Source organism: Schistocerca gregaria, chromosome 4 (genome assembly GCF_023897955.1).
Source record: "Schistocerca gregaria isolate iqSchGreg1 chromosome 4, iqSchGreg1.2, whole genome shotgun sequence".
NCBI lineage: Eukaryota > Metazoa > Arthropoda > Insecta > Orthoptera > Acrididae > Schistocerca > Schistocerca gregaria.
Genome location: NC_064923.1, coordinates 196,249,778 through 196,393,956, shown reverse-complemented (window position 1 = coordinate 196,393,956; position 144,179 = coordinate 196,249,778). Strand labels below are relative to the sequence as shown.

The following is a 144,179-nucleotide window of genomic DNA, read 5'->3' as shown; positions in this document are numbered from 1 at the left end:
TTAAATGGGAAAGCCACATTTTAAGGAAGGCTTTTGCTGTTTCTGTTGATATATCACAGATTGGTGTTGCCTCCACCCAAGGCGTCTATCTGTCTGAAGATGTAGATATATAACAATATCTTTCTGATGGCAAAAGCAGACTCATGAAGTCTATATGCATGTGAGAGAAATGGCCTGTTGTCTCAGGAATGTCTCTTACTGGCTTGAATGCACGCTGCCAACTTGGCACTGTTGACGTGCTATGCACACTCTTTGCCACTGGTGAAAAATCTTTTTTGTACTTAGCCATAAAAATTTCTCCATCAACAGTTGAATGGTGGCATTTACATTAGGATGGGCAAGGTTGTGAACACTGTCAAAAACTGATCTTTGTAGCATTCTGGGCATGAATGATCTAGGTGAGTGTCTAGACATTACCAAGTGAGGTCATTTGCATCTAGCAATTTCACTTGTTTGAGCTGAAGAGCTGTTGAACCATCGTGCAGGCATTTTTGCAACTGCTTGTCTGTAGCTTGTGCAGCCCCAAGTTGACTGTAATTCATTTTGAAAGAGATTGCGCTGACTCGTCATTTTATTTATTCTGTCAAACACTGACTTGAGGTGTTCCTCATGTAATTCAGCTACCATAAATGACTTACAGGTAGACAAAACATAGATCAAAGCCCTTTGTTACTTAATGGTACAACAACTGAGTTAGAAAACTGCTGCGGAAGCAAAGGGAACTTCACAGCAAACAAAGACATAGCCAAAGCCTTGCAGAAAAACAAAAATTACGCAAAGCGAAGTGTAGTGTGAGGGGGCTATGCGAGAGGCGTTCAATGAATTTGGAAGTAAAGTTCTATGTACTGACTTGGCAGAAAATCCTAAGAAAATTTGGTCTTATGTCAAAGCGGTAGGTGGATCAAAACAAAGTGTCCAGACACTCTGTGACCAAAATGGTACTGAAACAGAGGATGACAGACTAAAGGCCGAAATACTAAATGTCTTTTTCCAAAGCTGTTTCACAGAGGAAGACAGCACTGTAGTTCCTTCTCTAGATTGTCGCGTAGATGACAAAATGGTAGATATCAAAATAGACGACAGAGGGATAGAGAATCAATTAAAATCGCTCAAAAGAGGAAAGGCCGCTGGACCTGATGAGATACCAGTTCGATTTTACACAGAGTACACGAAGGACCTTGGCCCCGCTTCTTGCAGCGGTGTACCATAGGTCTCTAGAAGAGCGTAGCATTCCAAAAGATTGGAAAAGGGCACAGGTTATCCCCGTTTTCAAGAAGGGATGTCAAACAGATGTGCAGTACTATAGACCTATATCTCTAACATCGATCAGTTGTAGAATTTTGGAACACGTATTATGTTTGAGTATAATGACTATTCTGGAGACGAGAAATCTACTCTGTAGGAATCAGCATGGATTTTGAAAAAGATGATCGTGTGAAACCCAGCTCATGCTATTCATCCACGAGACTCAGAGGGTCATAGACACGGGTTCCCAGGTAGATGCCGTGTTTCCTGACTTCCGCAAGGTGTTCGATACAGTTCCCCACAGTCGTTGAATGAACAAAGTAAGAGCATATGGACTATCAGATCAATTGTGTGATTGGATTGAAGAGTTCCTAGATAACGCAGCATGCCATTCTCAATGGAGAGAAGTCTTCCGAAGTAAGAGTGATTTCAGGTGTGCCGCAGGGGAGTGTCGTAGGACTGTTGCCATTTACAATATACATAAATGACCTTGTTGATGACATTGGAAGTTCATTGAGGCTTTTTGCGTATGATGCTGTGGTATATTGAGAGGTTGTAACAATGGAAAATTGTACTGAAATGCAGGAGGCTCTGCAGTGAATTGGCGCATGGTGCAGGAAATGGCAATTGAATCTCAATGTAGACAAGTGTAATGTGCTGTGAATACATATAAAGAACAATTCCTTATCATTTAGCTATTGGGGCATTGTCCGTACGTTTAGACTGTGGTAATTCCACAGCACCTCTAGGTGTGATTCTTTTTAGCTAGGTGTAATGGTGATGCCCACGGGCTGTCAGATCTTCGTATGATTCCCACCTGTAATATCTCTTCAGATTCTTTTGTAGCTCCTGAAAAATGGTCGGGTGCTAGTCGCTGTGCCCATCGATAGACTGCTTATCATCTTCATGTGGTGTAACATGGTATACAATACTTTCCGTAATTGACCGACCATCTCGTGTCTGGCTTATGAACAAACCAAACTACTGGGTGAGGCGATGGAATTTATTAGCTACCTCGCCAATATGACAGGTGCGATAAGCAATCACATTATGAGAATCAAAACTCCAACCCAGCAGCAGTAGCAGCACTACTACCAGTTCCTACAATGGCAACAGTACACCAACTATTACCATGAGTAAAAGTATCATTGTTAACAATACTAAAATTAAATTTACAGCCCAAAAATACAAAACTTCCCATCAAGACAACCACTCTAGTGCCACTTTTCATTTCTTTGTTTATAACTGACTTGATGACAGTAGCATGATGATGCACATGTTGACAATGCCCCTGGTGCAGCTTGGCTCAGTAGCTCCATTCAATGCAGTTGTCTGTGCAGCAGCAGAGTGATTCACTTCCCCAAAGGAGAAGCTACTGAACCATGCCACACTATGGGTGTCATCGACGTGCATGTTATTGCACTACTGTCAGTAATAAACATAGAAATGATGAATGGCATTGGAGTGGGTGTTACAAAGAATAAATTGTAAAGTGCTGCTTCTGCCTCCATTGTTGATGGCCCTTCCCGATTTGTGGATTGTAGTTTACATTTTAGTATTGTTAACAATGATACTTTTAGTCATGATGACAGTTGGTTTACTGTAGCCATTGTAAGAACTGACAGTGGTGCTCCTGCTGCTGCTGAATTGGAGAGTTTTGATTCTCATATGATTATTACTATTCTCATAATATGACTATTACTATTCTGATAAGGCCATGACCCTCTCCCCTGCCTATTGTAACAGTTACTACTTCATTGTTACTAATAATTTGTGCCATACTTAGTTTTATCTCCAGTCCTTAGTGAGTATGAACCTCCACTTGAACTACCTACTGAAACTCAGGACTAATGTCACATTAAATGCGTCATAAGTTGTAATGGGTGAGTTGTTACCTGCTGTAAGGTGGAGAGTTGCACCCATTGGTGCAGTTTTACTTTCCGTGATGGCAGTGCACTTAAGCCCGAATCAATAAGATACCAGCTTTCTGCCTTCTTGTCTTTCACATACAAATGGCGCGATCATGTGAGCTTTACTGTGTGTGGATGTGGTCAATTTGCCACAAATAACTGGATAAATCTGGAGTGCTAGATCTTAACAACTCCCAATTGTCACTGCAGGTGTCTACAGAAGTAGTGACAACTGCTTCATCTACACTTTGGCACTGTTGTGGAACTATGCAGCCTGCTGCAGCTACTGTCCATTTGTGAGTGAGAAGGAAGATGTGCATCTCATGACCTGATCTCAAAAATGCTTATGGTACCAACATATCCTGTGATTTTGTCCCCCATGTACCTTCTGGGTGTCTGTATGATTCTGCTGGGTTGATGTATACCCCTGTTTATTATATTTCCTTGTGCAGTGCCACCAATTGTTTCTGTATTGTGTCCCTCTTGTATTCCAGATTACAGAGCTGCTCACTGATATTTGTCTGTTGCTTGTGCCATATAGCTACTGCTGTGTCATCCAAACAAGAAACAGCCAGGGAAAAAGCACCACAGGCACAAAGATGAGCGGGTGCCAGTGCCATAGAGACTCACCACTTGTTTGAGTTCTGCCATCGCCACAGGTGGCGCTGAGGATGAAGATTTCGACTTTGCCTTGGCCAATTACTGCAGAGTACAATTTGCCAATGACCATATGACAACGGACAGAAGCCTACTTGGAAGATAGAAGCACAGCTTTGGCCCACTCAGCTATAGACCATCGTCCGGGGCTGACTTAGACAGGAAATGTCATTTGTTGTAAATTGCATTTCCTATGTACTGCAAAGTTTACCTACAGTTATTTGCACTTAGCCATTGAGAGTCATTTTGTGTTGTATTACAGGCAGTGTTGCAGACTTAATTATTCAACAAGTCACAAAGATAAATAAAGTTATTAACTCATTTGTTTCACTTTGTTACTAATTTGTAGAACCTTCATTTTTCTACCTTGTTACCTGACCATAGGGCATAACTGTATAATCGTGGCATGTAGAAATTGTCTTACAGGTGTGTGTTCAGCACCAGAAGCCATTTCATGAGCTCACAAACTTGGACTACTGTAACAACAGTGGCAACGCGGCCTCCACAGCAGCAACAACGAGGGGTTTACAAAAGCTACGGTCTACACAGTGATGATGTTGGTAGCTACTTGTATTATTGCTGAGGTACTTGCCTGTCCCACTGTACCACACACATTTTCTGCTACTGCCAAAACAGAATTAATATCATTCTTCCTGCACCTCGCCACTGCCATTTCACAGAAAGTGATAGCTGCAATAGCCATACATGTCGCAATATTCGATCTGACATTTCTTCCTCTTCCACCAGAACTCAGATGACATTCTTTGCTCGAACTAAAGCATTTGTTGCATTCATTGGTCCAACGACTTTCACACGTTAGACCAAAGTATCTACTTAATGCCCAGTAAGCAAACTGTGTCATATTTAACATCAGTTGGTATAAATTTATATCATTTTGCACTGCAATTTCATTTTGCAGATCCCTAATCTAAAGTCTTCTTGTAGGCATAAAAGCTGTTCTTGTCTGGCTTCACTTAACATCGGTATGCGTAGTCACTGTTCCACTCAATAGATTCTTTACAGTCTCTGCTTTTTCACGTAATTTTGGAGTCACCACTTTATAGCCTGCTTCTATCATTTCAGCCAAAAATCTCGTAATTAGATTCTCAGTTGACAACCTACAGTAACAATGAACTGTTAAAAAACTCGAACTGAGAATAAACCCAAAAACAAAGAAAACCCGGCTGGTCAGCCAAAGAATAATTCATGTGTTCTCAATCACCGTTTGAATAGAGCACTTTCCAAATAATTAATTCCTGACATACACTGTTCCCACAGTATCTCAAACTACATCAATTAAACACTTTTTGGGTATTTATTTCAATAATACAGTAATTAAAATAGTTATATAAGAATCATAGTATTCATTCACCAAAAATGGTGCACTCTCTGTATTCCATTTCTCTTCGAAAGAGAATAGTCAACTATAAAATCAATTGTGTGAGAGTTATCAACTTTTCTATTTATGGGAAACCTATCTTTTTAAATCTTCTCACTTTCAATTAGAATAAGACAATACTTGTGGAAATGTCCAGACATAAAAGTTTGCATCTCTCTCTCTCTCTCTCTCTCTCTCTCTCTCTCTCTCTCTCTCTGTGTGTGTGTGTGTGTGTGTGTGTGTGTGTGTGTGTGTGTGTGTTTTATTTTAGATATGCAAACACTTGGTGTGAGGTCCAACTTAAAATGAACAGATTCATAACAAAAAAATTTATAAGACCTAAAGATGACAGCAAAGTCCAGTTGTTTTAAATAATGAAATATTTATGCGATCTTGGCTTTAGAATGTTTTTAGCAACTTCAATGGATTGCTCCTTCTGTCTTCTCAAAATGGGAAAATTGTCTCATGTTAACTAGAACAGTGATGGGGCAGAGAGATGTAATACATAACTGAATAAGACGGTAGCAGATCAAGGTGTATGTTCAGTATCAATGTTAAAGAACAGGTGTAGGGAGACTTGAAGAAGAAATTTAACATTAAAAATGAAGACAGTTATTATTTGATAATCACAATCTTCTCCAAACTTAATGAAACAATTTTTTGGAGGACTGTGTGTGTGTGTGTGTGTGTGTGTGTGTGTGTGTGTGTGTGTGTGTGTGTGTGAGGGGGGGGGGGGGGGATTTGTCATTTGACTGTAAATTATTCTTCTTCTATTTGACACTGTTATTATTTCAGCTTTATAGTTGTTCTCAAGTGCAAACTGAAGTCTCACAAAATGTGAGACTTGCCTAAATGATGTGTGAAATAAATAAATAGCAACTTACAGTCGAAAGGTGGAAATTTATTTCGAAAATTGCTGCATGACGGAAGTCCCACACAAAGGAAAAAATCATGACTGAAAACTAATAGTACTGGTGGCAACACTTCTAGAGAAAGTTATAGCCACTAAGTAACAAAACTACTCTACACTGGACTTCGGTCCGTTAATTTATTATTTTCATGAAGTGAGGTTCTGAGAGTTAATTTTTTATTTGTGATATGTAGGTTTTTGGTCAGTATATTTATACATTTCAGAGGCTAGGTATAACATCTTTCATATATGAGTGTGGTTTTGTCTGTTTAAGCCAGTTTTGTAATAATACAGATTTACATAAAATTTTATTTGTCTAAATTTTATTCATGTACTTATAAGACGAATGCAAAAATTCATTTTGCAACATCATATACTTAATCTGAACTTTTTCGTTGTTAGGTTGAAGTTGATGGTGTATTAAATATCAACTGTGTTCTTAATATAGAAGTTACAATGTGAAGAAATGAGATTTTTTATTTTATTTTCTTTTTATTCCCTCCCCCTGTTCAACAGTAGATATAATGGTCAGGTGGTTCAAATGGCTCTGAGCACTATGGGCTTAACATCTGAGGTCACCAGTCCCCTACAACTTAGAACTACTGAAACTTAACTAACCTAAGGACATCACACACATCCATGCCCGAGGTAGGATTCAAACCTGTGACCGTAGCGGTCAGGCGGTTCCAAACTGAAGCACCAAGAACCGCTCGGCCACAGCGGCCGACGGTCAGACATAACTGTGAGATAATGTGCATTAATCATCTATAGTACACAAATAGAAGGCTTCCATGGTAAGCATTCTGTTAGCCCTTGATGTATCTCCAAAGAAAGGTTACAGCAGATATCCATGTCTAAATTACACATTTTCTTTAAATTATGAGATATTAATTAGATAAGATTCATATTTCGTTCCATAGATGCGAAAATTTGATGATTCTTGTGGGTGTGGGACATGTCAGAAAGTATAACATAAAAACCATAAATATTTGAATATAACAGTTCTGCCCTGATCATTTGTCAGGAGATTGTCAAAATAGGTGAATACATTGCAGTAAGCTGGAACTACTAATATTTACAGAATTAGTACACTGCCAGAATAAAACATTGTTATGCATTTAATAAATTTATCATACACAAAAATACCTAATCTTGACTGTTGTGACCAAGTGCTGTCAAAACTGAAGTCTAACAGACATTTTTAGTTAAGCTAGTCTAACAGTCTCTGTTAAGATATTCACCATAGAGTAGAAGGAATGCTTATCAAAAAGTCTTTCAAACGCTGTTTGAACTGTGCTTCATCTGAAACCAAGTTTCAGAGCTAACTTCGCGAATTATGTTTCACCTGAAATTTCAGATATGGCTCTCCTGTAACAAATTTCACTGGCACAACTGGAATTAACTGTGCTCCTCGAGACACAGAGATGTGACACTGGCCTTACAATGTGCACAGTTGATCCTCTGAAAATCTTGGGAGGGCAAGTAGGCTGATATATTTTGAGTATGTACATTCAATAATGTCCTATGGAATAATGTTCTGGGGTAACTCAACTTCGAGAAAGATAGTCTTCATCGCACAAATAACATGCAGGGAGAATAATATGTGGTGCTCCCCCTCAATCATCTTGTAGACATCTGTTTAAGAAGTCAGGCATTCTGACTACTGCTTCACAGTATATTTATTCCCTCATGAGTTAGTTGCAAACAATCCACTGAAGTTCAAAAGAAACAATGAGGTACATAATTACAATACCAGAAGGAAAAATGACATTCATTACTCCACATTAAGTTTGTCTTTAGGACTAAAAGGAGTGCGCAAGGTGCAACAAAAATTTTTGATAGCTTACCTAGTGATATAAAATCTCCGATAGGCAGCAAAGGAAAATTTAAAGTGAGAAAGTTTCCTCTTGACATCTCCTCATATCAAAGAATTTCTATTTGTGTTATGAGTAAAAGGTGGTGAGTAGGAATTACTAACAAACATCTGTATATCTTTTTTTTTCTTTTCAGAAAAAACGTAGCCATGTATACAAATTAATTTGTGATGTGAATGTAAAATGACTCGTTCTACATCACTACGATGTATCGTGCAAAATGATCCATGGGACATGTAACTAACTATGTAACTGAAAAATGCTATGTCTAAAGGAAGAAGACAACATCCGTGAGACATGCAACTGGTCAGCTGTAATTTTCCTGTAGGTCACCATTTTCACTATGCTTTGTTTAACCATCATAGGTCTCAGCGACTACAGTACAATACTGATGCCACTAGTGTGTTTATTTCCTGCACACACTGTCTTGACTAGTCATTCTTCTGGGATATTAAATAGATCAGGCAACTACAGCAATTGTAAATGATGATGTAGTTGGAACAGTCATGTGTGTGTATCACTGGATGCTAAAAATCACCTGTGAAACATGCAACTGGTGTGCTCTAAAGCTTTTGTACCTCTCCTTGAATTAGATTTGGCTGAAAATTTGAAACAGATTACTAACTATTGTACTTCATAGAAGTCACAGCAGTTTCAACATAATCTCGAGAGGTTCTTGATACTAATTACAATGCACAATGGGGCCACCATTATCTGCCCTTGCACAAATTCCCTTAAGTCTTAAATTTTCAACATTCTTAACACGTGGGGGTAAGGATGATTAGGTTTTTATGTCTCAACAACATTAGGGCCTTTAAAGGTGGAGCTTGAATTTGATGGAAAGATGATTCATATGATTTTGTGTTTATTTTGAATACAGTCAGAGAGAGTCCCTTTAGTCAGCCATAGTGCCAGTAGTGTCAGTGTCGTCGTAACTGCCATCTGCATCACATTTGCTGTGCAGCGAGCTACATTAATTTAAGTATTAACTGTATTTTTCATACTTGTCACTTCTTCTTCCGTGTGGTTTTGCTTTTAGGAAACTGTAATTGTCGAGTGCTAGTAATAGTGTTCCATAGATTTCGTGTTTGTTTTGAATACAGTCAGAGAGAGACCCTTTAGTCAGCCATAGTGCCAGTAGTGCTAGTGTTTGCTTTAAATACAGTCCAGAGACAGGTAGTGCTATTTTCATTGTTTTCTACAAGAAGTGTCTAGTAACCGCAGTTTAGTAAACTATCAGCTGCCTTTAGTGAATTAGCAGTCTAGTTAAAAGTTGATTAACTCTCTACAGTAAATTGGTTTCTTAGGATGGATAGGATGTGTGACTGCTGTGTACGGACGCAGGAGGAGCTGGCCACTATTTGCAAACAGCTGAACGTGTTGATGGCCGCGGTCAGCCGTCTTCAGGCTGCTGCCTCGGATTGTAGCAGCAGTGGGGAGTCTGGTGCGTCGCATGGTGCACCCCAGGTGTTACATGCTTCACCCACTGTCCCTGCTGTTGAGACATCTTCGCGGGTACCGGGCGCAGTGGGGCCACCCTCTCCCCAAGGGGAGTGGCGGGTTCAGCGGCGTTCGCGGCGCACGAGGCGGAGGGTCAATGTGGAGGCTGGCCGTGTGGCATCGCCCGCTCTGCCTGTGGACATGTGGCTGCTCCTTCAGCAAGGTCCGAGCAGCCACACGGAGGGAGGGGCTTATTAGTTATTGGGAGCTCCAACGTTAGGCGGATTATGGAGCCCCGTAGGGAAATAGCGGAAAGGTCAGGGAAGAAGGCCAGTGTTCACTCTGTCTGCTTGCCGGGGGGTCTCACCCGAGATGTGGAGGAGGCCTTGCCGGCGGTGATGGAGAGCACTGGTGCACCCGACTGCAAACTTTTGCTCATGTCGGCACCAATGACTCCTGCCGTCTGGGTTCAGAGGTCATCCTTAGTTCATATAGGCGGTTGGCGGAGTTGGTGAAGGCGGAAAGCCTCGCTCGCGGGGTGGAATCTGAGCTAACTATTTGTAGTATCGTTCCCAGAACTGATCACAGTCCTCTGGTTTGGAGCCGAGTGGAAGACTTAAACCAGATGCTCAGACGATTCTGCGGAGATCTGGAGTGCAAATTTCTCGACCTCCGCTATCAGGTGGAGAAATGTAGGGTCCCCCTGAATAGGTCAGGCGTGCACTACATGCAGGAAGCGGCTACAAGGGTAGCGGAGTTCGTGTGGAGTACACGTGTGAGTTTTTTAGGTTAGAGAATTCCCTCCCAAGGCCCAACAAGACGCCTCCTGAGACGCAGCAAGGTAGGAGTAGGCAAAATGCAACAGGGAATAACAATATTAATGTGCTAATAGTAAACTGCAGGAGGGTCTATACAAAGGTCCCAGAACGGCTCTCATTAATAAACGGTCACAATGACCACATAGTACTAGGGACAGAAAGTTGGCTGAAACCAGATGTAAACAGTAATGAAATTCTAAACTCAGATTGGAATGTGTACCGCAGACACAGGCTGTACAGTGAAGGGGGAGGCATGTTTATAGCGATAAGAAGTGCAATAGTATCGAAGGAAATTGATGGAGATCCGAAATGTGAAATAATTTGGGTGAAGGTCACAGTTAAAGCAGGGTCAGACATGGTAATTGGATGTCTCTATAGGCCCCCTGGCTCAGCAGCTGTTGAGGCTGAGCACCTGAAGGATAATTTCGAGTAGATTTCCCCACCATGTTATAGTTCTGGGTGGAGATTTTAATTTGTCAGATATAGACTGGGAGAATCAAACATTCATAATGGGTGGCAGGGACAAAGAATCCAGTGAAATATTTTTAAGTGCTTTATCTGAAAACTACCTTGAGCAGTTAAACAGAGAACCGATTCGTGGCGATAACATAATAGACCTTCTGGTGACAAACAGACCCGAACTATTTGAAACAGTTAACACAGAACAGGGAATCAGCGATCATAAAGTGGTTACTGCTTCAATGATTTCAGCTGTAAATAGAAATATTAAAAAAGGGAGGAAGTTTTTCTGTTTAGCAAAAGTGACAAAAACCAGATTTCAGAGTACCGGATGGCTCAACACAAAAGTTTTGTCTCAATTACAGATAGTGTTGATGATCAGTGGATGAAGTTCGAAACAATCACACAATATGCGTTAGATGAGTATGTGCCAAGCAAGATCGAAAGAGGTGGAAAAGAGCCACCGTGGTACAACAACTGAGTTAGAAAACTGCTGCGGAAGCAAAGGGAACTTCACAGCAAACATAGATATAGCCAAAGCCTTGCAGGAAAACAAAAATTACACAAAGCGAAGTGTAGTGTGATGGGGCTATGTGAGAGGCATTCAATGAATTTGAAAGTAAAGTTCTATGTACTGACTTGGCAGAAAATCCTAAGAAAATTTGGTCTTATGTCAAAGCGGTAGGTGGATCAAAACAGTGTCCAGACACTCTGTGACCAAAATGGTACTGAAACAGAGGATGACAGACTAAAGGCCGAAATACTAAATGTCTTTTTCCAAAGCTGTTTCACAGAGGAAGACGGCACTGTAATTCCTTCTCTAGATTGTCGCATAGATGACAAAATGGTAGATATCGAAATAGACGACAGAGGGATAGAGAATCAATTAAAATCGCTCAAAAGAGGAAAGGCCGCTGGACCTGATGAGATACCAGTTCGATTTTACACAGAGTACACGAAGGACCTTGGCCCCGCTTCTTGCAGCGGTGTACCATAGGTCTCTAGAAGAGCGTAGCATTCCAAAGGATTGGAAAAGGGCACAGGTTATCCCCGTTTTCAAGAAGGGACGTAAAACAGATGTGCAGTTCTATAGACCTATATCTCTAACGTCGATCAGTTGTAGAATTTTGGAACACGTATTATGTTCGAGTATAATGACTTTTCTGGAGACTATAAATCTACTCTGTGGGAATCAGCATGGGTTTCGAAAAAGACAATCGTGTGAAACCCAGCTCATGCTATTCATCCACGAGACTCAGAGGGCCATAGACACGGGTTCCCAGGTAGATGCCGTGTTTCCTGACTTCCGCAAGGTGTTCGATACAGTTCCCCACAGTCGTTGAATGAACAAAGTAAGAGCATATGGACTATCAGATCAATTGTGTGATTGGATTGAAGAGTTCCTAGATAACGCAGCATGCCATTCTCAATGGAGAGAAGTCTTCTGAAGTAAGAGTGATTTCAGGTGTGCCGCAGGGGAGTGTCGTAGGACTGTTGCCATTTACAATATACATAAATGACCTTGTTGATGACATTGGAAGTTCATTGAGGCTTTTTGCAGATGATGCTGTGGAATATTGAGAGGTTGTAACAATCGAAAATTGTACTGAAATGCAGGAGGCTCTGCAGTGAATTGGCGCATGGTGCAGGAAATGGCAATTGAATCTCAATGTAGACAAGTGTAATGTGCTGTGAATACATAGAAAGAACAATCCCTTATCATTTAGCTACAATATAGCAGGTCAGCAACTGGAAGCAGTTAATTCCATAAAATAATCTGGGAGTACGCATTAGGAGTGATTTAAAATGTAATGATCATATAAAGTTGATCATCGGTAAAGCAGATGCAGGACTGAGATTCATTGGAACAATCCTAAGGAAATGCAACCCGAAAACAGAGGAAGTAGGTTACAGTACGCTTGTTTGCCCACTGCTTGAATACTGCTCAGCAGTGTGGGATCCATACCAGATAGGGTTGATAGAAGAGATAGAGAAGATCCAACGGAGAGCAGCGCGCTTTGTTACAGGATCATTTTGTAATCGCGAAAGCGTTACGGAGATTATAGATAAACTCCAATGGAAGACTCTGCAAGAGAGACGCTCATTAGCTCAGTATAGGCTTTTGTTGAGGTTTTGAAAACATACCTTCACTGAGGAGTCAAGCAGTATATTGCTCCCTCCTACGTGTATCTCGCGAAGAGACCATGAGGATAAAATCAGAGAGATTAGAGCCTACACGGAGGCATACCGACAATCCTTTTTTCCACGAACAATGCGAGAGTGGAATAGAAGGGAGAACCAATAGAGGTACTCAAGGCACCCTCTGCCACACACCGTCACGTGGCTTGCGGAGTATGGATGTAGATGTAGATATGTCATGAGCATTATTCACAATCTTGAAGTTAAAGTCATAAGCAAAAGACAGTAAAATTACGAAATATATGTTTGGACAAAATATGTAAATCAAAACTTAGCTGATAACCTGGAAATTTGCCATAAATGACATATAATATTAAAAGAAAACCTTTTTCCACCTTGTCTAAGATGTTTTGACAAACAAATATATGCTGGAAACAGCTTCTAGAGGTAATTACTTGCTGTTAGCTATTAGGATCCAGAAGTATGGTCTTGCAGTCTCATAATTTCATGAGTATATATAACACACACTAACTATAAAACGATGTGTATTATGTACAATCTTTTGAGTTAATAAAGTTACATTTTCTGCTGTGTTTAAAAAGATAAAGAAGGCTGTTCTTTTATTCCAAATAACCACATCAAATTCTCATTGTGGGTGTGGAGTGTAGTTTTAAGGTTGCCCTTGTACTAAGTGATTAAATCTCAGTGAAAAGTCTCAATGTGTTGTCTTTAGAGTCACCACAAAAAACGTAGCATCAGCTATCATTTACGTGAACATTCTACTTTTTCCTGTATTTAACACAAGATGATATCAGGTTCCATGCAAACTAAATACCACGTTGGGAAGCTCACTGGGTGAGAGTTGGAAGTTATCAGAACAAGCATATTTAGAATATGTTCCACTCTTGATTGTTTGTGCGGTACCAGCACTGATCCAAAGAAGATGCCAAGGAAAAATCGAGTTTCATTTATAACATCTGATCAGTTAACCCCCTGCGAGTCCGGGGGTTAGAATAGGCCTGAGGTATTCCTACCTGTCAGAGAACATGACTAAAAGGAGTTTCACATGTTTTGGTCTTTATGTGACGGTCCCCTGTAGGGTTAGACCACCAGTCTTCAAAACTTTCCCGAAGAGCAAGCAAATTGGGGAAAGGCTCCTTACAAGGTGGATTGTGTCTGTTGTGCATTGAGATCTTTAGCCCACTTTCTCGTCATCGCATTGCAGTCCTGCCCTTTCTCCATCTATTGGACGAGTGTACCTTCCTGGGTGCGTTTTCTACCATGCACTGTCGATTTCTGCGTCAGTGATGAACATGGACTTATTTGCACCTGATATCCAGCACGGTAGCCAGTCCGTTGTGGTGGGGCCGCCATGTACCCTGTTGGTTGTATCCCTCTGACCACATAGGGGCCCCCTGCAGGTTCGGGGGTTAGAATAGGCCCGCGGTATTCCTGCCTGTCGTAAGAGGCGACTAAAAGGAGTCTCAAACTTTTCGGCCTTACATGATGGTCCCCTGTTGGGTTTGACCTCCATCTCTCAAAATTTTCCAAAGAGCGAGCTGATTGGGGAAGGGCGCCTTACTTGGTGCATTGTGTCCATCTTGCGATCAGACCTTTCGCCAGCTTATACACCGTTGAACTGCAGTCCTGTCCACTCTCCATCTCTTGGGCATGACTCTTTTTCTGCGTGCAGATAACACCTTGCACTGTGCAGTGCCTCTTTCTGCACCGACGGCGACCATGGACCACATGTTACCTAACATCCAGCACGGTAGCCAGTCCGTTGTGGTGGGGCCGCCATGTACCCTGTTGGTTGTAGCCCCCTGACAACACAGGGAACGCTCTACTGATGCCTGCGCCGTTAACTCCCCACGTATGCCAAGGAGTAGATGCCTATCCTCCTGGGGTATCGGGACCACATGTTACCTAACATCCAGCACGGTAGCCAGTCCGTTGTGGTGGGGCTGCCATGTACCCTGTTGGTTGTAGCCCCCTGACAACACAGGGAACGCTCTACTGATGCCTGCGCCGTTAACTCCCCACGTATGCCAAGGAGTAGATGCCTATCCTCCTGGGGTATCGGGACTCCCGGCAACGGCCATCCAGCCAGGTGGCTCTTGCCGTGGCTGGGTGGCGCCCGTGGGGAGGGTCCTTGGTCGAAGTAGGTGGCATCAGGGCGGATGACCCACAATGAAGCGTGGTACATCGTCTCTCGCTGGTGGCCAGCCGCCAGCAGTCTCTAAGCGTTCTCGGGCTCAGTTTAATACTCAGAAGTACGATCCGAAAACGGTCCCCTCCCTGGCCACACCGTGGGAGGAACGTAAGTCTCAGGATGGCAGTAGCAGTTATTCGCCCCGCTTCTTAGTTTGTACGAGGGTTGATGGGGAGTCTTTTCTCTCCACAAAGCCTCAGTTCTTCGTCGAGCATTTAGAGGACAAGTTTGGGGAGGTGAAGGGCTTGTCAAAAATGCGCTCTGGGTCAGTCCTGATACAAACGGCATCCTCTGCCCAGTCACGACGGTTACTCGCTTGTGACAAGTTGGGGGATGTTGCCGTTACGATCACACCCCATAAGAGTTTAAATATGGTCCAGGGAGTTATTTACCATAGGGATCTTCTTTTGCAGTCTGATGAAGAGCTGCGCGCCAATTTAGAGCGCCGAGGTGTACATTTCGTCCGGCGAGTGCATCGGGGTCCGAAGGAAAATCAGATTGCTACCGGTGCCTTCATCTTGGCCTTTGAAGGGGATACATTACCGGAAAAAGTCAAGGTGATGGTCTACCGATGTGACGTTAAGCTCTATATCCCTCCCCCGATGCGGTGCTTTAAGTGCTGGAAGTTCGGCCATATGTCTTCTCGCTGCACTTCCAGCCTCACATGTCGAGATTGTGGACGCCCATCACATCCCAATACTCCATGTGCCCCGTCTCCCATCTGTGTCAACTGCGGGGAGCACCATTCACCTTGCTCGCCAGACTGCCGAATTTTCCAGAAAGAGCGTAAAATCATGGAATACAAAACCCTGGACCGACTAACCTATACTGAGGCCAAGAGGAAATAAGACCGACTCCATCCTATGAGAATGACATCTTCCTACGCTGCTGTTACAACACCTGTGCTAGCCCCGTCTGTTTGTCCAGTTGTGGCTGGATCGACGAGTAGTAAAACTCCTCCTGCCCCCTCGCCAGTGGGGGGCTCTACCCACTGGGTTGCTCCTGCGCCACCTACCTCAGGAGCAACACCATCCCACCCATCGGGGACGTCCGTCCCCACTTCTAAGCCAGAGAAGTGTCCAACGTCTTCGGCTTCTCACACTCACAAGGGGTCCCTTGGGTCCCTCCCTTCCCAGGTTTCCGCCAGCGAGAAGCCTGACGACCGACAATGGCGTAAGTGCCCGCAATCAGCTGGTTGTAGGGCTTCACGATCCTCCTCCGTCCCGGAGACTGAATCGGTGAAGCCCTCCCAGCTGGTGCGACCCAAGGAACGGCGTGAGAAACCCAAGAAGAGCTCTCAGCCCAAGGAATTCTCGGTGGCAGCCATCCCACCGCAACCTTCCAGCTCTGCGTCTGAGGATGCGGTGGAGATTCTGGCGTCCGCTGAGGACCTCGATCTCGCCGGTCCCTCAGACGCCATGGAAAGCACTATCACAGGTGCTAAATCGGAGGCAGCAGGTGACCCAGTGGCGTAATCTCCCTTCCCAGTCCCGTCAAGCCTTTCTCAGCCATGGACAACACCATCCTCCAGTGGAACTGCAGCGGTTTCTTCCACCATCTAGCTGAGCTCTGCCAACTTATCAGCCTTCACCCTTTCCTCTGCATTGCTCTGCAGGAAACTTGGTTTCCGGCAATGCGAACCACTGCCCTCCGTGGCTATCGGGGTTATTATAAGAACCGGGCAGCTTATGAAAGGGTGTCTGATGGCGTCTGCATCTATGTCCTGAACTCTCTTCACAGCGAGTCTGTACCTCTCCACACACCTTTAGAGGCTGTTGCTGTTTGGGTGTGGACGCCACAGGCTGTTACCGTCTGCAGTCTTTACCTTCCACTGGATGGTGATGTCGCGCAGCATGTCCTGGCTGCTCTGATAGCCCAATTGCCTCCACCTTTCCTGTTACTGGGCGACTTTAACGCCCATAACCATCTGTGGGGTGGGTCAGTGGCAACAGGTCGAAGAGCCATCGTTGAGCATTTATTGGCGCAGCTCGATCTCTCGATCTTAAATGATGGTGCCTTCACACACTTCAGTGTGGCGCATGGCACATACTCCGAGTCCAATGGAGAGTGCATGACGACCTTTGTGGTAGTGACCACTTTCCGATCTTTATGTCACTGCCACAGCGTCAGTCTTCTGGGCGCCCTAGCAGATGGGCTATGAATCAGGCTGACTGGGACTTGTTCTCCTCCACTGCCGCTATTGAGCCTCTCTCTAACGATGCCATTGATGCAGTGGTTCAATCGGCCACCACCGGCATCGTTACTGCCGCCGAATCTGCCATTCCCCGTTCTTCTGGGTCTCTTCGGCGGCGGACTGTGCCTTGGTGGTCGCCTGAGATTGCTGAAGCGATTAAAGCTCGCCGGCGGGCGCTCCAGCGTCACAAGCGACATCCCTCAATTGACCACCTTATCGCCTTCAAACGATTGCGTGCGCAAGCCCGCTGCATTATCCGCCAACGCAAGCAGGAGTGCTGGGAGCGGTATGTGTCCACCATTGGCCTCCATGTCACTCCATCGCAGGTCTGGGCCAAGATTCGCCGCCTCTATGGCTATCGGACCCCTGTCAGTGTCCCTGCGCTCTCACTGAATGGAGCAGTTTGTACTGACTCCGACGTCATTGCAAACCACTTGGCAGAGCACTTTGCTATGAATTCCGCTTCTGCCAACTACCCCTTGGGCTTCTGCTCCATTAAGGAGCGGATAGAACGTCGGAGTCTTTCTTTTTGCACTTACCATCCTGAATTGTACAATGTTCCATTCAGTGAGTGGGAATTTCGAAGTGCCCTCGCCGCTTGTCCTGATACCGCTCCTGGGGCAGATAGCATCCACTCTCAGATGCTGAAACACCTTTCAGTGGACTGCCAGCGACGCCTCCTCGATCTTTACAACCGCATTTGGGTCGAGGGTGAGTTTCCGTCGCAATGGCTGGAAAGTCTTGTTGTCCCCATTCTGAAACCAGGGAAAAACCCTTTGGAGGTGGACAGCTACCGTCCCATTAGCCTCACCAACGTTCTTTGCAAGTTGCTTGAACGGATGGTGAGCCGGCGCTTGAATTGGGTACTGGAGTCTCGAGGCCTTCTGGCTCCGTCTCAGGGTGGGTTCTGTAAAGGCCGCTCCGCCGCCGACAATCTGGTGAGCCTGGAGTCGGCCATCCGTACTGCCTTTGCCCGCCGTCAGCATCTGGTTGCTGTCTTTTTCGACATGCGGAAGGCGTATGATACGACATGGCGTCATCACATCCTTTCTACGCTTCATGGATGGGGTCTTCGGGGCCCTCTGCCGATCTATATCCGCAATTTTCTGTCGTATCGTACCTTCGGCGTGCACGTCGCGGCCTCATATAGTTCCTCCCAAGTCCAGGAGAACGGTGTGCTACAGGGTTCTGTTCTCAGTGTGTGTCTGTTTGTAATAGCTATTAACAGGCTCGCTGCGGCCGTGGGAAATACTGTCTCCGCTTCCCTGTATGCTGACGACTTCTGCCTTTACTACAGCTCTATTGGCATTGCAGCTGCTGAACGTCAGCTACAGGGCGCAATCCACAAGGCGCAGTCTTGGGCTGTAGCGCATGGTTTTCAGTTTTCCACAGCCAAGACCTGCGTTATGCATTTCTGCCGGCGACGCACTGTTCACCCGGAGCCGCGGCTTTATCTTGACGGCGAGCTTCTAAAAGTGGTGGAGTCACATAGGTTTTTGGGGATGGTTTTTGATGCCCGGTTGACTTGGCTGCCTCATATTCGGCAGCTTAAACAGGCGTGTTGGCGGCATCTAAATGCTATGCGATGCCTGAGCCACACCAGGTGGGGCACCGACCGATCTACTCTCCTACGGCTTTACCAGGCGTTAATCCAGTCCCGTCTGGACTACGGGAATCTGGCTTATGGCTCAGCATCCCCATCTGCGTTGCGGGTGCTGGACCCAATCCTCCACAGCGGGATATGCCTTGCCACTGGTGCCTTCCGAACCAGCCCTGTGGACAGCGTACTTGTGGAGGCAGGTGTCCCTCCACTGCGGTTACGACGCCAACAATTACTGGCTGCTTATCCTGCCCATGTTTTTAGCTTGCCCAGGCATCCAAATTATCGTGTCCTCTTCCCGCAGTCAGTCGTCCATCTGCCAGAACGTCGGCCCCGGTTGGGTTGTCCGATCACCGTACGTGTCAAACAGCTTCTTTCCTGGCTTGGGTGTTTCCCTGTTCCACCTCCTTTCCGGGCTCCTCTGCGCACACCCCGTGGTGTGTGCCTCGCCCTTGCCTTCGGCTCGACTTGGCACATGGCCCGAAGGACTCAGTCCCTCCGGAGGCCTTCTGACGCCGCTTTTATTCCATCCTGGCCACGTATCAGGGCTCTGGCGTTGTCTACACCGACGGTTCGATGGTTGCTGGTCTAGTCGGTTATGCACTAACTCTAGGGTCCATTCTGAACAACGTTCGTTGCTGGCTGGCTGCATTGTTTATACTGCTGAGCTGGTCGCCATCTTTCATGCCCTAGAGTATATCCGCTCCTGCTCAGGTGAGTCCTCTGTTATCTGTAGCGATTCCCTGAGCGGTTTACGAGCTCTCGACCAGTGTTTCCCTCGTTCTCGTCTGGTGATGGCTATCCAGGAGTCCCTGCATACTCTCGCCCGTAACGGCAGGTCTGTGGTCTTTGTTTGGACTCCAGGCCATGTTGGTATACCCGGCAATGAAACTGTTGACCACCTGGCGAAAGAGGCCACCAGTGCGCCATCTCTGGAGATTGGCCTCCTGGCGGCTGATTTGCGGGCTGTCTTACTCCGCAAAGTTCTCTCGTTTTGGGATGCTGAATGGCGCGGTCTGACCACCCCTAACAAACTCCGTGCCGTCAAGGACACAATGACTGTGTGGCGGTCATCCATGCGAGCGAACCGCAGGGACTCAGTCGTCCTTTGTCGGCTCTACATTGGCCACACTCGACTCATGCACAGTTATTTACTGCGTCGTGAGGATCCCCCTCTTTGTCATTGTGGGGCGTCCTTGACGGTGGTCCATATTCTGTCGGAGTGCGCCCTTTTAACCGTGCTCAGGCAGAATTTTGCAATGCCTGACACGCTCTCTGCTCTTTTATCAGATGACTCTACCATGGTGGACTTGGTTTTGTGTTTTATTCGGGCAGGGGGGTTTTATCCTTTAATCTGAGTTTTTTAGTGTTGATTCTGGCTTTTAGCCTCTGATTGTAAACTGAGTTTTTAAAGTGTTCTTGGTGGTTGGCTTTTCCTCTTTTTCTCTACAGTCAGCCAACCACCGTCACACTGTGTGTTTTAATTTGTTTTGTCTGGTCTCTGTCAGAGTATTTCATGTCCTGTTTCGTCTGCTGCCTTTCCTGTTCGTTTTTTATTCTCTTCGGGTGGTTTTAGTTTTTATGGAACAAGGGACCGATGACCATAGTAGTCTGGTCCCTTTAATCCCACAAACCAACCAACCAGCCAACCACATAGGGATTGCTCTGCTGATGCCTGCACTGTTAACTCCCCTTGTATGTCAAGAGGTAGATGCCCATCCCCTGAGGCATCAGGACTCCTGGCAATGGCCATCTTTCCAGGTGCTCTTTGCTGCAGCTGGGTGGCGCCTGTGGGGAGGGCCCCTGGTCAGAGTGGGTGGCATCAAGGCAGATGACATGTAATGAAGCGTAGTCCATCATCTCTTGCTGGTGGTGAAACACCAGCAGTCTCTAAGCGATCACGAGCTCAATTCAATGCACAGAAGTACAACCCCAAATCGTTCCCCTCCCTGGCCACACAATGGGATGAATGTCAGGCTAAGGATGGCAGCGGATTGTATTCACCCTTGTACTTTGTATGTTCGAGGGCTGATGGGGAATCTTTCATGATGATGAAGCCTCAGTTTTTTGTTGAGCATTTAGAGAACAAATTCAGGGAGATGGAGGGCTTGTCCAAAATGAGATCTGGGTCAGTCTTTATCAAAACATCATCCTCTGCCCTATCACAGGAGTTACTCACTTGTGACAAACTGGGGGATGTTTCTGTAACCATCACGCCCCATAAGAGCTTAAATATGGTCCAGGGTATCATAGTTCACAGAGACCTTCTTCTGCAGTCTTGCGATAAGCTGCGCAGCAATTTAGAGCAGTGAGGTGTAGATTTCATTTGGCGTGTCCACCAGGGTCAGAAGGATAATCAGGTTGCCAATGGTGCCTTCATCTTGGCCTTTGAGGGTGATACATTGCCCAAGAAAGTCAAGGTGATGGTCTACCAGTGTGATGTAAAGCCCTATATCCCTCCCCTGATGCGGTGCTTTAAGTGCTGGAAGTTTGGCCATATGTCTTCCCACTGTACTTCCAGTGTCACATGCCGAGATTGTGGATGCCCATCACATCCCAATATTCCATGTGTCCCGCCTCCCATCTGTGTCGACTGCGGAGAGCACCATTCACCTTGCTCGTCTGACTGCAGGATTCTCCAGAAAAAAAGGAAAATCATGAAATACAGGAATACAAGCCCTGAACAGACTGACCTACACTGAGGCTAAGAGAACATTTGAATGCGTGCATCCTGTGCATATGACATCGTCTTAAGCCGCCGCTGCGACAGTTCTGGCACCAACAGCTCCGCCAGCCCAGTCACCTCTCAGAGCTAGAAGACTACAGCTGCCCCCTTGATGATCAGGGGCATTTCCCTCCCTGTTTCTCCTGCACCAGCTACTTTGGGAGCAACACCCCCCCCCCCCCCCCTCCCCCCACAGCAACCACCGGGGACATCAGTCCCCACTTCTATGCCGGAGAAGCATAAATCTTCTTCGGCTTCTCTTGCTAGGAAGGGGTCCCTTGGGTCATTCCCTTCCCAGGTTTCTTCTAGTGGGAAAGACGACACCTGCCAGTGGCTGAAGAGCCCAAGAGCAGCTGGTCGGTAGGGCTTCATGTTCATCCTCAGTCCCAGAGACTGAGCCAGTGGAGTCCTCCTAGCCAGGGAAACCCAAGGAACAGTGAGAGAAATCCAAAAAGAAAACTCCTAAGACCAAGGAAATTGCGATGGCACCCACACCACTGCTACCTACATGCTCTGTGGCTGAGGATGGGGTGGAGATTTTGGTGTCCACTGAGGACCTAGACAGACCCTCAGACAACAGAAGAAGGAGTGTTGAGAGAGATACGTCTCCACCATTGGGTGCCACGTCACCTTCCCAAGTCTGGGCAAAGGTCAAACGTCTTTTCAGGTACCAGGTCCCAACAGCTTCCCCCCAGTGTTACCATAAATGGCGAGTTATGTACGATGCAAACGCGATTGCCGAGCACTTTGCTCGAGCCTCTGTGTCAGAGAATTACCCCCCAGCCTTTTGCACACTCAAACGGCGGCTGGAAGGGAACGTTCTCCCATTCACTACATGCTGCAGTGAATCCTATAATGCCCCATTTACAGAATGGGAGCTCCTCAGTGCCCTTGCACATTGCCCCAACAGAGCTCCTGGGCCTGACCACATACACAGCCAGATGATTAAACATCTCTCATTGGACTACAAGCAACATCTTCTCATCATCTTCAAACAGCTCTGGTGCGATGGCATCTTTCCATTGCAGTGGCGGGAGAGCACCATCATTCCGGTGCTCAAACCTGGTAAAAACCCGCTCTATGTGGATAGCTATCGGCCCATCAGCCTCACCAATGTTCTTTGTAAGCTGCTGGTTATGGTATGTCGGCGGTTGGGTTGGATCCTCGTCACGTGGTTTGCTGGCTCCATGTCAGGGCGGCTTCCGTCAGGGTCGCTCTACCACTGATAATCTTGTGTCCATCGAGTCTGCCACCCAACAGCCTTTTCCAGACGGCAACACCTGATTGCCATCATTTTTAATTTACATAAAACATACAACACGACTTGGTGACATCATATCCTTGCTACATTGTTTGAGTGGGGTCTCCGGGGACCACTATCAATTTTTATCCAAAACTTCCCGTCATTCTGTACTTTCTGTGTCCAAGTTGGTGACTACCATAGTTCCATCCATATCCAGGAGAATGGAGTCCTGCAGGGCTCTGTATTGAATGTCTCACTCTTTTAGTGACCATTAATGGTCTAGCAGCAGCACCTTCTCTGTATGCAGACGACTTCTGCATTTCGTACTGCTGCTTCAGTACTGTTGTTGCTGAGCGGTGCCTCCAGGGAGCCATCCACAAGGTGCAGTCATGGGCTCCAGCCCACAGCTTCCAGTTTTCAGATGCAAAGTCGTTGGCCATGAACTTCTGTCAGTGTCGTACCATTCATCCGAAACCCGCACTTTACCTTAATGATGATCCACTCACTGTAGTGGAGACATATCAGTTCCTAGGACTGGTTTTCGACACTCGATTGACTTGGCTCCCTCATCTTCGTCAGCTTAACTGTCGCATTACCAAGCGGGGTATTCTGACTACCCCTAGGTTGATTTTTTCCCTGTAATAATGTTATCTGAAGAGCCACATGCTTGTGGTTTCAAGACTTTGCACTAAAACAATTGACGTTGAATTGACATTCACGACTGTCTAATTTTTTTGGCTTTATCATTGTTATTCAAGTCATTTATTGGTGGGATTTTGAGACTACCCTGCTTGGTATGAAACGTCTTATTTTCTTATTTGTAGGAAAAGAAGATTTTGGGAAATATATGTGTCATTTATCTTCTTTGTTGAGTTTTTCCACAGATCCAATGTTTGTTATTATTGCTGGTTACTATTGTTGAGTTGAATTTGACATTCACTGTTGAGCTGACATTACACGAGTCAGTATTTCATCTTCAAGTAAGGATGTCCAAAGGACTTTATAGCGAAGAGGTCATGGAAATTCTATACAATTCTGTCAGTGACAATGAAAAGGTATGGGACATTGATAATGAACTGAATGAATATATGGAACCTCTTGACAAAGACCATATCATAGCATCAGATGAAGATTAGATTAGATTAGATGAAGCTGATGACAAAATATCAGAAGACACTGCACATTCACTTGAACAAGTAGAAGAAGAAGAAGAGGATGATGAAGAAGAAGAAGGAGAAGAAGACACTGGAGATTTGTTTGTAGAAGTGGACTACAATTTTCTAGTGAACCACCAAAAGGTGGACAACGTCGACGTCGCAACATTTTGAACGTAACACCTGGCCCAGTGAATGATGGAAAACAATCAAAACAATAACAGAGTCCTTTTTATTATTTATCTCACCGGAAATCATAAGCATCATTGTAGAAGAAACGAACAGGGAAGCCAAACGAGTTATTTCTTTGTGGAATGCAGCTCGTTCTTCAAACAAAACGACATGGAGAGATATATATGCAACTGAAGTGTACGCTGTATTAACAATTCTAATAGGAGCTGGTCGAACTCAAGGACATCGCACAAGTGCTTCCGATCTGTGGGGAGGTAATGTTGCCTTTCGGCAACAAGTCTTTTCTGCTGCCACGTCGAGAAACCGTTTTTTGTCTATACTGAAATTCTTGTGATTTGACAACAGACACACAAGAGCACAGAGGACTGAAGAAACCAAGAAAGATCTACAAGCCATCTGGGTAGTGTTCGACAAATTCAATCTAACTTGTGCAAGAACTTGTATCCTTACGAATCCATGACTATTGATAACGATTAGCAATGTACCGAGGAAACTGCCCTTTTAGGGTTTATATGAAGAGCAAGCCTGGCAGGTAAGTGATTAAAATTTGGGTTCGTGCTGATGTGAAGACATCTTACTTACTACGATTCCAAATTTACTCAGGAATGGTGGACGATACTCGGGAAGTGAATCAAGGACAGAGAGTTGTTTTGGATCTGATGGAACCATTTCTGAAAAACAGTCATGGTGTAGCAACTGATAACTTTTTAAATCGGTTTTCCACTGGCTGCTGAATCTCTAAAACGAAACACGACATTGGTTGGTACCTTGCATTCCAATAAGAAAGAGATTCCAAAGGAATTCTTGCCAAACAGAAAGAGAGAAGTTCACTCTTCAACATTTGGTTTCACAAACGACTTGACCCTAGTTTCCTATGTTCCAAAGAAGAGAAAGGCAGTAATACTACTCTCTACTCAGCACAAACCCAAAATCATACTGCACTACAACAAAACCAAAGGTGCTATAGATAATGGGGACAAAATGACAAGAGAATACAGTTGTGTTAGAGGAACGAGGCGGTGACCACGAAGAATCGTCATGGAAATGATAGATATTGCAGCACTGAATGCACATGTTCTGTACACTCAAAGATTTTTTGAATGTCAGAAGAATAACCGAAGCCGACGTAAACTCTTCACGACTGAACTGACATTTGGACTCAGGAAAGGCAACATGGAAGAAACAGCAAAAGATACCAACGGTCTCCATAAAGAAGTACAAGATGCACTGAAAGCTTGTGGTATTGCAATTCCTACAGCAATTATCCAGACCCAGTGTTCCAAGTTACCAACGCTGCAAGAGAAACGAAGATCGGAAAACAAGATTCTGTTGCGTAACGTGCAAGAAACCTATTTATAATAGACACAGAGAAGAAACTTACTGTGAAGTGCATGCAGTGCAAAAATGTTCTTGACTGAAAAGTTGAAAAAAGTCTTGTGTTATTTTACTGCAGTGACTGTTGAGGTACATAGATTATTAATTTTCTGTTCGTTGAGTACTGAATTTAGTGAAAAATATAAAAAAATTTTGTACTTTGTATCTGTGACCTGATTAAATACTTCTAATAACCTGAAAAGCTGTTTCTCAATACTAAATAAACCCATTCAATGGAAGTAACGAAATCTGAGAAGAAATATTACAATAAAACACAAAACTGTTTTGGGGTAGCCCAAACACCCCGCTTGGTGAAACAGAGATGTGGAAAAGCTTGGTAATGGGAGGGTTAAGCAGAAGTACTGACAGCACCTCAATGCCCTCCACTGCCTGAGCAACACCAATTGGGGTGCAGATCGCTGTACGCTGCTGCAGCTCTACAGAGCCCTTGTCCAATCCTGAATTGACTATGAGAGTGTGGTTTATGGTTTGGCAGCACCTTCAGCATTGCACTTACTCGACCCTGTGCACCACTGTGGGGTTCAATTAGCGACAGGAGCTTTTAGGACGAGTGTGGTGACCAGCGTACTGGTGGAGGCCAGTGTCCCTTCACTGCAGATCAGACATGCGCAACTGCTCGCCAGTTACACAGCACACATTCATAGTTCCCCTGAGCATCTGAATTACCATCTCCTTTTCCTGCCTGCGGCAGTCCATCTACCACATCGGCATCCCAGAGGGGGGTAATGATTATGGTTTGTGTGCAGTCCCTTTTCTCCGAACTAGAGTCCTTCCCTTTACCACCTCTACTTTCGATCTGTTCATGTATGCCTCCATGGTGTACGCCTCGGCTGCAGCTACATCTGGACTTTTTGCATGGTTCTAAGGACTCATTAACCCCACTGTCACTTCCACTCGATCCTTGATGTGTCCCGGGGCTCTGAAGTGGTTTACACCTACGGCTCAGTGGCTGATGGTCACGTAGGCTTCGCTTATGTTCATGGAGGAAATATTGAGCAGCACTCCTTGTCAGTTGGCAGCGGTGTTTTCACTGCAGAGCTGGCGGCCATATCTCGTGCTCTTGAGTACATCCGCTCATCCCCTGGCGAGTCATTGCTCCTGTGTATTGACTCATTGAGCAGCCTACAAACTATCGACCAGTGCTACCCTCGCCACCCTCTGGTAGCGTCCATTCAGGAGTCTGTCTATGTCCTGGAACAATCCTGTTGTTCAGTGGTGTTTGTGTGAACCCCAGGACATACCGGAATCCCCAGCAATGAACTTGCCATTAGGCTGGCCAAACAGGCGAAGCAAAAACAGCTTCTGGAGATAGGCATCTCTGAAGCTGATCTGCATTGTCATACCGCAGGGTTTTCCAGCTTTGAGAGATGGAATGGCGTAACAGCACGCACAACAAACAGCATGTCATTAAGGAGACTATGAATGTGTGGAAGTCTTCCATGCAAGCCTCTCACAGGGAATCAGTCGTCCTCTGCCGGCTCCGCATTGGCCATACGTGGCTAACGTATGGTTACCAACTCCATTGCAAGGACCCACCTCATTGTCGTTGTGGCTCCCAAATGACAGTTGTCCTCCTCTTGCTGGACTGCACCCTTTTAGCCGCTCTGCTGCAGACTTTTAACTTTCCCAGCACTCTGTCTTCGATGTTGGGCATCAATGCCTCCACAGCAGCTTTAGTTTTATGTTTTATCTGTGAGAGTGGTTTTTATAGGTTTAAGCATATGTCCTTTGTCCCTGTGTGTCGTCCACCCTAGTACTTTTAGGGTGGGGGTTTTAATGTGTTACAGAGTGGCTGGCTTTCCCTTTTTATTCTCGTGGTTGGGCAGCCACTGTATTTTGCTTTCATGTTTTACTCTCTTCTGTTTCTAGCGTCTCTCTGTTGTTTTCTTATACTCTTTTGTTCCTTTTAGTGCTCGTTGCCTTCCCTTCGTTCTTGTGGCTTTTCCTTTCTTTTCGTTTTGTGTAATATGTTTCGTCCGTTTTATTCTCACACTTGTGGCATTGTTTCATTGGGAACAAGGCACCGATGACCTCATAGTTTGGTCCCTTCTCCTGCCTTTAAATCAACCAACCATCTGATCAGTTATGTGCAGATGCAAATTGCACATGTACAGCTAATGAGGTCTGGGAGAAACTCAAACAAGCTTATGATGCCAGTGGTTTAAGCAGACAACTAGCAATACTAAAGGAACCTTATTATCACTACTTTGAAAAGCGTTGAAGATTATGCATACAAAATCATGTCACCCACTCATGAATTACGAAATATTAAATTAGATGACAGTGACAAGAGGCTGGGAAGACTGACATATGTTGGTTTGCCTGAAGTATACAAACTGATGATAATGGGAATTGGAAGCTTGAGAATAAAAATCAATGCAGACCTTACAAAAACAAAGATTTGCAAGATGTGAAAGAATCTCAAGTGCCAGCATTCATGTGAAAAAGGCATGTTCAAGGAAAACAGGTGCACAAGTAAAATACAGTGAAAGGCAATAAGAAGCTGCAATTTTTCAATTGCAGCAAATAAGGCCACACTGCCAGACAGTGTGATGTAACAAATTAATAGATAATACATAAATATGAAAAAGATTAAACTTATGTCTCAGATTTTACAGCTCCTTGATGTGACTGGATGTATGATGTGCAATGCCCACCGATACCTACTGTAACTGTTACCAGTAAGACAAAACTTCACATAGAAAGTCTGGAAAATGTCAGTCTGATAGTGAATAGTGATGAAAATAAAAGAATTCAGGTAAGATATTTATAATATGTACAAAAATGTGCTACTAATCTTTTGTCAATTAATAAAATGCTCAAAAACAGATGCCAAGTAAATTTTTGGCATGTTGGCTGTGATATGTACTACAGGGGGGAGACGTTTGTGTGTTCAGTAACACCAATAAATACTGTCTGTGAACTGAACACACACAAAAATGAGCAATAATCTAAAGTGTCCTTACAATTTAAATTCTGTTGTCCTGTGACTTAGTTTGGCTCCTGCTGGTCATAAAGAATTTGCAACATGGAACGACATATCTCAAGCTAAGCAAACCAGACTGTGATCCGATAATGCTGATTCGAGAGCTCCACAACCATTACAGTTGATTAACATTAAAGTGGTCCCGTGGACACTGCATCACTGGAAGATGCTTTCCCAGAAATGTGCATCTGCATTTGCTACAAGATGCACTCAGTATATTAGGAGATTTCAACACTTACAAAAACCTAATGGAAAATGATCTAGAGAAAGAAACAAGAAACGTTCTCTCCAACAATGCTATGGAATACATATTGCAACAAAGATTTTGAAACCTTTTTGATCAAAAATGGTATTAAGCAACAGACAACTACTCTCTAGTCTCCTTAGCAAAATGGGCTTGCTGAATGTATAAACAGAACATTGACGGAAAGAGCAAAGTGTATGATATTTGATGTTAGTTTATCTAAACAATTCTGGGCAGAGGAAGCAGCTATAGCTGCTTGTATCAGTAAAAGCAAAAGAAGGGAAGACGCCACTAGATGGATATTCAGGCAGGAAACCTTTTTTTATCAGAAGTTAAGACTTTAATTCCTAAGGAGCTACCCCTGAATTCTGGCCCAGAGAGGCAACTAGGAATAAACCAGTTGCTTTGCTGTCCTGTGGCAGTGGCGTCATAAGCCTGAGATGTGGAGGTCATTGGGCCTACGATGTGGAGGTGATTGGGTAAGTAAACCATTCTCCTGAATGTTATTGATTTTCTTGTCCTTGAAACCGCTACTTTTCAATCAAGTGGCTCTTTGACTGACATTGTTAGGCTGAGTGCACTCCTTTCCAGTCCTGTCCTCAAGGAAATATCCCTGCCAGTACCAGAAATCGAACCAAGATCCTCTGCGTAGCAACCAGACACAGTGATCACCGAACTACTGATTCATAAAGGAAAATGCCAAATATAGGACTCCAAGTCCAGAAATCTTGTATTTGTCAGCTATTGTGAATCTATCAAAGGGCACCGTTTGATTGATCTTGACACATACACTATTAAGAGTGGAATTGTAGTATTTTTAGTCATCTACAGGAATTAAACAGAAGAAATCAAAAGAGAATATAGAAGAAACACAGAATGTGTAATTCCACGGATGATAGTTTTACCACAAGTTTCAGTGATGATGTTGAATTTCAATCAGATGATGATGATTCCTGCATACCTGATAGTAGAATATTTACAGATACTCCAATACTAGGTTATAGCTTACAGAAGAGACCTACAAAAAGAGATTATTCTGTGCAGAGAGAAAGACGTGAATGATGTCAGTTTGTTTTACCAGTTCCGTGTCAGAATGGTTCTCAGACTGCTGAAGGTGCTTAATCATCAATGCAATTTGATCCGTGAAAGAAAGTGATGGATGAAGAATAGGTCTGCTTGATGAACAATAAAACATGCGTCATTGGTAGCTCTTACACAAGAAAAAAGGGTTTTACCTTGTAAGAAGGTATTTAAAAAGAAAGAAAAATGAGGAGGAGGAATTAATGTGGAATAAGGCAAGATGTGTTCAAAGAAAAGCTGCTGATTATGAAGAAGACTGCTCACCATTGTGAGGTTTTTTATCTACTTGCTTTGGCTGCTAAAAACAATCTTGAGGTGTATAACATGGATACAGCTAAGTGCATTTCTGCATTGGGACAATGACATTGAAGTTTTCATCAGAACCAAGGATATACTCATGAGAATGCAGGTATGTTTTTTACATAAGTTTCTGTATCATTTGAAGCAGGTTAAAACTGAAGATGAAAACTGAAGAAACTGCAAAAATGTGAGAAATTAAGGAGATGGGACCTGGATAAACTGAAAGAACCAGAGGTTGTACAGAGTTTCAGGGAGAGCATAAGGGAACAACTGACAGGAATAGGGGAAAGAAATACAGTAGAAGAAGAATGGGTAGCTCTGAGGGATGTAGTAGTGAAGGCAGCAGAGGATAAAGTAGGTACAAAGACGAGGGCTGCTAGAAATCCTTGGGTAACAGAAGAAATATTGAATTTAATTGATGAAAGGAGAAAATATAAAAGTGCAGTAAATGAAGCAGGCAAAAAGGAATACAGACGTCTCAAAAATGAGATTGACAGGAAGTGCAAAATGGCTAAACAGGGATGGCTAGAGGACAAATGTAAGGATGTAGAAGCTTATCTCACTAGGAGTAAGATAGATACTGCCTACAGGAAAATTAAAGAGACCTTTGGAGAGAAGAGAACCACGTGTATGAATATCAAGAGCTCAGATGGCAGCCCAGTTCTAAGCAAAGAAGGGAAGGCAGAAAGGTGGAAGGAGTATATAGAAGGCTTATACAAGGGCGATGTACTTGAGGACAATATTATGGAAATAGAAGAGGATGTAGATGAAGACGAAATGGGAGATACGATACTGCGTGAAGAGTTTGACAGAGCACTGAAAGACCTGAGTCGAAACAAGGCCCCCGGAGTAGACAACATTCCATTAGAACTACTGACGGCCTTGGGAGAGCCAGTCATGACAAAACTCTACCAGCTGGTGAGCAAGATGTATGAGACAGGCGAAATACCCTCAGACTTCAAGAAGAATATAATAATTCCAATCCCAAAGAAAGCAGGTGCTGACAGATGTGAAAATTACCGAAGTATCAGTTTAATAAGCCACGGCTGCAAAATACTAACGCGAATTCTTTACAGACGAATGGAAAAACTGGTAGATGCAGACCTCGGGGAGGATCAGTTTGGATTCTGTCGAAATGTTGGAACACGTGAGGCAATACTGACCTTACGACTTATCTTAGAAGAAAGATTAAGAAAAGGCAAACCTACGTTTCTAGCATTTGTAGACTTAGAGAAAGCTTTTGACAATGTTGACTGGAATACTCTTTTTCAAATTCTAAAGGTGGCAGGGGTAAAATACAGGGAGCGAAAGGCTATTTATAATTTGAACAGAAACCAGATGGCAGTAATAAGAGTCGAGGGGCATGAAAGGGAAGCAGTGGTTGGGAAAGGAGTGAGACAGGGTTGTAGCCTCTCCCCGATGTTATTCAATCTGTATATTGAGCAAGCAGTAAAGGAAACAAAAGAAAAATTCGGAGTAGGTATTAAAATTCATGGAGACGAAGTAAAAACTTTGAGGTTCGCCGATGACATTGTAATTCTGTCAGAGACGGCAAAGGACTTGGAAGAGCAGTTGAACGGAATGGACAGTGTCTTGAAAGGAGGATATAAGATGAACATTAACAAAAGCAAAACGAGTATAATGGAATGTAGTCAAATTAAATCGGGTGATGCTAAGGGAATTAGATTAGGAAATGAGACACTTAAAGTAGTAAAGGAGTTTTGCTATTTAGGAAGTAAAATAACTGATGATGGTCGAAGTAGAGAGGATATAAAATGTAGACTGGCAATGGCAAGGAAAGCGTTTCTGAAGAAGAGAAATTTGTTAACATCGAATATAGATTTATGTATCAGGAAGTCGTTTCTGAAAGTATTTGTTCGGAGTGTAGCCATGTATGGAAGTGAAACATGGACGATAACTAGTTTGGACAAGAAGAGAATAGAAGCTTTCGAAATGTGGTGCTACAGAAGAATACTGAAGATAAGGTGGATAGATCACGTAACTAATGAGGAGGTATTGAATAGGACTGGGGAGAAGAGAAGTTTGTGGCACAACTTGACTAGAAGAAGGGATCGGTTGGTAGGACATGTTTTGAGGCATCAAGGGATCACAAATTTAGCATTGGAGGGCAGCGTGGAGGGTAAAAATCGTAGAGGGAGACCGAGAGATGAGTACACTAAGCAGATTCAGAAGGATGTAGGTTGCAGTAGGTACTGGGAGATGAAGCAGCTTGCACAGGATAGAGTAGCATGGAGAGCTGCATCAAACCAGTCTCAGGACTGAAGACAACAACAACAACAACATCATTTGAAGCAGGTTAGCTGATAATGGAATCTGAAATTGAATAAAATAATGTTTGAAATAGGACTAAGAAGGGTTAAGAATTTATCCCTGTATATATTACTCTGTTGATAAATTGAAAATGTTATTTCTTACAGCAAAACAAATTAAAATCAAGAAAATCTGAAAGATAAATTGTGTCTGAAAGTTATTGGTGAAGTGACATAATATATTGAAATGAGCATAACCAGAAATTATGAAGGAAGTGTGATTGAGCTAGACATAAGAAGTATATTGCTGCAAGCTGTAGTGCACGCAGTGTGGCGTAACTGTTGGCATTGCTGGCTGGCAATTCAAGTCTAGCCACCAGCAATTATTTGTTATGTAGTATTTACCATTTCTAGAACATTCTCAAAATTTCTTCTTCGAATATTCTGGAATATATGATGTTTGTATGAATAGCAGCCCTCTTCATCCAGGAGTTCAGTTCTGTTCTGGTCGTATGTTGGTGTCTAATAAAAGTGCTTCCAGTGCTAACAGTTGCACTTGACTGATGACCTTGCTTTCGGATTTGGACTTGAGTGTAATTATGAAGTGACAAAATCAGTGAAGTATTGGAGATCCTGATTTTTGGAATATGCAAGTATAAATGAAAAGTTGAGGCCCTTCTCTAGAGTTTACTACACGCAGATATTTACAAGATTCGTGAAATATTTCATGGTTAAAACACAATGCAATCCATAATTCAAATTTGTTTTACATGCTGTTTCTCGCAATATTACTGAAAAACTTATAAGTTATCCACGAAATACCATCCATTAGCTTCTGAGACACTGAAATTAAGATGGCAGCTGCATGATTTACTGCTGTCAGCCAATCACAGGAGCATAGGACACATGATATAGCTAGCCAATTACAGTAAGCACAGCAGACATGATCTAGTCAGCCAATTAGAACATGACTATTTCATAACGCACACAAAAATATAGGTACAATATAGAAATAAAAAGAACTATGGCTTCATGTATAATTTGGGCTGTTTGAAAAATTGGCAGCTTATTTTTTTCAGAGCTGTGGTTCGACTGTGATGAAAGTCTTAAATTGCTGTGTATGAAGCAATGACACTCCTATTCTTGTTTGCAGGAAATATTGGGCTGTTTTATTCTGAATATGTTGCAGTTTGCTAATTATGATTTGTAAGGGTATGATGCAACTTGTACATACAAACACAACTTAAATTGTTGAGAGCGAAGCAGTGACATTGATATTCTTTGTTGTTGTAACAGATTGATCTGTAGCATAGCCAGAGGTGTGGGTTAGGTTGCAAGGTAACAGTTTGGTAGTTCTTAGACCAAAGATTGGTCGTGGTGACAGATCAATCTTGAGCGCAATCCTAGGTCTTGGTTACTTCGGAAGATACCAGTTTGTTTGTGAGTTGATGAAACCTACAATCATGAAAGCGAAAAACCTGGTTGTGGTGACATAGTTGTTTATAGGATGCGGTGCTGCTGTGAAATGTGTAGTCTTGCTTGACATGAATAATAAAATTATAACCTAGATTACAATTGTGCTGCTTCACAATTTTTTTTTTTTTTTTTTTTTTCTTTTAAGCAGAGTTGTAGCTTATTGTGACTAGCTTGCAGCAAATCTCTGGTGGTCTCTTGGGATGAGTCAAATGAAATGTTATCATCCAACCAGTGTTCAAGTGCTGTGACATATTATAAAATTTGGGCCCATTCAGAGGCAAGTATCACCTGCTTAGCCATAATTCAGTCTTCAACACGGATTGCCGCAAGTGCTTTCTAGGTGAATTAGCTTTTCATAAATTAATGAAAGTAGCCTTATGGTTGGCAGAGCACAATGTGCTACCACAAGCAATGGAATGCTCCAGGTGCCATATGCAGGTAATTTTTTACCCAACAAGGATTCTTTCTGTTGCTAGCGCCAATGGATGGTGCTGAAGGGTAGCCGCATGGTCAGTGTGTAGTGCACATTTTAGTGTAATGTCTGGATCAGTATTTGGTTTGGTGATTTGCATATGATGCCTGGAAAATCTCTGATTTCTGTACTATGTGGGAGTCCATGTGTTATCTGATGACAGTGAGACGTGTCACAAATTTCAACATGTCTACATGTGTAGTGACTAACTGATCTTCCTTCTATATTTATTGAGTGGGTGATAAACAATTCACAACATCAGAGGGACCAAGAGTCATTGTTGAAATAGACTAGGTGAAATTTGGGAAAAAGGACACACAAGGAAGGCCATGAAATTGTAGAAAATTGGGTGCAACATTTCGCAGATTACCTAGCTGAGTATATCTTCTGTTGAACACTTCTGAAAAGAAATATTTCACCACTTGTTTGTTGATGTGGCAGTACTGTGATCAAGTAATTATTTCCAAGAATGCTGCAAGCATGACGAGTGACTACAATTCTGTGCTTTTTGAGGAAACTGACCTCAACACTAAAGATATGTTGCGCACCAATTTGATTGGTACTGTGCACTTTGTATATTACTTTGAAAATTACTTTTGGTAAGTTCCATGCTTGATTTTTTTCCCATTGTTTGTGTATTCACATAGTGAAAATTTGATTGGCCGATTACAAACCATGTAATGTGCTTTGATTCGCTGAGGAGATCACGTCTTGTGCTCAGATTGTCTAACAAAAGAATGTCACACAGCAAAATCTTGATTTCACAGTTTCCGGCACTATCATGCCATATTTGGTAGTTTGTATTTATCCCTGCATATTCCAAAAATGACAGAAGAGACAACACACCCTACAGACAAGCAATACAAAGTTTGCCATATCTCACACAAGTGACAAGACTGAATATTTTATGTATTGTAAACAAGTCAGTACTACAATGATCCACAGAATCTACACTGGCTGGGTGTAAAGTGAGTTCTTAGGTATCTTCAGGTAAAAAAGGATCTGCAACTATGTTTTGCCAAAGAAAACTCCACAGAAATAACTGGTTATTGTGACAAGGGACTAGGCCAGTGTCCCAACAGATAGGAGGCCCTGTCTGGATAAATTTCTCAATTCCAAAAAGGTAGCAGTGCACAGAATTTATGGAAATAGTGAATTATATAACTTTCTACGGTGGAGGTGATATACATGCTAAGGTGTCAGTAGCTCATGATGCTCTGTAGCTTCAGCATGCTCTGTACCTTCAGCAGCTACACACTGAAATATAAATTAAAATAATTATCTTTATCAATCACTTTTATTTTCTGCCATAATATATATTGAGAGCTTACATCCTTATCTTCAGGTGGATCAGTGGATTATTATTACATTTTTGTATTCTGGATGTAGCCAGAGGTTTGTTTTGTTTTGTTTTGTGTCTGAATGCCATCCAATAATTTAAATGTATATTTACAGTGTACCTCAGGTTTTTTTCTGCTGGAACAATTCAATTCAATTCAATTTTTATTATCACATAACATGCCTTATACAGTCAAAGATTGTGACATAGGTGACTTGTCAGTTTTACACAATAAACTAATAATATATATGGTGTATCATCTTCAATGAGGTATTTTAATTACAATTATAATCTTCTACACTATAGTAACATTTGTCTTTCAGATATTTTTCCAGGTCTCTTTTGGTACCTTTTACATTTGGGTCATCCATATCTTTCCATATTTTATTTACAAATTTTATGCCCATATAGTATGGGGTTTCTCATATGATTTTAAATGGTGGGTAGGTAACATGTAGCTCGTTCTATATCTAGTATCATATTGATGCAAGAAGAAGTTGCCCTCAAAAAGTTGTGGGTTTCTTTTCGTGAAAGTGAGAGTTTCGTAGATGTATATGCTTGGAATGCTCATTAGATCTAGTTTTACAAATAAAGGTTTGCAATGTTGCTTTGGTTTTGCTCCCACCATTGCTTGGATGATTCTTTTTTGTAGTCTAAAAGCTCTAAGTAAATTTATTTTTTCAGACCCCCAGAAAATTATACCATACCTAATGACTGAAACAAAATATGCATTATATACAGTTTTTCTTACAGCTAAATCAGTAATACTATACAAGATATTCATAATATATACAAGGCTATTCAGTCGACCCAGTATGTTGTCCACATGGTGACTCCATAACAGCTTTTTATTGACTAACACGCCAAGGAATTTGACACAGTCTGCTGTCTAATTTTTTGTCCATATATCTTATTTCACTTATAGACTGTGCAGATTGTTGTGGTAAAATGAACAATTTCTGTTTTTGTAAAATTTAATGTCAAGTTATTGTTTTTGACCCATGCCTCCACTTCCCCAAGTATTTTTTCAATATGACAAATTAGGTCTACCTCATTTTTACAACAGACTACAGCTGTTGAGTCATATGCATAGAGGATAGTATCAGACTGGACCTGACATGACATATCATTAATATGTTACAGAAAAAGCAGTGGCCCTAATATTGAACCTTGTGGAACACCTAATTGAGTGGTGTGTGTGTGTTTTTTTTTTTTTTTTTTTTTTTTTTTTTTTTTTTTTTTTTTTTTTTTTTTTTTCCCCCCAGCCAGAGAGAAATTTCTTGCGTTTGATGTTAATAAGTACTCTTTGTTTTCTGTTTGCCAAGTATGATGACATCCAGCTAAGAGATTTGCCTTGAAAACCAAAGCGTGCCAATTTTTGGGGAAGCAAGTCATGATTTACTGTGTCGAAGGCTTTGGACATGTCACAAAAGATGCCTGACACATACATTCTATCATCAAGACATCTGTTGATTTTTGTGACTAATTCATTTATTGCATGGATTGTGCTGCGGCCTTTTCTGAAACCATATTGATTGCCTAAGATAATTCTGTTAGATGAATTGTGATTTTCAATTTGATCAAATGCAGCTCTTTCAAATATTTTTGAGAAAATTGGTAACAGTGAGATTGGCCTATAGTTGCCCAATTCATTTTGTTTGCTTTTTTTATGTATGGGCCGAACTTCTGCATATTTTAATTGATCTGGAAAACATCCCTCATCAAAAGATTGGTTGATTATGAAATACAGTGGATATGCAATACTGAGATGGACTATTTTTATTATTTCAGTGGGGACCTCATCCCACCCTGCAGATTTTGAATTTTTTAGGGACATTATGATTTTGATGACATCTGAGATCGAAACATGAGAAAACTTAAAACATGGGCAATTGCTATCTGTCATATTAGGCTTTGTTTTTGGTGGTGAACAGTCACCAAATTTGTTACAGTTTATGAAAAAGTCATTGAATGATTCACAAATGTCACTGGGTTCTGTAACAGCTCTACCATTTATCACTATTTTAGAAGGGCATTTTCTCTCTGCCAACTTCACTTCTTATACGAGGTGCATTCAAGTTCTAAGGCCTCCGATTTTTTTTCTCCGGACTGGAAAGAGATAGAAACATGCGCATTGTTTTAAAATGAGGCCACATTCATTGTCAATATGTCCCAGGCATGGCAGCACCGTAAGGCAGATGGAATTTTATCGCCAGTGGCGAGAATGAGAACTGTTTAAATACTTAAAATGGCGATGTTTTCCTTACTTGAACAGCGTGCAATCATTCGTTTTCTGAATTTGCGTGGTGTGAAACCAATTGAAATTCATCGACAGTTGAAGGAGACATGTGGTGATGGAGTTATTGATGTGTCGAAAGTGCGTTCGTGGGTGCGACAGTTTAATGAAGGCAGAACATCGTGTGACAGCAAACCGAAACAACCTTGCGCTTGCACACGACATGATCGAGAAAGTGGAGAGAATTGTTTTGGGGGATCGCCGAATGACTGTTGAACAGATCGCCTCCAGAGTTGGCATTTCTGTGGGTTCTGTGCACACAATCCTGCATGACGACCTGAAAATGCGAAAAGTGTCATCCAGGTGGTTGCCATGAATGCTGATGGACGACCACATGGCTGCCCGTGTGGCATGTTGCCAAGCAATGTTGACATGCAACAAAATCATGAATGGGACTTTCTTTTTGTCGGTTGTGACAATGGATGAGACGAGGATGCCATTTTTCAATCCAGAAACAAAGCGCCAGTCAGCTCAATGGAAGCACCGCCACCAAAAAAATTTCGGGTAACCGCTAGTGCTGAAAAAATGATGGTGTCCATGTTCTGGGACAGCGAGGACGTAATCCTTACCCATTGCGTTCCAAAGGGCACTACGGTAACAGGTGCATCCTACGAAAATGTTTTGAAGAACAAATTCCTTCCTGCACTGCAACAAAAATGTTCAGGAAGGGCTGCGCGTGTGTTGTTTCTCCTAGGCAACGCACCCACACATCGAGCTAACGTTACGCAACAGTTTCTTCGTGATAACAACTTTGAAGTGATTCCTCATGCTCCCTACTCACCTGACCTGGCTCCTAGTGACTTTTGCCTTTTTCCAACATTGAAAGACACACTCCGTGGCCGCACATTCACCAGCCGTGCTGCTATTGCCCAGCGATTTTCCAGTGGTCAAAACAGACTCCTAAAGAAGCCTTCGCCGCTGCCAAGGCTCTGAGCACTATGCGACTTAACTTCTGAGGTCATCAGTCGCCTAGAACTTAGAACTAATTAAACCTAACTAACCTAAGGACATCACACACATCCATGCCCGAGGCAGGATTCGAACCTGCGACCGTGCCGGTCGCGCGATTCCGGACTGAGCGCCTTAACCGCGAGACCACCGCGGCCGGCCGCTGCCAAGGAATCGTGGCGTCAGTGTTGTGAAAAATGTGTATGTCTGCAGGGCGATTACACTGAGAAGTAACGCCAGTTTCATCGATTTCGGGTGAGTAGTTAATTAGAAAAAAAATCGGAGGCCTTAGAACTTGAATGCACATTGTAACAGACCAAACAGCTTTTGATTTGTTTTTCAAAATGAAGTTCAAAACAGACAATTGGGAATCACAGAAACAAAAATGTAATGTTATGTATTAATAGCCATTGTAAAATTTTATGAGAGAAAATAAAATTATTTAACAAAGATAATTGTTTTAATTTCTCTTTTGTAATATAAACAGTCAGAATTTCAAAATCACAGCCCAACATCACAGACAAATTCTTTACATTGTTCCTTTAGTCAGTCTGTCAGACACCATGTCACATCCTTTGACAAACACAAATTTGATATATGACTTTGTAACAGTTACACTGAACTCTGTCATTCAGGACAATTGAAAAAACACAATGGAGCTGGCATCTAAAAACTGAGGGCGAAATAACAGTTAGCCCTCTGCACTTTAGAGAGAATGTTACACAGTCACAAATCAAATTTGCGTTCATCGAAGAATGTGATGTGGTGGCTGACAGACTGACTGAAGGAACAATGTACAGACATCGTCTTTATTGTGCCTGTAAGGATGTTACATATTAGAATGCAATCATTGTACTCCAATTAAAATTACTTTGTGATTGCTGGTGCACAGCCAGCCACAGTTCACAAGTTGCTGCATGTACCTACAAAACAGGCAACAAAGGGAGCATGCGGTGCTCAAGAAAGGACTATGACTGACATTTGTGGCAGGAACCACCTGCCAGCCAATCACACAGCCAGCTAGTCTCACAGTAATTTTATCAGAATATGTATGCTCCCACAGTCTCATCAAATTGTGGAGGTAGATATGAATATTCATTGACTGGGAGATTATGTTCACTGTGATGTGTAATCTTTGGAGTAGTTAATTTCCTTCAGTTGTGATGGCTGCTGATGCTATTATCTCAGTTAGCACCAATATAATAAATTTTGTTTTTATAACACTAGCTTATGAAAATCATATCAGAAACTGTTATTCTCTATTTTGGTTACCCAGACATGTTTTACCACTCATGTACCATCTTCTTTAGGTTTCTTTTAATTTATGTAGCAATATTATACAATCTCAAATACAATCATTTCAGGCCTAAACTAGTGATACCAAAACAGCTGCATATTTATTAGTTTAGCATACCACGATAATATTCAAAGGCACAAAATAAGCAGAGACTGTATTAAATTGCAACCCACAAATAAAGTTGGACAGGCACAGACACACGTGGGGGGGGGGGGGGGGGGGGTTTGGATGGCTGGATAGAGAGAGAGAGAGAGAGAGAGAGAGAGAGAGAGAGAGAGAGAGAGAGAGAGAGAGAGAGAGAGAGAGAGAGAGAGAGAGGGGGGTTGTTTATTTTGCTTTGCAGGAAGAGGACTTACTAAACACAACATTTAGCTTCTGGAAAGCCAAATGTAAATTTTACTCTTATGTACAGGCACAGAAAACCACCAGTGTTCACAAGGACTATGTTCTGAATGAAAAGCCTGGAGCATTTGTAAAAACTAAAAAAGATTGTAAAAGAAGATACAAACAGTGAAACTACAAATGTTTGACTTTCTTGTTCATATTAAAGAAGAATTACTTTGAGAAGACTATAAAATTATGAGACAAAATTCCTGGCTAGTACCTACCTCTAAGGACCACCACACACGTTCTGGTATACTTGTCAGGTAAAACTGTACAGGTAAACAGGAACGTGTGTGCCAGCTGTTGCAGGCCAAACTGTATAGGTGTATCGACCTGCGCAGGTGACCAGAGAAGAATCAAAATTCAATTCATTCTACCTGCACGGGCGTGTCGACTTGAGCGTGTGTGTCACTCCAGCACCCTTGTACAAGTTTTTGATTAGCTGGGGAGCCCCCTGAGTAGACAGCATCAGTTGTCTTTGTATTTACGTGTACAACAGTGTTAACTAGTGACTACATGCGCAGTAGTGCTCATCTCTTGTGATCAACATGTCAAATCGATAATGGAGCCCAGTGATAGAAGAGTTTATTGAAACATATAGATTGGAACCTTGCCTGTGGCAGGTGAAATGTAAAGAGTACCACAACATGCAGTTTATGAAAGACTTGTAATTAAATTAAAGTAGTCAGAATCCGATGCTACAAAGCAATCTGTAGTTTAAAAAATAAATAATTTAAGAAGTAATGTACATAAAGAGAAGAAGAAATGGGAGATGTCACTGAAATCTGGAGCTTCAACAGACAACGTCTACATATCAAAATTGTGGTACTTAGATTTGTTCAATTTTCTTGGCAATCGAGATACTCCTGGTACATCTCTGTCAAACCTGGATGACGAGGGTGGATGTGAGACTGATGAAGTAAGTACTCAGACTATTTATAATTCTCATATAATTTAATTAAACTACATTTTGTACTTACAAATAGAAAGTTTATATTTGGAGTCAACATTTTTTATTAATTAATACAAAATATTTTGAACTGTATGAATTAATAACTCACTAAGACCAAACTACTTCTTTTAGTCTATTTTTTTGTTTTGATGACTCCTATTGTCTTGCCATGGAACTTTGCCTTCATTCATGAAGTTTGAAGTGAACTCATTTTTAAGATGTTTAGCAGCAGACGTAATGTTCCTGTGGTTCAGATGTTTCAGTGTGGTCATATATGATTCTGAGATACCCAAACCTGTAATGGCAGTAGTTCCATCACACGTCTCCTAATAGGTACTATTTGGAGGTGCATTAAAGCTAGGATGTTGTTACATCAAAAAATTATGCAATGCACATGTTGCCATCACCACTTTTATTACATTCTCTGGTTCCAAATTGATTTGAGTATGGAATATATGAAATCTGGATGCATTTATTCCAAAACAATTTTCAACAGTGTGTCTTCCTCTCAAAATGTGGTATTTGTAAATTTCTTTACTAGCTGAATCTAGTTGCACTTGTCGAAAAGGCTTCATAATATTAAGTGTTAGAGGAAATGCGTCATCAGCCACAAAAATGTAAGGAACGTTTTCAAAATTTTCTGTAACACTGCATGGCTTAGGAAGTTTGAACTCATTACTCTCTAACTTTTCATAAAATGTGGTATTCTGAGGAATGCCTCCACCAGTAACGCGTCCATTAGTTCCAAAATCCACTAACAGGAACCGATAGTTACCTTCTACTATTGCAAGAAGTACCATACTGTGCCTGGCTTTGTAGCTGAAGTAAAAATATCTGGAATTTGCTGGGGAAACTACGTCTATGTATATACCATTCACGGCACCAAGACAATGTGGGAAAGTCCATCTGTCTTCAAATGCTTTAGAATAATAACTTTCCATTTCTCAGCAGTCAGGAAACTGAAACAACAGCAAATTAATAGTATTTTTTCACACTGTGAATGTATAGCAATGATGACTGCAACAGGCTTTATAAATTTCCTTTTACAAGCAAAATAAAAATAACATTTAAAATAGCACAAAACCAATGCTTGTTTAAAAAGCTGGGTTATGAAGAAAATATGAAATAGAATTTTGAAATACTACAGTAAAACTATTTGTTTAATATATTTTTAAATTAGTTTTGTGTTATTTTTATCTTATTTTTAATTATATTCTTGATGTAAACAATAAAGCTAGGGTAAATGACTTTTAGGGTCTAATAATATGCTTCCTTCAGAATAACATTGAGAATGCTGTCCCACAAACACCCAACATTGAAGAATCCTCAGAGAAAAATAAGTGTCCTCAAAATTCCAAAACACTCCCAGATCACAACCTAATTTGCCCCTTGATGACAGGTATGATCAATTGGGAAAATCTATTGCAATGAGAATGAGGACAATGAAAAATACTAGCATTTGATTGTTAAAAAAAGAATCATTGACCTCCTGCATGGCCTGCCGCTGTGGCCGAGCAGCTCTAGGCGCTTCAGTCACGAACTGTGCGACTGCTACGGTCGCAGGTTCGAATCCTGCCTCGGGCATGGATATGTGTGATGTCCTTAGGTTAGTTAGGTTTAAGTAGTTCTAAGTTCTAGGGGACTGATGATCTCAGATATTAAGTCCCACAGCGCTCAGGGCCATTTGAACCTCCTGTATGAAGCTGAAATGGGAATGCTTAAAGTGCAAATGAGTTCATACACCTCTGAATATCAAAGCAGTCCCAGCTCGAGTCCTAAAGCAGCTGCTTCATATGATCACTTTACTCAGCAAACAGTGCCTGTTGGATTTGTAACCTATGAAGAACTTCCACTTCCACTCTCACCTTGTACTTTCTTAGCTACCTTTAATAATATTTGATTTTTGAGGCACTTTTAATTTTTCTATGGCCTTAATTGATGAATACTACCAAATTTTCAATTGGTTTTCTAATTTCATGTGTTGTTAATTATTATGCCTCAGTTAAAATTTTGTCTTTGAATAGTAAAAAAGAGTTCTAAGAATAAAAAAAAGTGTGTATTTATTATACATACATACCAGATACACTCCTTTCATTATATTGTAGATGGTGTCATATGTCTCTGGAATTATTTTGCCAAGAGCAAGGGGTGGTATTACAGCAAAATATTTGAGACATTCGTACCATCTATCCATTGCAAGAAACCTCAGAGTAGCTGTCAGTCTTTCATGGGCAGAAATAGAAGTTTTCATACCTGTATTTTTCATTTGTATTAAAGGAGTCACAAGCGACAATATTTTTTGGTAGCATCTTCATTCGTCCGCAAATAATTACAGTAATCTAAACATAATTATTTTACTAATCTCATATGAGTGTATTCATTTCTCTTTGTCTGCCATTCTGTACACCACATTTTTTGTTTTTGCTTCTTTTTACACTTCATGGCCACTAACAAACTGACTAACACGATTGTGCCATCTTCTTGCCTGCTCCCCATTTCTCAATTGACTGAGTTAAAATCATCCAGTTTACCATAGCATGTGTGTGCCCCACCCTGTACAGATATATATTTCCTGTGAAGGTTTACCTGACAGGTAATACTGGAATGTGTGGCAGGCCTAGGAGAGATGTCAGTACTGTCAATACACACAAGTAAAAGCACATAGACTACCCTTGTTTTGGTGCTAATAGTTCTCTCCTAAAGAAAAAGACATGTCTATATTGGGGAAGGTTAGGTCACTCTGACACCAGGATGAGAAGGACCCACCTGCTGTGCCCAACCTTGATTGTGTTACTTCTTCTTCAGTTATTTTCTTGCTTTCATATGCTATATCTCATCATCTTCTGCACTGAGATCTTAAGGTGTGCCGTCCTCCTTTACAATGGGCTTTTTCTCTACACCATCTCTGAATAGCATGTTGTTGCGAAAAAAGCAGAAGTGAATCATAAATTTACAATTTGTAAAAAATTACAAAGCGTAATACATACTACAGAGCAAAATTAAAATTTCTCCAATAAAGTATACAAAACTGCCTTCTTGAGGACACTGCTATTTTGAATGGGTAACAAGTTTGTACTATAAGTAACAGAGTATTAACTAGTTTCTGCCAGAACTTAGCTCTAATTGCCACTTCTTAACTGTGTAGTCTGAAGTACTGCTTGGAAATTATGAATTCTATCTGTCATAAGTTTCATGAACACTGTGCCTGCAATATTTACTCTCAACAAACAGGAATTAACTCCCATTATGGGATTTGGATCCATTTTGAAGATACTACAAGCAATGTAAGGAACTAAAATAAATGAAGATTACATGTAGTTTAAATGTGTATTTACTATGGAAATGATTCTCAAATATATAATTTAAAGCTAACAATAGGTTAGCTTGGTTACACAGTGCCTGTGTTCACAATCAGTATTTATCAGTAGTTCTACTTATTTTTTAGATGTTTCACTTTGAAATTGTAACAAAAAATTAATAAATATGGCTTCTGGAGAAAAACTAAAAAGTGAGCCATTGTAAGCTACGAAATCCACAGTATCACTTGTAATGCATGTTGTCATATGTGAACCCTTATTTTATTTTGCTGTGTCAACAAAAAGATCCAAAGGTAATTTAAATTAATCGATGGGGGCCAAAACAGTGTAAGATTCCACAGAATGCTACACACTTCACCCAAAATAAGTCTAATTTTCGTACAGCTTTGGATAGTGTTTAAATAATGAGGGAAATATACTCATCACAAATCCATAGTAATAACTAATATCCACAATAACAATGAAATGATACACTTCAAAATTATGTTAAAAGTTACAATGGTAATACATTATGTGTTTTCAAATAGAAACATAAAGACATCTCTTCAAGCAATTAACTTCATTAATAAATTAATATTTTATAGACAACAACATAAACAGAAAATAGAACATCAAAAGTAAGCTTACAATACTCCGGCTAATTCACACAAAGATAGGAAGTTTAATACTAAAATGAAATAAACATTATTAGATACAGAAAATAGCCATTTAAAGTGGAACAAAATTTGACAAATTATACATACAATCTTCACACGATACCCAGAACTACACCAATATCTCCATCAATAAGAATTTTCAAAATGTCACATGCTATGCTACAATGCAACGTTTTGAGATTCCATACAATCAATGCAAGCTGCCTAAATGCTGACATATAATTTTACACAAGCATGTGGGCAGTAGATACTGAATAATTTTAGGAAAAAATGGGCACAAAATAGCAAACATTCCCAAGAGAGCCACCATGTGTTTACCAGTGTTACGGGCTGAAATTAATATCATTGACATCAGGTAAGTACATGTTGTACTGCACCTAATCCTCCACATCCAACAAAAGACATTTCAAATTTAAGTCTTAGTCCAGCACATGGTTCAATCTGTCACAAATGCTCAGTACAGCAATTACTCCTTTAATGAGTAAGATATTCCACTACAGAACTGCTACGGAATTAGCCTTGAGAAACACAAAATGAAATTTAAAATATAATACAAAAAATGAATTTGAAAAGCATACTTGAAACTAAAAATAAAAGGTTTATTTTCGAGTTTCTTACTGTTACACAAAATCACTCTTGTTTTGCTTAAACATTCTTTCACAAAATGATGAAACAAATCAGCTCACGGACAAATAAAATAACAGCCACAAGCTTGTAATGCTTCTTAAACAGAAACTGAAGTGCAACAATCTAAGTACCAACAAACACAATATTTAATTCCTACGTAAGTTAAACATTGTACTTAAGATCTGTTACTTATCATGAATGCACACACATATGCAATTAAAAATATCTGAAAATATGTATATTCTTGTGTTAAGGACATGAAGAATTTGCAGTGACTGGATATCACAGCATAAGAGGCAGCAACATGCACTGCCTTTCATCTCAGGAAGTCACATTTCCACAGCTGAGGAGAGGAAGGAAAAAAAAAAATGGGTATTCTAAAGATTTAACGGAGTTTCATTTTTACAGATATGATATACTTAATGTTCTAGTGCAACCCCACATTTCAAACATAAATTAGGTAGCACTGTACAGGGGCATCTACACTCTGACTGAAAAATGACCCACTCAAATATAAACTTAGTAAAAAATGTGAATAACATAATTCAGTTTCAAGTGTGATACAGCTTAATGAACAACAGCAGTGAAAACTCTAGGAGCACATGAAATGACTACCTCTCTTACTGCAACAGAACAGCTTCTAGAACATGTCTTCTGAAGGAAATAGTGTATTACGGAAAATATCGACCTATGAGTTAGTACTCTTGTTGTTGACTGAAGTATAAAAGGAACACATGGGATGAAATAAGTCAAGACTAACAAACACTCACACTCTGTGTGTAATATAACTGAAATGATGCCCCATTTTGTACGAAAATTACAGAAGATAGCATTTATGGTTCTATAAGTGTCCATATTCTGTAACCATACAATTTTATTATCTGAAACATCAAACAAAATCGAGAAAAGGCAACCACTCACTTGCAGCTGATTGATGTTTGACACAATTAACTGCTCATAAAATTGCACCATGTGCTTGCAGCTGCCTTTCCTCATTTCCACAATTCGAAATACTGCTATTCTTTAATATCACGTGTTGATGCTGACACTAGGACAGCGCATCCAAATATTCAAATGAATTATGTGCATGACAAATGTTTTAATGTTAATGACATTACCAATGAAATGAGTATTACTAAATAAACAAAGAACTTATGAGATTCTAATATGATAAAAAAGCAAAAAGCAATGACAAAATACTGACAAAACTATGATAAAATAAGACTACTGGCAAGTCTTCTGTGTGTACTAAGTTACACTCAATTAGGCACTTATGGGAAGAACAAGAATGTGCGCATTTCTTTCGACATCCAGTTTTAAAATATAATACGTGATATTACTGTCTTTACTAGTAAACCGTTTGTACATGGAAGTCTAAAAAAGAAAAATATGATCCTTCTTTATCATAAGATTTGATTAGTCTCTTGATACAACATAGGTAAATTGATATGTAAATATAAACGCATCCTCAAAAACAAGGCACTTCATATAGAAACTATGAAAAGTGTATGGTGGAAGGCATATCAACTTTCTATATTGGAGAACTCACCTTCTGAGATCTAAAAATACATGGCAGTGTTTGCAATAAAAATTCTAAAATGCTAAGCAAAATTAGGTAGTTTGTTTCATAAATGTGCTATCAATGGCATACACCTATGGTACAATAAGGCACTATTATCAGACTAGTGATAAACATCACTGACAAGCAGCACCAATAAAGAAGCCGCTTTCTGCAATTATGCTTAGGAAACCTTATGTTTATGTAAAATAAGAAACTGCACTCACTTCTTATATCTCTATCCTCTGTGTCAAATTTGAATAAAAATTAACCCCCCCCCCCCCCCATGTATACACATACAATATTGTGTGTATCAGCCCTTAGCTATTCAGTCCTACTCAAAATTTCTTTGTGATATACTGTGGCACCTTGTTACAATAGAACTGCTGCAAAATAAAAGTCATCTGCATTGCAGCTGTATATCCACTTCCAAATTTGGTGAATATTACATTACCTAGAGCTATGTCATAATTCTGTATTGTCTTCTTGAGTAACTAAAGAACTAAAGTAATTTTGTGACAATTTTTGCTAACATGGTTGTTGTCAATGTATGTTAGATGCTATGCCTTATCAGCACAACCCAGCAACAATGACTGACACAGAAAAGAATCTGCCACTGTTCACAAAGTAATTCTGAATAGGGTGTACACTTGAACATGTGCTGTAAAACAGACAATGTGCCAATTATCGTTTCATTTTATCAAGAATAGGCAAAACCATATCAAAGGTTGGCCTCTTCCCTGGATCTTCATTCATACATATTCTAATCAATTTAGCTAGATGTGATGAAATTCCTGGTGGGATACTGATACGCAAACCTTCCAAAGCAATCTGAAACAAAGTAAAAATAAAATTCTACATTATTGCTCAAAACAAACTTTTGAAATTAGCCTTAATATCTTGGTTATCATTGTGCAAATAAGAGATAAAACACGTGAACCACAACAAAGTGTAAAAACAAAATAATATCTGTAAAACTGTAGTATGTAGCTTTGATTAACATGTACTATTACTTGCAGATCATATCCACTGAAAAACCAATTTCAAATAATGTAACCAAAAATACATGACAGAAAAGAATAATATAAGACTACAGTAGAACTCATCAACAAAGTAAATCCTTAACTGTGTATGCTGGTGTAGGGGCAAAGAGGAAAATGAATTACAAAATTCAGTCAGCACTTTCAGTAGCTATCACTATGTACTGGATATGTGAGAATTATTGTAATACGAAACCTTCTCAATTGTTTTGAACTGTAATAGCCTAGAACAAAATAGTCTATGAGGCAAATTGATAGGTAAAAAGAATGTGAAATGATCCTGAACAAAACATGGGTATGTGAGCAAAGGACCAAGAGAGACAACATTATACTAAAAAGGCAGTACGTGAACCAACACCTGTCAACACTTAGAAATGCTGCAACAACAGGTGAACCTTTTTTAACAAGTCTGTGATGATGTGTAATCACTTCAGGGAAAACATTATGTTCTGCTGGGTTTTTGAGTTTGATATGGTTACGGCGACTAAAATATGACAAGTCTACTCTCATGTCAAGGCGTATTGGAGAGATTCATAGCAAGCTGTCAAAGCCTGCACACTCCTGGCCCATACATTTGTTCTGATAAGCAGTTGCTCCATTCATGTGTAGCTGTCAGTTAACTCAGTTCAAGGGTTCAAAACCTGACAAGTATGAGTAGAAATGCTGGATGACTGTCAGTACACATTCCAAATATATACTAAATGTTTTCCCATGCATTGGTAAATATGAAACTCGTCCTAGTAGTGAACATCTTAATGAATTTGTAGTGAATAAAGTAATAGGTAAAGATCTAAATAAAGGAGGGAATGTTAATTCCGACAACTTCTTCACCTCACTTCACTAGCATGACATCTGGAAAAAACCAAACAAGCTTGCTTGCTTGGTACAACGAACAAAATCAGAATTGAAGTGCCTGAGTGCATGAAGAAATCTCGCAAGGTCCTATGTGTAACTTTCAAGAATGCTGATACGATCCACATAGTGTATCAAAGAAATTCACGAAAGAAGTTAATAATTCTGTTCTCTGCATCCAGATTTACAAACTGGGACTGTCATGAGGTCAGAGCCTGACACAGTGTCACTGTAGAATGAAACTAAGTGAGGAGTAGATATTATTGCCCATATGACCGGCAAGTACTCAATGAAATTGTGTGAAGACAATGGTTTGTTGATGTTTTTTTAATATTCTAGATATTGCAAGCATGAATGCTTGAGTAATCTACAAACCAATAAGAAACCTTCTTACGCTCATAGTGGAAACTGCCGAAGATTACACAGAAATGAGATGTAGGAGGAAGTCATTGTCAATGCCAGGTGCAAAAATCTCACAAAGAAAGGTTCATATGAGCGAGCAACATGTGACAAACCAGTTGGCAAGGAATGTGTTGTTACTGTTTTCTATGGCTGTGCATACTGCAAAGCTCAGTCTACAGAGGACAGTGATCGATAGGTACCTAAAAACAATATATTTACGCAAATAGCTGCAATTTTTACCTTTAGATAATGTTTATCAAGGTGTAGACCTATATTAGACTATGACAACATATTGATTGTAAATCATCTGTTCATGCTTACTTGTAAAAAATATCAATTTGTACTGAAGACTTTTTTACTTGGTTGTATTTCTTTAATTTCTCATTTACTCACAGTATTACAAAACATATTCAAGTCTCTGCATATTTGAGTTGACTTGAACACAAATTGTGAAAATATTCAATTCTTATTTTTTATTACTCTTATTATTATTATTTTATTACTACTACTACTCCTCCTGCTGCTAACACTACTATTAATTTTTTTTTTTTTGGTAAAAGATTAATACATTGTCTCCAAGACAGAAGTCAGCTGTATTGCCCAACTCTATTGCTGTAATACCGTCAGACACAATGGTCCACTGCTTTCTATTAGGTTGGTGGTTTATTTGAAAGCACATTAGATTTGTTTTACTACGGTTTAAAGCTTAGTCAAGTACATTGGAAGTAATTTTTCAGAACATGTAAGAACCCAGAACAATTCTGTGCCAGATGATTCCTCAGGTCCTCAGCAAACAACAATCTGCATAGTTTAGTAATTCGCTATTGTGCACAATGGGTAGATCATTTATGTATAATATGAGTAATTGAATCCACAGAACTGATCATTGGTGTACACCATACTTTACAAGAGCTCAAATAGAGCTGTACTTATTAAATGTGTTAGCTTTTTATTGCTTGATTTTTAGAAGCATATGTCAGTTATCTAGGTATGACTAAGAGACTTTAAGTTGTTTCTCTACGCTGTTAATGTTCCAGTTTAATAAGTAGCAGTTCATATGAATATGAAAAATCTAAAAACAAATGTGCCACTCTTTATCTGTTCTCTAATTTCATTAATATTCTATGTATAAGATCACATATGAAAGATAATGTAGATGAACCTTTCCTAAACATGTTGTACCGGTTGTTCATACATTTTTGTATTTCCTGCTCTGCCGACCACAAGAGGGAATTATCACCTGCGGGGAAGGTTCGGAACATTGAACCCTGAGGTTGGTGTGGCGCATGCAGTGAAGGGCGAGTGAGGCATGTGGGTCTCAGCAGTGATATGCACAGAACAGGAGGTTGTGGGTAGCAAACTGGAGAGCTGTTTCTGAAAGCCAAGAGTCGACACTGTTGGACGCTGGTGCTTCGACTGCGTGTGTCTGACGAAATTTTGTGCAGGAGAGCACAAGAGTGGACAGCACAATTTGTGGCAATTGTCTAAAAAATGTGGGGAATATCATGTGTTCAGCAGCAGTCATTCATAAGGTACGATATTATGACTGCACTCTGCTTCTTAATTGGTGTGTACTGCGACAGAATCACTCATCGAATGGGGGATGCTGACTGAAGTTATAGTTTGAATTTGGTTAGTCTTGTCAGTTTGACTTGTCAACTGTATTTAAACTTACTTCATCATATTGTTTTTAATATTCTGTGAGCTGCTACAGTGATTCAGACATTGTGCTTACACTGTGTTTTACCTTCAACATGAACTGCTAGAATGTCATTTCACTTTAGCTAACGCATGCATCCTTTGATCATACAGTAACATAAACATTCGATTGGCCAACACTGAATTACTACGAGTGAACGAGGTATTTGGCAAAGAAGTAAAGCCCCCTAAGGTAGTTTTAGCTTAACTATAATATGATTCATTTTGTAAATTTTTAATGTGACTGAATTTACTTGATATGTAATTAATGTATTACATCAGTTGTGAGTATCAGAAGTTGCTCCTTATCATGGTTAAAGTTATGATTGTTTGATATTAACAAGTGCTCTGATACACATTTGATTTAACATTATTTGGATTTGTTTTGAATTAAGATATACACTAAGGGGGCCACACCCTTTGGAAGGTTAGAATCTGTTTAAATAGGTTAATGTAGAACCCATGTCCAAGTAGCAGAAACATCTATAAATCCAATAGTGTTCTACCAGATACAACAGCTTTGGGATTTGGTACGCGTTCTCTTCATAAAGCTTCTACTATTTAAAAAAATAATAATAATTCTTTGATAAAATTGCTTTTGGGTCAAAATAGTCTGTTTGTATTCACAGAAAACTTTATGAAGCCAAAGAGTTTTTCTGCACAGTAAATAAAATACAGCTCGGTGATGTTCTTAAATAAATGTGTAAATTTTGTATAAGTGCAGCCTGTGTGTGAATTGGGCCAGCTCCTTATCACCTGCCTTGTGTTCCCTTTTGATGTCAAATTGATTTATAGTAGGGTAACACTGTGAATTTTAATTCAAACTGAAAGCTGTGTAAACTTTCACTGAATGGGTGAACTAGAGTGGGAATGAGTTAGTGTTCACATCTTTTAAAATAATGGAGACTTTTCATCTCATCCACTAGAGATTCTATTCTGCATTTGTTTATCACACACACACACACACACACACACACACACACACACATACTGTTCAAATAGGCCTTGAAGCCCCAATTGTACCGACCAGCTGCCATGTCATCCTCAGCCCTTAAGCGTAACCGGATGTGGATATGGATGGGAGCATGTGGTCAACACACTGCTCTTCCAGCTGTTGTAAAGTTTTTGTGACTGATGTGCAACTACTTCGCAATCAAGTAGCTCCTCGATTGTCATTTTATGTGTAAACACTGTTTTTTTGTACCTGAAAAGGAGTTCTATAGCAAACATAATCGAAGTTCATACTGATCTACCAGAATTTATAAAATGGCACTACAAATGTTGCCCTCCATATGTATATCTACAATATTCCCACTTTACAGTGGCTACTCAGACTTGGAAAAAATGCTCCAAGAATTCCAGGTGTGAGGATGAAGATGGTGTCAAGAAGCTCTTGATAAATTAACGGTGAGCCAGGCAGTGCAGGTGCATACCACATGATGACTTTTTTTTCCTTTTAGCTGAGCAATATACCACTCAGAAGCAGTTTTTAAACACCAATAATTTATGTAGAATGATATTCACATAGTTAACACAATTTGAGATATTAAGTATTTTAAATTTTGTGATTTATAAAACAGAATAAAATTCAATTTCAATGCCAGGTTAAAAATGCAGATTGCCCTGAAGTTTTATGAAATTCCCTGAGATTTGCCAGATTTTTCCAAGTAAAATTCCCTGAGAATTCCCACATTCCCACTCAGCACTTTCACTCTTTGAGCGTTGCCAGTGCTAAGCTTTGGTTTTCTGCTGAGTCTCTCACTTGCACAGTTTCCTACAGATATGCTAATGTTCTTTGAATTTATTACTTTTTGTTCTTGTGCAGTTTCTTTTGTACACACAGGATGAATCATCTAAAACTTGCACCGCGATAATGGAAAGTGCTACTGATATGCAGTTGCAGTTGTCACAGAATGGATTATTAGTTGGGGTTCTAATTGTTAGCCAATTAACAGATTGTAATAATACTTTGAAAGTGTATTTTTTGTGCCTATTGCCCTTAACAAACCAAAAGTAGGCTAAATTAGAGTGTGAGTGGTGCCTATTGCAGGAGTCTAGTGGGAGTCATTTATGAAATTTCATATTTAAAATGTTCCCACACTGACACTTGCACAATACCTGTGGTAGTACACACACACACACACACACACACACACACACACACACACACACACACACACACACACACAGTTGTGTGGATTCTGACAAGTAATGTGGCAACTGACCATCACAGGTTGTGTTCAAAATGACCACCGACAGTGGCTAAATACACTTCGAGTCTGGTATGAAACGACTGCTGCACAAGTGCTAGCATTTTGGTGGAGCTGTCCGAGCAAGCTTCAGTGGCATGTCATTGCATATGGCGTTATTTGTATGTCTTTGTAGACAGTGTCTCTTAGCTTTCCCCACCGAAAAAAGCCTACAGGCATCAAATCTAGGGAACATGCATGCCAAGGTACAGGTCCTCTGTATCCAATCCAATGATTTGGAAACAATTTGTGAGGACATGCTTTAGTACCTCGTGCACTATGTGCTGGACATCCATGAAGCTGGCACCATAGATGCCTCTTAGTCTGCAGAGGAAAATCTTCTAGCATCCGTAGAAGATGGTCTGTTAATAGGCTCCAATACTTATGCGTGTTCAGTGTCCTGACTTTGAAAAACGAGCCTTTGAGCTGATGGTTCACTATCTCACATTGCATGCTTACACTCCATTAATGCTCACGTTCCACTTGACGAAACCAACAGACCAATAATGCATCATTTGGTGATGATTGGTAAATGTGGCTTCATCATTAAACAAGATATTTGTAACATTTAGAAAGTCCTGTCTTAACACCCACGTGCAGACGTTAACATGATTCTCATAATCATTTCCATGCAGCTCTTGATGGGCTTCATGTCTATCTTGGCCACAATAATGCGTTCACTACGCTGTTTGTAGTAGCTTACCAGCACTCCTATTTTTTTTATTCACGAAAGAAGTAAGTACAAAAATGTTCAGGGAAATTTAGGAATACATAAATACGGGTCACTGAGGAATGATACAAACAGGAAGTGCTTGAAAGATAAGAAGAAATGGCTGCATGAAAAAAGTGAAGAAATTGAAAAAGAAATGATTGTTGCAAGGACTGACTCAGCACACAGGAAAGTCAAAACATCCTTCAGTGAAATTAAAAGCAAGGGTGCTACCATTAAAAGTACAATGGGAATTCCACAGTTAAATGCAGAGGAGAGAGCGAATAAGTGGAAAGAGTACATTAAAGGCCTCTATGAGGGGAAGATTTGTCCGATGTGATAGAAGAAGAAACAGAAGTCAATTTAGAAGAGATAGGGGATCCAGTACTGGAATCACAATCTAAAAGAACTCTGGAGGACTTAAGATCAAATAATACAGGTGGGATAGATAACATTCTAGCAGCATTTCTAAAATCATTGGGGGGAGTGGCAACAAAATGACTATTCACATTAGTGAGTAAAGTATGAATGTGGCAACATACCATCTGACTTTCAGAAAAATATCATCCACACAATTCCGAAGACTGCAAGAGCTGACAAATGTTAGAATTATCACACAATCAGCTTAAAAGTTCATGCATCCAAGTTACTGACAGGAATAATATACAAAAGAATGGAAAAGAACATTGAGGATGTGTTAGATGATGATCAGTTTGGTTTTAGGAAAGGTAAAGGCACCAGAGAGGCAATTCTGATATTGTGGTTGACAATGGAGGCAAGGCTAAAGAAAAATCAAGGCAAGTTCATAGGATTCACTGACCTGGAAAAAGCTTTCGACAATGTAAAATGGTGGAAGATGTTCCAAACTCTGAGAAAAACAGGGGTAAGCAATTTGTGCAGGAGCCAAGAGGGAATAATGAAGAGTGGACAACCAAGAATGAAGTGCTCAAATTAAAAAGGTTGTAAAGCAAGGGTGTAGTCCTTCGCTGTTACTGTTCGATCTGTACATCAAAGAAGCAATGATGTAAATAAAGAAAAGTTTAGGAGTGGGGTTAAAATTCAAGGTGGAAGGATATCAATGATACAATTCATTGATGACATTGTTATCCTGATTGAAAGTGAAGAACTGCATGATCCGCTGAATGGAGTGAACAGTCTATTGAGTACAGAATATGGATTGAGAGCAAATCGAACAAGGATGAAAGTAATGACAAGTAGCAAAAATGAGAACAGCGAGAAACTTAACATTGGGATTGATGTCCATGAAGTAGATGACCGAAGGAATTCCACTACCTAGGCAGCAAAATAACCAATCCTGAATGGAGCAAGGAAGACATCAAAAGCAGACTAGCACTGGCTAAAGGGGCATTCCTGGCCAAGAGAAGTCTACTAGTATCAAACATAGGAAATAATTTGAAGAAGAAATTTTGGGAATGTACGTTCGGAGCACAGCACTGCATGGTAGTGAAACATGGACTGTGGGAAAACTGGAACAGATGAGAATCGAAGTATTTGAGATGTAGTGCTACAGACTTATGTTGAAAATTATGTGGACTGATAAGGTAAGGAATGAGGAAGGTTCTGTGCAGAATCAGAGGAAAGGAATACGAGGAAAACACTGACACGGAGGAGGGATAGGGTGATAGGACATCTGTTAAGACATCAGGAAAGGACTTCCATTGTACTACAGGGAGCTGTAGAGGGCAAAAGCTGTGCAGGAAGACAGAGATTGGAACATCATCCAGCAAATAATTGAGGACATAGGTTGCAACTTCTACTGTGAGATGAAGAGGTTGGCACAGGAGAGGAATTCATGGCAAGTAGCATCAAACTAGTGAGAAGAAGGACATTATTCTGTTCCAGAATCCATTTGAGTGTAAACTTGGTGACATACTAGTTGAGATACAGTCGGAGCTTATTGATTTGCTATCAAAGGACTTGTTGAGAAGAACAGAGATGGAAAACTGAATTTTACCACTGCTTATGTGATGCTGAGTTTCCAAAACAGAAGAAATTTGCTGTTGTTATGGCATCAGTATTCAAGAGCAACTTATGTCTGTGAGCAAATATTTGAAAAAAAAAAGAAGAAGAATGTAAAGTCAGCACACAGAATGAGATTGAGTGACGAACATTTGAAAGGAACTCTCTTGATTGGATGCAGCAAAACTGAACAAAACAATTGAAGATATCTTGAGAGCCACAGGTTGGTTTCACAAATCTCACTAACAGTTTCCTACTGCTTAGATTGATAAGATTCGGAAATGTGCACACTAGGTCTGGTGTAACTATTTTTTGTTAACTTCACATTCTTTACTGACTTTTCTGTAAGGAAATATGTTGGTTGTTCTTGTCTTTTGTGCAATCCCTACCACTCACTCATTGATAACACAGAATGCTGAACTTAGTTTCTTGTCTTTTTTCATGGAACTTTTGTTCTGGCCTGTAAGTACTGTACTGAATAATGATGCGACTCTCACTTGTCATTTTGTCAATTATCCAACTCACCGTGAAGAAAGTTTGGTTATCTCTGAGTTAGAGTAACAACTCTTTTCAATATGCTACACTAGAAGGAAATAGTGAACTACAATTCTCAATTTTTTGCTTCACAAAATAAATGATAATATTTAAGAATTTCCCTTTTTGTGTAGTCATGTTTCGTCTATGGTATTAACTAAAAATAGTAACTTTTGAATATAAACAACTTCCTCTTCATTTTGGATGCTGCCTTTAAAATGACACACCAATTGGTGATTTTACATGTGACTGCTTTACAAGGCCTACAAACTTCAAAATTCTGACAATGGGTACGTAATTAGCATATTGGAGCTCAACACTCTATTTAAGGAAAAAAAGTTTGGTTCCCTGAGATACATTAAAAAGGGATTTTACTACGCAATGTTATTTTTTTCTCCATGAGCTGTAACTCCCCTAACACATTTATCTTTAGTTTCCTTTAAACTTGCTCTATATACAGATTAGATAACATGGGGGGGGGGGGGGGCCTTAAGACCACAAAACTAACTCACTCCTTTCTCTACTGCAGCCAATCTTTCATGCCCTTTAAATCTTATAACTACAGCATGGATTTTGTACAAGTTTTAGATAATCTTTCACACTCTGTATTTTATCCCAAGTACCTCCAGAAAATCAATTAGTGCATTCCAGTCAATAGCTTCAAAACCTATTTCTAAATCTACAAATGTTATAAATACGGATATGGGGTCTGCTTTTCTTCAACATATCTTAGAGGATAAATCTAATGATCATCACTGCCTCATGTATACCAACATTTCTACAGAATGCAAATTGATCCTCCCCCATGTCGGCTTCTTCTAGAGTTAATTTATGTTAGTATTTTGCCATACGACTTACTAACAGTACAATGAATGGCATATTCCTATCATATTCTGTGTAAGACCACAAGCCTCTGTCTTCATGTTAATACAGTGCCAAATTTAATGGTTAACCCCAACCCAAAGATAACCACACCCAAGGTCGCACTGAAGATGCTGCAACATGCCAGAAACAGCAAAGTGGACAAATTCATTCAGCGGATATCCAAATTTGGCCCCTGGCCCCACTGTAAGACATCTGGGGTATCATCTGTACTAGGCGGTGACAAATTGTTTCTACTTCCACAGGTGTTATAACAAGCTGTCTCTCAACAACAACAACGACAACAAATGAGTTCACCAACCTACAACCTCTTCCATAGGCTGCAGTAACATGAATTCTTCAGCTCTTCATAGTTGCTATGGGCTAACGCCACAACATTTTGTTCATTCCTCCTAGCAGCAATAGACACCTACACCTGCCTACAATCTCCACTCTACGCCACTACATGGGCTCCTGCCCCTGGCAATGCAGCAATCTCCTCCACACTGTCTTTGCTCCATGTCATTCTTCATGGGTGGCGGACCCAGCAAATCAGGAAACACTGTCCCTGGAAATTTTGCAGCCTGTACTGTCTCCAGCCATGATGAACACTGAGATGTCACACTGCCCTGAGTCGTACTCTCAAGGTTCCCCAACACTGTCATCACCACAAGACAAATCGGTTCAGGATAGAAGGGATGTAATATCTGGTGGCAATACCCACAGCAAAGAGATCAAGAATGATAGCAATGAGGCTGTAAGCTGTGTTCTAAGTGTGCTGTAGTATCCCAGGAGGGTGATTACAGAGGCCAATCCAATCATCTCCAGAATGGCTTAAGACGCTACATGGGGTAATGAAGCAGCAGAGACACCTTTATGGTATCCTATGTCAAGAATTACTAATGTTGATGATAGACCTATTATGAAAACTTTGGCTGTGGACTTGTATTGTGTCTGGTTTTTTATCTGTCTTTACGTGCTATTCTGTTAATGAAAGCAACACAGGTGCAAGATTGGTTTTGTAAAGCATATTCATGTCAATTACATGCTTCCACAAATAAGAAGCAATTATTTTCATTTTAATAAAAAGTATTCGTGGTTCAGAACACATACACAGCATCTGCAACTACAAGTACAGACAGAAAAATCTAATCTCAAGAAGAACAAGCTATGATGTTTTATGTTTGAAGAAAACATTAAATTACTGGAGAGCCAAACAGAATTCTCTCTTTTCCCTTGAAAGTTATGCCTCCAAAATAGCTATGATCAGTAACATAACATTTTGTCACAAAACAAAATCATACGATCCAGTACTTGGCAATTCTGCATTGCGTTATTTGAAGGAAGTTAGTAACATTCGCCAGAACCATCTTACCTTCATACCCACTTCCATTGGTGAGTAATCGGCAAATGGCACTTCCCGAGTTGCTAACTCCCACAGTAAAATTGCATAGCTCCACATATCACAAGCCTCCCAGTTTCTTTCACTTGGTTTCTTCTGCAGTGCTGAAAAATGCAATGTGTTTTTAACATACAGGGATAGCTGTTACAAATTCTAAAAAAAAAAAAAAAAACACCCTTAAAACTTAACCCTTTAATTGCTCTGGACGTGTTAATGCGCGCACCTTTGTACGTGTCCGTGTGTGCTCTAAACGTGTTTACGCGTGCCACCAGTCCTTCTACCTGGTACTCTGAACGTGTCTACGCGTAAACATGTTCGTTTGGAGTACCAGGTAGAAGGACTGGTAGCACACGTAAGCACGTTCAGATCACACAGGGACAGGTACAAAGGCGCACACGTTAACACGTCCAGGGCAATTAAAGGGTTAATAAAGCATTTGAAACTTAGCCTTTTTACAAGAAGTGCAGGGAGAACATTGTACTGTACACTATCAGTAAAGGAGCATTCTAACAATGTAAACTGTGCTAGAAAAAATGATAATTACAAATAATTGAACAATCTGCTGTTCTGCTGTAGCAGAGCCACAACAGGACCCCTGAGCAACAAGAAGAAATGAGATAGATGGATAGAGGAAGAGAGAGATTGAGATTTGATGAGTTCTGTTGTGTCACAGTCTTCATTCAATCAGAAAATTAGTTTCAAGCAGCTCTCCATACTGGTCTATTCTGTGCAAGACTCTTCATCTCTGCATAATTATCACAATCTACACACATTTGAACCTGCTTACTATATCCAATCCCTGGCCTCCCTCTACAATTTTTACCCCACACTTTCTATAGTCAAAGAGATGCCTCAGGATGTGATTTCTCATGTGGTTATACAATGACGTTTATGCAGGTGATCTATCCCTTGTAAAATAATAATAATAATAATAATAATAATAATAATAATAATAATAATGAACACTTCCAGAAACCAAATCAAAAATTAAATTCATAGATGAAATTTCAGAATCATTCTTAGTCAAAACAGGAGTAAACAGTTTTAGACAAAGTAATGAAAGAATGGAAAATGGAAATAAGAAACCAAAACTTTTGGAAGCCAATCAAACTTGGAAGAGGTCAAGGAAAATTGAATGTTCCATACTTAGTGTTTGCAGATGACTTGGTGATTCTAACTGACAGTGAAGACACAGCAATAAAACAAATCGTGACCCCTCAAAGAATGTGCAGAGAAGCTTGGCCTGAAGATCTCCTTTGAGAAGACTGAATTCATGTGTTAAGTTAGATATTCCAAAACAAATTATGGTGAAATCAACAGTCAAACACTTTAAGTACCTCAGTCAAATTATTGAACCAACAGGATTTGAAAAAATGGCACAAAAAACAGATTGCAGAAAATCAAGAAAGTGTCTGAATTTGTATAACAAAAAATGCTTGTCAAAGGGCACTAAAATCAGATACTACAACACAATAATCAAACTGACAGTTGAATATGCAAGTGAAACACTCTCATTGAATTGAAAACTAGATTTACAAGAAATTAAGAAAGTTGTTGTTGTTGTTGTTGTTGTGGTCTTCAGTCCTGACTGGTTTGATGCAGCTCTCCATGCTACTCTATCCTGTGCAAGCGTCTTCATCTCCCAGTACCTACTGCAGCCTACATCCTTCTGAATTTGCTGAGTGTATTCATCTCTTGGTCTCTCTCTACGATTTTTACCCTCCACACTGCCCTCCAGTACTAAATCGGTGATCCCTTGATGCCTCAGAACATGTCCTACCAACTGATCCCTTATTCTAGTCAAGTTGTGCCACAAACTCCTCTTCTCTCCAAATCTATTCAATACTTCCTCATTAGTTATGTGATCTACCCATCTAATTTTCAGCATTCTTCTGTAGCACCACATTTCGAAAGCTTCTATTCTCTTCTTGTCAAAACTATTTATCGTCCACATCGAAGTAGGAAGGATATAACACATAGACTGGCAATGGCAAGGAAAGCGTTTCTAAAGAACAGAAATTTGTTAACATCGAGTATTCATTTAAGTGGACGGAAGAAAGAAAGAAGGACTTTGGGGAGAAAATGAAGAAATGCTGGGAAAATAAGAACCCTAAGAAAGATTGAAAATTACCTGTTTATCGTTCTCCAATGGGGACAATCACTAATAATAATAATAATAATAACAACAATAATAACCTCTCTCTCTCTCTCTCGAAAGAAACTTCCACATGGGAAAAATATATTAAAAACAAAGATTCCTAGACTTACCAAGCGGGAAAGCACCGGTAGACAGGCACAATAAAATAACACACAAACACACACACACACAAAATTTCTAGCTTTCGCAACCAACGATTGCTTCTTCAGGAAAGAGGGAAGGAGAGGGAAAGACGAAAGGGTGTGGGTTTTAAGGGAGAGGGTCAGGAGTCATTCCAATCCCGGGAGCGGAAAGACTTCCCTTAGGGGGAAAAAAGGACAGGTGTACACTCGCACACACACACATATCCATCCGCACATACACAGACACCAAATATAATATATTTTTCCCATGTGGAAGTTTCTTTATATAATATATATATATATGTGAAAGAGAGAGAAAAGTAGCAACCCGCTTGGGCATCGCAAGGATAGTACTGAGCACTTACAGCAGGATAACCGGCCTTACTTAGCAGTAATTTGATTTACAAGGCACTGCATAGAGTTATGATTAAAATTCAGAGAACAACATTAGATAAAAGAATGGTTTTGGTTCCATCTCTGGAGTAAACTTCCAATTATCAATTTTGCTTCTGAGCATTTCTGAAGAAGAGAAATTTGTTAACATCACATATAGATTTAAAAGTCAGGAAGTCGTTTCTGAAAGTATTTGTATGGAGTGTAGCCATGTATGGACGCCCCACTAAATCAATAACAGACCATACTATTGAAGCTGTGAAGAAAATTGTTTTTGGAAAATCATTGAACTACTGTAAGAAAGTTGCTGACGGTGCTGGCATATCGATTGGCTCGTGTCATGCAAGTTCTTCAGATGTTTTGGGCATGAGATGTGTGTCAGCGAAGTTTATTCGGAAACTTCTCGATTTTGATCAGAAAAACCGTCGATGAGCACCACTCAGCAGCTCTTGAATGACGTCAATGATGATCCTGGTTTGCTCAAAAGCATCATAACTGATGACGAAACATGGGTTTATGGTCACGACATTGAAGCCAGAGCCTATTCGTTCCAATGGAAGCATCCTGAAGAGCCAAGATGCTGAAGTTTTGTTCACTGTTTTTTTCAATTGTCATTGTGTAGTGCATCACAAATTTTTGCCTCAAGGTCGTACGGTTAATAAAGAGTATTACCTTGACGTTATGCGCCGTATGCGAGAAGCAATATGCAAAAATGTCTGGAATTGTGGAAAAACCATTCATGGCTTTTGCATAACGAAATGTATCTGCTCATTCATCATTACTTGTGAGAGATTTTTTGGCAAAAAAAAAACCCACAATCATGTCTCAGCCACCATATTCACCAGATTAGATTAGTTTTTAGTTCCATAGATCCGTGTTGAGGAGATCCTCGTGGATGTGGAACATGTCACCATTTTTTATTTTTATTTTTAAGCTGAAATAACAATACTAATAGTATAAATATATGCAACACATCATTTGTTTCTATTAAAAAATTCGTCAATGGAGTAGAAAGAGGTGGCCACTAGTAAGTCTTTCAGGCTCCTTTTAAACTGATCTTTATTTGTAACTAAATTTTTTATGTTTGCTGGCAAATTATTGAAGATGAGTGTTCCTGAGTAGTGGATCCCTTTTTGAACTAAAGTAAGTGCTTTTAAATCCTTGTGCAGATCATTTTTGTTCCTGGTATTGTACGTATGAACTGAGCTGTTTGTTGGAAAAAGAGATATATTATTTAGGACAAATTTCATTAAGGAGTAAATATACTGAGAGACAGTAGTTAGTATACCCAGTTCTTTGAAGAGGTTTCTACAAGACGTCCGTGAGTTTACTCCACAAATAATACGTATTACACGCTTTTGGACTCTGAAAACTTTTGTTTGACTTGAAGAGTTACCCTAAAATATTATACCATATGACATTATGGAATGAAAGTAGGCAAAGTATGCAAGCTTTTTCACTTTTATGTCTCCTATGTCTGCTAACACTCAAATTGCAAATACAGATTTGTTAAGGCGTTTCTGCAGTTCTCTGGTGAGCTCCTCCCAGCTGAATTTATTATCAAGTTGTAATCCCAGGAATTTAAGACTGTCAACCTCTTTTATCTGCTGTTCTTCGTACTTTGTGCATATGCTGGGTGGAAACCTCTTACAGGCTCTGAATTGCATATAGTGAGTCTTTTCGAAGTTTAATGTCAGTGAGTTGGCTTTAAACCATTTATTAATATCCATGAAAATATCATTAGAAGATCTTTCTAGAACTACACTCGACATACTATTTATTGCAATACTTTTGTCATCTGCAAACAAAACGAACTCTGTTTCTGGTAGTGTAACTGATGAGAGATCATTAATGTACACAAGAAAAAGCAATGGCCCTAAGATGGATCCTTGTGGGACACCACATGTAATTTCTTCCAATTCTGATGATGACTTAATTCACTAGTCCCTTGCACTGATACCCTTTGTTTCCTGTTAGCGAGGTATGACTTGAACCATTTTGCAGCACTGCCCGTGACACCATAGAATATCTGGAACTAGCCTTTACAAATAGCTTCAGGTACACGAATATGTCACTCACATCACCAAAAGACATAACTTCCATAATAAAATCTTTAAAAACAACTGAGTCTGTCTGCCAATCTCTATTAAAACTCTTTTTCTATCCCCCTTCCCTATCCTAAAAAAAAGCATCCCTCTGACACCTGTGACCACTGGTATTTTACCACTTGTGACAGTGTCCCGCCTTAAGTTTTCTGCAATCAAGCCAGACAGTTTTCCCTTCCCTTTTCTATTGAGGTGAAGGCCATGCCTAGTGTAGCCCCTCCTATCAATAGCATCCACAGGAATCAAACCAATATGAAACCCTATATCCATCCTAAGCAGCCACTCCAACTCCAAGTTCACCCTCCCTACAGAAGAGTTCAAATGAGGCCGATCATCGCGTCTCAACACAGACACAAATCCCACACTTGTATGCTTCGTTGCTGATGCTATCTTCACCAGGTCACTCTCTATGGAATATTCAGAGTCTCTGTCAATGCTGTTTCCCAGACCACCCACTATAACCACGCATCCTCCTTCGTGAAATCCTTGCATAGAGAACTTATATCCTCTGTTACCTGACCCAGATCTGCACTAGGCTTGAAAAAGTTTGTGACCTGGTACTGTGGACCTAGATTTTCCTGCAGTAGATGGCCAACACCTCTACAATGGGAACTACCTAACAACAGAACTTTCTTTCTCTTTACAAATTTCCCTACCTTTTTCAAGTCCTTGAAAGCTTGTTGTGCCCTTTCTACAGCTTCAGTTACATGAGGCTCATCCGATTCTGACTGAGGCAACAGGTCAAATCTATTTTCAAGATTTATCACAAAGCTGTCTGATGCTCTCCTTTGCCTGTTCCCCCTATTGCCTGTTGCCACTTCCCACCTTTGTTCACCCGTCTCCCTCTTTAACTTGTCCAGATCCTCCCTTGCCTTGTCTAGGTCAACTTGAAGAGCTGCAATTTTCCCTTCCTGTTCCAGTATTTTCCTATCTCTACTGCAAATTCTACAATACCACTGGTGAGCCTCATTTATGTCCCCATTTCCCACGCCACTACATTCGTCCCAATGAAAGAAACTACAACACCCATCACACCATACCCCGGAACTAACGATCCTACGGCATGTCACACACTTCTCACTCATGACAAAAACAGAAATCGTATAAACTGATTTAAGTACTGGCTAATACGTAAACAAAGGACCCTAGAAACTATTCAGTCAGATATAAATAGGTTGAAAGCGTAATGAATAAAAAACACTGGTGATTACATATAAGTTTAAGTCACTGTTTACCTATGATACGCGCGCGTGAACTTAAGCTTAAAGTCTGTGCTATAGGCGCGAGAAGGAAAATAAACTTCTTACCCCGTTTAATCTTATTTAACACTTCACCAACAATTCCACTAATATAACAACACTTATAATATATTTATACCAACTGGAAACGTTTACCTATAAGTTTAATTCACTGCTTACTTACGATTCGCGCGCGTGAAATTAGGCCTAGGATTCGTGCTACAGGTGCGAGAAGAAAAATACGCTTCTTACACCGTTTAATCTTATTTTATACTTCACTAACACTTCCACTAATTTAACAACACTTATATTATATTTATAACACCTGTATACATTTAAAAATAGCTTAATAACAACGCTTTTTATAATTATTTAGTGCAGCAAATACTCGAAGAGTCCGCGTCGGCGCAGTGTTGCCAACTCCTGCCAGATTTGGCCCTTTGCGGCTTTTTCCTACTCCCAAAATTGAAGACACCTAATAAAGGATGAAGATTTCCTACAATTGAGGAAATAAAATCTGCATCGCTGGAAGTACTCAAGGCTGTACCAAAAACTGCTTATGAGAAGTGTTTTGAGGATTGGAAGAAGCGTTGGCGTAAGTGTATTGTATCTGAGGGGGATTACTTTGAAGGGGACAAAATGAATATTGATGAATAAATAAATATTTTTTCATAAAAAATAAAGTATACTGATGAATGTCCTTAGTATATTGCTCAACAAATGAGCTTCAGACCTAGTTCTCCGCATGTGATCTAAATAGATTTTGTGAAACTGAAAGAAGACAGACACACATCAGCAATGATTTAGAGAACATCCTTCTTGTGAAACACAACTGGCTTTTTACACACACAAAGTGCTAAGTGCTACTGACCAGGGATTTCAAATTTATTCTGTATTTCTAGACTTCCAGCACACTTTTGACACTGTATCATATACTCAACTTGTGATGAAATTGTATGCTTACAGAAAATCATCTCAGCTATGTGACTGGATTTGTGATTTCCTGTCAGAGAGGTCAGAAGTTTGTAGTAAGTGATGGAAAGTCATTGAGTGAAACAGAAGTGATTTCTCGCATTCCCCAAGCGTGCGTTATAGGCCCTCTGCTCTTCCTTATCTACACTCCTGGAAATTGAAATAAGAACACCGTGAATTCATTGTCCGAGGAAGGGGAAAATTTATTGACACATTCCTGGGGTCAGATACATCACATGATCACACTGACAGAACCACAGGCACATAGACACAGGCAACAGAGCATGCACAATGTCGGCACTAGTACAGTGTATATCCACCTTTCGCAGCAATGCAGGCTGCTATTCTCCCATGGAGACGATCGTAGAGATGCTGGATGTAGTCCTGTGGAACGGCTTGCCATGCCATTTCCACCTAGCGCCTCAGTTGGACCAGCGTTCGTGCTGGACGTGCAGACCGCGTGAGACGACGCTTCATCCAGTCCCAAACATGCTCAATGGGGGACAGATCCAGAGATCTTGCTGGCCAGGGTAGTTGACTTACACCTTCTAGAGCACGTTGGGTGGCACGGGATACCTGCGGACGTGCATTGTCCTGTTGGAACAGCAAGTTCCCTTGCCGGTCTAGGAATGGTAGAACGATGGGTTCGATGACGGTTTGGATGTACCGTGCACTATTCAATGTCCCCTCGGCGATCACCAGAGGTGTACGGCCAGTGTAGGAGATCGCTCCCCACACCATGATGCCGGGTGTTGGCCCTGTGTGCCTCGGTCGTATGCAGTCCTGATTGTGGCGCTCACCTGCACGGCGCCAAACACGCATACGACCATCATTGGCACCAAGGCAGAAGCGACTCTCATCGCTGAAGACGACACGTCTCCATTCGTCCCTCCATTCACGCCTGTCGCGACACCACTGGAGGCGGGCTGCACGATGTTGGGGTGTGAGCGGAAGACGGCCTAACGGTGTGCGGACCGTAGCCCAGCTTCATGGAGACGGTTGCGAATGGTCCTCGCCGATACCCCAGGAGCAACAGTGTCCCTAATTTGCTGGGAAGTGGCGGTGCGGTCCCCTACGGCACTGCGTAGGATCCTACGGTCTTGGCGTGCATCCGTGCGTCGCTGAGGTCCGGTCCCAGGTCGACGGGCACGTGCACCTTCCGCCGACCACTGGCGACAACATCGATGTACTGTGGAGACCTCACGCCCCACGTGTTGAGCAATTCGGCGGTATGTCCACCCGGCCTCCCGCATGCCCACTATACACCCTCGCTCAAAGTCCGTCAACTGCACATACAGTTCACGTCCACGCTGTCGCGGCATGCTACCAGTGTTAAAGACTGCGATGGAGCTCCGTATGCCACGGCAAACTGACTGACACTGACGGCGGCGGTGCACAAATGCTGCGCAGCTAGCGCCATTCGACGGCCAACACCGCGGTTCCTGGTGTGTCCGCTGTGCCGTGCGTGTGATCATTGCTTGTACAGCCCTCTCGCAGTGTCCGCAGCAAGTATGGTGGGTCTGACACACCGGTGTCAATGTGTTCTTTTTTCCATTTCCAGAAGTGTATATAAATGATTTAGAAGACAATCTGATCAGCCATCTTAGGTTGTTTGCAGATGATGTTGTTGGTTATCATCTAGGAAAGTTATCAGAAGATTAAAACAAACTGCAAAACCATTTTGAAAAGTTGTCTGTATTGTGCAAAAACTGCCAATTGACCCCAAATAATTAAAAGTGTGAGGTCACCCGCATGAGTGCTAAAAGGAATCTGCTAAATTTTGGTTACACAATAAATCATCAGATCTAAAGGCTGTACATTAAATTAAATATTAGGAATTACAATTGTGAACAACTTTAATTGGAAAGAACACATAGAAAATGCTGTGGGGAAGGCAACCCAATGACTGAGTTTTATTGGCACAACACTTAGAAAATGCAACATATCTACTAAAGATACTGCCTACATTACGTTTGTCTGTCCTCTATTGGAGTACTGCTACATGGTCTGGGGTCTTTGCCAGATAGGATTACCGGAGTACATAAGGAAAGTTGAAAGAAGATAAGCACGTTTTGTATTATCGCAAAACAGGGTAGAGAGTGTCACTAACATGATACAGGATTTGGGATGGATATCATTAAAACAAAAGGCATTTCTTGTTGTGGTGGAATCTTCTCACAAAATTTCAATCACTAACTTTCTCCTCTGAATGCATAAATATTTTGTTGGTGCTGACCTACATATGGATAAACGATCATCATCATAAACGAAGGGAAATCAGAGCTCGAACAGAAAGATACCGGTGTTTGCTTTTTCTGTGCTCTATTAGAGATTAGAATAATAGAGAATTATTGTGAAGGTGGTTCGATGAACCCTCTGCCAGGCAGTTAAAGTGTGATTTGCAAAGTATCCATGTAGATGTAGATGAACAGCTGACTGAAACTTTCTTTTGGGAAGCTGAGGATGGGGGATTTAATTCCAAGATCTGTACAAAAACACATTTAAACATACAAAACTATTCTTAGGTTTTGGGACTGTAATTCCTTTCTCTGGGAGAGAAGAGGGATACCGTATTTACTCGATTCTAAGCCGCACTTTTTTTCCGGTTTTTGTAATCCAAAAAACCACTTGCAGCTTAGAATCGAGTGCAAAGCAAGCGGAAGTTCTGAAAAATGTTGGTAGGTGCTTCCACAACTAACTTCTTCCGTCGAATACATGTAGTGTTACACAGGGATGCTTTGTAGGCACAAAGATGAATAGTGGCGCCAAAACCTCTGTGTCAGTAAATAAATTTTTTTTTTTAAAAAAAAAGGTGCAAGACGAGCTTTTTTTCTCCGCCCTGAGTTTCGACCACGGCATTTTCGTACATTATCCAACGAAGTAAATACAAATTCCGTATTGTTCATCTTTGTATGTAGCAGCATTTCAATGTACTATGAAAATCTGACTGGCAAGACTGTTTGGGATGTTTGTCAATATGGCCAACTCTACGTTCTGAATTTTTTCCTACCTGTGAGAAGAGATGGTTGCTAATAGGAACTTTCATGAATTGTGAACCATATGCAGTATTCTCCTCACCATAAGAATAATACGAATTTAAACATTTTGCCATGTATTGTTTCATGTTTGCTGCTATCTCATTTAATTCCTGTCTGTCTAATAAACTATGAAGCTAGAGTGAGAAAACAGCAAACGCAGAAGAATATACGTATCATGTCATGTTTATATTCATATTATTCTTATGCCTAATAGTGAAACAGTCAGAAATGAAGGACGGCAATTGACTAGATTTTTAAATCTAAGCTGACTCTAATTTCTGTGCAGAATGTAATGTACTAAATAGGTGCCTGCAAAGATTTGCAAATGGAGAAAAATTTTCATACGGACGGAGCACCTGATGCATAGCAATGGCTACCTGGTAAAGCTTAACTGTTAAGCTTACGACTCGAACCAAACTACTGTAGCTGTATCGTCATTCATTCGACCTAAATTGTGTCTCATATTACAATGGACCAACTTTGTTTTGATTTGGAGGTGCGGCATAAAACTTCTCTCTTTCCTCGAATTTCGAGTCTCAAATTTCAGGTGCAGCTTAGATTCGGGAAAATTTTTTTTCCTCGATTTCGAGTCTCATTTTTCAGGTGCGGCTTAGATTCGAGTGCGGCTTAGACTCAAGTAAATATGGTATGTTGGGGAAGGCCAGAAAAGCGGAGCACATCAGACTCGAGGTCAAGAGAGAACCACTTGTGGTGATGTAGGTCCTTATCAACCTACATAAATTTATTATTTCATTACATTTGGCTGATTTATTAGAAGTGTGGAGACTGTTTCCTGGAAAGTTTTTTATGCTTATTCATACTGTCAACTCAAGACAGTGGGAGAGGGAGGGGGTGGATATGAAGGTGGTGACAAGGTGTATGGAGGGGCTGGCTGTGAGGAAGGAGGGGGGGGGGGGGGAGAAGAAGTAGTTTGAAACACCTGCAAAAACGACTTGTCAGTGAAGTGAAATGCATATTGACAATCACTAGCTTCTCATGACGCTCATACCCATCATTACCTTTGCAGAATTTCTGTTTTTGAACTACACCATACTACAACTTGAATTTTCATCTCCACTTATCTTCTACACACACCATCTTCTCGATGTAGCACACCAGTAGAGTAATGAAGTGATCTCTTATAGTCCAGAAGAAGAGTTAAGATGATTAATTCATCAACTTTGGGGAAAATATATTGAAAATTATCCAACTCCCTCTGCGCTATGGAGAGACAGTATGTAAAAAATAATAAACATACCTTCAGGAGACATCCAAGCTGGGTAGTAAACTCTACCCTTTTCTTGAAATGAGAACTTCGCATCAGCCATATTAATTCGTGCAGTCAGATCATCATCTATCTGTAAATGTAAGAGAATGTAACTGCATTACTCCTTTATAAATATATACATAATATAGAACAAACATTTTCAGATAATAACCATATTTAAGCCATGATTTCAAATATGTACTATTGATAAAGATTTGGTAAGTCTACATAGGAAACAAAAAGGTGAGTTTTTCTGAGATTATAAGCTACCTTTGACCTGTGAGGTGATGAAAACAGGTAGAATGCCTGCAAAAATTATTTGTCAGTGAAGTGAAATGCATACTGACAATCACTAGCTTCTCATGACACTCATACCCATCATTACCTTTGGAGAATTTATGTTTTTGAACTGTATTTTCATAAAAGTAAAGCTGCTCTTACGGTCCATAGATTTACAACCCTTAATTTGTCTAAAACATCCTTTTCTTCCTCTTTCACACTTACTTAATTTATTTTAATGTCAAGCAATGCCAGCATGGAGGATGTGGATCATATCTGAGGTTTGTTTTGAAATTTTTATGTTTAAGCATTGTGTTTGATGCCTAATTTGAAAATTAATATTTTCTAATTGGCTGAAATCAATTAAGCTTAGCTAATGCAACAGATATTATCCATTTGTAAACCTGAACACAATTGTTTGTTCGTCTCTCCAACAATAAAATGAAAATTTGACAACCTAAATCATTCTTACAAGTTGGCTCTATAGCTTCCATACTTTTCTAACAAATTAAATCATTTTAAATAGGACTGTGGTGGTCTGTATTGATATTTTAAACACTTCTCAGAAAAGTACCAAATAAATGTAACGCAGAAATGCTGGGTGTGACTCATGTGATGCATGTTGTTTCAATGAACAAAGTATTCATAGTTTTAATTTAAATATAACAGAACTAATGACTTAATTTTAAGCATTACATTTAAAATATGAATTACTTGTGTAGAATCTCTATTAATACTTGAAATATTTTCTTACCTCGTCTTTTTACTATAACTGCCCATCCTATTATAATACAGTATGACTTTTCTTGGGAATGCAATCTTCAAACTATGGGTAATATTTTAAATTGTGTAATTCGTTGTTTCAGAGGAGGCTGAAGAAGCCCTCCAATGGCTGAGAAATCTCCAATGGACTATTTGACTGTACTGTGTATATTTGACCTCTTTAATAGACCTTTTCAAACTTATGTCTTACACATTCACGATGTTTTGTGCTTTTCAGTTCATATGTGCTACCAGTTTGTAGCGTGTACGGTGTGTTTTGCTATCTATTTCATTTTTTTTCCTAATATGATATTCCCCATCACTACTCTGTTTCTTACTCTCACTTTTAATCAGTTTCTTCATCTGAACTATTATATTTTGACCATTTGTTTCCCCATTTTTAAATTTTCTCAAATGTTATGACGGGGGAATGTGTAACAAATACAGTGTTTATTAGGAATAAGGCAACAAGTGGGAACACAACTGCACTATATGTCTGTCTGATGAGGTAGAAGTGACGAATTTTAAACAAGACAGATTTACTTACCACTCTCCTTTCAGAGTATTTATTCTCTTTTTGCCCTTTTATCTTTGCTCCACTGTCAGTAATTGGAAAAATGGAAAGAGTTATCACAATGATTTTTTTTTTTTTAAAAAAGGCTCACTTACCATAACATGACGACTATTCAGATGGTACTGAGGGATAATACGTTCCAAGCTGTGCAGAAATGCCATTCCTCGTGCAACATCCAAGGCAAATCGAATTGCTTGTGCTGTATCCACTACTATACCAGTACCTTCATGAAGAAGTGTATACAGGGATCCCCAAGGCATATACTGACTAATAACAACCAAGTTTGGTGGGGAATTGCAACAACCAACTACTGGTAGTACATTTGGATGGGAGAATATCCTATAAGAAAAACAAAAGTTCTGTAAATAAATAACAGAGTGTAACTAATACTTTACAACACTAAATACTTGTCCCAAGGCATGTAGAAACTTCCAACTTTTTTCAAGCATTATATTCATACCGTAATTTTGGAAACTCTTCATTGAAATCCCTCGAAATTCGAGATGTACATTCTCGAATAGCTAGAATTTTTGCCACAATTTCATTCTTCTGCCAGCGGCCACGCCAAGTCTCTCCAGATGGTGAAGTTGCTATTTTTGTATGCAGTGCCAAGTCTGCAATATTGATGCCCTTGTGACGAGATAGAGTAGCATCTCCTGTTGGTAAAAGTTAGTGTCAGTACCAATGTTAAAGATGAAACACAAGTATTGCTACATGAGAACATGAACACTGGTCACTATAAATAAAAGATACTGTGAAATGAACAATACAGGTTATGTAATCTTGAGAGTGAAAAATGCAGCACAAAGGAATGTTAGTATAGAATGAAATACACACATCAAAAACAGTTTTGCATCCTCCTAGTTCCCAGTACTCCTGAAGGTAGACATTGACTGTGGATATTGTACCACAGACGCAGCCCCTTTGACCATTCAGAGATTTCACTAAACTGCCCAAAGATGTAAACAACCATACATGAGCAGCACCTATTAGACGGAGGGGGTCTCACAGCAGAACGGTTCCAATCATTCCACCAGGAAGGAGATACATGGCTCGTGTTGTCTGTAGTTCAACCATGGCTGGACGGTATATACCGCAGTTCGATCGTGTCCTCATTGGTACTTTGTGCCAGGAAGGGCTTTCAACAAGGGAAGTGTCCAGGAGCCTCGAAGTGAACCAAAGTGATGTTGTTCAGACATGGAGGAGATACAGAGACAGGAACTGTCAATGACATGCCTCACTCAGGCCGCCCAATGGCTATTACTGCTGTGAGGGTTGGGTTGTTTCAGGGAGGAGACCAGACAGTGAGGTCATCGGTCTCATCGGATTAGGGAAGGACAGGGAAGGAAGTCGGCCGTGCCCTTTGAATGGAACCATCCCGGCATTTGCCTGAAGCAATTTAGGGAAATCACGGAAAACCTAAATCAGGATGGCCAGACGTGGGATTGAACTGTCGTCCTCCTGAATGTGAGTTCAGTGTGCTAGCCACTGCGCCACCTCGCTCGGTATTATTGCAGTGAATCACCCGCTACGTACAAATTATGGCTTGGAAGAACCCTAACAGCAACGCCACCATGTTGAACAATGCTTTTCGTGCAGCCATAGGACGTCATGTTACGACCCAAACAGTGTGCAATCAGCTGCACAATGCAACTTTACTCTCAATGTCCATGGTGAGGTCCATCTTTGCAACCACAATACCATGCAGCACGTTACAGATGGGCCCAACAACATGCCAAATGAACCGCTCAGGATAGCATCACGTTCTCTTCACCGATTAGTGCCGCATATGCCTTCAATGTTGGAGACGTGATTCGAGGCAACCCGGTCAAGCTGAGTGCCTTAGACACACTGTTCAGCGAGTACAGCAAGGTGGATGTTCCCTGCTGTTTTGGGGTGGCATTATGTGGGGCTGATGTATGCCGCTGGTGGTCATGGAAGGTGCCGTAACGGCTGTACGATGCGTGAATGCCATCCTCCGACCGATAGTGCAACCGTATCGGTAGCATACTGACGAGGCATTCGTCTTCATGGACGACGATTCGCGCCCCCATTGTGTGCTTCTTGTGAATGACTTCCTTCAGGACAATGACATCGCTCAACTAGAGTGGCCAGCATGTTTTACAAACACAAACCCTATCAAACATGCCTGTGATAGATTGAAGAGGGCTGTTTATGAACGACATACCCATCAACCACTCCAAAGGATCTACTTTGAATCACCGTTGAGGAGTGGGACAATCTGGACCAACAGTGCTTTGATGAACTTATGGATAGTATGCCATGATGAATACAGGCATGCATCATTGCAAGAAGACATGCTACTGGTTATTAGAGGTACCAGTGTGTACAGCATTCTGGACCACCACTTCTGAAGGTCTTGCTGAATGGTGGTACAACATGCAATGTGTGGTTTTCATGAGCAATAAAAAGGGCAGAAATAATGTTTACTTTGATCTCTATTCCAGTTTTCTGTACAGGTTCTGGAACTCTGGGAACCGAGGTGATGCAAAACTTTTTTTATGTGTGTATATTTTGAAGTAAAATAAAGTTTCTCTTCTGGTGCCCTAGTATCACTCAATATGGGTGTCAGTAGGTAAGAAAACATTGCTTTTTAAAAGATCTGACAAGTCATTTTGATTATATCACTGCATAAAGTACAGTGCACAACACACTATAAACATGACACAGGGCACACACATATATATATGGTGAATACGGAAGAACAGCAAATAAAAGGAAACGAAAAACATTATCAAAACACAACAATGTTGTACAGTGCTCAAGGCACTATCAACACACCACACATACATTAATACAGAACATATAAGAGCTATTGCTATTTTGTCGAAAACTGACATTCTGAGCCCATGGCTGAGTATAAAATAGAGGCTGATTCTTACGGAGGAGACAACAGCAACCAGCCACTTCTTACAATGTTATTTATTTATTTAAATAGCGCCGTTACCAGTTTAAAAGTGAAATGTTGTTCTTCAGACGGCTAGTTCACGTTAAGACACATTTTACATTAGCTTTCACTCTTTGTTTTCCCAAATGATGGAATTTACTCGGGTGGTGGTGTCCTACAACTAAAACAAGATGTGAGACTATGTCTTTTTAGCTGCATGAGGCCCAATTACAGTTAGAAAGACATTGTCTCGCACCTTGTTTTGGTTGTAGGATGCTACCACCTCAAGGAAATTTCATCACTTGGGAAAACAAAGAGTGAAAGCTTACGCAAAATGTATCTTAACATGAACTAGTAGTCTGAAGATGAGTCTTTCAGTTCGAAGCCGGTAATGGCACTATTTAAACAAAGAAATGGTATTGCTGTTGTCTTCCCTGTAAGAGTCAACCTATATAAGAACTACTACTACAAAAAGAAACACACACACACACACACACACACACACACACACACACACACACACACACACACTTGAAAATAGAAGACTTCTTTAAAAGCTTGAACTACCAACTTCTAGACCTTGACACAGTATTTCTTCTATCCGCAACATGCCCTACACATATTTCTGAAATATAGGGCACATTCTGACTAAATGTAACAGATTTGACAATCACTTGTAACATTTAATGCACGCCAAATTTCATTGAAATCTACTTACTACTTCTCGTCTTCAGTCCAAGCCAGCTTTGATCTTTGAAATTTATCTTCTTGAGGTCTTGGTTATTTTCCAAGGCCAAATCTGGAGCAAATGAAATATTCTAATGATAATACACTGGTTAATTTTTTTAAACACGAATTTCTTTACACCATGTAAACAACTTGAAAAAATATGTGTTAAGTTTTTAATAAGATGGTAAATCTCATTCTAACAACAATCATCAAGAAGAAAGAAGTTTTCAGCAGAAAAAAACTGCATATCAAAATTACAGTTTCCCAGTAATCACAAATAAATAATGTAAATACCCACACCCTGTCATCAGATTGCCATATTGTGTACCATGATTCATCACTTCACACAATGTTTTTCCACTGTTCAATCGTCCGATGTATACTCTCCTTAGACCAAGTGAGGCGTTGTTCGGCATTTACCAGGTTGAGGTGTGGCTTATGAGCAGCCACTTGACCATGAAATCCAAGTTTTCTCACCTGCCGCCTAACTGACATAGTACTTGCAGTGGATCCTGATGCAGTTTGGAATTCCTGTGTGATAGTCAGGATAGATGTCTGCCCAGTACACATTATGACCCTCTTCAACTGTCGGCAGTGTCTGTTAATCAACATATGAGGTCAGCCTGTACACTTTTTTGCTGTATGTGTCCCTTCATGTTTCCACTTCACTATCACATTGGACACAGTGTACCTAGGGATGTTTAGGAGTGTGGAAATCTCCATACAGACATATGACAGCCAATCACCTGACCAAGTTCAAAGTCCCCGAGTTCCGTGGAGCACCCCATTCTGCTCTCTCACCATGTCTAATGATTACTGAGGCCGCTGATATGGAGTACCTCTAGTAGGTGGCAGCACAATGCACTTAATATGAAAAACTTATGTTTTTGGGGGTGTCCAGATAGTTTTGCTCACATAGTGTATGTCAAAACAAAGGGTGTTTGACAGTTGCCATGGTCAGCACATTCTCCAGATCGCTTAACTATTATAAGTATCTGTTATAAGTTGCCTAGAGACTGGAATGTCACCACTTGCCAACCAAATTATCTGCTGGACTCTGACACGGAGCTGAAGCAGCCTGGAATGATTTACCCTTATCTACCATCCAAGCATAATCTGACTAAATGACCAGCCAGATTAGGTAGGTGCCACAAGAGGTGGCTGTTCTGTGTGTTACATTTTGCATCGCATATGCCCCAAATCATCTACAAGCTTAAAAATTTAAAAATGTAGATTTTCTACTGTACTGTATATATTTGTGGCATTCCGGCCTGAGACACTGGAGTTGGTGGTCATGTGTGCATGCAATGTGCTTGCTTGTGTGTATGACTGACGTGTCTCTCTTTTACTGATGAAGGCTGTGGCTGAAAGCTTTATGTAAGTGTCTTTTAACTGTGTCTGGCTGCAACTTAATGTGTCTTCCTTACCGTGAGTAACAATCTGTCTTCTGCTACTTTGTTTATAATGGAAGTGGCCAGTTAGGCAAGTTAAACCTTCCATAGTGCACATATAACATCACTAAAATGATTAGTAAAAGCTTACCATAAACAGAAAAAACCACATCCACTAATGAATGTGTACCATCACTGGCACAGCTTAGTGGACATGTACAGTAACAGATTATTAATGGTTCATCCAACAATGGTACCAGGCATGAATGTGTCATCAGTTGGTTAGTGTAATGTTATACAGCAGTGCAGCTACAGTGGAATTAGTGAAGTTTTACAAACATCTTAGAGTTGAAGGGGAAACCTCAGATATAATTGTGTTTTCATGGACAGATAACAGTACAAGTCACTTATCAGCAAGGTTAAATCACTAAAATCTGGACGAAAGAGGGACTGCAACAACTACAAGTTTTTGAAGAGACATGAGAGTTTGAGTTGAATGGAATAACGAAATTAATACAACTTGTTACTGAAGAAAGTGAAATTAAGTACTATGTTTATGATGAAGAACTGTACGATATTCTGCAGGATGCTCATGTAATGACTCATCATGGAGGATGTAACTGAATGATAAAATGGTTAAAATCAAAATACTGTAATATAACATTTAGAGATGTCTTGATTTATCTTGGCTTATGTGAGCCTTATTTACAAAAACCAAAATGTCACAAGAAAGGAACAATAGTGAAGCCCATGCTGTTTAAAGAATTAAACTCCAAGTGTCAAGTTAATCTCATTGACTTACAATCACAACCAGATGGAGACAATAAACTCATAATTTATCAGGATATCTTACCAAATTCATTGTCCTCAGGCCACTAAAGTCCAAACAGCTGATGAGGTATGCGATAACATTATTGACATTTTTACATTGTTAGGTACCTCTCAGTGTTGCAGGCAGACAGTGGTTGAGAGATTGTTAACAAAATAATGAGCAGCCCAAATTTAACATTGTGCATTGTAAACCTTGACACAGCTAGAGCCACTGCAGTGTAGAGCGAGCAACTCAAGACCTAGAAGATACGCTGACTACATGGATATAAGAACACAACAGTGCAGAGGGGAGCCATGCACTAAGGTTTGTACAGTTAACGAAGAACAGTGCTGTATGTACATTTTGGAATTAAAGGTCCTCATACAGAGTGATGTTTTAATGCCTTCAGAACATGGTTTGTCTTCATCAAGTTTACCTCCTGAAACACTGGCAGACAGTCACTCTGAAGGCGACTTTGAAAACATAATTAATCAAGTGAAAGTTAGCAGTGAGAAAGGAACTGAAAAGTTGCAGGATAATGAACATAGTAAATTAAAGATCACAGTAATTCTCCAGTGCAAGACGAAAACACACCAACAGGAACAGCAGTTAAGAATAGAGGGAAGCATGTTCCAGACAACAATGAATACTGCCCGACTAGTTTAGACAAGTCAACTCATCCTATTTTTAAAAAAAAGTACAAAGGAGGCATACAGGTGCTTCTGCAATACACAAATTTTATATAATATGACTACATTTTCAAATTGTAGCTCAAAATATACAACTTTTGAAATATGTCTATGTTTTGTTACTGCAACCATAGTGCACAGTCCTATCTCTTGGCAACATAGGTATACATTCATTAGTAATGATAATACTGTGCCTGGTGAATGTGTTTTGTTTGGCAAAACTGGGCTCAATAATCCACTTTCACAAAAAGGATATGTAAGCGCACACCTTCACCAGTGATGGAACACCTTCCCTGAAACATCCACTTCCACTCTAACACAACCACATGATAAGTAAACTTCCATTATCTGCTATCCTTCCTGATGCTGCAATGTTAATGGTTGGTGATATGTTTAGCCAACCTTCACTTGCCAATTATTGTTTTCTCAATTATGGAACCCAAAATGCACATAAATCTATTATGCTGCTGTTGTAACCACACATCAATAGCTTCAACTGCTGCTTCACATTTTTTTTACCACTAGAACAGATACAAATTGTTTTGGAGATTTATATTTTTAAAGATTCAAATTATTCTCCAGCTTAACATACAACCCGAATACAATTTTTCTGTAATCATAAGTATGCTTTATTGCTTCTATCAGGGTGTGCTAAAACTAATGCCTTTCTATGTGTAAACTCTTGAAGACTTTTAAATAAAACAAATGCTGTTAACATTCGACATCTTTTTTGACCATGTCTACATATTTATTTTTCGACATAGTCACCCTGGACACAAACACATTTCTCCAAATGAAAACCAGTTTGTTGATAGTACCACCGTAGAATGTTTGACTTTGTTGACTTACCCCTCACCCCTGCTCACACTGTTTCACTGCTATCAACATGAAGTCCTCGATGTTCTTTAAGTTTTGGAAACAGATGAAAATCGGATGGGGCCAAGTTGGGCTGTGTGGAAGATAACCAATGACAGTGACTAAATGTGATGGATTGCTGCAAATGTTGTAACACTTGCGTGTGGTCTGGCATTGTCATGCTAAAGGAGAGGGTGCTCTACATGTCGACCAACTCTTCGAATCTGAAGTTTGTTTACAGCAAACTACTTTTCATGCACTGACATTGTTACATTACATACCGCCATATTATGCACTACACTTCAGAGCCCTCTAGTGAGAGTGACTACAAATATGTCTGTGAAAGACGCTACAAACATGTCAAAATGAAGAATAAAGATGTAGAATATTAATAACAGTTGTTTCATTTGAAAAGTTTCAAACGGTTTTCACATAAAATATTTGAAGGCATTACTTTTCAGCACACCCTTATATCTTCTTATCAAGTGGAACTGCTACATATTTTCATATTAATGTTGTGATCTCCCCATATATAACATTTGTAACCAGATAGATAAAAAATCTACTCCCCAAGTGGTTGCAAGAGAACACACATATAAAAATGTTTTATTCATTCAAACTTTTGGATTCCATGGCTCCTTCTTCCAGCAAAAGACTGAAGGGGAAGGAAGAGGAGTGAAGGGAAAGGGACTGGAGAAGTTTAGGAAAAGGAGTAGAGTTAGGAAAAGTCACCCAGAACCCACGTCAGGAGAGATTACCAGACGAGATGAGAAGCAAAGACTGATTGTTGGGGACTGCACCAGATGAAATCTGAAAACCTGAGAACTTAAAGGTGGCAGACAGGGTAATATGCTAGGCAGAGATTACTGCTAAAACACTGGGCATGGGTTAAAGAGGAGTGAAAAGAAGTTAATAGTAATGAGAACCTAAGTAATTATATGTAAAAGAGGTGGGAGGGGGTCAGTGAAGCACAGAAATCAGAAAATGAAAGGTTTAGAAAACTAAAATTCAGTGAAGAAAGGATTAGTTACTGTGAAGAAATGCTGAGACAGAAGAAATTAATGTACATTAAGGCCAGGTGGGTGGCGAGAAGCAAGAAAAAGCTGTAGCGCTAGTTCCCATCTGCGGTGTTCTGAGAAACCAGTGTCTGGGAGAGGTATCCAGATGGCGCGTGTGGTGAGACAGGTGCTGAGGTTACAAGTGACTGTCTTGTTGTAGAGCATGCTCTGCAACTGAATATTGTGTGTTGCTGGTATGCACCCTCTGCCTATGCCCATTTAGTCTAACTGATAACTTGGTGGTAGTCATGCCGATGTAAGAGGCCAAACAGTATTTATACAATAGATGGTATACGACGTATTGTTTCACAAGTGACTCTCCCTCTGATCGTGTATGTTTTGCCAGTTGCAGGGCTGGTATAGGTGGTAGTTGGAGGATGTTTAAGGCAAGTCTTGTAGCAGGGACAGTCAAAGGGGAAGGAGACATAGAATAGGGAGATGGGCGCAGAAGGAGCATAGGCTCTGACAAGGACATTTTGGAGATTGGGAGAGTGACAAGAAGGCATTCCAGGTGTGATGGGCAAGCTCTCAGACAGAAGGGGTCTCGTTTCAGGGCATGATTTTAGGAAGTCATAGTCTTGTCAAAATAGGTGATTAATACATTCAAGAGCAGGATAATATTTAGTGACAAGTGATGTGCTCCAAAGATTTTTTATGGAGGGATCATAAGTACTAGGACTGGATGTGATGGCCTGGGAAATCTGTTTCTGAACTAGGCTGTTGAGTCAATTATGTCCAGTGAAGGCTGAGGTGAGAATGGTGGTGCATTGCAGTGAAGAGTCTGCATCCAAAAAAATATGTTTACCTCAAATGCCAAAGTTGTATGGTAGGGAACATTTGACATAGACTGGATGGCAGTTGTCAAAATGTGAGTACTGTTGATTGTTAGTAGATTTAATGTGGACAGAAGTGTGTACTGGGCCTTCACTGAGAATGAGATCAACATCAAGGAAAGTGGCATGGGATTTAGAATAGGATCATGTGAAATTTAATTGGTATAAGGTATTTAGAGATTCCAGGAAACAGGTCAGGCTCATCATGAGTCCATATGGCAAAGATGTCACCTATGTATCTAAACCAAACCAGGGGCTGAGGGCTTCTGGATCCCATGAAAGCCTACTCCATGCGACCTATGAAAAGGTTGTTGTATATCTGCCCCTCAAAGGTGAAGTAGTCAGTGGTAAGTGTAAAATTGATTAAGGTGAGCAGGAAGGATTTCATAGGTTTAGAGACAGATGGGCATTGACTGAGGAAATGTTCAGCAGCAGACAAGACCTTGTACTTGGGGGTATATTGGTTCAGAGGGAGTTACATCAGTGGCGACAAGAAAGGTATGTGGTGGGAGCGAGACTGGCACAGATTCCAGACAATCTAGGAAATGATTGGTGTTCTTGATCTAAGAGGAAAGTCTAAGTACTATGGGTTGCAGGTACCAATTAACTAAGGCAAATAAATGTTCAGTGTGTGCTTTGAAGCCAGCTACTATAGGAAGGCCATGATGATTGGGTCCCTGGATCTTAGGAAGAAGGTAAAAGGTGGGAGTGCATGGTTTGGGTAGGTAAGAAGTTATATGGATTGAGATGTTAGTTCTTGTAAACGGCCACTGGTTTTAAGGAGGGAGTGTAGGTCAATTCAAATTACAGGGATAGGATCTTTATGGCAGATGCTGTGTGCAAAAGCGTCACACACCTCACTTACACCTTCACTAACATTCTCCTGTCGGTCAAGTACCTTAGTGGTACAGATACTTTGTCTGCTGGGAGGATAATGATGCAGTGATCGGCAAAGGGACCACATAACCTGGAGTTATGCAGAGGACAGGTTAGGATCATGTTGTAGGGCCCTGAGGAAGGATTGTGAAGCAGTACTGAATTGAATGAATTCTTCGAAGGCTTGTAGGGATGATTTTGAGGTAGTAGTGGTGGATCAAGTTAGGATCGTGGTCGGAACTGTTCAAGGAGGGTTCAATATTAGGCTTGCTGTTGGAAAGGTTTTAGAACTGGGCTGAAAAGCGATATTTCCAGTTGATTTTATGTGTGAAGGAAAGCAAGTGCTTCACCAAAGCAGGATGATTAAATGCAGGTTTAGGGCTCAAAGTGAGACCCTTGGATAATACAGGTAATTCAGGGGGGGAGGGGGCAGATAACTGCAGGATTTTGTAGAAATAGAGAAGTCTGATGGAGTGGAAATTCAGAGTGTATACGTGGACAAGTAAAAAAAAATTCCCTGATTTCCCGGTTAAAAATACATTTTCTCCTGGGTGAAAATACACTTTTTCCGTGTCAAGTGACATTATCCTTTTTCTCGAAACTGTAAAACTTATCAGTTTATCGAGATTGCAATGCATTTTTGTAAGCCAGTCATAGCTCAGTTTATCAAGATTGCAATGCACTTTTGTAAGCCAATCATAGCTCATATCATGTGATCTCGCAGTCGATACAGTGGAGATTCAAAGCATAGGACAGGTGATGTAGTCAGCCAATACCATTATCACTGTTAAGTAGTACATACCACAAATAGGAAAAGTTAATGTTTTAAATTAATATACATAGTGTTGCTACAAGAAAAGCAAAGCTTCCACATACAATATTGGTATCTTCGATTAATAAGCTGCAAGAGAAGCTGAACTTTCACATACAACGTTTATCTTCTTTGCGCGTTTTACACTGCAAGATACATCACACAAATGTGCCAGTGAAATTTTTAATAACGACATAAATGTCTGATCTTCGGGGCTCGAAATTTTTCTAAATGGTCACCCTCAAAGAGTTGATTTTTAAATGAGAGTAAAATGCTCTGTGAATAAAGAAATTCATCGCACATAGTTCATTTCGCGTAAAATGAAATTTACTTTGAAAGTAACAGTTTTAAATCAATCATTTGCAATATTTTCCCGTGACCTGTTAGAAAGAGGTTCGTTCCAGCAATTTCCAGAGAGCGCCAGATAACAGGCGTCACAGCGCTCGCGCAGCTACGATGACACAAGAAGTCCGCATGTTCCTACGTGTAAAACATTAAAAGATCTTACATCATTAAAAAAAAAAAAGAAAAGGACATCAAAGGATATTCCAAGATCATCGGAACTTCATGAACTACAATAACGTGCATTTTCGATTTAAAGTGCACAGTCGCACGTCGAGATTCCGCTGTAAATTTTCTTGGTGAAGCAGTACTGTATTATTTCATTTTTGGTTCTTTATTGCAGCATATGGCATACTTAAAAGGAGACGAACCATGCTCTTTTGAAATGCGCAGAACAGTTGAAACTAGCCAATAGTGTGGAATTAAACATTTCGTTACAAATAAATTGACTGCATCAGCGGAAAAGATGAATAAAAACCACATTTCTTTAGCAAACTGACAAGAATAACTTCACTGTTCTGGAAGGCGATTAATGCTTGACTGAAATTGCCGCCCGGAGTAGATACCCCGGTTTGCTCCCAGTGAATATGGCAGCTTGGGCATGACAGTAAAATTTTTCCGAGTAGCATCTTGCTGCTACTGCTTATACAACTAACAGCCACACTTTTGGAGCCAGAAGCGGCAGAAGGTATGACACATGCGCGACTCAACTGCGCATGCACATGGGCCCACACACAACTGCTCACACGAAACTAATGTAAACAGTTGTGACGTCACCCTCATTGGAGGCACTTTCGCAATTCCTTTGCAACTTAAGTTTTATTTTAGTTTTTTTCTCTTGCTCTTGTTTTATTGCTGCAGTGTTATTCTGTAGTAGTGGGATACAGTAATATCCTTTATTTGAATATTACTTCTTACCAGTCAAAATAACAAAAATTTAACTGAAAACTAAAACAAAAAATCCCGGAATTCTAAAAAATTCATGGGTTTTTCCCGGTTGCCTCCCGGATGAAAAAAATTCCCGGGTTTTTCACGGATCTCCCGGTTATCCCGGGTCGTATACACCCTGAAATTGGCACTTGAGTCATACAGGTTACAGATTCGCTGGGTAAGTGCAAGGGATTGCTGTACTTGAAACTGTGAACGAGACACTTTCAATGTTAGGCCTTTTGGAGTAGCTCCAAGGGACAAGCAAGTTTCAAGAAACAGAATGTGGGATGTTAGTTTTGATAGTGCAGAAGCATGTTTTAGAAGGGAACAGATGTAAAATGTGGTGGGATTCATCATGGGAAGAGAAGACAGTTTGGAGTGTTAGAAATGGTGGTACTGGCTAAAAAGAGAAGCAGAGGATGGAGAAAGGTAGAAAAATGGAAGAAAAGCAAGGAAAAAATTAGACTGAAAATCATGTGAACAGACGATGTTTAACAAGAAGTAATGAGTGGGCAAAAATTTCTCGCCAGAAAAGGTCTCTGAATCATTTTAGAAAATGATTGGAAAAGAAAAAAATCAACCTTGAAAGTCATGAAAACAGACCAAGTTTTAAAAACATGACAAACAGACTAAGTCATGCGAAAAAATGTAACATACTTCTCTTGGCAAATAAATTAATGTCAATCAGAACAGTTTGGCAAAAAACAATTACACAACGATATGAAAGAATTATGTACAAAAAGGTATGTGGAGACTGGGAGAGAAAATAACTGTAAATTTGCAAATAAATCAGCAAGAGATAATCAGGAGAAGGCCCTGCAGTGTAGTGAACCATAAGAAAATCGTTATGGGCAAATTCATAAATAACAATGAAACTGTTTTATGCAAATACATAAAAGACAACGGGCCCATCTATATGCATGAAAATCACAACTAGAAAAAATGTAGGAGGAATGTGTTGATTAATCTGGTTGGTACAGATAAATACATGAAGAGACTAGCACAGAAGGTAGAAAACAGACAACAGTTTGATCAAGACAGCAAAGACTGTCAAGAGGGTTATATAAAGATGGAATGATGGCCACATGAGCTAATGTAACAATGAAAATAATCAGTTTTTGACAATATAATGAAATTTGACAGATAAAAAATCTAGTCACCGAGTGGTGGCAGCAGCACACACTTAACAAAAGACTACTTATGCAAGCTTTTAGAGCCAGTGGCTCCCTCTTCTGGCAGAAGAGTTGAAGGGGAAGGAAAAGGGGTAAGGGAAAAGGACTGGAGAGTTCTAAGAAAAAGGGTAGATTTCAGGAAATAGCACTTTGCAATCCAATCCCAAAACCTTTCCAACAGCAAGCCTAATATTGAACCCTTCTTGAACTGTTTTGAAAACGATCCCAATTTGATCCACCATCATACCTCACAAAATCATCCCTTACAAGCCTTCCACGAATTCTTTATATCCCGCACTGACTCACAACCATTCCTCAGGTTCCTACAACATGACCCTAACCTGTCTTATACAGAATCTAGACTCTGTGATCCCTGAAAGCTGATGACTTGATCATTATGCTTCCAGCATTCAAAGGACCTATCACAGTGGTACCTGATTGACAGGAGTATTATAGTGAAGGTGCACACCAGCTGTCTGACACCTCTATACAGCATCTGCCATCAGGATCTCATCCCAGTGAATCAAACTGACTGCACTTCCTCCTTGAAACCTCTGGTGCCTCACAAGGACAACCATTTCAATCCATAGAACTCCTTACCAACCCAAACCACTTGTCCTCAACTTTTACCTTCTTCCCTGGTCTGGTTTAGGTACATTGATGACATCTTTGCCATATATACTCATGGTGAGCCTGACCTATTAAAATTCCTGGACTCTCTAAATATCTTCTCCCAATTGAATTTCACAAGGTCCTGTTCTAAATCCCATGCCACTTTCCTTGATACTGATCTCATTCTCATTGAAGGCCAGCTACACACTTCTGTCCACATTAAACCTACTAACAATCAACAGTACTCACATTGTGACAACTGCCATCCAGTCTATGTCAAATGTTCCCTCCCAAACAGCTTTGGCATTCGAGGTAAACATATTTTTCTTTTTTTGATGCAGACTCTTCACAGCAATGCACCACCATTCTCAGCTCAGCCTTCACTGGGCATAATTACCCCAACAGCCTACTTCAGAAGCAGATTTCCCAGGCCATCACATCCAGTCCTGGTACTTCTGATCCCTCCATGAAAATAACTTTGGAGCACGCCACTTGTCACTCAGTATTACCCCACTCTTGAATGTATTAATCATCTATTTCGTCAAGGCCATGACTTTCTAAATCATGCCCTGAAATGAGAACCACTCTGTCTGAGTGTTTGCCCACCACATCTAGAATAGCTTTCTGTAGCCTTCCCAATCTCCTCAATATATCTTGTCAGTCCCTATCCCCTTCTGCATCCATCTCCCTATCCTATAATTAAGACAGGATCACTTCATTTTTTCTTGAATAATCAGGGTTCTACTGAATTTTCTGATTTTTCCTAAACTCCGAATTGAAATGTAGTGGACTGAATTATTAAAATACAGGTATGAATCTGACAGGTTTCATTGGGAAACTGTGTAAAGAGGCATGATTGTAAATATACAGGGTGTCCATAACAAAAGTTCCAATTTCAAAATGCCACAGAAACAGAACCACTGTTCACAATGATGTCAAATTTGAACAGAATGTTATTGATGCACGGGGAAATGTCACTGGGAGGGGGTTAAAAAAAATAAGCAAGAGATGGTGCTTTAAGCATCAGACTATGCACACCAATAGATGTGCGGTACACAGATCATGCCGCATGCTGCTGGTAAAGCTCTTGACTGTGTGTTGGTAGCCCTGCATGGGCTCCAGACATTAAAGAGTATAAAAAAAGCCATTGATCCAATGTCTGCAAGGGGTCTGAAGAAAATGATTAAAAAATTCAAAAAGACAGGTTCATCTGAAGCAGTTTTGAACATAGCTGAATTGAAGACAAGCATTGTGTGCTACATTCTGAACATGAATCCCAAGACACTCCGATGTGTTGTGGAACATGGTGTTTCTTGATTTCAACTAGTGGCAGAAAACGTTTGACAGCATCTTGGACGTGTCTTGTGCCAGTCTCAAGGCAATTAGAAACTTATGAAGTTTTCCTTTTTATGTGATTTTTGGCCCCAGGACAATTAAAAACTGATGTGATCTTGCTTGTTGTCTGGTTTCTGGCCTCAGGGCAACTAAAAACTGATTTTTCCCATACGGTGCGGTACAACCTTGCTGTGGTGGGCAGGCTTACCTAACCAACAAGGCCACAACCGCTAATTGCTGAATTTTTGCAGTCATGCACACTGAACAATACAGATACAGTAATGTGCAACTCAAAGCCTAGCTGTTGTATTGTGATTCACTTACATTAAGACGCTTACAGTACCATCTATTGGTAAAATTTTGTTCCATAATGTTTTCCATTGCATCAATAATATGCTGTTCAAATTTGATGTCATTCTGAGCAGCAGTTTTCTTTTTACAGCATTTTGAAACTGGAACTTTATTCATGGACACCCTGTAAATCACTGAAGTGGTCACTGGAAGAAAGTGCTGATCCACAAGTGTGTAACTTGAGTTAATGTGTGTTATATGTTTGGTTAAATTAAAAAAAAAGAACATAAATACAATGACAAAAAATGAACTGTATAGTAGGGAGCACTACATGTGAAAAAAACTTGTCATTTGAAAACACAACAAGCAGTGTGATCAGAATAACGCTTACTACACTGAGGGAAAGCACTATCTTCCTTCGACCCCTTAAATTTCTTATAGGGTAGAGTTTAAGCCAGTATCACTGCGTTAACAGAGTTTATTTCTAAAAAGCATCAACAGTATTAGCCTGTAAACAAACAATAACATTTCAAAGCACATACCATGGAGACGTTTTGCTAAGGATCCACGAGCCTTGTCGAGTGGAGTATCACCATCCTTGTTTGCCAATGAAACAAGAGCACCACGCTGAACTAGATCTTGTGCAATTTCTTGGTAACCCCAAAAACATGCATAATGTAAAGGAGTATTTCCATGTTCATTTGTGAAGTTCACATCTGCATTATTTCGCAATAACTGTAACAAACCAACACTACTGTTTTACAACATATTAACATTCTCAGAGTTAAAGCTGTATTTCAGTTAAGTATTTACAGTGTCGTTCAGTAACATGCTGCTTACAACTGCAAACAGCAGTCAATGAACACCAATCACTCTACAGTGAAGGCGTTGAGGAGTGGAGAAGCTGAAAGCTCTAGCTCAGGTCTTGAACTTGTACTCCACTACAGAGCTCTGAACATATAGGTAATGGTTGTCTTTACTGATTCCACTGTTTGTATTCCATCCAAGATTTTCCATTATCATATTACAATAACCCAGTTATGAATACAAGGATTGGTATGAACATCAAAGTGCCTCAGTAGGCACAGTTTCATTGGAAATATAGTAAAGCATACCTCGAATCAATGAAAGACTTATTCAAGGCATTATATGGACAAAGTACAGCTCAAATTTCAATCTAAACCATGGCACTGCTTCATATTTTTCACAAACACAATGAATTAGCTTTCTAAAGAGATTGCATTCTAAAAGTATGTATCCATCAATGAGTTGGTTTAACTAGTGGCAAAGCAGGTTCTGTTCATGATAGAAACCTACTAAAATCAGTATAGTTAAGAATGCTGAGAGGGCAATTTTGTGTAAATGTAGGCTAAAGGAGGGACATTTTATCATCAGTAAATGGTATATGAGAATAACTGTTACAGCTGGTGCACAGATTTTCATCTAGAATAAACCTAATCAGTGCAGGAGATTCATACACAGTTAAATGCACCTGCATAACATTTAAGTATACATAAATATGGAATTGCAATTGCCAAGAGAACTGCACTGCTGGTGATGCTGGTGTGTTCTTACTAATTTCTTAAGATTTAAACTGTAGGTTGGCAACCTTCCAACTGAAAAACATAGTGAGTTCACAAAATACTTTAAGAATAAAGTCTAATCAAATACATCTTTTCAATCCATATTCTGAACAAGAACATTTCCTTACTGTGCAGCCAACAGTAACTTAGACTATCTGCGAACCTTGTCACCTTTTCAATGTATATTTTTGTGCCAGTGTCAATGAGTGTTACATGTTCTTATATATTAACCAAAATTAAGTAATGATTCATTCCACACAGATGATTTACAAACCATCCCTAGTTAACTGGTTCAAGTCCATCAATGCCTCTCATTTTCTACTTGTTTCCTTCTTCAGACATTCCTTGCAATCTGTTGACATCTTGGCTTGTCAGCTATTCTTCTAGATATCAGCGACATTCAGGCACAATATTTTGACAATGTGGTGACTTGTTATCTTCATCAGGTGCTACCTGTGACTGCTTGTTGAGTGTAACAGGTCCAGTATGTATACATATGCCCCCCCCCCCCCAACCCCCCAATGGTAGGTTCCATGTAGTCTGTGTGCAGTTTGCTCCTGCTAACAGCATATTAATATGTTACATCTTTGGTCTGGGGTGTTTGCCTGCATATTGGCATTCTGTTTTTCGTACTGTGCATTTCTAAGTACTTCCTCTAGGGGCTTCTCCTGCTAGAAGCATCCTGTGACATTCTTGTCTGGTGCTCTTGCTGGCTGATTTTGGAAGAAATAGATCCCATATAGGGCTGGTATGTCATAGTCTTTGGGTCATCTTGCTCTTCTTCTAGATTGTGTGACGGAGTGGCTAGTTGAAAGCTTTTTGAATCTGTTTCGCCATGTATCTATTCTCACAGAACACTGATCATAGACGCTCCAATTCTGCTGCCAAACTATCTGGGTTTGACAAGGTGACAGCAGGATTTTCAAGAAGCATAACATCAAGTATGTATTCTGTCCAGCTATGAAAATAAGGAGGCTACTGGTAAATGCAAAAGATCATGTGGAACTAAAAAAGCCAGGAATTTAAAATATACCTAGCCAATGTGGCATGTCGTACATTGGCCAAACAACTAGGACAGTGAACATCAGATGCAAAGAATATCATATGCACACCCAACTAAGCAAGGCAACTAAATCATCAGTCATTGCCAAGCACTTCTGGAACTCAGTCATTCCATGAAATATGATGAAATGAAGGATCTAGCACAGAGCCCCAGATACTGGGACAAAGCTATAACAGAGTCTACAAAGATAAAAGTGATGGAAAATCTCATGAACTGTAAGACACTGGGTACTAATTCAGTCGAATTTGGGGTCCTGTATTGGAGTTGCTGAAAATACAATGGCGTCAGCAGTAAAACTCCACAAAAGGAGATGGACATGAGGACCAAATACCAGACACAGCACCAGGTCGACAATACCTAGAACCATGCAGGACCGAAATTAGACTGCCAGTGTGCAGACGGAAGCACTGGACAATACACCAGCAACCCACTTAGCCTGGTGCAACAGACCAAATACAGAATGTTTCTAGTGGAGGCGGACAACAGAGGGAACACCTGGAACTGCAACAGACTGAAAATGGATTGCCAGTGCATGGATGAGTGCACTGGAATGAAGAAGGAATGACTAAGGATGCTGCTAGTGAAATGCCTGGAACCAACCATGGAGGTGGAAGGTCACAGATATAAATCCTGGACCTATTCCACCCAATGAGCAGTTCTCAGATAGAGTCTCATGAAAATTATGAGTCATGTCATCAAAATATTGTGCATGAACAATGCTAACACCTAGCAGAATGCCTGATGCCACAAGATGTCAAGTATTAAAAAGTTCACCCCCACTAAGACGTGATTAAATTTCAAATATTGTTATATCTATTGGTAGGATTCCTAATATGCGAGGAAAAACATAAGAATTCTGCTAAAATAAAACAAATAAATGCTGACAATTAAAAAAAAAGGCCAACGAAACATAAAGGCTAACATTAATGGATAGACTGCTGTTGTATCACCGTTAGTGTCACAAAAGGTATTTGCAAATAAAAGGTCTCAATCAAAAAGTCCAGTAAAATGAAATTTATAATTCACCAACAAAAGGGAACAAATACATTATAATTTTTTTACACGATTAACTGAGCATGTGAAAGTTACAAAAATAATTTGTTTCCCATTTGCACACCATTGCTTATAAAAAGTTGTCTCCAATGTTAATGATACTGTGCTTTACTTGTCTACAGCTATATTACTAGCAATAGTAGCAATTGTTTACGTACTGAATACATATTAAATTAATTGACATGATTCCTTCTCTTCTAAAAACAGTTTGATCTATCAGAAAAAATTAAGAGATTCATCATACAGCCATTTTTACAGTAGCCAATATTATATGTCTACGAGTGCTTACCAACTGAACTATATCGCGATGACCATGTGCAGCAGCTAAGTGTAAAGGCGTGTCATCTCCTCGATTGGTTGCATTAATCCGAGCTCCACGCAGTATCAGTAGGTCAACTATTTTCAAGTGCCCTTCCTTGGATGACCAGTGCAGTGGACTAAAGCCATGGTCATCTCTACAAGCAAAGGAAGACTGCATTTAATGCAAACCGATACTAAAAACTTGTTTTGAATGTTTGTGTTGGCTACATACAAAGAATTGTCAGCATAAAGAACAAAAAGTAAATAATTCCATTACCGTTCTTGTTATGAAGAACAGTTCATGCAAGAAGTGAAGCATTCTCCTGCGGTTATGTTAGCTGTATGTAAGTTAACAAGAGTCTGGACTACAGTACAGAGAAAATGTGATCTGCATCGCTGCTCAGCTTCCTATCTTGGGCTATCCTTACCCACATTCCACAGCATTCAGCATGTCAGTTTTAAATCTTAATACAGTATTCACAAACTTATATTTTATACAATACTGTACTGTACGCCTTTCCAATGTGGCATGTCATATATTGGCCAAACAACTAGGACAGTAAACATCAGATGGAAAGAACATCAGAAGCACACTCGACTATGCCAGGCAACTGAATAAGCCATTGCCAACTACTTCAAGAACTCAGTCATTTCTCAAAACTCTACAGATGGGGACTATTGCTACAAAATGTCCTTGGTTCTCGCCACCCAACTGGCCTTAATTTACGTTAATATCTACACAATGACTACTCTTTTCTTCACTCCGTTTTAGTTTTCTCCATCTTTCATTGCCTCAACCGTCTATTTTTCACCCCCCCCCCTCCACTGTTATGTACAATGCACTTAGCTTTTCACTCTTATTACCTCACACATGGTGTTTAAACAGTAATCTCTGTCCTGCACATTACCCTGTCTTCCACCTTCAGCTTTCAGGTTTTCAAATCTCGTCCAATGCAGCCCCAACAATCAGTCTTTTCTTCTCATCCTATATGGTAAGTCTCCCCTGACCTGCGGTTCTGCTGACTTTCCTAAAATCTACCCCTTTTCCTAGACCTTTCTGGTCCTTTTCCTCCAGCCGTCTTCCTTTCCCTTCAATCTTTCTGCCTGAAGAAGGAGCCACTGGTTCCAAAAGCTTGCCTAATTACAACCTTGTTTTACGTGTTTGTTCTGCCACCACTTGGTGAGTGTTCTTTTGTTCCCCCTCTACACAATAAAATTATTCTGTCAAAAATTGATTATTTTTGTTGTTATATGCATTTATATTTTATTTTAATTATAAAAGCATGTGCTACTATATGAATTAACTGAGGGTTCTGATACCGCTTTGCCAACTCATAATCAAAGTCACCTTCAAACCTAATCTAGAACATGGGCTACACATGTCACCACAAACTAGCTTCCTAAAACTAACGCAGACAAAAAATAATATTGTCTGCCTCCTGTTTCCTATTTGTCTGCACAAGCAGGACATCACAAATCATCATCATATTGTGGGACAAAGCCCATCCAGTACCAGTGACATCAGGTGGCTTCTACAAAACCATCACAATCAAGGTACCAATCAAGTCATGGGAGCTCATCCTCTAGAAGTAAAAATTAAAAGTATTACAAGACTGAAGTTTGACTTGTACATCACAGAGTTTTACTAGGCATGGTTCTATTGGACAAATGGCAGAAGGAGGTACACGCTTCACTTCTTCAGACAAGAATACTGGTTCGGAAAACAGTTACAGTGAACCTATGGTTCAACATTTAATGCAAATAATGTTGTCACTTGATTTTAAACAGCCATAACACACTTCAGTAGAGCTAGATGTCACTGTAACTGTTAATAAAACTGTAGGACTAAACTCAGAAAGAACACTAGCCCTTTCCATAGTTTACAATATGAGTTGGCCTCATCCAATTATAGGTGATATCACACATCCACATGATTCTAACCTCTCTTCTCCTGTCATCATTCATATTGTTTAGTCTGACTAGCCAGACACAATGTTTAATTTCTCACGTTATGAACTGTCACATTCCTATAGTCTGGTGCAATGGTACTCAACATGCTCCAGTGTAACACAAAGCAGGAAATGGAGAAACTCTAACAATTCAAAACAAAATTAGAAACCTATCTCACTTGCCAGTCCTTCCAGAAACGATCTATAATACAGACTGAAAATTCCTTTCAGCTACTGGTACATGGCACCAGCGCTCGTTTGCAAATGTCCATGGCAAGCAGCAAAGTATTATAAACAGCATTCATTTGTTACAAATATGGTAAGAAAAGCCCTGCAAATATAAACAATTTAGGAGTAGAGGAAACAATTTTTCATCTGGCATAGTGTAGCAGGTGTGTGTGTGTGTGTGTGTGTGTGTGTGTGTGTGTGTGTGTGTGTGTGTGTGTGTGTGTGGCATACTGCGCATAGGCCTATGTCAATAAACTTTTTATGCGCCTGCCAGTGACTCAATGCTTCTATCATTCAACGACTGCTCCCTCTTACTCCTAAATTATTTACTCTTGTTTATTACAAATGTATGTAAATATTTTCTTTGGAAAATACAAGGGCAATCAAGTACAGTTACTGTAATAATACAAACAGCAGATCTCGCAGTCCATGTTGTATATTAATAATGTGACACAAAACGTTAACAGTAATCTCAGACTTTTTGCACACAATGCAGTTATCTTTACAGAAGTACAACCTGAGAAAAGTTGCACAAATATTCAGTGAGATCTTAACAGAATTTTAATGGGGTCCTAAGACTGGTAAATATAGCTAGAAGAATGTAAAATACACTGTCAATTTTGCAGAATGCAAAAATATACTGTTGTATGATGAATTTCAAGTGAAAAAGGCAAGTCTTACAAATGCCTGGGTGTCACAATCTCTGCAGAGAAATATGATTATAACATAAGCAAAGGCAACATAACATACGGAAAGCACTTGGCAGATTTCGGTTCATTGGCAGGACACACGGAAAATGCAATCACTGTACAAAGGAAGATGCCTACTACAAATCATTCATGTGAAATCAATCAAATAGGTGGTACTGAAAAGATAAAACTACTAATAAGGATAACACAGGTTTCTTTCACTCACTGAGAGGATTGCAGAAATGCTAAAATATTTGAATAGGCAAAGCCTTGAAGATGGACACTAAGTATTTTGCAAAAGCCCACTTATGAAGTATAATTATTGTTGCAATATACTGCATACTGCTCCCACAAGGGCTGCTGAGACCAGATTATACTGGTTACAGTGCACACAGAGGAATTTAACAAGTCACTCTTCCCATGCTACATACACGAATGTACTGGGAAGAAATCCAATATGCAATACAACGGGAAATATACTCTGCTATACACCTCACTATGGTTTGCAGAGTGTGGATGTAACTATAGATGTAAATAATAGGATGATAAGGAATGAATAGAGGAGCAAACAGTTACTTGTTTGGCTCCCCACCTCCCATACAAATAGTGGCTTTTCTTCTGAATTACTAGGTTATATTTAGATGGTGTTAGCATAAATAATATTAAGTTCCTTGGCAATAGTTTATTGTTATACAGTCTACAGAGTAACTTGTTACAGTTTCTTGTCTTTTGTTGACGTACAGCTTGAAGCAGCCCCCTTTACTGAAGTTTCTCCTCTTGATGGGATCTACACAACAGGATGAATTTATGAATAAAATTGCCCTGTTAGCAAAATGAGACAGTCAACTGTGCCAGTAATATAAAACAATATGCGGTGGTACCAAATGATGTATATTGTACAAAATGTAGAATCTCATCATTGATGTAAACAAAGTGATTAAATGACTGTCACACTACCATCTCGAACAAACTGTGAAGATCACAACAGTGGTTGGTATTTCTTAGTTTCTTTATTGTGTATGATGTGAACTGCAGCCATTTCTAGTCAATCTGCAAACAATTCTTGTTTATTTTAGTAGATGACAATGTAGTGATGTATGCAGGTGAAATTTTCCTCACTGTTAGAAATAATAGAAGACTGACAGTATTACATGGAAAATCATTCAACTCACAAAAACTGGCATACAAATGACATTAAGCCTATACTAAAAACAATACAACAGATAAAATGTACTAAAAACTAATTTTTCCAACATTTAGTACTATATTCTGAGATACCGTCAAATCTTGTTCAATGTAAAACACAATACCGGAATGACATATTTCAAAATACATACACCAAGATACTTTAAAATGTCTGTTTTCTCACTAGGTAATAGGTCCCGATATAGATAGGAGCAAGATCCAAGTTTTTAATTTTCAAGCAATACTGAGTGAAATACAGTCACTACATTTAAATAACAACAATTTGGCATGCACACATGGCTCTGAATGTTGCTCAACAGTTTGGGGACAAACATTTTAGTGAAACTTCCCTGCAGATTAAAACTGTGTGCCGTACTGAGACTCGAACTCAGGACTTTTGCCTTTTGATGGTTCGCAGGAGAGCTTCTGTGAAGTTTGGAAGGTAGGAGACGAGGTACTGGCGGAATTGAAGCTGTGAGGGAGGGGTGTGAGTCGTGCTTGGGTAGCTCAGTTGGTAGAGCACTTGCCAGTGAAAGGCAAAGGTTTTGAGTTCGAGTCTCGGTCTGGCACACAGTTTTAATCTGCCAGGAAATTTCATATCAGTGCACACTCCGCTGTAGAGTGATAATTTCATTCTAGAAATATTATAGTGTTTTCATTCAAGTGCCTGCCTCAGTCAGTTTATTATATTGGATCACAAATGGCCAAAGTTAAGTGGAAAGAAAAAAAGGAAAAAAATGAAAACTCTTGATGATTGGAACATAGCTGAAAATTCCATTGCTACAACTTCCTATAATACACACATATAGGATTTCTGGGCATGATATATTGTTACAATCTATAGAAGAATAACAACCCATCTACTAATTTCAGTATTGGTAATGTGTATACTTAAAACATGGGAACATAACTTGAACTGTACCATACTTCGATGAAGTTAAGGATTTACAACATTTAGCATGTATAGGAAAAAGACACTCAAAAAATTCAAGGGTACAATACTACTGTTGGCCTCAAAACAAATAAATGCTTGAATGAAGCACTGTTTCTTCATAATGGGCAGTCTAATCTCACAATTGACAATGGGGAATGTGGGATATGTTTGAAATTGTGGCCTATTATGACTATTCATAGTTTTCTGAAGATTCAAAACCCTTACCCCAGTTTCTAAAAATATATGGCCAAGTGGTAATCAAGTGAAGTTACTCTTGGGAGAACCAACTGATATACATAAAGTTAAAAATACTACATAACATTAATGCTACGTTATATCTGACATATTCAGCATCGAATGCGATCTATGAAACCATAGAAAACTTACAATGCTCGGCTTCAGTATCCTAGAAATTATTCTACAAGCTTGGTATGTATACATGTGATTACTGCTGTACTGCTAAATTGTGTAAATAAATATGTTTGAAATTATGGATTCATTCTTAAATCTAGGGATATGTGTAAGAAACAATAACATATCATACAAACAAGTACACATATATCATGTGTACTTGTCTTTCTCAGTTGTTCCATTCTAGGAAATTTGCTAAGTTTCTAGGAATGCAGGTGTATCTAATCTAATATAATCTCGTTAAAGACACAGCCCACGCAATACAAGGGCAACTTTCATTTGGCAGTATGTAGGTTCTTGCCATTTTTGGTAGCAGATGAAGGAAGTGGGCGACTATCTTACGTCACTAGTCACTGACAGGAAACGGGGCGTGGTCGCTGGTTAAGTGACGGATTTTAAAGGTTAAGACGATACACTCCCATAAACAGTTTACACATTCCTTACCCTTGATTCATGTCATGTTCGGTGTCGTCAAGCCACACACGAACCTGCATAGCGTTACCTTCTCTGCACCACTGAAATATATCTTCCATTTTGGTCAACTGTGTAGGCTATATAAAGGCCGAAGGAAAAGACGCTTCAAATGTGCAAAGATTCGTTCAAGGATAATGAGATTAATTGCCAACAATAACTCAATTACGCTTTAAAATTGACAAAACGTCTTGTAAACAATAAACACTTCAACTGTACACACAGCAACAATGTTAACGTAAACTACTTAACATCCAAAGATTACACTCTTGAGTAGCAAAGTGTATATATAAAGCCAAAGTTATGGCGAATGTTGTTTTCGATGACGGCAAAATCATAAACATATAAACGCCATATAAAACAAAAATAAATAATGGTCAACGTCTCAAGCTAGGACGCATCTTGCTGTGGTGACGTTTTGGTGAATGGAAATCGATATTATATGAGCATCCATTCTTTTCCTGGCTACCACTAAAGTGCTGTTTACACATGCAATAACAGTTTCCCAGTGTGCTAGTGGCACACTGCAGATGTAATGTAGTTGTATGTGCGAACTCCCAGTTTTCAGTGGCGCAACTTAAGAGACGCAATTTCTGTCTTGCCACAAAAGTTGAACTTGGTTGTACTGTGTTGCGTCACTTTTCTTCCACCACTGCTCCCTGGCGGCAGTTATTTCGAAACACGAGCATTCTGTCTGTCTTAGTTATCGTGCAGCAATTGCTGCTGTACTGCGTTCGATTTCAGTGTGTTCTCATTTTATTATCCAAAAAAGTGCAAACAGCGGTCGGCAGGTACACTTTCGCAGCTTCTGGAACTACAAGAAAAGCAACCTATGTTTAATTTTCTGCAGCAGTGTGTGTGTGTGTGAGAGAGAGAGAGAGAGAGAGAGAGAGAGAACCAATGACGTATCCCACAATCTTAAAAGATTTTTGGATGAATAAATGAATCAACTTAATATATGTACCGTAACCAAAAACGCGAGTTTATAAAATTCGCGATTTGTGAGCGCAAGCAGTCTGTTAACTGTGGGTTATATGCAGAAAATGGCTCCTGAGTGTGATGTGGCAGCTTTTGAACTAAAAATTACTTATTCGAAATGCCTATATTATGAATACAGCAAGATTCTAAAATTTTGGAATAGTGCTGTGTCTGTAGCTGATATTCATATGGCAACTTTTGGTTATTTTGCCACTGCATACAGCATTTCCGTCTCTGAGTGTAATTTCTTTTATAAATGCGTTTGTGGCCACGATTTATTCCTGTGCGAAATCTATTTATTTAACTTTTGTCACAGCTCTAATACCACAACATGCATTATAAAATTCATTCCCTCACATATAATTTCAGTTGACACTGTATTGAAAGCTGTGTAACTATGTAGTTTGTGGCGTCCTATGTAAATGTTGGTTCATGATTCCATTACAGAAAGCCACAAGCTGTGGTGCCACATTAGTTTTGTGCGTGAACCTGGCTTAAGTGCTTCGTTCGAGTTTGGATAAGCGTATGAACAATCTTCCGGTCTGCCGATCACTTTATCGATTTGCTACGATAATGCTGTTAAATGGAAGTACACATATGTAAAATCTGTTGCAAGACAGAAAATTGTCGTCCTAGCTTCATCAGACGGGGGTTGAGCCTATACCTATACTGTTGCTCGTCCGGTCGCGCAAGAATTGTTATTAGGCGGTCGATTGGCGAGCCAAGTGTAAATGCTTGAAAATAAAAACGGAAAACAATACAGGCCCACTGATTTCGTTACAAGAATATCGACATACGCCTTATATTAAAAGGTTGAACAGTTATGGGGACTGCCAATTAAAAGAGTATTTATGATGGGAAATCTTGGATGGAACAAACTTCTGGAGATGAAATACAGATGCCTTTTTGTTAGTGCTGGTAAGCACATAATCATATCCAAATGAAATGAATGTACTTATTAGCAATTCAGTTATTTGATATATCGTTATGCAACAGATTCTTCTTATGAAATAAAGTATTCAGAAAAATATTTGTGAACCACCTGTGAAGCATACTTATTTGTTGCAGAAATACTGATGTGCAGTGTTATGCGCAGTATGACACTATGTGCAGGTGATTATTATTTTTAATGATTATATTTGACTTATGTTTTATCTTTGTTTTATATACGTTTTATTCTGTTGTTGAATGTCCTATTAAATGGAGTAATATGACTTACAGTTTAGTTTTTACATTGTAATTTATCTAGCCCTGCAACAACTGGTGACCCAAATGTGATCTCTGATGGTCACTGACTTAAAATTCGATGATCACTAGCACTTTGCATCATGCCATGTTGTGCTACATACAAACATCCAAGTTAACTGCATCGCACATCTTCCATGTCACAGTTTACTAGAACTCCACAATTGGAGACCTACCACCAAATTCAGACCTGTCTACTGGCACAGTAATTAATTGCATGACAGTGATACTGACACAGTTTCAGCAACAGAAACCTGGGCTGTGGTTTGTGCAACTAGAAAGTCATTCTGTGCCAGTTCTCATAACAGCTGGTGACACAAAGTACAGTTGTGTAGTTGCTGTGCTCAGTGTGGATACAGCCACAGAGTTGCAAGACATTCTGATGACCCACCAAGCACCGATCATTACATCAAGAATACTCTGGTTACCCAGCTCTTGAAGTCAGACATGAAAGAGATTGGAGAAGCTACTTCTCACTGAAGAGCTTGGCAATTGCACCCCATCACAGCCATTATGTCGATTGCATGCATTAGCAAGCAATACAGTCACTGAAGAGATTCTGCAGAATATTTAGTTGTCATGCTTGCCAACGAACGCATAGAAGATAATGACAGTGTGTGTCAGCGATCTAGATGTACTCATGCAAACTGCGGATAACTTAGTAAAAATGTATCCATCCACATATGTCACAACAGTTTGCCCACAGCCTCAGGGAAATAACACCCTCGCTACACTACGAGCACAGCTTCCTGAGCTGATTGGGCAAGTTGCTGCATTACCCATCCAGACTACCAGTCGCCGATCTCATTGCCACCACAGCCACTCATCTTCATCAGCAAGAGTCTACTGGTACCACCGACAGTATGGGTCTGAGGTGCTGAACTATAGCCTGCTATGTGAAGAAGAAAACTCAGCAAAAAGTCAGTGATGATGGTCACTGGCTCTCCACATGACAGCCATTGACTGCGTGTAAAGGAACATGGCACATAGTTACAGTTTTTGTAGACACAGATACTGATGTGTCAGTCTATGCATGTACCTGTCTGCCACTTAGCAGCTGTGATCACTGTGACCTTTTCGCTGCCAATGGTTCTTGGAGTGCACATTTTATCATTTTATGGATTCCTGCTTGACCTCCAATACCGATGACTTCTTGACAGTACCACCAACCTAGCAAGCCAAGGGCGAGTGCATGGTGTGGAAGACACTGCAGTACAGACGATTACAGCTGATTATGTATTCATAGAGATCCTCAGACAGTTCTTACAGATCCCAAACTAACACCTGTACAGTACTCGACGGTGTACTATATTTTGACTACACATGCCTCACCATTTCATGCTCAACCACACCACTTGACACCCCAGAAACTGAAGATAGTGAAGCATAAATTCAGTGATGCTTGCACGAGGGATCTGCTAGCCATTGAGCAGTAGTTTGTCATCTCGGCTACATGTGGTCCCAAAGAAGAATAATGGATGACGTTAATGTGGTGACTATAGACAGCTCAAGGTCAGAACCATTCCAGATTGATATCCAGTACCACAGAACGAAGATTTTACGCTCAGTGTCCACGATAATTACATATTTTCTACATTGGACTTCTTTCATGCATTCTACCAGATATCAGTGGCACCAGACGACATTGGTAAGACAACTATCTGCACACTATTTGTTTGGACTATAAAAATTTATCTGAATACCTTTTGGACTTTAAAATTACAAATAATGCAGCAACCAGTCACAGAAACATAATTTATTTATCTTGTTGCAAATTGATTTCGACTGATATCAGTCATCATCGGTGCACTTTTCTAAATGATACATGCCATAAGTGGAAGTACTGTCCTTGGCAGATTTCTATCATGAAGTGACTTTGTAATGCTGCTAAAACATTTCAATGATTCAAGGTCACATGGTACCTAGATTTGTGTTAAGTGTATATCAAGGGCGTCCTGGTCATTTCAAACTCAGAGGCAGAGCACCTATTACAGTTACAACAGATTTTCACTCATCTACATGAAAAAGGCCTGCTCATCAAACCATTGAAGTATGTCTTCAGAACACCTGAAGAATAGTTCCTAGGCTATACTTACAACACACAAGACACGTGGACACCACAAAAGAAAGTAGGAGCTACACTTAATTTTTGCAGCCTAGAAAAGTTAAAGAATTACGACAATTTCTTGGTGTAACGAGTTTTTACTGTCAGTTTGTTCCCAACCATGCCCTCCCAGCAGCACCACAGTAAATTCATACATGATTCACTGAAGCTGAAGGACAAACTTCAGTGGAACAGTGAGGCTGAGTTGGCATTTACTAAGGTGAAGACTACTACCACAAAGGCTATACTGTTAGCCCTCCCATTTCCGCAGGCATCTCTTGCCCTCATGGTCGATGCATCTGTCGCTGTAATCGGTGCTGCATCGCAACAGGAAGTAGACAAGCGCTGACAACCCTGAACTTTTTTCAGTAAAAAATTATTGCCATCTCAAAAGAACTGGTTCACCCATGGTCGCAAACTGTAAGCTGCCAATGCTGCCATTAAGAAATTTCGTCACATGTTGGAGGGACAGCAGTTCACTCTCATCAAACATCACAAGCCACTAATATATGTTTTCTGCCAGTGTCCTGAGAAAGCGTCACCACATCAACTGCAACATCTCGACTGCATCAGACAGTTCACTACCAGTATTGTTTACAATGAAGGAGAACTGAATGTGTCAACTGATACTCTTTCTTGGATTGAAGGGATCACTGATGCAGTTTATTTTGGAGCTCTCGTCACAGCGCAATAATCAGATAGTGAGCTATAAGAGTTTTTGGTGCAACCATCAAGCCTACAACTCCGCCATATTATACTGCCACTGTCAACTGCGCTGGTATCTTGTGATTTCACCACTACCATTCCGCGACCATTTATGACTACGACTTCTGCCAACAGTCAATCGCCTCTTTACACAACATGTTGCTTCCTGGATTACAAGCCACTACAAATATGGTTATGTGAGCTTTTGTCTGGACACACCTGGACAAACATTGCAAGCAAGATGTGTGAATAAAGTTAGCCAGTACGTCAGGTAACTTCTTGGCACATTTATTCTTCCAAATCATAGATTTGAACATGTCCATCTACATCTTGTAGGACCTCTTCAACCATCAAAAAGATACAAATTCTGCCTTACCACCATCGATGATTTTACTCTCTAGCCTGAGGTGTTCACGATGGCCGACGTTACGCCGAAACTGTCGTGATCGAGTTCTTCTGGGGGTACATCACCTGTTTCGATGTGGCTTTAGGAATTACAACAGACCAGGGAAGATCATTTGAATTATATCTGTTAACAGCACTTGCTGTCCTACTGGGTATGAAGCACATTAAAACTTAGAACTACATTACAAGTACAGCTTACCACCCAGCAGCAAATGGTTTAGTTGAACACAGGCACTGCCAGCTGAAAGTGTCACTGCAATATAACAACTCACACAGGTGGACAGAGATGTTACCCATTGTCTTCCTGCATCTCTGTGTGTTACTAGCAACCTGAAAGCCACCATTGCAGAACTTGTTTGTCGCCGGACAATATGAATACCTGTTCAGTTATTTGCCAAGATGCCAAATGACTGCACTGACCTTCCAGATTTTGTACAAAAGCTCCATACGTAAACCAGGCAACTATGCCCCATCACTCCAAGGGATCAGCAGACCTACTGCCCTTCTGGTTTTGATGAACTGCGGGGGTGTCATCATGCCTTTGTATGGCATGATGCAGTATATGAGCCACTGCAGCCACTGTGGGATGAACCTTACTGTGGTGATGGTACTCACAACTGTGCGATGGACCTTACTGTGGTTGTGGAACTCACAAGTCCAGATAGTACCACAGCACAATCGATAAGCGGTGCTCGAAACATTTGTTGCACAGCAACTATTTGAGTTGGCAGTACAAACTATACCAAGGTCTGCCTGGGCATGCAGCTGCCAACCCATGGGCATCATGTGTGTGGGTAGCAATTGGTTTATACCTTGTTAGATACCGGAGCACTGAGCTATGGCAGACAACTCTGTTAAGTTTGCAAACTTGTGTACAGTCTCCAGTTACCACTGAGTCTACAAGCCACAGTGTTCGACTTTCGTCTCTGAGACTTAGCCTCCTTAGGCCCACTCTGGACCCTATGTAAGCATCAATTAGAGGCACTGTGACAGGACTTTAATATTTTAGAGGACTTGTATTAATTTGTAACCTCTAATATGCTGCCCATTTCACAAGAAGAAGCATCATTAAAGTTGATTAGTGCTTCATATGAAATAAATATCATTTTATTGCTGACTGTTGGGAATATTTCTGATTAAAGATAACCTACGCCTTCCTCCTGCATTTCCGACACATACATGTTATCAATAGGGAGGATGAGACATTCAAAGTCGATGTGATGGGTACATCAACCACCATCACTATCAACAGGTTCCAACTAGCTTCATGTGCACCCTACACTGGTGAGGACTCATCTACACACAATTTGGACACAACCAACATTCCAGTTGCTACACTGGCCATCACAGATCAGCTGCAGTGGACGTTGAAGGCTACCTCTATTTTACTATCAGCAGGCTTTACATGATGTGTTAGTATCCAGTCTCGACAACATGTCTGATTCAACAGAAAATATCATTGACACTGAGAGAGGAGTGGTGAAGTGCATTGTTATGTGCATTGTAGTGCGACATGCAAGTTATTACAATTTTTACTGATTATCTTTGGTGTAATTGCTGAATTATGTTTTCTCTTTGTTTTATATAAGTTTTCTTCACTGGCCACTGTGGCCGAGTGGCTGTAGGTACTTTAGTCTGGAACTGTGCTGCTGCTATGGTCGCAGGTTCGAATCCTGCCTTGGGCATGGATGTGTGTGATGTCCTTAGGTTAGGTAAGTTTAAGTAGTTCTAAGTCTAGGAGACTGATGACCTCAGATGTTAAGTCTCATAGTGTTTAGAGCCATTTGAACCATTTATGTTTTCTTCTGTTGTTGGATGTGCTATTAAAGAGAGTTGTATGGGTTAGGTTTAGTTTTTCTGTTATAATAAAGATACTTCATCTAGCCCTGTAACAATATCAAATAAACGTTTTTCTGTGGTAATGTTTCTCTTGTCTTCTATTTGTTTGCCATCAATGTTCTGTTACACAGTTTCGAAGCATGTGAAACAGCATTATTCTGTGTTGATAAAAATGAGGATGTGTGTGGAGGAGTCATTGTAATGCTCTATACATACTGGCAGTTGCAAAACATACTCTACAATTCTGCGAGTTCTACATAGTTTACGACACAAAGCTCATTCATGTTGTTTAAAATTACTTCTTACATAAGACCTTAACATGCGTTCTGATAAGCTAAATGCCTCACTACCAGAAAACACATACCCTATGACATTGCTTTTCTGTATGTGTCGTCCAGTAAACAACTTCTATCAGGAACTTTTAAATTGTTGTGTGAAAGTCATTTCCAGAAGCTTCTAATTTTAAATATTTATGATCCACTACATCTATCACACACTCCTATATGCTCCACAATAACCATTAGTATCACTGAACATTCTAGCATAGTCCCAAAATTTCGAAAAGTTGTAATGGAAGATGAAAAATATGGTGCTACTTGATCCCCTTAAATATGCTTATGATATTTTATGCATTGACATGTCACCCCCACAACTTGTTTTGATATTCAATTTGTTTTTGTTTTACATATTTCATTCTGTAATGGTTTCAAGGTTCACCACATTCGAGGGAGAATAACTTCAAAAAGGAACAATTATTTCTTTATTACCTTGACCAGAAATCATTGTACTTATTTACTTGTCATTCATCAGCTAATCCGGTCTAAGGTGCTGCAGTCATGGACTGTGCGGCTGGTCCTGTCAGAGGTTCGAGTCCTCCCTTGGGCATGGGTGTGTGTATTTGTCCTTAGGATAATTTAGGTTAAGTAGTGTGTAAGCTTAGCGACTGATGACCTTAGCAGTTAAGTCCCATAAGATTTCACTCACATTTGAACATTTTTCAGCAAATCACCATTTAGCCAGCTAATAGGTATTGACATACAGTGCAAACCACAAATTGATGACATTATAATGATACAAGTATAACAAAGAACTTTAGGAGCCTGCTGTTGATAGACATGCATAGTACAATATTTTTGGGTTTGGTAATTTAAAATAAATGGTGTGAGAACAATGTAACAACATAAATAGTTAACAATGGTGCAGTGTTCCAATATAAATAAAGACACATTTATACATTTAATGGAGGTCTTCGGCATGTTGTGTAAAAAATTTTCATAGTCGTTTTTCTGGCACCACAAGTTAATAAATAAAACAAAAAGAATAGGAATACTAGAAATACAATAATTCAGAGCCTAAACTGAAATAACTGTTCACATAAAATACATATTAATATGAAATGATGATTAATGTAGTTCCCAATGCTGCATTATTACTACAAGGGTACCTAGGCAATTGTAAAAATTGGGACAGTTTACCGAAAGAAAGTAGAATGACAGAACTCGTAGGAAACCCTACTATCAGATGCCATAATTCTTGCAAAAAAGATTTTCTGTGTCTCTACCATTTTGACATACAAAGAGGATGTGACTGATGTCACCTTGTTTAGTGTTAGTGCAATCACAAAATGCGATTGGATAGTTCTGATGTGTTGGAGGTGCATCAGAAAACTTCCAAAGTTGAGCTGCAAATGGCAGACAGTGAATATCAGCGATCTGGGTAAGCGAATATTGTGAAACCAGGCTTGACTTGGAATATCGTCCACTGAAAAACTGAGATTCATTGCAGTCGTTTGACATTGCTGTATGGCATTCTGTATGGCCACACCATACAATTAAAAAGGCGAAAGTTTGTGGACAAGAAAACTTGTGACTTCCTTAGCAAGAATATCGACTTCTTTATTATGAACAATACTGCAATGAGATTAAACCCAGAGGAATTGTTTTGTCTGCCTTTTGATTTCACTCTGTATGTACGCCAAGAATTCTATAAGATAAGGTTGCTCGGTTCTGAATTCAACTTCTTATGTCTTAGAGATTGCAAAACCGATACAGAACTAGATAAAATGAGGACCTTAGATACCTGAAGGGAGCTGACATATTTTAAGGCTTCTAGTGCAGCTACAGCTTTTGCAGAACAAAAACCGAAGTCCCCTTCGACAGTTGAATCATTTTATAGACTTGTATTCCTGCACAGAGAAAAGCACACCGTACATTTTCTTGCTCTTGACTCATTGGTATGTACATACAAAAAGTCTGGCCAAATCTGGTATATTATGCACATTACATCATGTCATAGTGTAGTTGTTGATTTTTTTTTGTTACTCTGAGAACCATAGCTAATTAGATTAGATTAGATTAGATTAATACTTGTTCCATAGATCAGGAATACAACACTTCGTAATGATGTGGAACGTGTCAGGTTAAAGAAATATGTCTGTACAAGATATTACATTACACAAAATGTTGCATGACACTAATGCTTAAGTTAGTTTTTTTCCCTCCCTTTATTTACATCTAAAAATTCAGCCAATGAGTAGAAGGAGTTGTCATCTAGAAATTCTTTTAATTTATTTTTAAATGTTGGTTGACTATCTGTCAGGCTTTTGATGCTGTTTGGTAGGTGACCAAAGACTTTTGTGGCAGCATAATTTACCCCCTTCTGTGCCAAAGTCAGATTTAACCCTGCATAGTGAAGATCATCCTTTCTCCTGGTGTTATAGCTATGCACACTGCTATTACTTTTGAACTGGGCTGGATTATTAACAACAAATTTCATAAGCGAATATATATATACTGTGAGGTTACTGTGAGGATCCCTAGATCCTTAAATAGATGTCTGCCAGATGACCGTGGGTGGGCTCCAGCAAATGATTCTGATTACACGTTTTTGAGCAATGAATACTTTTCTACTCAATGATGAATTACCTCAGAATATGATACCATACGAAAGCAGTGAATGAAAGTAGGCATAGTAAGCTAATTTACTGAGATTCTTATCACCAAAATTTGCAATAACCCTAATAGCATACGTAGCCGAACTGAGACGTTTCAGCAGACCATCAATGTGTTGCTTCCAGTTTAACCTCTCATCAATGGACACACCTAAAAATTTTGAAAATTCTACCTTAGCTACAGACTTCTGTTCAAAGTCTATATTTATTACTGGAGTTGTGCCATTTACTGTACGGAACTGTATATACTGTGTTTTATCAAAATTTAAAGAGAGTCCGTTTGCTGAGAACCACTTAATAATTTTGTGAAAAACATCATTTACAATTACATCACTTAGTTCTTGGTTTTTGGATGTTATTACTATACTTGTATCATCAGCAAAAAGAACTAACTTTGTATCTTCATCAATATGGAATGGTAAGTCATTAATGTATATCAAGAACAGTAAAGGACCTAAGACCGAACCCTGTGGGACCCTGTACTTGATAGCCCCCCAGTTTGAGGAATCAGCTGTTGTATTAACATTACATGAACCACTTATTTCAACTTTCTGCATTCTTCCAGTTAAGTATGAATTAAACCATTTGTGCACTGCTCCCCTCAAACCATAATGATTTAGCTTATCTAAAAGAATTCCATGATTTACTCAGTCAAAGGCCTTTGAGAGATCACAAAAAATACCAATGGGTGATGTCCGGTTATTCAGAGCATTTAATATTTGATCAGTGAAAGTGTATATAGCATTTTCTGTTGAAAATTTAATTCAGTGCTCAGCTAAACTATGTGAATTTCTTGTTTTTTGCGTATCACTTACATTTGAAATTAAAAGTTTTCCATCTTTAGAAAGAATGTAATGGATTTTGGGTGCAGCAAATCTAGTTTCCAAAAATATATTTTTTTCTTAAACTAGAGAGTTTGATGTATGTTGTGTACAAATTTTATCTCCATAACAGCATTAGAAATGCCTTTAAAATGATTGATGCAAACGAAACACAAGAAATGAAACATATTCACTTAAGCACAAATTAACCAGAAACAGTTATGAAAGCAATTACGCCTACATTCTAGTTTCTTGCACACCCTGATTTACGGTGCAAGTGTCTTAATGGGAAAACACAGAATGTTAATGAAAGTTTAAATGCTCAAAAAGTGCAATCTGTGTACTTAATGGGCTAAAAACAGGTGTGCGTGATGCAGTTCTATATTTCACTGAGGAAAATACTGGAAAAATTGAAGTGCAGAAGAGAGTTAGTATAAATGCAGGCGTGTTTACTGCACATGGAGGATTTTAAAATACAGATAAGGCTTATTAGATGTTGAAATATATGGACTATTTATTTATATTGCTTTTTTAGTTTTATATTTTTTGCATTATTTTTATCAAAAAATATATCAGCTAATGGCATGAAATTTGTTAAAAACATGGTGTGTCACTGAAACTAAAAATATAATATTCTTCAATAAAATTCTAAATGACTGGATTGAATTCTTAATTTTGATTGTGCAGAATTCATATCTTTGTACATAATAATATTTTAAACATAAATTAATGACTGTAGTTAAGTGATCTAATAATCGTCATAGTACTCTGAAGCAAAATTTTAGAGTTAATTGCTTAGTTAGAATTTCAGTTACGTCTTTTTGTAAAAAGGCAATAAAAATTTAATATTTAATAATAGTGGCAAAATGTCAATGCCAGCTCTTTTCGTGTATTTTCCATTTAAAATACAGATCTTTTTATTTGAAAATGTGGAATTTCAGATCACTAAATTATTAACTATGGCTAGAAAGATTTTTGTAATTTTCAGCTACATTTACCCTAATATGGTCTACTTCAAAGTTGCTTTTAAGTAATTGCAGCAGCTGTCTGTTATTCATATTCAGCTAATAGCTCATCTAACCTTAAGAACGTCTAGTACTGTTTTGGAAATATATCTTGGCAAACTATTTTAAAACCAAAGATATCATTTCTCACTTTCATCACTTCTCCAAATTTAAGTACTTTTTGCAACATATGCAATCAGTTGATCAAAATTTCCTCAATAAATATGTTTGAAAATAAACTTCTTGCATAGACAGAGGAAATATTGATAATGCAGTGACGTATAATTTCTTCAAAATAACTTCAACAGTGTCTAGAGTAAACTGAAATGAAACTTCCTATAATGGAGATACAGTAAATGTCTTGTACATGTCACCAAAGAACTGAAGAATACAAGTAATTACACCCAATAGAAGGCAACACAGGCAGTTAACTAACACCAGAAGACCCATTAACACCTGATCTGTTTACGTAGGCCTTAGAAATCATGCCACAGACATCGCCCATTTGGAGTGTAATACTAACTTGATATCAGGTTGTGAGCATCTGTCAATAATGCTCCAGTTTATTCTCCTTACACTGAACTTGTTGAGCAATTTTTTCAAAAGAGTTGCGAAGAATTAAACGATATTCTGCAACTTAACATCCAGAATCTAAAGGTGTACTGGATGGAAGTCATGGTATATTGGTTGAATGTTTAAATTTTGTAGCTTGTAACAGATGTCTTGGAGCATGAGTGAACTATACAAAACGGAAAAGTGTTCGATACACTGTTTGGAAGAAAAATGAATATACTGGATGCTTTATTTATTTATTTATTTTTCTATTTACCGTTCTGCAGTTGCACCCATACAGTAAATCCAAAACAAAATAATGCGGACAGAAATACATCAGTTCCTCAATATCAGGTAAACTGAAGGTGGAAGTGGGAGAAAAGAAAGGCAAGAGGCTATTGATGACAGTTGCATTGGGACTTGATGCGAAGTCAGCAGCGACGAGTGAAAATATATGCCAGAGACGGATTTGAACTTGGGATCTGTTGCTGACTAGGCAGCTGCGTTAACCACTGCGCCAGCCGTACACAGTACTCATCGCTACTACACAGACTATCTCTGGACGCTCACCAGCCGACTCACACTTCCGCCTAGTGCCACCTATCCACAGCCCCGCGCATGTTCTCCATGCTCGCCACTTTGAGATTCCCATAGAAGTTCGAACGTAATTGTGCATCTGCATTGAAGCTTTTGGATTCATTGCCCATCGAGGCAATTTGGAATGAAGGTGTTTCTTATGTTTAATTTTACCCCAGGTGTCTAGATTCATGTAAAATAAATGTGCAGTAAGTGAATTTCTTTTGCTATCATTTCGGTAGTCAGTAATCTCCATCACTCTTTGATTAGGGACTAATCAGTGGTATCATCCATGCTTATATGTGAAGGACATGTTTCTTTCACAATTCCTTTAATAATTTTTCTTAAGTCGAAACCACACTTTTATTATTCCAAAAAACACATTACGCACTTCGACATTCAGTCACTTTCAAAGGCTATAAAATACAACACTATACTGGTATCAGAATATCTGAAAATATGTTACACTTCACCATTGATAAGATACATACTATAATGATTAGAATATGGCTTTCTAGCTTACCAGTGTTATGTCAATCATATAAAATCGTTAATTAGATCCATTGCATCACATTAACATTTCAATCACAAGACAAGTGCAAACCAAGGGTCAAACTGGAAATCAAATGGACTAAACCTCTAGGGGGCGCTGGAAACATGGTACATTTGTTCGTTTGTAACTAAACTTTCATCGTTAAATGGTATAAAACAATTTCATCAGTAAACAATTCATGGAACTTACTTTGCAATGTTTTGAAAGAAAAAAAAGGTTTTTCTTTTTCAAAACCACTTGTAACAAACCTTTTGAGGGGCCAAAAATAATACATTGGAACAACACGCTGAGTGGTGCAAGGGATAAGAGGTCAATTATCTGTTAACATTTTTCTTTGCCAACTTACAGCATATAGATTAATAGCATCAGTAAAAGTTGATAAATATCATTTTATAAGAATTCACTAAGTCTAGTAATACCAAATGAGGCATAGCATTCACTTATATGTGGCACTCACACACACTGTTGTTTCCGCCAGTGGGAGCAAATGGATGAAGCCTATACAGGAAATTCAGACAATTTGAGAATTTCTATGAATTGTTTACTGATGAAATTGTTTTATACGATCTAACGATGAAACTGCAGTTCTAAACAAACAAGTGTACCACATATCCAGCATCCCCTCGCGATTTAATCGACTTGGTTTTCAATATGTCCCTTTACACTTGTCTCGTGACTGAGAAAGTTGACGTGATACTTTGTATATGGTGAACAAATTTATATGATTGACATAACGCTGGTGAGCTAAAAAAGTCATATTCTAGTCATTATATTACGTCTTTTATCAATGGTGAAATGTGACATTTTCATGTGTTCTGGTACAAGTTTTGTGTTGCATTTTACAGCCTTTGAAAATGACGGAATGCCGAAAGGTGTAATGCGTTTTTGGAAATAATAAAAGTGTGGTCAAGAGGTAAGAAAAGTTATTAAAGTGCATCCAAGTGGCCACTTCGTCTCACAGCATATTCACGCAAATTGCATTTGACATCTCCATTATGCAAACCTTTATTACAATGACAGATAGCGTTTCATTTAACATTCCACTGCAAGGAGAGCTCTCTTTTATATAATCCCCCACCATTAATAAGTATGTTTCATTTGGTGGACCTGCTAGGATTGATTTTTCTCTATTAAAGGTACGTTTCATTTGGCTGCCTTACCAGGATTGCGTATTTGCTGTTAACAGGTACATTTCAACATACCCAGACTTGATAGTTACAGGTTAATTTAAACTTTTAAAGTAAATGCCACTAATAATGTATAAATGTCTAAATTCTTGGGAAACAAGAGGATTACCACTTGACAAAGAAGTGCTTGATGCAACCTGCGTTGTGTTAAAGTGTTGGGGAGGTGCATCGGTACCGGATCGAATCCGCCTGGTGGATTAACGGCAAGGGTCAGTGTGCCGACCAGATTCGATGAGGTTTTTAGGCGGTTTCCCACATTTCACAAAATGAGTACTGGGTGACACCCAAGTCCAGCCTCAGTTACACGATTCGCAAACGTTTAGTAAGCTTTCGCTCACTTTCATAGAAATAACGCTATACAAAGACAGTTGGGGTACACAAGTTCGTCCGAAGGCGAAGGGGAGAGGGGTAAAAGGGTACCCACAGGAGGGGTATTCGGCCACCTTTAATTAACCATGCAAAAACCGTTCATAACCATACCAACCCGGCTCCGAGTGGGACAAAAGCGAAGGAAAAAAAGAAGAAGGAAGTTATTGATACAGGCAGAACAGCTCCCTAATCAACCAGTCTGATTCCTGCCTGTACTGAGACGTAGATGTGATTCTCCCCATTGTCGCAATGTGGCAATGGTATAAGTTGTAGTCTATAAAGAAGCTGTTGATGTCAGACATAACTGAATTTCAACCTGGCTATGATCCCCGAAAACAATCTCTCATTCCCTATTCTAGTTGAGTCGCCTTTGAGAGCCCAGTTTTCAACGTAACATTAGGCCTTCGGTATTTGCTGGTCGACTTGTTTAGATCTTCGGTCTCCCACACCTTGTTCTGTTTGTTTTTGGTCGCATCTCTAACTACAGCAATGAGAACATCCGCTGGGTTGCGTTCCCTTATGTGCAATTCATCATTACATCCCTAAAATCTAGACAACTGGTCAGTTTTTCATTCCCACAATCTCAGAGTTGCCCTTGATCCACACTGTTGTTGTTCATCTCAGATACAGCAACAACTATTTGTGCTTACCAATTGATGTTTATGTTAGCATAGGGAGAGCGAATCCGTAAGTATTACGATAAGTGTAGTTGCTGTGGTCATGGCGCAGCTTACTGCCTGTTCTATGGCTAGGAGCTCAGCGGCACATATTGAAGCCTCTTTCGCTAAGGGAAGTAGTTCACGCTTTTTATTTTTAATGTGTACATGACCACAGGCGACGGAGCCCTTGTAGCGGGTGGTTATAATTAAACGTTTCCTATTTAGTACGTTATAACATGGAAACTAATTGCCGTAAGAATACCAAACTTTTATTGACGTCAAGAGTATGGGGTGCATGATTCCGTGCTTCACCACCATCCAGTTCCAACTATGGCCACCAGGTGCCGTAATCATAGTGTTTTGTAGGCTCACACACCTGTCCGGTCGCAGTGCATTTGATTATGTGTCAACATGAGCTTGGACAAAAGGAGAAGGGCATCATTGGTGGAACTCTATTATCAAAACAACAGTAATGCTGCAGCTGCATTTCGAGAAAATCGCCGGCTGAAAGGATTATAGAAGGGTCCTATTTCTCCACCTTCTGTGTTGAGCATGAAGAAGAAGGTCGAATCAACTGGAGAACTGGGCGTCGCTCCGGGAAGAGGACGATGACCGGCTGCACCACAGGTGGTTGACGAAATCGCTGTTGCCGTGGTAGAAAACGCTGCGTGCAAATCCCGATCGTGAGGCAGTGCGTGTGCTGTGTCACGACTGTTGAACATCCCGTGGTCCACTGTACGGAAGGTGCTTCGAACCATTCTCAAATGGTATCCGTACGAGATCCCACGTCCTGTGATTTCTCGTTGTGGGGCTACCTGAAAAGCAGGGTTTACCACACATGTGCTGATCTGAAGCGCAGCATATCAAGAGAGATAGCCAGTATACATTTTCATGCTTCGTTCTGCTGTATAGAATGCAATCCTGTGCTTTCAGATCTTCTGGACACTGATGGGCGCCATATTGAGCAGCTTTTGTAACAGTAATGGTACTGTATGTAATTGTATGATGTACTGTAGCAGCACAGGAAAAGTGTTTCAATTGAATTGATTCTGCATTATTTCTCTTTCCCACCTCCCCGACATTAATGCTACCAAGTGTAAGTAGGCTGTTTAGGTTTTGATGTTGGTAACGCCACGTAGTGCTCTGTATGAAAATTGCTGACTGCGCTGTGTGCAGTCTGCGGCTCGTTGGACTCACTTGTTGGAATATTCGCTTGTGTAGTGTCGGGCAGTTGGCTGTGAACAGAGCGTAGCGTTGGGCACTTGGAGGTGAACCGCCAGCAGTGGTGGATGTGGGGAGAGAGATGCCAGAGTTTTGAGAGGTTACTATGAGCAGACGATCTGGACGTGTATCCGTCAGAGAAAGGATTTGTTTAATTGGATGTCACAAAATTATACACTCCTGGAAATTGAAATAAGAACACCGTGAATTCATTGTCCCAGGAAGGGGAAACTTTATTGACACATTCCTGGGGTCAGATACATCACATGATCACACTGACAGAACCATAGGCACATAGACACAGGCAACAGAGAATGCACAATGTGGCACTAGTACAGTGTATATCCACCTTACGCAGCAATGCAGGCTGCTATTCTCCCGTGGAGACGATCGTAGAGATGCTGGATGTAGTCCTGTGGAACGGCTTGCCATGCCATTTCCACCTGGCGCCTCAGTTGGACCAGCGTTCGTGCTGGACATGCAGACCGCGTGAGACGACGCTTCATCCAGTCCCAAACATGCTCAATGGGGGACAGATCCGGAGATCTTGCTGGCCAGGGTAGTTGACTTACACCTTCTAGAGCACGTTGGGTGGCACGGGATACATGCGGACGTGCATTGTCCTGTTGGAACAGCAAGTTCCCTTGCCGGTCTAGGAATGGTAGAACGATGGGTTCGATGACGGTTTGGATGTACAGTGCACTATTCAGTGTCCCCTCGACGACCACCAGAGGTGTACGGCCAGTGTAGGAGATCGCTCCCCACACCATGACGCCGGGTGTTGGCCCTGTGTGCCTCGGTCGTATGCAGTCCTGATTGTGGCGCTCACCTGCACGGCGCCAAACACGCATACGACCATCATTGGCACCAAGGCAGAAGCGACTCTCATCGCTGAAGACGACACGTCTCCATTCGTCCCTCCATTCACGCCTGTCACAACACCACTGGAGGCGGGCTGCACGATGTTGGGGCGTGAGCGGAAGACGGCCTAACGGTGTGCGGGACCGTAGCCCAGCTTCATGGAGACGGTTGCAAATGGTCCTCGCCGATACCCCAGGAGCAACAGTGTCCCTAATTTTCTGGGCAGTGGCGGTGCGGTCCCCTACGGCACTGCCGGCCGCGGTGGTCTCGCGGTTCTAGGCGCGCAGTCCGGAACCGTGGGACTGCCACGGTTGCAGGTTCGAATCCTGCCTCGGGCATGGATGTGTGTGATGTCCTTAGGTTAGTTAGGTTTAAGTAGTTCTAAGTTCTAGGGGACTAATGACCACAGCAGTTGAGTCCCATAGTGCTCAGAGCCATTTGAACCCTACGGCACTGCGTAGGATCCTACGGTCTTGGCGTGCATCCGTGCGTCGCTGTGGTCCGGTCCCAGGTCGACGGGCACGTGCACCTTCTGCCGACCACTGGCGACAACATCGATGTACTGTGGAGACCTCACGCCCCACGTGTTGAGCAATTCGGCGGTACGTGCACCCGGCCTCCCGCATGCCCACTATACGCCCTCGTTCAAAGTCCGTCAACTGCACATACGGTTCACGTCCACGCTGTCGCGGCATGCTACCAGTGTTAAAGACTGCGATGGAGCTCCGTATGCCACGGCAAACTGGCTGACACTGACGGCGGCGGTGCACAAATGCTGCGCAGCTAGCGCCATTCGACGGCCAACACCGCGGTTCCTGGTGTGTCCGCTGTGCCGTGCGTGTGATCATTGCTTGTACAGCCCTCTCGCAGTGTCCGGAGCAAGTATGGTGGGTCTGACACACCGGTGTCAATGTGTTCTTTTTTCCATTTCCAGGAGTGTATATATATAAATTATTACTTTTGAACATTATTAAGGTAAATACATTGTTTGTTCTCTATCAAAATCTTTAATTTTCTAAATATGCCTATCAGTAGTTAGTGCCTTCAGTAGTTAGAATCTTTTATTTAGCAGCCAGTATTGGCGCTCGCTGTATTGCAGTAGTTCGAGTAACGAAGATTTTTGTGAGGTAAGTGATTCATAAAAGGGGTAGGTTATTGTTAGTCACGGCCATTGTTTGGTAGGGATTACTGAAAGTCAGATTGCGTTGCGCTAAAATATCGTGTGTCAATTTAGAGATGATCAAAATAAATAAAGATAAAACTGAGTACGTTCAGTTTTGCTCAGCTGTTTGAAAAACAAATAACGTAAGAGTTTTTCCAGCACTGTCATTCTTTACATACAAAGGGGAAGTTTCACAAGTTTGGTACTTGTACAGTAATTAGTTTCCATATTACAACCTGTTGAATAGGGAAAGTTTAATTATAACCACCCGGTATTTCGACCCGTCGGTATATACACACGCAGCACCGGGCCATTGTTCGAGGAGCCTTTATAAATTGCTGTTCTTGGTTACTGAGTAATCAGAGTTATCCAGATTAATGCGTACGTCTCGTACATAGTATATACAGTATGTTCATACTCTTCCTCGAAGTAGTGTAGCAATGGTGTCCTTTGAATAAGGTTCTTGTACTTGCTTAAAACAGAAAATATCATCACAAGTGGTGGTGTTGATTTGTAGTTCCGATAACTGTTGGTGTAGCATTGCAGCCGGCCGGAGTGGCCAAGCGGTTCTAGGCGCTACAGTCTGGAACTACGCGACCGCTACGGTCGCAGGTTCGAATCCTGCCTCGGGCATGGATGTCTGTAATGTCCTTATGTCCTTAGATTAGTTAGGTTTAAGTAGTTCTAAGTTCTAGGGGACTGATGACCTCAGAAGTTAAGTCCGATAGTGCTCAGAGCCATTTGAACCATTTGTAGTATTGCACTGTAAGCTTTCAGATATTGTTTGTCAGCACTTTCCACTACCGTTGAAGGTGTTTCAGTATGAAATGAGGTATTGTCTACATACTGCTAAGGGTGCTTCCATTCTTACAACTAATAGTGCGTTCATCTAGGTGGAGCCAAGAGTTCCTATGCACAGTCGCAATGCCTTGTCTTGATATCACTCGAGTGTCTGAAGCAGTTGCCTGGAAACTGTGTCACACAGACGTGATCTAGGTGAGGGTGCACTAGCTTTCCAAACACATGTAAAGCTATTACAGTATCCAAACCCCGTCTGTTTCTCATTCGTGGTACGAAGTGTATTCAGAGCACTTTCACATTTACTTTTAATATGGGCTAAATGGTGTGACCATCAAAATTTATTGTCTATACGAAAGCGTAGATTTTGAACTAGTCTTTTAAAGGGCATATGGAACTCAAGTAGTCGTATGACTTCAATCGTTGTGAATCTGTGTCGTGAGTACATATTGGCTGCCGACTTGCTAGATGAAATGGTAAATCCGTTCTCCTGTAACCAGTGTCGAAAAGGCGTACAGTTAAACGGCCTGCAAGGACGCATCAGTAGCATAAATATGCGGGCTGACAGCATATTGCAAAATGCTTATTCTGTCTCATAAGATAAGTCGGAGGTCGCTGGTATAAATGTTAAACAACAAAGGGGAGGAACCGATCATTGTGCCCGCCACGTACTAGTCGCTCTCGATCCGATAGTGGTCTGATCCGAAAACATTATTAACCCCCTTCCTGAAACAGGGACGGAAGGCTGCAGATGAAGCTTTGTGCTATCTGCTGGTTTCTCAGTTTTTAACAAGGGTAGCTAACCGTACTTACGTCTGTATAAAATGCCATTAAATATTTATTCAAGGTATAACACAAATGAACTTCCATTATCAGGCGCACTAACGTATTTGCTGAGCCCTCACGCCAGAAACCTAGCTGAAAACTGGACACTATTTCAAAAAGCTCTAATGGCATTCTAATCACTTTTTAATCAAACGTTATAAATTATTATATAAAGGGGATAACAACGACACCTGTATGTGTGAATCAACTCGTGATGGATGTTTCCGTTTCTTTAAAATGGGCACGATGCATATTGTTTTCATATCTGCGATCTTAATGCGATCCGCCTACATAGTGTTTAAGATGTATTATAATATATTTTGATCTGTGTAGGAGCCGGCCGCTGTGGCCGAGCGGTTCTAGGCGCTTCAGTCCAGAACCACGCAGCTGCTACGGTCGCAGGTTCGAATCCTGCCTCGGGCATGGATGTGTGTGATGTCCTTTCGTTAGTTAAGTTCAATTACTTCTAAGTATAGGGGACTGATGACCTCGGATGTCAAGTCCCATAGTGCTTAGAGCTATTTGAACCATTTTGATCTGTGTAGGCAAGAACTTGAAGCCATTTGAACCATTTTGATCTGTGTAGGCAAGAACTTGAAGCCATTTGAACCATTTTGATCTGTGTAGGCAAGAACTTGAGAATGAGATTGCAAATATTGTCCGGTTCGGATGCTGTACTTTTGGGTGGTTGGGTGGCTATTTCCAACTGAGCAAATGTGATCGGTGGCATAAGATGATGATCATCGTTTTGGCCTTAGTTAATTTCAACCACGTTCTCCATTATTGAAGGGGTAATCTCGGACAATATTTCCTCCATCACGAGCGAGCCGGTTCTCAGTATGGGGAGATGGGGGGGGGGGGGGGTGCAGGGAGGGGGGGGTGGGGATCGCCCATCTATAGCATTACGGAACTGTTGAATTTGTTAGCAGATTGTTGTTATTGGGATTGATCATTTAATGAATTACAGTGTTCTGAGCACTTGCGTCTTTTTACCCATTCCTGACACCCTTTAAGCTAACTAAAAATTTTCTCTGAACTAACTTTCTTAAATGCCTGTAGTGCTTCTTTCCTTTCTGAAATCACAGCTTGACATCCCTTGTCCTTCTCTTGGCGTACGTGATACGTGATATAGATGTCACCACTGCTCCTTTTGTGTTCAGTACCCACCACAGAGCAGGACAGCGTTCGAACAGATGTACGGATGAAAGCGATTATACCAAATGTGACTCCGAGTCGAGTGGTAGCAACTCCACTGCAGGTTAGCCTTCCCTCTAGTATCCGAGGTTGCACGGGCAGCCTGCCCGCCAGGCGGACAGAGACCGCTAGCATTTCGAGCGGTCTACAACAAAGGTCGTCAGCATCACAGGCGGTATATTGCATGTCAGCAATCGCGTGGAGCAAATAGTGAACTGTTTCATGTTACTACGAGTACACAAATAGGGATATAAGCCGCTTCCTGCGGTTTAATGGGCAATTCCAGCCCCAGTGAGCTCAGCAGTTCCATCGCAGCTCGCCTGCTGAGGAACATCGTTCTGTTCGCCGAGGGAATCACCACTCACGTCGACGACGAGGGCGATGGAAGATCAGCAGCATGGTGTCACCGCAAAACATCGATACGGAGCGGAGCCTACGCCAAAAGAAAGAGGATTGTATTCAACAAATTCGACTGAGTCTCTAAACGGGACATTGGCGAGGCTAGGATTATCTACACAATGAGAAAATGAAATTTGGCCATTTGTGTTACTGAATAAATTAGTGTCTGGCCACAGATTTGCGTCATTATTTCAGCAGCAGTAATATTTATGTCTATATGCGCCTCATACTGTTTGTTGCGAGTAATACGCCTGTTCGTGCAGACCTAACAGCAGCATCCTGTTGTCAAGGTACAGAAATCGCAGTAGCCACATAAATTGGCGGTGAAGCGAAATTACAGCACCAGGAATGTTGGAGAAAGTGTCGGCCAGGTAAGTTATGATTACGAGTCATGTGTGAACAGATTAAGAGCAAGAGTGGGAAGCACATAGAATAGCGAGAGAGTTGATAATAAAGAATACGAAAACCAGTAACGAACACGATGTTAAAAATAGAAGCAGAAGGAATTTTAGGTAGCTGACAATGTATTGCTCTGCGATGATTCAGTAACACCTGGCAGATACAGAAAGTTAGGTCAGGGTGGCGAGGACCATTAGAAGTAGTGAGCGACCGTAATAATAGAGATTAAGAGAAACAAAGAAATAAAGCTATATGCAAACATATTAAAACCACACTTTTAATTTAAGGTTTGGCGCACGCAGGATGAATGTTCCCACAATTAGTAGTCAAAGCGCTACCCACAAGCTCCAACAAAGTACAGATAATGTTTTCGCTGTAAAGAAAATAAAAGAAAATCACCAGAACTGCGTTATGACAATTAGGAAAGTTGAGACTTGCAGTACCACTTGGATAATTGTAATGTATGCACATGTAGATACTATACCGTTTTCAGAAGGCAGAAACATACACTAAATTAACAGAGCGGTAATGTACGGACATACTGAAAGAGCTGAATGTCTGATAAATAGAATTTCACATGTTAGACCAATAAATGACGCGACATATGGAGAACGCTACAGGATTACAGAAACTGGTACAACAACTGACAATGAACGAGACAAGAAAACGAGGTGTATTTAATACTGTTTTACAGATAAGTAAGATATTTTTCGCAGTGCTGGACGAGGAACACGCCACGCTTATGAGAAACACATAGAGACTATAGAAAGGAGCGCTGACGGACTTTTGATGTTAACTAAGGACCCACTGGCAGTAGTAAGCTGCACGCTATCAGGAGTAAATAAACAGGTAAGTGGCACAACAAAACGAAAGTAGGTTAAAATAGTGAATGTAAGGATTGCAAAGGTTTATTAGGCAACAGACACAGGACTTAAAAGGGTCGCATCGTTTGCCACTATCCCTATCTCTCTAGAAGGATTTGCCTACTGTTGTGGAGGCACGTTCGTTGCGGAATTTAACTCTTTAACAATTCCATACATATTATAGATATGTATGTATGTACAGGGGATAGGCAAAATAGTATGAACACCTGTACTTACTTGGGAATGGTTTCCTAACAAGGGGTTGGACCCTATTTGCCCGTAATACAGCTGTGATTCTTCTTGGAATACCGGCATATAATGATTGTATAGTCTCCAACGGAATGTTATGTCACTCTTCGATCAGAGTCTCTTCTAATTACTGCACTGACGAGGGAGGCGGAAATCTGCTCCGTAGTCTGGGCTCCAATATCTCCCACAAGGATTCGATAATGTTCAAGTCTGGGGACTGTGCTAGCCAGGGAAGATGCTGCAGTTCAGTTGCGTGCTCCTCAGACCACGATTATACTGTCCTTGTTGTGTGAACTGGCGCATTATCGTCGTAAAATATGGGACCATTGTTGAATCATGGTGTGCACCTCATCACGTAAAATGTCCACATAATCGTTAGCTGTAACACGGCCTTTGAGAGTAATGATGGGACCACCAGAATACTGTGATATGGCTTCCCACAGGATCACACTTCCATCTCCGTGCTTCGTGCTTAGCCGTTGGAAACAAGCAATCAGGGTTATAGGCTTCCTTTGGCGTTCTCCAGACGTAAAACAGCCCGATTTTGGAAATAACGAAAACGTAGACTTGTCCGACCATATGACGTGTTTCAACTGATCAGCCATCTAGGATTTATGCTCCCCACTATGTTTTACGCTTCTTTGGGTTGGTTGTCGTCACTAATGATTTCGGTACAGCAGCTCGTCCGTGAATATTCGCCTTATGGAGTTCTCGACGGACGATGTCGACAGATACGGGGTCTCGAAGATGGCTGTTGAGATCTGCAGTGCCTTCAGCCGCCGGAGTTTTGTGTTGTTTTGTCACAATTCGTGTTATCGTACGACGATCTCTGTCATTTAGTTTCGATTTGCACCCATGCGATGATGTCTTTCCATGTTTTGTGTAGGCTGACATGACGGTTGAAACAGTCGCTCTTGAAACATTCAATAAGTTGACCGCCTTGGTTACTGATACTCCAGCTAATAGGGCCCACATAATCTGCCCTCTTTGGAACACTGTTAAGTCTTTCACTGCACGTTTACGTCGGCCTCTGAATGTAAATGCGAAGTGTGCACTTGTAATTGGGCTGCTTCTGTGTTGGCAGCGCTGTGTAGCACTTTGCATTGGATCTATGACTGCGCTTTCTTTGTAAGAGACTGTGGCTGGTCGAACTCGTTGTTGGAAGTTAATCGCCAGTAGTGTTGGGCAGTTGGAAATTAGTTGCCAGCAGTGACGGAGGTGAACGGCCAGCAGTGATGAATGTTAGATGTGAGAAGTTTGCATTGATGGAGGATAGAGGTGGAAAGAATACATTGAAAGCCTCTATGAGGGTGAAGATTTGTCTGATGTGATAGAAGAAGAAAAAGGAGTCGATTTAGAAGAGATAGGGGATCCAATATTAGAATCGGAATTTAAAAGAGCTTTGGAGGACTTACGGTCAAATAAGGCAGAACGGATAGATAACGTTCCATCAGAATTTCTAAAATCATTAGGGGAAGTGGCAACAAAACGACTATTCACGTTGGTGTGTAGAATATATGAGTCTGGCGACATACCATCTGACTTTCGGAAAAGCATCATCCACACAATTCCGAAGACGGCAAGAGCTGACAAGTGCGAGAATTATCGCACAATCAGCTTAACAGCTCATGCATCGAAGCTGCTTACAAGAATAATATACAGAAGAATGGAAAAGAAAATTGAGAAAGCGCTAGGTGACGATCAGTTTGGCTTTAGGAAAAGTAAAGGCACGAGAGAGGCAATTCTGACGTTACGGCTAATAATGGAAGTAAGGCTAAAGAAAAATCAAGACACGTTCATAGGATTTGTCGACCTGGAAAAAGCTTTCGACAGTATAAAATGGTGCAAGCTGTTCGAGATTCTGAATAAAGTAGGGGTAAGCTATAGGGAGAGACGGGTCATATACAATATGTACAACAACCAAGAGGGAATAATAAGAGTGGACGATCAAGAACGAAGTGCTCGTATTAAGAAGGGAGTAAGACTAAGCTGTAGCCTTTCGCCCCTACTCTTCAATCTGTACATCGAGGAAGCAATGATGGAAATAAAAGAAAGGTTCAGGAGTGGAATTAAAATACAAGGTGAAAGGATATCAATGATACGATTCACTGATGACATTGCTATCCTGAGTGAAAGTGAAGAAGAATTAAATGATCTGCTGAACGGAATGAACAGTCTAATGAGTACACAGTATGGTTTGAGAGTAAATCGGAGAAAGACTAAGGTATTGAGAAGTAGTAGAAATGAGAACAGCGAGAAACTTAACATTAGGATTGATGGTCACGAAGTCAATGAAGTTAAGGAATTCTGCTACCTAGGCAGTAAAATAACCAATGACGGACGGAGCAAGGAGGACATCAAAAGCAGGATCGCTATGGCAAAAAAGGCATTTCTGGCCAAGAGAAGTCTACTAATATCAAATACCGGCCTTAATTTGAGGAAGAAATTTCTGACGATGTACGTCTGGAGTACAGCATTGTATGGTAGTGAAACATGGACTGTGGGAAAATCGAACAGAAGAGAATCGAAGCATTTGAGATGTGGTGCTATAGACGAATGTTGAAAATTAGGTGGACTGATAAGGTACGGAATGAGGAGGTTCTACGCAGAATCGGAGAGGAAAGGAATATGTGGAGAAGGGACAGGATGATAGGACATCTGCTAAGACATGAGGGAATGACTTCCATGGTACTAGAGGGAGCTGCAGAGGGCAAAAACTGTAGAGGAATACAGAGATTGGAATACGTCAAGCAAATAATTGAGGACGTAGGTTGCAAATGCTACTCTGAGATGAAGAGGTTACCACAGGAAAGGAATTCGTGGCGGGCCGCATCAAACCAGTCAGTAGACTGGTGAAAAGTGTGTTAGCGTAGGCTAACGATCCGTACGTGTTCTACTTGGAGACTGAATATTCTTCATGATTATATACCTTTGTACTAGATGTAAATGACGATTTATGTTTGTGTCTGAACTGGATGTCACATTATTGAGGTAAAAAATACATAATTTGGTTTTCAACAAAATTTTTCCTTTGCTAACCACATGCCTATTGGTAGTTAGTGCCTTTAGTAATTCGAATCATTTATTTAGCTGGCAGCAATGACGCTCGCTGTATTGCAGTAGTTCGCGTAATGAAGATTTTTGTGAGGTAAGTGCTTAATGAAATGTATAGGTTGTTGTCAAGATTTCTTTTTAGTCAGGGCTATTCTTTTGAATTAATTATTTGAAGTGAGGTTATCCTTTTTTTGAGTAGTCAGATTGCGTTGAGCTAGAATATTGTGGGTCAGTGGTGACATGATAAGAATAAGTAAAGAGAAAGTAGGTTCACTTGCATTCAATTACACTCAGCTGTCGAAATAAAATTTTTAATAAAGAAGTTTCACACTACTCGTAAACAACGTGCACTGATGCCTAGTCCTTACTCAACACGCACAGTGCAGCGCGATATCTGCCTTACATGTGCTGTTGACCGTCAAACACAATTATCCCATTACTACCGCTGTTCACATTATTTGGCCTGTCACCTGTATGTACGTAAGTGTGTGTGTGTGTGTGTGTGTGTGTGTTTGTGTTTCACATCTCTATCTAAACCACTGGACCAATTTCAGCACCGAGCGTGGACTCGTATTTGGGAGGACGACGGTTCAATCTCGCGTCCGGCCATTCTGGTATAGGTTTTCCGTGATGTCCATAAATCACTCCAGGCAAATGCCGGGATGGTTCCTTTGAAAGGGCACGGCCGACTTCCTTCCTCGTCCTTCTCTAATCCGATGAGACCGATGACCTCGCTCTCTGGTCTCCTCCCCCAAACAACCCTTCCCCCCCCCCCCTTCCCCCAACCAATTTCAGCCAGACTTGGTGCACGTATGCCGTACTGTCAGACAATAACCGCTGTGAGATTAAGAAACACCTGCATGACACAATTCAAGAGATATGACCTCATAAACATTAAGCACAAAGCCAGACGCTGCGTGGTACGGGCTTCGACGCCGATCTACACTCCTGGAAATGGAAAAAAGAACACATTGACACCGGTGTGTCAGACCCACCATACTTGCTCCGGACACTGCGAGAGGGCTGTACAAGCAATGATCACACGCACGGCACAGCGGACACACCAGGAACCGCGGTGTTGGCCGTCGAATGGCGCTAGCTGCGCAGCATTTGTGCACCGCCGCCGTCAGTGTCAGCCAGTTTGCCGCGGCATACGGAGCTCCATCGCAGTCTTTAACACTGGTAGCATGCCGCGACAGCGTGGACGTGAACCGTATGTGCAGTTGACGGACTTTGAGCGAGGGCGTATAGTGGGCATGCGGGAGGCCGGGTGGACGTACCGCAGAATTGCTCAACACGTGGAGCGTGAGGTCTCCACAGTACATCGATGTTGTCGCCAGTGGTCGGCGGAAGGTGCACGTGCCCGTCGACCTGGGACCGGACCGCAGCGACGCACGGATGCACGCCAAGACCGTAGGATCCTACGCAGTGCCGTAGGGGACCGCACCGCCACTTCCCAGCAAATTAGGGACACTGTTGCTCCTAGGGTATCGGCGAGGACCATTCGCAACCGTCTCCATGAAGCTGGGCTACGGTTCCGCACACCGTTAGGCCGTCTTCCGCTCACGCCCCGACATCGTGCAGCCCGCCTCCAGTGGTGTCGCGACAGGCGTGAATGGAGGGACGAATGGAGACGTGTCGTCTTCAGCGATGAGAGTCGATTCTCTCTTGGTGCCAATGATGGTCGTATGCGTGTTTGGCGCCGTGCAGGTGAGCGCCACAATCAGGACTGCATACGACCGAGGCACACAGGGCCAACACTCGGCATCATGGTGTGGGGAGCGATCTCCTACACTGGCCGTACACCTCTGGTGATCGTCGAGGGGACACTGAATAGTGCACGGTACATCCAAACCGTCGTCGAACCCATCGTTCTACCATTCCTAGACCGGCAAGGGAACTTGCTGTTCCAACAGGACAATGCACGTCCGCATGTATCCCGTGCCACCCAACGTGCTCTAGAAGGTGTAAGTCAACTACCCTGGCCAGCAAGATCTCCGGAACTGTCCCCTATTGAGCATGTTTGGGACTGGATGAAGCGTCGTCTCACGCGGTCTGCACGTCCAGCACGAACGCTGGTCCAACTGAGGCGCCAGGTGGAAATGGCATGGCAAGCCGTTCCACAGGACTACATCCAGCATCTCTACGATCGTCTCCATGGGAGAATAGCAGCCTGCATTGCTGCGAAAGGTGGATATGCACTGTACTAATGCCGACATTGTGCATGCTCTGTTGCCTTTGTCTATGTGCCTGTGGTTCTGTCAGTGTGATCATGTGATGTGTCTGACCCCAGGAATGTGTCAATAAAGTTTCCCCTTCCTGGGACAATGAATTTACGGTGTTCTTATTTCAATTTCCAGGAGTTTACTTTAAAATAACTAAATAAAATATTTCTCAACAGTTAGAAAAAAGTAAATAAAATATTTCTTCACAAAAATTTTTGCAAACAGATGAGTACCGTTATTCCATCGTCCTTCGTAGCTCCATCTGTCTTTTCATTGACCATGAAAATGGTAATTATGCTTTCTCTGTAGGTCTATGTCGGATTTAAAATTACTAACTGAAATGAATCTTATCGTTCTTCTGTGAACTCTCTTGCTCCTCTTTAGCAAAAGACCAATAACGCTTGTACGTAATAGTACCCTAAGCTTTCTCAACATGGCGAGGAATTGTTCTCTGGGTCGCTGTAATTTGGAACAAGCGGATTTTGTATGAATAATACCTTCAACGCCATTATTATTGCAATATCAAGTGTCTGAATTTCTTAGTTGTAGGCAATACGAATGATTAGGTACGATATCGTGACTGAATCTCATCCAACTGATTGTAGAGATAGCTCTGCGTATGCTGACTCGTTATGAATCGAAGGGTAAACGAGGTACGCGGAGGTTAGCTCAGTCACAATATTTTCCTTTATGTACGTTCGATGTTTCTCATTTCTCACCCCACGGAGGCATCCAGTTTGACTTAATGTCAGAAGTTGGTGAATGATCACGATATATCAAGGTAAGCTCCGGTTTCAGTAGCTTCTTTGTTCTACTTGTCTACTGTTTCGTTAAACTAAGTGCCTGCGTGAACTTTGACCCAAAGCATATAAATATATTTCTTTCTTCGAGAACGTTCCTTTATTTCGTGAACTATGTCATTAACCGATTTACTGCTAAGTTGACGAGGGTTGCTAGAAATTCTTGGGTAACAGAAGAAATATTGAATTTAATTGATGAAAGGAGAAAATATAAAAATGCAGTAAATGAAGCAGGCAAAAAGGAATACAAACATCTCAAAAATGAGATCGACAGGAAGTGCAAAATGGCTAAGCAGGGATGGCTAGAGGACAAATGTAAGGATGTAGAAGCTTATCTCACTAGGGGTAAGATAGATACTGCCTACAGGAAAATTAAAGAGACCTTTTGAGAGAAGAGAACCACGTGTATGAATATCAAGAGCTCAGATGGCAATCCAGTTCTAAGCAAAGAAGGGAAGGCAGAAAGGTGGAAGGAGTATATAGAAGGTTTATACAAGGGCGATGTACTTGAGGACAATATTATGGAAATGGAAGAGGATGTAGATGAAGACGAAATGAGAGGTAAGATACTGCGTGAAGAGTTTGACAGAGCACTGAAAGACCTGAGTCGAAACAAGGCCCCCGGAGTAGACAACATTCCATTAGAACTACTGACGGCCTTGGGAGAGCCAGTCATGACAAAACTCTACCAGCTGGTGAGCAAGATGTATGAGACAGGTGAAATACCCTCAGACTTCAAGAAGAATATAATAATTCCAATCCCAAAGAAAGCAGGTGCTGACAGATGTGAAAATTACCGAACTATCAGTTTAATAAGTCACAGCTGCAAAATACTAACGCGAATTCTTTACAGACGAATGGAAAAACTGGTAGATGCGGACCTCGGGGAGGATCAGTTTGGATTCCGTCGAAATGTTGGAACACGTGAGGCAATACTGACCTTACGACTTATCTTAGAAGAAAGATTAAGAAAAGGCAAACCTACGTTTCTAGCATTTGTAGACTTAGAGAAAGCTTTTGACAATGTTGACTGGAATACTCTCTTTCAAATTCTGAAGGTGGCAGGGGTAAAATACAGGGAGCGAAAGGCTATTTACAATTTGTACAGAAACCAGATGGCAGTCATAAGAGTCGAGGGGCATGAAAGGGAAGCAGTGGTTGGGAAAGGAGTGAGACAGGGTTGTAGCCTCTCCCCGATGTTATTCAATCTGTATATTGAGCAAGCAGTAAAGGAAACAAAAGAAAAATTTGGAGTAGGTATTAAAATTCATGGAGAAGAAATAAAAACTTTGAGGTTCGCCGATGACATTGTAATTCTGTCAGAGACGGCAAAGGACTTGGAAGAGCAGTTGAACGGAATGGACAGTGTCTTGAAAGGAGGATATAAGATGAACATCAACAAAAGCAAAACGAGGATAATGGAATGTAGTCAAATTAAATCGGGTGATGCTGAGGGAATTAGATTAGGAAATGAGACACTTAAAGTAGTAAAGGCGTTTTGCTATTTAGGAAGTAAAATAACTGATGATGGTCGAAGTAGAGAGGATATAAAATGTAGACTGGCAATGGCAAGGAAAGCGTTTCTCAAGAAGAGAAATTTGTTAACATCGAATATAGATTTATGTATCAGGAAGTCGTTTATGAAAGTATTTGTTTGGAGTGTAGCCATGTATGGAAGTGAAACATGGACGATAACTAGTTTGGACAAGAAGAGAATAGAAGCTTTCGAAATGTGGTGCTACAGAAGAATGCTGAAGATTAGATGGGTAGATCACGTAACTAATGAGGAGGTATTGAATAGGATTGGGGAGAAGAGAAGTTTGTGGCACAACCTGACTAGAAGAAGGGATCGGTTGGTAGGACATGTTTTGAGGCATCAAGGGATCACAAATTTAGCGTTGGAGGGCAGCGTGGAGGGTAAAAATCGTAGAGGGAGACCAAGAGATGAATACACTAAGCAGATTCAGAAGGATGTAGGTTGCAGTAGGTACTGGGAGATGAAGCAGATTGCACAGGATAGAGTAGCATGGAGGGCTGCATCAAACCAGTCTCAGGACTGAAGACAACAACAACAACTGCTAAGTTTTCCACAGTTACTACTCTCTATGGCATTCAGAGTGCTTTTAGGAACCAAAAATAATCAACACTCGCTTATCAAGCTTAGTTAATGAGTATCTGCAGACCTTCATCACTGCCACTTACTCCGATGTATAAGAAGAGGCTGTTGACGGAAGTTTTGACTGTTCGTACTGTTCCGTTCTGGGACACAAGAAACCACCCCCAGCGTTATCTTCCGGCGCGATTCTTGACTCATTGGTGTATGCTAGATGTCCCAGGAGGAATGTTCAGTATTCAGGGATATAACAGGAACGATCACCAGTCTCGTAAACATAGGATCTAAAATGTATACCTTAAGAGCACTTCTTCAGTAGAATAAATGTGTTTCAGAGTAGCGAAAACGAACAAGTACTCATAACTGTTAAGGTACGCACTTTAGATTTCATGTTTTCTGCTCGTTTGCTTCTTGTTTTAGTCCATTCTACTGCCTCTCGAAATGGGGAGCAAAGAGCGTGCAGTAGAAGAGATTTATTCGAATCATGCTTCGGAAGACCTGAGGTCAAATGGTTCAAATGGCTCTCAGCACTATGGGACTTAACATCGGAGGCCATCAGTCCCCTAGACTTAGAACTACTTAAACCTAACTATCTAAGGACATCACACCCATCCATGCCCGAGGCAGGTTTCGAGCCTGCGACCGTAGAAGCTGCACGGTTCCGGACTGAAGCGCATAGAACCGCTCGGCCACAGCGGTATGCCAAGACCTGAGATCAAATAAGGCAGAATCGATAGGTAACATTCTATCGTACTTTCTAAAATCATTGAGGGAAGTTTCAACTAAAGTACTCCTCACTTTAGTGTATAGATTCTATGAGACTGGTGATGTATCATCACCTACACAGCTCCGAAGATAGCAAGGGCAGATGAAAGCGAGCAGCTTAACAATTCATATATTCAATCTGATGACAAGAATGATGTACGGAAAAATGGAAATGGTAATTTTTAGTCCTTGTTAGATGACGATCAGTTTGACTTTGGGGAAGGTAAAGGTACCAGAGAGGCAATCCGGACGTTACGCTTGATAATGGAAGCAAGGCAGAAGAAAAATCAATCGTAGGATATGTCGACCTAGAAAAAGCGATCGACAGTGTGAAGTGGTGCAAGGTGTTAGGAATTCTGCGAAAAACAGTGACAAGCTATAGGGAAAGAGGGTAATATACAATATGTACAGCAGCCTAGAGGATGGAAGACCAAGAACGAAGTGCTCCTATTAAAATCGATGTAAGACGAGGGTGTAATCTTTCGCCCCTACTGTTCAATCTGTACTATCCAAGAAACAATGACAGCAATAAAAGAAAGGCTGAAGAGTGGGCTTAAAATTTTAGATGAAAGAATATCAATGATAAGAGTCGCTGATGGCACTGTTATCCTTAGTGAAAGTGAAGAAGAATTACAGGATCTGCTGAATTGTATGAACAGTCTAATGAGTATAGAATAATGATTGAGAGTAAATCGAAGAAAGACGAAACTAATGAGAAGTAGTAGAAATGAGAACAGCGAGAAACTTAATAACAGAATTGGGGATCACGAAGTATACTAAGTTAACTAATTCTTCTATCAAGGCAGCAAAATAACTCTTAACGGACGAAGCAAGGAGGACGTTAAAAGCAGACTTGCACCAGCAAAGAGGACATTCTTGGCCAAGAGAAGTATCAAACATTCAAATATCTGAGAATGTACGTCTGGAGCACAGCATCGTACGCTAGTGAAGGGTGTACAGTGGGAAAACCGGAACACTAGAGAACCGAAACATTTGATATGTGGTGATTCAGAAGAATGTTGCACGTCAGATGTACTGATAAGATAATGAATGAGAAGATTCTTCGTAGAATAGGCGAAGAGAGGAACACATGGGAAACACTGACAAGATGAAGGGATATGATGATAGGACATGTATTAAGACGTGAGTTAATAAATTCCATAGTACTATAGGGAACAGTAGAGGGTAAAAGTTGTAGAGGAAGAAACAGATTGGAATACATTCAGCAAGTAACAGAGGATGTAGGTTGCAAGTGCTACTCTGAGATGAAGAGTTTGGCACAGGAGAGGAGTTCGTTGCGGGCCACCTGAAAACAGTCAGATGACTGATGACTCAAACGAAAGAACGAAGATGAAGAAGTTTTCATATCTCTAAAGGTCTGCATTTTAGAGCCCATGTGACTAGATTTTTTGCTTTGAAGATCATTCTTGGATGAAATTTTTACTCTGCAGCGGAGTGTGCGCTGATTTTGAAACTTCCTGGCAGATTAAAACTGTATGCTGCACAGAGACTCGAACCCGGGACCTTTGCCTTTCGCGGGCAAGTACTCCACCAACTGAGCTACCAAAGCACGACTCACGACCGGTCCTCACAATTTTACTTCCGCCAGTGGTAGAGCACTTGCACGCGAAAGGCAAAGGTCCCGAGTTCGAGTCTCGGTCCGGCACACAGTTTTAATGTGCCAGGAAATTTCAAGATCATTCTTGTCATAACGCTGAACATTGACCATTCCTCCTGGCGCACCCAGTGTATGGATAGTTTGGCTACATTTTTATGGAGAAACGTACTGGCTGTCAAGAGGAGATTCCTGACGGTGTTTACACTACATTCAGTGTAGAGCACTAGACTCGAAGACGTTCACAGAAGATAAGGGCATTCACACATAGGAAGTATCCTCGTTGTTGTGATAACGTGAGATGAATTTATCAATGACTCAAAACTACTTAGAAATCTGGAGGTCGATGTAATGTTCTTTTATCCAGAATAGACTGTAGCATTTCACATTTCTTAAATACTGGATGAGCTATAAGCACTATCTTTTCCAGTATTTATGTGCCGGGACAAGCCATTGGCGCTCAAAATGAAGAGATATTTCTAGTGCCTCTACTGATAGACCATTTGATGGAGTCGACTGTATCACCTCAGGTACAGAAGCAGCTTTCTCGTGAAGTATCTAGTCTACAGATAAACTTTACACTAGCACTACCGAACACAGTATAACCACATTGGATCATACTTCTAGTTAATGCTCGATATATGGTAAATAAAACATTGGGGTTGGCTTCCCACCAGACTCTGGGTAATGATCAGATGATGTACATGATAGCGAGAAAAGAGTTAATTGTGTACTCGATGTGAGGTATCCAGCTGAGTCTGGTAACTAACTACATTCCCGAGATTTCGCTGCCGGTTCAGCATGGAATGGATTATTTCTTATCTGACCTTCGTTGTTGGATTCACGACGTCTTGAAAAAATGACATGTGACTTCTCGGAAGAGTCTTCAAGGCACTTTGCGTGCAACTAACCGGTTACCTATATTACTGCCCCTGTCAGTTTTACCGGTTGTGAAATCTTCTGTGGGACCAGATGTACATAAGCATAATCATGAACATTCTGCAGTATCTGAGAACTAGAAAGAATAAATTATTCGAGATCCCGCGAGTAAAATACGTGTATAATTATCGGCAAAGAATCGCTCCCTGTTTTAAGCCTGTGGATAGGATCTAAGGTCCCATAAATTATTTTTAATATCTGATTTATATCGTTCTCTTCGTGAGGACAACACTAATACCATACAATCAGCCTACTGGAAGTCCAGTTTTCCTCAACTTTTCTAAAAGGATGCAGACTCGGACATTATCGTAAACTGATGTCAGCTTTAAGAATAATGATATTAAGAACTTCTTATCTTGGAAAGATGAGAGAATGTCAGCGCACATAACTATTATGTCGTCCATCCTTCCTCGACTTATCGAGCCGAGGAAGTAATTAGTTGGTTTCCAGTCATAACTCAAGGCGTTTTTTAAAAACTCCTTCAAGAGTTTTCCTTCACGAGATGACAAGGCAATTGGTCTATACCAGGAATTAATTTTGGGGTCCTTCTCAGGTTCCAATACAGGAATAATAATTTTTGTAGTTAGTTCCTCCCTAAGTTCTCCCCTTCTCCACGTTTCACGCGATATCCAAAGAAGCAATTCTAGTGATTCCGACTTTCATAAAATTTGTATTTGGGAGATATTTAGGTATTCAATCTCGGCACATAATTTTCCCACTGAAACACTATTGGGCCTCTAGATAAATATGGGAGGGTCATATTCATACAGCCAAGGGATAATAAAAGACGATCGCTGAAAAATAAAAAAAGCAACAAAGAGGGTACTCTGGAAACAAACTCCAGCATGGAAACCACAGGAACCTGACTCCAATATTATGCGTGCTGTAGATATAGAGCGAAGAAAATGCCCCTGCGGAAAACTGTGTTTTGTTTAGCGAAACCATGTGTTTTCTGGTGGGACTCTGGTTGTTCCAAAGCTGTGGCTAAAAGAATATTAACTACTGTTAACATCTTTATTAAAGCCGCTAATATTTCAGAAATCTGGAGGGCAGTTCGATATCTAAAACATCTCGAAGAGAGTGGTTCTCCAGTAACGAACCCTGTGTAGTTGGAAGAATTCTTGACATGAGTTACTCCTCCGAATTGCTCTGGCGGCCTCGTGAATTTTCTACGTAAAACAGATTACAACCATCCTCCAGTAGCTCCATTCACCAGATATGAGTTGAGAGCAGTTAAGAAAATTTCTAAGAATTTATCTCCAGATATGACAGTTGGCTAAGTGTCAAATTTGAAAGCAGTAGACTCTGCCAGAAATTTCGACTCTTAGACAATGTGTCTAATAGGGTATTTGAATACGACAGTATGCCATCTTAGGCAATTTATACCACTCAAAACACTTGATAATGGCACATTGAAGCCGAAATCTTGATTGTGTAAGTGTAAATTTAACACTGTAAATAAACAATAGTCTAATGGCGGTACTGACTTTAAAGAAATATATTACGACCGTGGCCCCACATTATGAAAAAATTATTATATGTCCTTTATATGGCCATGTCACTTGCGCATGCATCACATTCAGAGAAATAATTACATCCATTATAGAAGAGCGTAATTCGTGGGTAAATGAACGGTCCTTATTGTACTGAGGGATAGTATCTTTCTCTCCCTCACCATATATGAGTATTCCTCCAAACACGATGCAATACGTTTGTCACAGATTCACCAAAAATGCGAGTTGTCAATTCAAAGAAGAAAATACGGAGCCTAGCCAAAAAAGGGAAGTATCTAGAAGAGGAGGAGGAAACAAAATGAAACTTGAATGGTTGATGAGGTATGTGACGTTATTTCAGTGATTACGAAGTCGAATCAAATGTTAGTATGAGCCCACTCATCTCTATGACGTTATACCCCCACTGGACTGGAGGCATACAGCAATATAGGATGGGGCCCCTCCACGCCCGCATCAACGTGGTGACCAGACCAAAAGTTCTACTGTCACCTCCGTAAGCATGTTAGTTTTGAATCAGGCGTCACAGGATGCAGGCTGTGATGTTGTCCATGCGTCTGGGTAAGATTACTCATTTACATGGTCCATCAGGAGATAGAAGTGGTCGAAAGCGATTGAAGGGTAGCGGTTGTAAGGGCAGAGGGAAAAAAAGTGCCAAGGCCAGAGCCAAGGGAAAAAAAACCTCTGCGACAGTAGGACGGGCAGTAAGGGCAGTAGCGGCTTGCTAGCTGCGATAGAGCATGCAAGGTGAGGTCGGTTAGCGTGAGGTATCATGCATCGTTACCTATGTCTGCGTGTCCGTTAGCTGGGTCAGTCCGAGTGCTGCGGTTGGGCTCACTTGTAGTCCCCTGGGCCGGCTGCAGTGGCTTCCTCCCTGTAACATAAGAGTTCGGCGCGGCAACGCATGCGTTGCTGTTGGGCCCTCTGCTGCGCCTTGTCGTCGGTGACTTGGTGCAGCTTCATCAGGCTGGTGCAGAACGACAGCGATCGGCTACCGTTCAGCGTCCTCCTCTACTGCACGCCGCAGCTCTTTCGCAATGTAGCGTCAAAGAGCTCCGTTTGTTCGAAGAGCTGCGTCAGTTCAGCGTCCGAGGAAGTTTTGCCGTTCGCTCGCGCCTGGGCGATAAAGGCTGCCCTTTTGGCTTCTCGATCCCTTGGGGGACCGGCTCCCGTCGCGGTCGGCGTTGCCACCGGTTCAGCTGGAGCGGTGGTTTTCTTCACTGCACCTCTCACCTGCGGTGCTGCTGGGGCAACCGCTGGCTCAGGCGCGCGGACGTCCTTCTGCGAGGTCGCAGGAGTGTTCGCAGGTACTACTGCGCTGGGGCCTCGGGCGAAGACTGCTCGCAGCTGCCTCAAGGCCTCTTCTTTCTCTGCAGCCACGGCGGCTGCGAAGGCAGCCCTCTCCGTCGCGATGACGGCTCTGAGGGCTGCAGTGGCCTCCTTCACGGCGTTGCCGAGTTCGAGGTCACGTATCTTCTCGGGAGCGCGGGCTGCGTCCTGGCCGCCCGTTTCCAAGCGGTCTTCCCTGCTCCTGGCAGGTGGAGCTGCTGCTGCGCCGTCCCTCTGCTGCGCCGGGCTGTTCTGCGCCCTACGCCGTTTCTGACGTCGTCTTCGCATCTTCCGCTGTGTCGGTGCGGCCGCGGCCGCCTCGCCGCCCCCGACACGGCTGCGGCTTGCAAAAGCAGCACAGCCGCGCCAGCTGGCGACGTGCGGGCCGCCACACCGGACACAGGTCGGCAGAACGTTGCTGCCGCGGTCGCAGGCGCGGCTGTCGTGCTCCCCTGAGCACTTGACGCACCGCACCACGTTGCGGCAATACTTCGCAACATGGCCCTCGCCCTGGCACCTGAAGCACTGGGGCAGGGGGTCCATGGCGGTCGGGAGAGCCTCTGACGTCACCGGGAAGCCCAGCAGCTTCCGCAAGTCGAAGATGTCGCTCCCGCCGTCGACCGTATGCACGGTAACGGCATAGAGCGGCGCCCTCTTCTTGTTGGTTCGGTTGTGCAGCCTTGCGGTTACACCACCAAACCCGGCTCGCAGCAGCCCTTCCCGGACCGCTGCCTCGTCACAGCACCAAGGTAGCCCCCTGAGGAGTGCCTTGGTCGTCTTCATCCTTCCTGGGGAAGGTGCCTTCTCACGCGTCGGCGGCGCGTCGACGATGTGTTCGGCCACTGCGACCTTGATCGCCCTGTGGTCGGCCACGTTTGCGGCTCGAACGCAGATCAGCGAGTCTGTATCGACAGACTCGTAGACCACTTCGTTCCGTGCGCAGTTCGTCATGGTGTCGAACAGCGCTGTCCACCCACCTTTACACTTGATGTATAAAGGGGGGACAGGCCGCGACTCGTCTTCTCGGGAGTTCCTTGCATGGTCGGCAGACTTAGTGAGTTGCGCAACCGAAGGACCCTTCGTAGCGGCAGGTTTCCTCTGCGCACCCTTCTTTCCCATGCTGTGAGGCGCGAAACACGACAATCTGCACGCGTTGTCAAAACAACGCACGACAATTTGCTCTGCGCGGCTCCCACAGCACAGAAACCTCTTCACGAGCTCTCAACGGCCGAGTTAGCGTAGCGCGCAACGGCAGCGATGCGCACGCCTCGCCAGCTCAGGCCGCTCTGGAGGCATACAGCGATTCAATAAGGAAGGCAGACATAAAGCTGAGGCAAGCTTGCCACAGCTGTTCTAACTGAACCTTGATGTCCTGGATGCTGGAACAGGGACGAGATTGACCTTCGAGTTGGCCCCACATTCCCACATGTTCTGTCGAGGAGAGATCTGAGTATCTCGCTGGCCCTGGTAGTACCTCATCATCAAGCAGACAGTTCATAGAGACAAGTGACATGTGTGGATGATATTGGCCAGTTGAAAGGTGGCACCATTATACCGTTGCACAAGACGTAACGTATCAGGTCGAAGGATGTTCTTGACGTACCTTTGTGTCGTCAGAGGTCCCTCAGTCTCTACCATCCATGTCCTGAAGTCATCCGATGGCTCTCCAAACCTCCACGCCAGGAGAAACATCACTATTCCTCTTCAGAACGTTGGAAGAATGTGATCTTTCCCCAGGTCGCCAACAAGCTTGCCGACGACTGTCATCAGAGCAGTGCAGAATCGCGATTCATAGATGAACACAATAAGACGACATTCCTCAGAATACCATTTTTCCCAGTCACGGTACCTCTCCAGATGGAGCCGTTTGTGTTGTGGTGTTAATGGCAGCCTACGCATGGAACGGTTATTCCCTGGTCCAGCTGCTGACAGTCTCTGACCAGTAATGTGGGATGGCACAGTTTGTGGCAGGAGGTCCATTACTTGTCCTCAGAGGGCAGGCGCGGATGTGGAAGGGTTACGGAGTGATTTGTGCAGAACACAGTGACCGTCCTTTGTGGTCACACGTGATTGACTGTAACCTCAACGACGAATGTGCCTCTCTCACATTTCTTCCATTACTCTTTCTTCTATACCTTCTTCTACACTCGCATTTCAATTCCCCATGACTATTAGATATTCATATTCCTATACACACTGAACTACTCGTTCAGCATCCTCATGTACTTTTTTCTATCTACCTATCTTCTGATTGTGACTTCTTTGTGTCAATCTGACCTACTATCGGCGTTAGTTTTAGTGTCGATTTTGATGAGAACAACCTATCAATTAACAGTTCACAGCAACTCATACTCTGCCCTACCTTCCTATTCATAACGAATTCTACTCCCGTTATGCCATTTTCGTCTGCTGTCAATATTACCCTACACTCATCTGACCAGATATCCTTGTCTACTTTCCATTTCATTTCACTGACCCCCACTATATCTAGATTGAGCGTTAGCATTTCCATTTTCAGATTTTCTGGCTTCTCTACCACGTCCAAATTCCCGACATTCCACGCCCCGACTTATTAGAACGCTACTCTTTCGTTGGTTATTCAACCTTCTTTCCAAGATCATCTCCTTCTTGGCACCTCCCGGAGATACGAATGGGGACCTAGTCCGCAATCTTTTAGCGATGGAGATATGACGAGGACATTTCTTCAATTACTGGCCATAGGTCCTCTGGATAGACATTATGTGTCTTTAATGCAGTGATTTCCATTACATTATTCATCCTCATGTCTTTGATGATTACTGATTCTTGCGCCTTTAGGGAGAGTTTCCCACTCCAAGGGCCTCCTTTAATAAAGCAGTTGGTAGAACGAGGGCGACTTCTTATGCCGGAAGTCTTCGACCGCCACTGTTGATGATTTTTATTCATAATAGAAACAGAGCAAGGTTCGAACCCGTGACCAAGGACGTTATGATTATTAGTCAAAGACCAAAGAGACACCGACCGTGGACGTCTACTTCAAATTAATGAATAGAGACTGACTTTTAAAATAACTGAAGACAAATTATATTGGAAACACGTACTAGAAACAGGTGTTTCTGTAATTATTTTGAAGATAACTGCTGAGACTATGATGTTAAGTGGTGTAATTGAAATTTGTTCCCATGCCGGAAGTCGAACAGGGGACTGCTGGGTGGAAGTCAGCTACCCTAGCCACTTATTTTGTCTCCTACTTACTTTTTTGTTTTAGAAATAAAAGAATTACATTTAAATCAATTAATTGAATAGACATAATAATCAAAGTCATTCGATTAGATTTGTAAGAAATTGCTCTTTTCCCTGCACCACGACTGCGGATCCGAGACGGGTCGCTAGTACAACTACAACTACAATTCGGCGTATATTTCCTGAGATGCGGTGTGGACGTGTTGTAGTTAAGCGTCTCCCGTGACGCATGCGGACTTTACTGCTGGCTGCTCGAGATAAATACTCTCTACCAATTGGGCGCACGAATCCTAATAGCCGTGTGGACGGCTAAGCCGTTTCTGAACAACACTTTTACGCACTTCCGCCTGTCCTCGGTTGCCGCTCGCGGGATCATCTAAATGTGTAATCATCTCCTCCTTCACTGAGAAACGGGCAATTGTCTGCGCATAATGCATTCATTTGAATCCGTCTGAATAGTCTTGCATTCACGAAGTTGTTTACCAGCCAGCGACAAGAGATTCCGTGATCCTACTCATTTACGATAATTTTCTCTTCGAACACTCTTTTATGTGAGGCTCACCAATAGAGGGCGCATAGTTGGAGAAAAATATGTACAGGGTGAGCCAAAAAACTGTGTACACACTTTGAAATGTCATAGACAATTTATTTCCCGTTCTACAAGGTTAAATATCTGTGAGAAAGTAATGTTATGTTTCTTCAATAGGTGACAGCTGTGTCAAGGAAGTAACTGCAACATTGCGGACGTGCGTTTGAGCTTTGAAGCGCAGAATCAGATAATTAAGTGGTACTAGAAGTTTGAGAATGTAGCTGAGGTTCGAAGACAGTGGAGAAGTGAGTATGGAACAGAACCATCTTCAAGGTTAACAATTACGCGTCTACGAGACAAATTAGAAATTCATGGAACTGTGTGTGATGTGCATAAAGGTCGATCAGGGCGACCTCGTACAGCTACAAGTGATGATTCCACAACTGCGGTCTTGGAACTGTTTCAGCATTCGCCTCAAAAATCTTCAAGGCAAGCGGCACGTGAGAGCAATGTAAGTGCCAGTAGTGTGCTACGTATTCTGAAGAAAGGCAAGTTTTGTGTGTACATTCCATGACTGATGAAACAGCTAAGTGACGACGATCCAGATCGAAGGTTAGAATTTGGTGAATGGGTTCAGGAGATGGTGAGACGTGAAACGGGATTTATGGGTAGCATAATTTGGTCGGATGAAGCCCAATTCAAACTCAATGGAACTGTCAATAGCTCAATTGTTTGTACTGGGCTGAAGATAATCCTCACATTACAGTTGAAAAGGCTGTGAATTTGCCTGGTGTAAATGTGCGGCGTGGTTTGTCTGCAAGGGGACTCATTGGGCCTTTCCGTTTTGAAGGTACTGTTACTGGAGAAACGTACCTAACAATGCTTGCTGACTCCATATTCCCTGCCATTCGTGCATTATACGATAGTGATGAGTTTTATTTCCAACAAGATGGCGCCACGCCGCACTATCATAGGGGCGTACGAGCAGACCTGGATCACAATGTGCCAGGCCAGTAGATAGGACACAGGGGACCAATCGAGTTTCCTACACGTTCTCCAGACCTCACGCCACTGGATTTCTTCTTATGAGGTACCGTAAAAGATGAGGTGTACAAACGTAAACCACGTAACCTGGACACACTTTGGAATGAGATTCAGGCGGTGTGCGCAGAAATCTCACTGGACACTTTGGTACGATGTACGGAATCAGTGGTGACTCATACTCAGAAACGTATTGATGCTGGAGGCCACCAGTTTGAACATTAATCACATTTCCAAAGTACATTTATTTTGCAAATTGGACTTGAAGCTTTCCTTTACAGAAATTTAACATTGTAGGGCGGGAAATAAATTTTCTATGACGCTTCAAAGTGTGTATACATTTTTTTGTCGCACCCTGTATACACATTTGAGAAAAAATTTAATCATGCACCTTTGAGAAATAATTTTACTCCTGATACAGTATATCTATGTGGCCATTATTTTCAACAAATATTTCTTCCTGAGAATAACTACGTTTTAGGTTCTCACATTCTGCCAACGAGGTCGCAAAGAGAGAGAGAGAGAGAGAGAGAGAGAAAGCTTCAAATGGCAATTTTCAGTTCGTCTCATCGTTTCCCTCGTATTTCATTTGCATGCTTCTGCGCTTTTGCACTGGAGCACAACGTTTTTGGTTTTTGCAGACTATTAACTCCGTGATGGATGGCTCTCCTCAAGAATGAGACGGGTGATATTCTGGCGGCATCCTTCATTGTTCACTGGCCTCACAACAGAGACCTGAGATTACGATGATTGTTGACCATGGCGTGGGCGTTTGTAGAAATTTATCGACACCAGATTTCTAAAAATTGCTATTCTGCATACAAAAGATAGAGTGAGCCTGGAAAAAAAATGTTGTGCCCCAAGACGCAGATTTTGCAGGAGGTACACAGATATTGCATTGAAGGGAGTAACAGATGTTAAGTGATCAGGTTTTTTTTTAAGTTCAACACGCTAGATACACTAAGAGAAAGCAGAAAAAGCGTATTGCTTTAGGGTAAACAGTACATTTTCTAATATTTCAATATATCATGAATGATATCTGTGTACAGATAATGAACTCAAATTACATCCTAAATCTAACGATTTAGGAGGTACACCCATAAAATATTAGCGTCCTCGCTTCCCGAGCACGGGGTCCCGGGTTAGTTTCCCGGCGGGGTCAGGAATTTTCGCCTGCCTCGTGATGACTGGGTGTTGTTGTGCCGTCTTCATCATCATCATCATTCATCCCCATTACGGTCGTAGGAAGGCAACGGCAAGCCACCTCCACTAGGACCTTGCCCAGTGCGGCGGTGCGGGTCTCCCGCATCGTCCCCCTACTCTCTGTCACGGAGTATGGGACTTCATCATCATCATCATCATCTTCTAATAATGTCCGGTAAATACTGATAGCGAAAAATCGGAAATGCACTTAGGAAGACTGAAGGAAATGTACAAACGCTGAACTTTGCACATAAGTACAGTGAGATCCGATATGGAAATGACCCAAGCTTGGTGCCAATGCGCATGTCCGCAGACCCTGCAGTGGCGATGCGATGGGCTAGGGTGCCCTATTTAAATGGCGGATAGTGGAAGTTTCATACATGTGACGATCATATCCCCATTCGAGAAGGGCGATTGTAGGGGGAGAATGCCGTGTAGGCGTGTTAGACGATTTCTCACGGTTAAGATACTTAAACAAGGGCCTAATCGTTGGTATGAAAGCCACAGCCTGGTTGATCGATAGTTTGGACTGTTCCGTTAGGCGATGTTAGAGGCAGTGGACACGCGCGACGTATTGGTTCTGGAGTTACCAGGAAGGCGACGAGGTGAGACGATCGAATGATCGTGCGGCAAGTGATCAGGGATCCTACAGTGATTCAAATGGCTCTGAGCACTATGGGACTTAACTTCAGAGGTCATCAGTCCCCTAGACTCATCAGTCCCCTAGACTTAGAACTACTTAAACCTAACTAACCTAAGGACATCACACAACTCCATGCCCGAGGCAGGATTCGAACCTGCGACCGTAGCGGCCACGCGGTTCCAGACTGAAGCTCATAGAACCGCACGGCCACACCGGCTGGATACAGTGATTTGCTCCACGATACAAGCAGATATATGTGTGCCAGTCGCGACCGCTACGGTCGCAGGTTCGAATCCTGCCTGGGGCATGGATGTGTGTGATGTCCTTAGGTTACTTAGGTTTAAGTAGTTCTAAGTTCTAGGAGACTGATGACCTCAGAAGTTAAGTCCCATAGTGCTCAGAGTCTTTTGAACCTTTGTGTGCCAGTTGATTCACAAACCTCTTCCAGATCCATGTGGATGCGAATTTGCAGTCTAGGCTCCCTTATCGCGTACAGCCGTTAACTCCGGGACATCGGTGACACCGTCTACAGCGGTGCCAAGCCAGAACGCCGTGGATTGCTACAGACTGGCAAAACGTGGTGTTTAGCGATGAACCTCGATTCGTTTTGGGGACAGATGATAACTGCATACGGGTATGCAGGCAGCCTTGTGAACGGTACAGTTCCATCCACAATTTCGCGTGCCACACACCACCCGCATAGCCTATGACAACCGGTCCCGCTAATTGTGAGACGTGGAATCTTAACGGACCAGCTTTGCTTTACGTTGTTACGTTCTTAGACCCCATGTGCGACCTTTGCTACGTAGTCTATCATGGGCACTTTTCCAGCAAGGTAATGCACATCCGCATACAGCTCGAGTTGCTCCAGACGTCCTACGTTATGTTCCGACTTTTCCACAGCCGGCTTGCTCCCAGGACTTGTCCTCTACAGAGAATGAGTGGGACCAGCTGAAACGCCAGATGCCGTCCTGACACACTGTACATGATCTGGTTGTGGCTGTTCAAAATTTGTGGAGCTGCCTGAATCAGGGCATCAGATGTCTAATCAGCTCGATGCCAGTCCGTGATGAGGCATGTAATGCAAGAAAAGGTGCTCCAACGCGATATTCATGTCTTCTTTTGCTCACTGTATTTGTTTACATTTCTTGGTTTCGGCATCAAGTGACTCTCTCGTCCGTATCATCATGTCTAATAAATTTCATTTCATCTGATACTGCCCTCTTGGTTCGCTGTTTTGAATGTTTCTGAGTGCAGAAAAAATCAAGTCAGGAATTCCTATTGGGTATCAACAAAAGCAACTAGGAAGAAAACAGCCGCTAATATATTATTTCCAGAATGAAATTTTTCACTTTGCAGTGGAATGTGCGCTGATTTTAAA

General features: G+C 41.1%; 1 protein-coding gene and 1 long non-coding RNA gene across 3 annotated transcripts in view; one reads left to right on the top strand and one right to left on the bottom strand.

The window, feature by feature from the left end:
* Window positions 1-4,150, top strand: part of LOC126268065 (uncharacterized) — a 7,393-nt gene extending 3,243 nt beyond the window's left edge. For both annotated transcript variants that reach the window (XR_007549074.1, XR_007549073.1), the window contains one exon: window positions 3,697-4,150. This is a non-coding gene — a long non-coding RNA (uncharacterized LOC126268065). The remainder of the gene's footprint in view (window positions 1-3,696) is intronic.
* Window positions 4,151-44,902: 40,752 nt separating this feature from the next.
* Window positions 44,903-98,166, bottom strand: LOC126266971 (integrin-linked protein kinase). Its single transcript, XM_049971699.1, has 9 exons — window positions 97,865-98,166; window positions 92,014-92,179; window positions 88,568-88,760; window positions 76,009-76,089; window positions 72,843-73,038; window positions 72,478-72,721; window positions 70,759-70,858; window positions 59,448-59,578; window positions 44,903-48,578 (listed from the first exon to the last, which is right to left on the bottom strand). The coding sequence occupies exons 1-9, from the start codon at window positions 97,951-97,953 to the stop codon at window positions 48,432-48,434; spliced, it is 1,347 nt and encodes a 448-aa protein (XP_049827656.1). The 5' UTR covers window positions 97,954-98,166; the 3' UTR covers window positions 44,903-48,431.
* Between the last annotated feature and the right edge of the window lie 46,013 nt (window positions 98,167-144,179).

Bases quoted from the DNA above. Each gene is read 5' to 3' on its own strand.
- LOC126266971 (XM_049971699.1), bottom strand. From the start codon at position 97,953: ATGGAAGATATATTTCAGTGGTGCAGAGAAGGTAACGCTATGCAGGTT. The intron at 72,722-72,842 runs GTATGAATATAA...TTTTTCTTATAG, and splicing joins GAAGAGTTTCCAAAATTACG to GATATTCTCCCATCCAAATG. The intron at 48,579-59,447 runs GTAAGATGGTTC...ACTTTGTTTCAG, and splicing joins CAATGGAAGTGGGTATGAAG to ATTGCTTTGGAAGGTTTGCG.